The following is a 130,461-nucleotide window of genomic DNA, read 5'->3' as shown; positions in this document are numbered from 1 at the left end:
AAAAGAAAACACCAAGGTGGTATCCCATGTGGTAAGCGGGCCCTGTGCCAAGCTGAAGGCCCAGGTTCGAATCCCTCTGCCACATGGGGCCTAGGAGATATCTAGTAGGGGTCTTAAAAAAAAAGTGTAAAAATGCCGAAAAAAAAAATTGATTGAGAGATCATGATCCATCCTAATATTCCAAGCAGTCCCAAATCTTATGAAAAGATGTTTGAAGACCAATTTTTCCAATGAAACTGACAAGTAAGAAAGTTAGTCCGGGGGGGAGGGTTGTTTGGCGATCAGGTACCAAGGTGTGGAATGAGTGAGCCATGAACAACTCTACATTCGACGATAATTTAGATGTTTGGAATAGTAGCAGATGAGCTTAAGAAACTACACCCATACGATAGGAGTGACTTGTGCATGTCACCAAGTTCATGGAATGTCACAAGTTCAAAACTCATGGGGGCACACCCGTTTGTTACAAAGCCTAAGCTGGGTTTACTTCCTGGTGGGAAAGAGGCACCTGAAGTTTTATGCAAACTCATCGAGCAAAACGGATTCTCCCTGGTTATCAAAATATAAAAAATAGAAGCAGATGGTTGAGTATTTTCTGCTACAAAGTATGTAGCTCCTGTTATGTTCAGCTGGTAAAGAGCTCATTCAAATTCAGAAAATAGGATCGGCAACCTGAAAGTAGGTACTTGGCTCCGCTTGACTCATGTAAGCTTGTCAAGTAATAAAAAGTACATTCTACATCATATAAAATATTTAGAACATATGATTGAACTATTTAGTTTGCAAACAATAAGCTTAGTGTTATTAGGAAATGACCGTACTTAACGGCTAATTTAACGTGATTTCTTAAAAACCTTATAATTTTTTATATTTTCTCGATGTCTAAAATCGCAAATATTCGATATCGTTAGGATACTTTTATTTTTCGCAACTATAAATTTATGCATTTTTGTGATAAAATTGTATCACCTATCTAATATGTTCAACATCTACTTAAATCCAGAATTGCAAGGTTTTTAATACAAATTTAGACCTCACGAACTCGAATAAATTTATTTATGAAATCTTGGTGAAACTGAAACCACCAAAATCACAAATATCATACTCGTTCGCATATAATAAATATTTTTGCATAAAAATATTTGTGAAACATCTCTCACAAATAACATACTTTCGCATATATCCTGAAATCGCATAAATTTATGTGTGAAACACTTACCACTAATTTCACAAATAGCTTATGTTTTTGCATATATTGTACGCTCTCACATGAAGTTATTTGTGGATCTCCAGATATCGCAAATGTCATACTTAAATATTTGTGAAACTATGACAAATATGCAATATTTCTTATTTTTTATGAATTTCTTGAATCATATAGAAACACATTGTGATCTTCAACCTTCTTATTTTTGCATAATCTAGGGTATTTTTTTTGTCTTTTCACCTTAACCAGTGGTACACAACCTGCTTGCCTTTCACCTACTAATTTTAAAAACTATTTTCAACTCATTTGCATATCATACTTGTTCGTATATATGTTCTAAAATTTCGTGAATTATATTTATAAAATTCCTACTGATTGGCAAAAATCAGACAGTTTTGCAAAACTATTTCTCCATTAACAATTGCAAAAATTGGACAGACAATATGAATAACATAAAACTAAATACAGTTGGTTTGCACAAAAGCCTATAACTTAAAGTTTAACAATTACAAAGTTATATTTAATATATGGGTTTTATTACAAAGTTATAGTCAAAGTTTAACTTGATTCATTCAATTACAAAGTTTAACTTGATCCATCCAATTATAAATGTAAGTTTAACTTGATTTATTACAAAGGTGCATAATTGTCCACAACTCAGCTAGCTGGACAGACTCTTCTAGCACCTCTCTAACCGATGTCTTTACCTTTTTATTATCTTTTGCAATTTTGAAAACTCTTTCCTTTATGTGCTTGTAGAACTTGATTTCCTCATATCTTTGACATCTTGCTGAAAATAACTCTTTATTTGCAAACAACTAACTATAACGAACATCTCAAACTAGTGAACAACTGACATATAAATACACACTTGCGTGAAGTTTAATCTCTTATTTTTTTTCCAAGTATTGCATATATTGTATGACAAATATACCGCAGTCATACTTATAAAATGAGAAAATACCAAGTGAAAAATGTGTACATGTATGAAATGAATTAACAAACAAATACAAAGTAATTACTCGTTCTCTTATTAAAGAATACCCTTCATCTTTTGCACCGTCCAATCTTTATAACAATCAAACCCAAATTACGATAAAAAAACAACAAACATGCAATACAATGCACTAAAAGAAGATAACAAACATACACAAAAAAGAATATAACAAACATACACAAAAAAGTGAGTACAGTATTAAGTAAGTTATGTTATCATAATATTTGTTTAAGGTTTTAATTTGTTAAATATGTGTTTGGCATGGAATTGTATAGCCTAAAGTCATTTTCCTTCATATTCATTTCTCAAAGAACCTAGTGCCCGTTGCTTCAGTTGAAAGAAATTAAAAGCTACAACATAAATCTAGTGTAACATCATTGTATACATAAAAATTTATTTGTAAGTATGCAAAGTTATGTAAAAATATACCTTATTAGCATAAAAAAAATAATACAGTGAGTCGTTGCTCTCCAATCAATCAATTGCCCACCTCACTGCCCTTTAATTGTGATCATTTGCTATGAGCAGACAAATTTTACCAGTTAATTTTTATTAATCGGTAGTAAAACAATATAAACATTGTTTTTATAACTCATAGAGAAATGCAGGGTAAGATAAAGGGTCTTCAACAAGTTATTACTTTTCTTGTCATCTTTATGAGCCACTTGGATTCTTTCTATGAATCATACTAGATGCTACATAGTAAATACAGTGTGGTAACAAAAGAATAAACAAATTTACATGCAAACGTAACAAAAAAATAAACAAATTAATGTGTAAAACTAATACTTACCTCACTTACCAAGAAAGTTTATTTGCCAAATTTATACTTTTTCGGCTCTAGGATGTTCTCTTCTATAGCTTTTCCTTTCTCGTTAACATATTCTTAACAACAAAATAAATTGTATACCTCATGTACGATCGGTTGTTCTTTACTCTTCAAAACTTGGGGCTCTTTGAATCCCTTTTTTTTGTAAGAACATGTATGGCCATACATCTCAAACTACCTAGATATACACATAAAGAAGCAACTAATTAAAAAACACTGGATATTAGGGATGGCAGTGAGGTGGGGCGGGGGACAAGGTCTCCACCCCCGCCCCGCCTCAAGATTAGAACCTCCATCTCCGACGGGGATGGATTTTAACCTCCACCCCCCCCCGCCTTCATCCCCGTTTCATGTCCTCCATCCCCGGTTCAAACGGGGAAGAGGCGGGGCGGGGCTGAGATATTGCGGGGAAAAGTGATGGGGATGGGTTAGGGCGGGGACCGGGCGGGGCGGGGAAAAGTGTACTTCCATCCCTGCCTCCATCCCCGAACGAGGATGGATTTTAACCTTCATCCCGACCTCCATCCCCGTTTCATATCCTTCATCCCCGGTCCAAATAGGGTGAGGCGGGGCGGGGCCTCACTTTCCCCTGGTCTACTGCCATCCCTACTGGATATACACATAAAGAAGCAATTAATTAAAAAATATTGGATATACACATAAAGAAGCAATTAGTTAAAAAATACTGAATGTGCACACAAATAATCAATTAGTTAAAAAATATTGGATATACACACAAAGAAGCAATCAATTAAAAAACATTGGATATGCACATAAAGAAGCAATTCATTAAACAACACTGAATATATATACATATTGTTATTCGTGGTGCCGCCTGTTGTAACCAACCTCACTACATACACTCCACTTGTATGGGTCAACATCTTTGTGTTATATTCTCTGTCTATTAATCTTAGGTCACCCTGCTTTGTGAACCACTTTTAGTATATCGACATACATCATCATTCACCTCAATATCTATCCACATTTCTTGGTTGTTTGGAGAATAATTATACCGAAAGGTCAAAGCTGCATATCCGGTTTACAAGACATCAAAGCCACAAATTTCTTAAAGATAATTTTTTTGGAGACCACTATAGATTTTTAATTAGTGTAATCAAACATATAGTAGTGTACTTTAGCCCTTTCAGACACCATCATTACTGCCTACAACAACAATAGTGTACTTGAACCCTTTTAATGCTTGTGCACAATACTATTAAACCAACACAAGAACAACAAATATTAACTAAAGGATAAGTAAACAATTATAAATCATCTACAACAATATATATTTCTATAAAAAAATGTAAACATAATAAACCCTAAACGAAAGTCGATCACAAAGATAATACCGCAACCTCTTAAAAATATGCAGGTATATATTGCATCAAACTCACCTTTTGAAATTGTAAATAAGAAAGTCGATCACAAGGATGATACTGTGACCTTCTCGAAATACACAAATCACTGCAAGGGTTCTACAGAGAAGTTTTTTGCGTACACAAACGAGAAGAAAAAACCTTAAAACAAAAACGAGTATATATATGTTTCAACAAAATCGCAACTACTAAAAAAAGTTGCACACAATACAAATTTTGCAAATAAGTAGCATATTTGCAATTTTGTTGGTTCCCTTTAAGTGAAGTTTCATACATAAATTTATGTGATTTCAGGATATATGCAAAAGTAAGTTATTTGTGAGAGATGTTTCACAAATATTTTTAGGTAAAAATATTTATTATACCCGAAAGTGTATGATATTTGCAATTTTGGTGGTTTCAGTTTCATGAAGATTTCACAAATAAATTTATGCAAGTTCATGAGGTCTACATTTGCATAAAAAAAACTGTGATTCTAGATTTAAGTGAGTGTTGGACATATTCGACGGGAGATACATTTTCATCGCAAAAAATGCATAAATTCGCAATTGCAAAGGATAAAAGTGTCATAACAATATCGGATATTGATGATTTTGGACATCGAAATAATATAATTTTTTTTAGCATTTTTAGAGAATCACATCAAATTAACCGCACGGTCATTTTCCGAAATCTTATTACTTTTAGCTCAAAAACAATGTATATCTTTGTAATCTTATTTCTTTAAGCTCTAAAACAAATTTTTTTTCTTAAACAAGCCAACTTAGCACGTTATGAGTTCAAACACAGTTGGGCCGGTTCGGCTAGTTCAGCTCGTATACCAGCCCTAGGTTGCACTGCATCATAAGGATGAGAAACCTAAGTGTATTTTAATCTGATCATATCCAAAAATGTTCAAAGAAGCACAAGTGCGGATCGGGTCCAAAGAACCTTAGACGGAAAACTGTTCAAGAAACCGTGGAACGCTTTGTCCCTACATGGATATGCTGCACAAGCCTTTGCGATGCGGTTCACTATCAAGATGAAATGCACGATGACTACAAAATGAATGGCATGACTCGGAAAAGCGAATCGAATCGGGACTCGTGAAACCGATTCTACCGGGACCCGAGCTCTCGATGAGTCTAGAGCCTGCCAAAAGGGGCGAGGGGTAAAACCCTCGCCAGTTTTCTAAAGCTCTGCCCCTCCATTCCGGTGTTCCCCTTCTGTCACAGGCAAGGCGGCAACCCCATTCGTCGGCAACCCCTGTGCTCTGCAGTGCCGCCGGCCTCCCTTCGGTGAACCCGCGGTGGCGGTGCCCCCCTCCGAGCTTCTCCCTCTCTGCTGCAATCTCCGACGACGCGAGGCACCGGTGTCGCAGTCAGTCGGACCTTCGCCAATCTCCGGCGACCATCGCTAGCAGCCGGCCGTCGCACTGTATCAGACTCTCAGGTAACCTCCCTAGTCCCTACCCCCTCTCTCTTGCTTTTCTTGTCGATCGGCAAACACGATAACCCTGTTTGCTGTTTCTGAGAAACCGAAGCCTTTGGTTTCTCAGAAACCGCAAAGCATCAGCAAGAGCGTCTCTTACTGGGATGTGAGATCTCCGACGGTTCCTCGTCGAGAGAATGGGTTTCTAGTTTTTTTTTACTTCTAATCCGAACTGGGGAACATGAAAAATCTTGTTTGGTGTATTTACTTCAGAAAAAAGAAGAAAAAACTATTTCAGGTTATTATTTAGTGAGTCTTTGTGGAGCTATGTGATGGATAGGGATGCTAATGTTTTTGACAGTTTAAGTGAGCTATTCGTGAAAAGTTGGTATATTCCTTAAATTTGATTTATGTGAGATTGATATATCATGCTAAAGAGCTATTTAATTTTCATGGAAGGAACAAAATTGTCAATTTTTCTAATGCACAATGTAAAAGGTATTTTTAATTCGTCTAGTTAGATGCATGTCTTTAGTCAGGAAGGTATTTCAAATTAGACACAAGTTTTTAGTATTTAATCTTGTAGCTTGGACTTGTTTGGGGCAATATATTTTTCTAGCTTCTTTTGGTGTCCAATTCTAGTCCATCTACATGGCCTGGATTCAAACACTCAATATTTCTGCTATACTAGGCATTGTCTAGGTTTTGAGTGTGTTTCTTAACTATCTTTTGCTATTTGACTCTTCAACTAGTAATATTTCACATTTTGTGCCATGTATGATTTGATTTAACTAGTAATGTTTCACGTTCTGCTGTATGTTTCTTTGTAATGAAGATCTTTGTTTAAGTTGAGGTGGTATGAAATGCTTGGTCCATTTTCTAAATAGGATTGTGATGAATGAGCCCATTTTGCAACAATAGCACAACCCTTAAAACTCATTTATGATTAGATGAGCTTTGTCAGCCTGCTGTATCAGGTAAGTGAGCTTGAGTGACATTGACCTAGGCCAACTTGGTCGATTGATACAAAATAATGTTTTTGAAATTTTATCCATGTTTTATGTTAATTCTGTTTGTTACTACTTATGAAGCTTCTCGTGTTTCTGTCTGGTTGAGTGATTAATGAACTTTATTGTTTAAATTCTTCTTCCAGCTCTCTCTCTCTCTCTGTAATCTTGACTCTCACTTCTTTACTAAAGGCTTCCTTATACTATGACTTCACGGAGTGTGTCTCTGCAAATGGTGAAGGGGCATATAGGTGAACTGTTTTTATGAGGTATAGAGGTGGGAGCATGGTGCTTATCTGTAGGTATCTCATACTATGGAGGCTGTTTTCTGACAAGGACTTTGGTTAGTACGGAAAGTCTGATAGTATATAAATGTTTAAGTGATTTAGATTGTGTATGGTAAATTTATAGAAACTTGTAGGATGCTATCCTAAACTTTCAAGAAAAGTCATCCATATACCTTTATATACAAGTCATACTGGAAACTTCATAAAAATGGTTGTATTTCTGTATCTGCAGTCGTATCCATGTGACATAGGCTGTAGGCATTCTGACAACTTGTTATGAAAGAAGGTTAAACCTATTTATCTTGATTTCAATGGCCAATTTTATGTATTATGAGTTGGCTAAATGAATTATCATTCATCAAGAACTTGATTTTTTAGACTGACACTGGACTTTGCTTCCACTGCCTCCTCTGATTGCCGCCTTGTTCTAGTTCTTGTTCTTGTTCTTGTTCTTGTTCTTGTTCTTGTTCTTGTTCTTGTTCTTGTTCTTGTTCTTGTTCTTGTTCTTGTTCTTGTTCTTGTTCTTGTTCTTGTTCTTGTTCTTGTTCTTGTTCTTGTTCTTGTTCTTGTTCTTGTTCTTGTTCTTGTTCTTGTTCTTGTTGTCATTTCATTTTACTCGATCTTTTTTTGCAATGAGATTTGGCTTATATAACATTGTCATATTTTTTTTTCATTGCGTAGGAATGGATAAGTTTATAACAAAAAGGTCAATCTTTGATAAATCTTCTGTAACTCGAGAAGGAGAACCAAGTCAGAAAATATGCAAAACAGAAAATGATGAATCAGAGTTACCTGCAGACCCTGCACTTCGTCCTTCTATTTCTAGTTATCATCCTAATATCCAAGATAATATTCGTAGAGCATATATGATCCGAGGTCCTTGTCAACCTCGAGATTGTATGTTTCAACTAAACCATAAAAAACGAAGGTTCATTCCAGCATGGTATGATGAGTATAAGGATTGGTTGGAGTATAGTACAAGTAAGCATAAAGCATATTGTTTGCAGTGTTATCTTTTCAGGCCAAAAAGCACAAAGAAGATTAGTGTAGAGGCATTTGTATCTGAAGGATTTGATAACTGGAAAGACAAGAAGATGTTTGATAAACATGTTGGAAGCTCTGACAGTTTTCATAATTCAGCACGAATGAAGTGTCAAAATTTGATGCAACAAAAACAACATATTGATTCTATACTTTATCAACAAAGTGTTCGACAGAAAGATGAATATAGACTTCGCCTTTGGGCAACTGTTAATGCAATCAGATACTTGTTAAGTCAAGGATTGGCATTTCGAGGGCATGATGAAGCTGAAGAATTTCTTAATAGAGGAAATTTTATTGAGTTGTTAAAGATATTTGCAAAGATCAATGATGACATAAATAAAGTTGTATTGAAAAGTGCTCGAGAAAATAACAAATTCATATCTCCTGATATACAAAAGGATATTGTTAAGGCTGCTTCTATACAAACCACAAATGCTATTATCATGGAACTTGGAGATACTTTTTTTCTATTTTACTTGATGATTCTCGTGATGTATCAACTAAAGAACAAATGGCTATTGTTTTACGGTTTGTTAACGAAAAAGGTCGAGTGGTTGAGCGATTTCTTACTCTTGTGCATGTTCTTGAAACAAGTTCTCTGTCACTTAAACAAGCAGTTGAAGAAGCATTCTGTAAGAATAAATTAAGCATATCAAGTTTGCGTGGACAGGGTTATGATGGAGCAAGTAATATGAGAGGGGAGTTTAATGGATTGAAAAGTCTTATATTACATGAAAATGCATCTGCATATTATATTCATTGTTTTGCACATCAACTTCAATTGGCATTAGTTGGTGTTGCTAAAAAAAATTCATTGCTTGATGTGTTTTTCAATATATTAGGCAGGTTGTCAACTTTTTTCTCCACTTCATGCAAAAGATCTGAGCTTATTCGAGAAGCAGAATTTATGCGAATTGCTGAAGCACTTGCATTGGGTGAACTTGAAACAGGACGAGGATTAAATCAAGAAATAAGTTCTAAATGACCTGGTGATACTCGGTGGGGTTCTCATTACGATGCTTTGGTTAATTTACTCAGTATGTATTCTTCTGTTATTCAAGTGTTAGATTTCATTGCAGAAGATACATATTCAGGAAAAAGTTCAGATGCAATTATTTTATATCATCAGTTGCAAGATTTTGAATTTGTGTTTTGCTTACATTTGATGTGTAAAGTTTTGGGAATAACTGATGATCTTTCACAAGCACTTCAGCGAAAAGATCAAGACATTGTGAATGCTATGAGTTTAGTCACTATATCAAAACAGTGCCTTCAAGGTCTGAGAGACAATGGATGGGACTCTCTCATAAACAAAGTGTTCATATTTTGTAAGAGATTTGATATTCTGATTCCTGATCTAGGGGACTCATATACACCTCAAGGACGACCAAGACGTAAGGTTGAAAAGATCACCACATTGCATCATTATCGTATTGATGTGTTTTATGTTATTATTGATTTGCAACTTCAAGAGTTGAATGATCGTTTCACTGAAGCAAATACAGAGCTCCTCCTTTCAATGGCATGCTTGAGTCCAAAGAATTCTTTTTCTGCTTTTGATAAAGATAAGTTGATTCGTCTTGCTGAGCTTTACCCTAAGGACTTTTCTAAAGTAAACATAATTAGACTGAAAAATCAATTGGATATATATATTGTAGACATGCGAAACAGTGATCAGTTTTCAAATTTAAAATCTTTAACAGAGCTAGCAGAGATGATGGTAGCAACTCAAAAGAACATTGTATTTTCTCATGTGTATCTATTGATTAAGTTGGCATTAACTTTGCCAGTTGCAACAGCAAGTGTTGAAAGAGCATTTTCAGCTATGAACAATATCAAAAGTCGTCTACATAATAGAATGGGAGATGAATGGATCAATGATGCTTTGGTTACTTACATAGAGAAGGAGACATTTGATACCATCAGTGATGATGCAATTATGAATTGCTTTCAAAATATGAAAAATAGAAGATGCCAATTGTAAAATTTTCATGAATTTAGTTGTTTGTATTTCTTAAGTGAACAATTTTTATTTTAGTTTAAAAGTACAATTTAAGGTTTTATCTTATTATGTTCATAAATTTAGTTGTTTGTGTTTGTAACAATTGTTATTTTAATTCAAAGGCTTATTTAAGTTTTATCTCTCCACGAATGATTGTTCCTCCAGCGATTTTTTTTTGGCTCCACCACTGGTCCGAATAAATGGATCGTCCTTCAAGACCATAGCATTGTCTCCGAGACCCGAAGTCTGCCCACCCAAGGAAAAACTTCTGGCTCCGCCACTGCTTAAAACATGATGTTTTTGGTGTGTTTGTAGGCATCGTTCATCTTGATGATGGATCAAGGTTCCTTGAACCAGATCCACAATCGCATAATCATCCGGTTCAAATCAAAATGCACGGATCCAAAATTGGCTTGCACCAAGCCTCTGAACCAATTAACCAATTCAAGGATCCAAGTTCTCACATACCACTCAAAGAAGGCAAAGTTGGAGGCTAGGCACCTGTAGTTTTCTCTCTACGGAGGGGTCTCATTGTTGGCTACAAAACGTGCACAGTTAGCTCCTTATGAAAACCTCTAAGAAGGTTCAACTTATTAAAAGGAGGTGAAATAAATTATGTTGCACCCAGCATCCATACATTCATAGTTTGTCATCATTGGATGAATGCAATTTCACATATCATAATGCCTAGGAACAAAGTGCAGGCAACAAAAGTACAGGTGGGGCAGTACACCCAGCTTTGACCTTGCGACACAGTTCTCCAAGACTTGAAATAATAATAAAATAATAATAATATAATAATAATAACTTCATGATTGGAATATGATTAGCACAGTTACTTGGCAAATCTTGGTATGCCAAGATAAGGCAAAACCTTTCTATAGATTAGATATAGAGAAACATAGTGATACAAAAAAATTCTCTAAAATTAAACACAAAGTCCTAAACCATTAAATGTATATCCCTTAAGTACAAGAAAAAAACAAAAATTTGCCAAAATTTGAACACAATTCTAAACCATGATGAATCCTACAATCTCTTGCATGTACTATGACACAAAAGTGATCCGAAAAGTGCCTATCGAAAAACATAAGTGATCCAAAAAGATGGATCCAAACCAATGATCTAATACACTAACAGCCGAAGCTCAACACCAGGCCCAGAGTGTAGCATGATGTGTTAACATCAAGTTTAATGCAGAATATCCAAGAGTACTATTGACATCCCTAACTCAGAAATGATAATCTGATAAAAGTTAGCAAATTTTTTATTCCTGTTTGTTGTGACTAAGGCGAGCTCGGTTCCTTAGTTCAGCCTTTTTCCATCGGACAATTAAATAGCATAGTGAGAAAAGTGTATTCACCTGGAAGAAGGAAAGGGATTCAAATCGAAGAGGGTTTAGATCAACAAAGTCAAAAGTTGAAAATGGATAGGTATTGATACTTACAAGAATGATTATTGAAATGATGAGAAGAGGACCAGACCAAAGTACTGAAAGGAAAATACCATTTGGATCAAAATAGTTCTGGCCGGCAAACTTTCTCCAATTATTGCCCAGGACACGATTAATTTCTTCGGCAAGATACACACCAGCTACTGCAAGACAAAGCAATCAGCAACGGACCATTGCATGTAACAAGTTCTAAATATTGTGATAAACTGTTGTCAAATGCATTGACTGCACACTGCTCTTGAAGGGAAATAACTATATTAATACAGAGACAGGTACATGTAAGCATTATACATGCATATAAAGTTCCCAGGCACTAGAAAACCTACCTCTGATGATGTCAAGAAAAATAAGAGTGAAGGCGGAATATTCGCAAATAAGTGTAAAATGTAATGTACAGCAACGTGATGTTAGGTCAGTGGTGAATTAGTTTAGGTTGAAGAAGCAAGGTGGGAACACCCCCAACTTTTTCAGCTTTAGGAGAAAATAAGCCCCTAATTTTCCATTTACTCTGTGCCCCTGCAAAATCTTCTCCATTGGTTCTAGGCATAAATATACATCTATTACTATGTTGAGAATCCATCTCATGAAAACATGAAGCTAAAAAGCACAATAGAATTAGTTGGTTTCAGCGTAAATGGGTACCTTAAGAAGGGTGCTGTAGCCATGCCAACATGGGTACTGGTACTGGCATTTCATTGGCTACAGGTCGAATCAGTTTTGGATCTGGCCCGATCTAGACCTGATCCACTACCTGTTCATCATTTTAAGGTGCATAAAGGGTTCCTTCTATCCATTCTTTTTTGGTGTTTCACACACATACACACAGGTACATGCATATTTTTCTCTACACACACATATATAGCTACACCCCAATCCATATCTTTAAAAGTTCCCATGTCGTACCCTATATGTCATAGGTTAGATGCTTGCAAAATTTTCAAACAAGCAGTTGAAAAAGCTTGATGCAGGTTCCTACCCACTGGCAGAGCAAATAACCATGAACTAGTAGCATTTAATCACACCCATGTGAACATTTCAAGAAGTTCCCATTTTACTCTTTTAGATTCTAAATGCTAGATGAACATTTTTCTTCTCTTAGGGTCATGGTGACCCTATTTTGCTACCCAAAGGATCATGTTCACTTACGAGTACTATTTTCCAATTTTTTGGAGAAAGGGAGATTTGTGTTTCATTGTTTATCTGACGTATTAAATTATGGAGTTCTGTAAGTTGTTACTTCATCCTTCTTAGTAACCTATGATGTGAAGTCAATATTTTTTTCACTTTTCTTTAATAATTGGTTCAAAAAAGATGTTTTTCATTATTTATTTCTAAAAGTCTTATTTTTCATGTTTAACTTTTCATCTTTTACAAATTAGGAGTTTCCTTTTTAGCATGAATGATAGCATCCTTTGTTTTCACAATACTACTAACCTAATGCAATTTAGCTATTTCCAGAGCAAAACAGCTGTGAGAAAATAAATTTTTAAATGTACAAAGATATGCTTGTGTGTCTGTAGCAGTTTTAATTGATGCACATTCACTATTCATGATAGTGAAACTAAATTATGCTTTTGATGAATTAAGGGGCCACTATAATTATAGCAGCAGAGCTCAAAACTATCATCAACCAAAGAAAAATGTTAAACTGCATGTACATAGATTAAGGTCTCAAGTCAACCCAATAACAAGATGTCAAAATGGATATATATACAGGACATATTTGCTACAGTCCATTGTGTGTACAATCAAACTAGTGAACCTTTTTCCTTTTCACAAATCTAACCCTGTAGTCAATTTAATAGGGATCAGCATTTAGATCACCAGATTCCAAAGTGTGGGCAGGCATCTCTGTCTATGCAAAAATCAACAGCTGTAAATGCTCTAAAATTTGTATTTTTAAAAAAACATACTTTTTCATTGGAAAAAACACAACCAAGGGTCAAGCCCCAGCAAATCAACTATGCTGAACACATAAATGACATCTGATTGAGTCAAAACAACTTGCAACCAAAAGATCTTAGGTCATTTGTACATACGAAAATATATCCTATGTATACGTATATATACACATATAATATATAAGTTACTATTTTTGACACATAAATATGTCAAGAAACATGCTTAAAAGGAATGCACAAATACATAATATATATATATATATATATATATATATATATATATATATATATATATATATATAAAAAGTATGTATGTGTGCGTGCACGTGTATGTGTGCGTGCACGTGTATGTGTATGTGTATGTGTATGTGTATGTGTATGTGTATGTGTATGTGTATGTCTTTGTATCTGCAAATGTATATGCATAATGGATACATCTTAGAAAGTAATATTAGAACCAGTGAAAAGGCACTTCAATTACAAACAGGAAAACTGCTTCTCTCTTAATAGAAAAATCTCACTCTTGAAGAAGACCAATCCAGAATTGTATTATTCCGAGAATCATTTTGGAATGAAATTTTGAGTGCTAGCTTATGTTAAAATGTATCATTCAACCTTTGTAATATTATATATATTTTATATATATAAAGGATAATACATATTCATATATGGTATATATGCATATGTATTATCCTAATTATATATATATAAAATATATATTTCTCTATTTATAGGCATAGGGGTAGTTTAGACATTTCACAGTTTTACGCATATTCCATTTGGAATATGTTTTGTAATTTTACTTTTTATTTTTCTTTTTATTTTCCTCTTTTTTGTGGTTTGCGCCACCTAGGGAGGCTCCCCAAAGAGTCGTTGGGGGCTCCCAACGACTCCTTTGGGAGCCCCCTATGTGGCTCCTCTCTTGTGTTATAAATAGGGGTCTCTCCCTTGTAATTCCTTCACTCCTTGGAGGAGCTTATGCTCCATTGTATAGGGTTTTTACCCTCTTCTTCCTATTTCTTCAATAATATTCAACTTATGACTTTAAATCATATTTATCCCTTTTATGGGTTTATGTTTTAGCACTTGATGTGCTTGTGTTGTTCCCTTAAGTGGGTATATTCACACTTAATGTGCATGTGTATGGGTTCATTATCGAACCTAAAATATTCAAAGTCACTTTCTAACATGGTATCAGAGCCCGGTTACGATGGGGTTGTCTCTTGGCGCAACGGAAAGCGTGGTGCTCAAGAAATGGTGAAGTATTCATTGTTTACTTTTTTTGAAATTTTTTGGTATGTATCTCTTTTCTTAACATATTATGCATTATGAAACTATTTTTCTTGCACATTTAGTGTTTTTTGATAGTTGAATCATTTCCTTTCACATTTCGTGTGTTCGTATATTTTAAAATATCTATTTTTAAATTTGGTGAACTTGTTTATTGTTCAAATATATAATTCTTGGCTATCGATTCCTCATCACATATAATAGTAATTTATGTTGTTAAAATTGTCTTCAATTATGTGGGATTTATGATGTTTACATAAGTATTTCATGATTGACCTATAAATTACCTTTTAAAAATTATATATGATGTCTTGATTAATGATCGTTGTTTAAAACCCTTTTCTCTCATATAAAGTCTAATTTGTTTTGAGTTCCTCTCTTGTTTATGGATTTTAGTGCATGTTTTTTTGAAAAATCTTGATATAATTCTTATATAAGAAACTCTCACATTTTTATCTTTGTTATGAATCATAAGTAGTTCTTGTTAATGATAACTATTTATTAGAACTCCTAAAGATGTTTCAATGTTTTTGGTTTATTTAAAGGATTTTTGAAAAATTGTTTATGATAAATAGGTTGTTCGAACCATTGTAAAAGATCTTTTAAAAGAATTTCCCACACTATATAGAATGCGTAGTGTATCTATTGCATCCTTTGGTATAAAAGATTTCATTTATTTTTTGATTTTCTTCTAATGATGCAAACATATTTGTTTGTATTTTTCACATAAGGTTTCAAAAACCTCTTGATTGTATCTCTAAGGATGCCTACATTGGCCATAATACAGTCTTCTTTGTCTTAAATTGCATTAAAGCTTGAGAGTCTCAAGCACTTGCTTACTTTTTATGAAATACATGCATTATTGCATGTTTATTATTTATACGTTTTTTTGCGTATTGTGTTCAAGTGTTGTGAGAGTGCCTTCGTGCACTTCTTTTTTAAGTATTTATCTCTTTTCAATAAAGAGATGTTCTTATTAGGGCTTGTGTTTGTTTTTATCCCTTAATGGACTTGTAAGATTGTTTCTTTTAAAATGCTTCTGTAATATCTTAGTACATGTTGTCCTAAATTTGCACGTTTAAGATTATTGCTATTTTGCTTCTTGGTATACATATAATTGCAAATTATAAAGGCTTGATTTGTTTCTTGGATTATTCCAAATTCTTTCTCACACATGACATAGCTTAAATATTTCATGTTGTGTTTATTAAAGTTTTTTTGTATAATGATCATGATTGAACATAATTTCGTATATATGCATCATTATTGTTATATGGCATATTGTTGTGATTAATTATGTTGGACCTTTGAATCGGCTCTCTTTGTAAAAATCACATATTTGAAAAATGTTTTCCCTAAGAATTCATTGCCTTTTTATGGCATTTTACCTTCTATCCATCACATGTTATACGATGCATCAATTTCTTTTTTTTATGGCCTTATTGTTATATTAGAGATGGTTGTTAAGGTGAGTTATGGGCACTTTGTGTTATGACATTTTAGATTGTCCACTTGCCATATTATAGATGGTGGTTGAGGTGAGTTATGGGCACCTTGGGACTCTAGAATGATTTGGTATATGATCTCTAATTATGAGTGTGTCATTCTTTGTTATGTCATTTTAGATCATCCACTTGCCATATTATAGATGGTGGTTGAGGTGAGTTATGGGCACCTTGAGACTCTAGAATGATTTGGTATATGAGTGTGTCACTAGTTTGATGTTGACCATTGATTTTATGGATGCTCTTATTTATATATAAATGTGATGGATATATGATGTTTGAAACCTTAAAATGTCTTAAGGTATATTAAAATCAAGGTTTTGGGGATTATTGCCCAACCTTTTATTGTTTATGGATCTTATGAGTGCATTTGCACATTTGTGTTTTATGCTTTTGTGCACAAGTGTTCTTAGTGTGTGTATATTCACACATTTATTTCAAAATATTGTTGTTATGGGTATTCTTTTTGAAGGATATCATTCTTTTGATTCAAGGTTTTATTTATATGTTTGTCATTACAAGTTTTATTGCCTCAATAGTCTTCTCCTTTTATAACCCTTATCTAAGTGTCATCATATGTAGACAAGGATTTTATTACATCTTTGTGTGTTGGTAGCTCTTTGTTGGCTTTGCTTCTCTTGTTCTAGTAGCTAAACATATTTGTCTTGAGTGTTATCATATGTAGACAAGGCACATTGATTCACACCATGGTGTGTGATCTTTAGTCCATGTTGGCATTTGTGTCATTGTTCTAATCGCTGAGTTGTATGCCCATGGTTGACTTCTTTCACTCAATTCAAGTGCCATTTTATGTAGACAAGAGATTTATTGTGTTTTTAGCCCATGGTTGGCTTAATACTCTTGTTCTAGTAGCTGAACATACTTGATCTTGAGTGTATTTTTACGTAGACAAGAGATGTTTTTTGTCCATGTTGGCGTGTATTCTCTTGTTCTTGTCGTTGATGCACTCATTTCAAGTATTATTATATGTACATAAGAGGTATTTTTACACACCTTAGTGTGTGTCATTTGGCCTTTAATGGCATTTTATTTATATTCTTGATCTAGTAGCTTATACACTTGATTTATGGGTTTTGGAGGATTAATGAGGTAGTTGCTTGTAGTGGATGAACTACTATTGAAAATTGCAAAATTTCATTCATAACTTGTGTTTTTAGATACAAGTGAATCATATCCATGATATGTTTTTTTTATCAAATTGATATTTTAGCATTTAATCTATATATGAAGTGCTTACAGTTTTTCAGCATCTTTTGTATTTGATATGCAAAATGAGTCTTTTGTTTCAAATGATATTCATTTTTGAATCTTGGGTGGATGCTTTAATATATTTAGTCAAATCATGCTTCTTATATATGACATTTGTTTGACATAGATCTGTTCCCTAAAGATGTGAAAAACTCTATTGTTGATCTATGCGTGTTAAAATTATAAAGCCTCTTGAAGTTCATATTCATCATGCTTTTGAACATTTGCATCAGTGTTCATTTTGACTAAAGTATGTTTGAAGCATGTTCATTAATGAATTTATTTAAGTGTTAATTCATTTCATGATAGTATATGCATATGCTCATTATGGCCTTTTAGGCCCTCATTCAATAAAGCATATGTAGCTTATGCCTCTTCGTAGGCTTATTGTGGTGTCCCTTAGTGGACCATTTTGTTATTTCCCATTATGGGGTTGTGTTTGTCCAATATTGGACCTTATGAATGCATTATGCATTCTTGCAATTCGTTTCCGCTCACTCTTTAACATGATATTTGATTTTTGAAACTTTGGTTTTCTAAATTTTTCTTTTCATGCTAAAGTAATTATCCTATTATGCATAAATTTTTGCACCTTGTTAGGAATGTTTCATTTGAGTAAAGTGCAAAGATATTTTTTACTTGTTCTTTGTTGTTGTTCCTCAGGATCTTGAAGATAAGAGGAAAAAAAATACCTTGGATAGATCATGGAAGGTGCTCATCGTTAAAGACATTGGAGGAAGACATTTGCAATGACATTCGTACGGAAGACTCTTGATGCCTTGAGAGTCTTCCTCCTACTTTCTTCAATCTTTTCGTTCCCCCACGCAAAGTTTGAAGGGGGGTGTTAAAATGTATCATTCAACCTTTGTAATATTATATATATTTTATATATATAAAGGATAATACATATTCATATATGGTATATATGCATATGTATTATCCTAATTATATATATAAAATATATATTTCTCTATTTATAGGCATAGGGGTAGTTTAGACATTTCACAGTTTTACACATATTTCATTTGGAATATGTTTTGTAATTTTACCTTTTATTTTTATTTTTATTTTTCTCTTTTTTGTGGTTTGCGCCACCTAGGGAGGCTCCCCAAAGAGTCGTTGGGGAGCCCCCAACGACTCCTTTGGGAGCCCCCTATGTGGCTCCTCTCTTGTGTTATAAATAGGGGTCTCCCCCTTGTAATTCCTTCACTCCTTAGAGGAGCTTATGCGCCATTGTATAAGGTTTTTACCCTCTTCTTCCTATTTCTTCAATAATATTCAACTTATGACTTTAAGTCATATTTATCCCTTTTATGGGTTTATGTATTAGCACTTGATGTGCTTGTGTTGTTCCCTTAAGTGGGTATATTCGCACTTAATGTGCATGTGTATGGGTTCATTATCGAACCTAAAATATTCAAAGTCACTTTCTAACAGCTTATTCTATTTATAGAGAAGAGAAGGCATGAAATGTGTCTTTTTGCCACCTCTCAACATTTATTTTATGCCCACTTTATTCACAAGAACATTTATGACATTCTACACCAAAAAGAAACATCAATTGCAGTTTTGTAACAAATTTATTCTATTATTTAAGGAAAAAAATACCTATAATGAAAATGGATCACCAGAAAAACATGTACTTGCAACATGAGATGTTCTTCATGCATCATGGCATCTTGGCATGATAAGGGAAATGAGTCAAACTTCCAAATGGTACAATGACTAACACAATTCATACTTCATCTTATAAATGGAGAAAAGTTACACTCAAAAATTTCATTCACATAATTTCCATGACTGAAGAGTGTATTGTTCACTGTTCAAAAGTGCTCCATTTTGTTTAATGAAAACATAAAAGCATGTTTTTCTTTTACAAGTATTTAATGTTTTCTATGAGGACTTACCATGTTTCAGATAGCTTCTCACCAATTCTAATATAAATATCTTATTATGTTAATTTTATTAATTTATTGTTCTAGACAAACAAACACACATGCACACACGTTTTTTCTCTTCAAGGAATGGTGAATGACAAGATCAGTATGGTTACTCAAAGAAAATGAATTCAATGATCAAAATTTCATATAGCAAGGACTATAACGTGTTAAATAATACAGCAGAAAAATAATAAAAGCTAATATCGTGATAATAGCACTGTTGATCAACAAACAGACTGTTACAAGATATAACAGCATTGTCGCATGGCGTTCAGAAACAAGCATGAAGGTTAATTTTGGCTTTTGTGACTAACACCATGAAAAGGACAAAAAACTGTTCTGAAGACAATTCGGAAAATATTTATAAATGTTATGGTATTCAATTTTATACCAGAAATTGAACCTTTAAACTAAAGAAAGAAATCACGATTCTTGAACAACATAAAGTAGAACAAAATATAGCAACCCATCAGAATTTTATAACATACGTGACAAAAGGAATAAGGTCATTTGAAAGTTGAGATGCTTCCTGGATGCAACATCAACCACTAGAAGCATTGAATGGAAAAGAAGTAATGATATCAACCAAGGTTCGTACAGAACAAACAAGACAAGAAAAAACCAGAAGACGGAAACCAGATATGCATTAAGAATGCTATGTACAAGCAGGCTATAAGAGAGGAAATAATAATTTATCTTCTAAAACAAGTCCTATTGTTTTCTAGAAGTTCCTTATTTTGAAGGCCCTGAATGAGATATAAGAGACAGAGCCTTATAAAGGTTGTGTATGTGCATTTATAGATCCACACCACAAGCATGCGCACAAACTCCTTGGATGCATTGTTAAGAAAGGTTAACATGATTCAAAAGAAGACGTTCTAATTGGAACTCAGGCAGTAAAGGATAAAAGTAATAACATGAAACTGTTCATTTTTGTCTCTCTTAATACTCCAATTATCATTTAGTAATGTGGTGTGTCAGTTCGTGCACAATAAATGCAGTAAATTTTTGTGTAAATTCATGCACAATAAATGCAGTAATTTTTTGCCTTTCTAAATAATAATGAACTTAGGGAAAAATTTCCTTGAAACTTAAAAAATATCTGATTACTTGACATTTTAGAATGCAACAATGACTAATGACGATTGAAATTCACAATTAGATTTCACAAATACATATTTTTACAGGTCAGAGATTCATGAATATGGTCTACTTGCTGCAAGATATAATAATAGATTGTTTCACTTCAAATAAGAAAAATCTCTACTATTCCAAAACCTAGTGAGTTGAGAGTTAACCCTAAATTACTAGCTTATATAAACAGCAAACTGAATTCATAACAGCGCCCTTTTGTGAAACACAGAACATATACATGCAGTTTAAATTAACACAATACAACTTATTTGACTATCAGATATTTTGATACAACCAAATGCTGATTAGAGGGGCAGAGGCGTGCATTCAACACTTCCATATCATCACATCAATCTCTTACTGTACAGTGGTTAAGAAGGTTTGCAATGAATGTGCACGCTTTGTTGATCGACGTCCTTAAGGAGAAACAGTATTGCACTATCAAACTAGTCTTGTCTGTCAAAAAGCTACACTTTAAGAAATAATTGAGGCCTTTGGAAATCATAGATCGGGATGGCACACTTATGCACTTAGTTGTGGGAGAAAAGATTGTACACTGTTTTCATAAAATTTCTAGTGTGGGTTGCCCCTAAGAAGATACATCAAACTCCACAAATTTTATAGCTCATGAGATTGCCACATTCCATTTAAATTACAGTGAATTTAATCAGTGTATAGATTTTGTGAATCTCCTTAGTGCCTTTGCCATTAACCTTTCGACTTGGAAGTCAGTTATATAGAAGCATTGCAAGGAAATATTTTCAATCAAGTTTCCCGAGTCTTCAGTGGATCTAGCACCCGTGAAGATAAGTGGGCTTGGTGATCAAAACCTAGAGCAAGGTACTACACGACTTGTTTTGAAGTTTAAAATTCTAAATTAGTGCCAATAAATTCGACGAGAGATAGAGTCCAAATCGGCTGATCTGCATCAGATAGACAGTAAAAAACGTGTTGATTAGGAGACAGAGATGGGGTTCCACTAAAATAGAATCAATCGCAAATTACAGTTATTTCGACTCGATTTTATTTAGACCGATAAAACAGTTCACCTTGGGAACCGATTTTAACCACATCACCTCTTCAGAGTTATCAAAGGCATGAAAGTCCTCTTTCCATTGACATGGCTGGCTGGTATAACATTCAATTCTGGAAACTGAAGATTCCACCCCAAAATTCTTTGTTGGGTGGTGACCCATTTGATTCAAATCGTATTATATGGTTTTGGGTGGTGAACCATTTGATCCAAATCTTGTTATATGATCCCAAGGATTACACAGACATCAAAATAAATGAAAAAATTACACTGCCATACTTCCCATCTTCTTCACATTCCACCTATTGGAGGCATATTAACTTGTGGGCAACCATGAAAAGGAGAGAAAAAACAAAGATGGTGCACCGTATAACAGAAAAGGAAGGTGGTGGAGAGGGGGTGATACCTTCCAATCGATGGCGTGGAAGAAGCTGATGAGGTGATCGATGGCGGGCGTGAAAGTGTTTAGGATTGAGGCAACGAGCACTAGAGTGGAGGTGAATAGTGCTTTTAAATAACGTCTTTTATATTTTGAAGGATTTTGAAATTCACACGACAATCACACAAAGAACACAAGATTTTATCATGGTTCGGTTTTCCTAACCTACACCCAGTCTCCAAACAAAACCCACTTGAGATTTTCACTATCAACCTTGTGTCACTACAAGAACATACATACCAAATCCGGTCCCACTTTCAGTAACAACTCTACTGAAAGCAAACAACTTCTTTAAACCAATGAGTTCTTTCCTTTTACAGAAAAATATAAGTAAGCAAACTTACAATCAACCTACGAGCCTTTCTTATAAATACAAATGAAATACAATTGGCTTCTAAGGTTGTTGAAATATTAAACTCACGAATTCACTATTTCTCAAAAGAATTTGAGTGAAAAACTGGAATGAAAATATCAAGTGAGTGAGAAAATGAATATGAGTGAAAAACAAAGAATTCGATCTTTGTAATTCAATGTAATTCGATGTTTTTGAGTGTAGAATTCAGTCTTATTTATAGTTGAAAGATTTCATACGTTGAGGGTATGAAAGGGTATCAAAATAGTCACTTTTGAACTGTCAATTCGTTTGAAAAATGAAAAGACACACCTCTTAAAAGTTACAGAAAAATAGTTATATTAGTCGACTAGAATAATAGTTAGTCAACTAAAATCAAGTATTAGCAGACTGACAGTTATCGTCAATCGACTACTGTGTTTAACAAAATCGTTTTAAAATCTGCAGTTTGAAAATTAGTCGACTAAAAAAAAGTTAGTTGACTGATCAAATTATCAGTAGACTGAAAAACCTTTCAGTCGACTCCTGCTAAATTTTACTGAAAAACAACATTATGTTCGGTCGACTAAGAAAACCTTCAGTCGACTCCTGCTAAATTTTCTAGAAATCAAACATTTTGTCCGGTCGATTAGTCGACTAATTAGAAAGTTGACATTTTTGTTTTGAAAAATTGGTGTGAAAAAGTTGATCGACTGGTGAGTCTGTTGGTTGACTAATAAACATGAACAATTAAGTAAAGAGTTTTCTAAAAAAAATTTCATGAAGGGTTCTTTTAGAAAAGTTTTTTTAAAAACTTTTTAGATAAAATGCAATTGAAATATGCACTCTAAGTAAGGCTCTTACAAGAATCTAAGACATTTAATGAAATTTATATTTGCACATTTGTCTTCAAAGATTCTTCATTGAATTCTCTGATTCTTGTCATCTTTCTTCATTGCCTTAGCTGAAATGCAATTGATTCACTTGTTCATCATCAAAATCTAGTTCTGAAAATGTCATATACGACTTCGTTGTCGTAACAATCTCTTCCTTTTTTATGATGACAAACTAGTCAAAGATGGAGCATTTAGATGCATAAATGGAGATTTTACTCCCCCTATCAATATGCTGCAAAACATAAGAAGTTAGTACAATCAAAACATATATATATCACATATTGATTGTTTTGTATTTTCATCATTACTTCATGCATTTTTTTTTTCATGAAATTGGTATCAAGTTCTTATGAAATTTTCAATGCTTGTCTTTTCTCCCCCTTTGTCATAATCAAAAGGAGTAAGTGCAGTCATAGTATAAGCAAAATGCAAATTCAAGTTCAAAATATTACAACCCAAAAACATTATCATAGCAATCAAAGTTCAAGAAAAAATGTTAGTCTTAAAAATTTTCAAGTAACACAAAAATTTCAAAAAAAAAATTATAAGTCCAATAATGAGCAAATACCAAGTTCTAGAAAATTTCAGTCTTTTATACCACGCTCTTTGTACTTGTTTGAGTCTGTACAAGGCACTTTTTAATTTGTAGACTTTTTTTGGATATTTCTCATTTTCAAAGCCTGGAGCTTCCTCTACATAAATTTTTCAATGATGTATCTATTTAAGAATGCACTCTTAACATCAATTTGATATAACTTAAAATTCATGTAGCTAGCAAAATCAAGCATAATTCAAATTGACTGTAATTGAGTCACTGGTGCATAGGTTTCATCAACATCTATGCCTTCTTCTTGATTATAGCCTTGTGCTACTAGCCTTGCTTTGTTTCGAATGACTTCGTCATTTTCGTCCAGCTTATTTCAGAAGATCCATCTTGTTTCAATTATTGGATGATCATTTGGTTTATCAACTAGATTTCATATATCATTCATAGCAAATTGGTTAAGTTCTTCAGACATGGTCAAAAGCCAAAATTTATCATCACAAGCCTCATTGATATTCTTTGGTTCTATTTTTTATATGAAAGCAATATTTGCAATATATTTTTCCAATTGCCTTCTAGTTTGGACACCACTTTTTATTTCTCCAATAATTTGCTCATGTGGATGATTGAGAACTTCTTTCCAAACTGGTGGAAGAAGAATATTTTCTTGAGAAATGCTCTCTATCAAAGGTTCTCCTTAAAGCATGACTTCTTCTCCTTCGCTTAGAGGTATAATCTGCTCACTATTCTCATCAAATGCAACATGTAAAGATTCTTTAATGCAAGATGTTCTTTTATTAAAAACACGATAAGCTTTACTTTTAGAAGAATATCTAAGAAATATTGTTTCATCTGATTTTGAATCAAACTTATCAAGATTATCTTTGGTATCTAACAAGAAGCATTTACTACCAAAAATTTTGAAATATGAGATCTTTGGTATACGATCATAATACAATTCAAAACATGTTTTATGTAAGAATGGTCAAATAAGAACATGGTTTAAAACATAACATGTTGTATTTATTGCTTCAACCCAAAAGTATTTTGGTAAATTTTTATCTTGAAGCATGGTTCTAGCATATTCTTGCAAAGTTCTATTCTTTCTTTCAATAACTCCATTTTGTGGAGCTGCTCTAGGAAAAACAAAGTTGTGAGATATACTATGTAAATCACAAAACTTTAGAAAAAATTCATTTTCAAATTCACCACCATGATCACTACGAATGGTAATAATAGATGTAAATTTTTCATTTGCAATTCTTCTACAAAGTTTAGAAAAAGCATCATTTTTGCTTTTTAAAAAAATTACCTAAGTAAATCATGAATAATCATCTACTATAACCAAAACATATTTGCTATAATTCAAACTTTGAATTCTAGATGGTCCAAATAGATCTAAATGTAAAAGTTCAATCTTTTGCTTTGAAAGAACTCTTGATTTGTTTACCCATTTGGCAAGCATCACATAAGTGATCATTATTATATGGTATTCTAGGTAGGCCTCTAACAAGATCATTCTTTGATAACTTAAAAATTAATTTAAAGTTAACATGTCCAAGTCTCTTGTGCCATAACCATTGAATTTTATTTGAAGCGATAAGACATTTTTCATTAAAAGTGGGTAACTCATCTAGATAAAGTTCATATACATCATTTCTTCTTTTACCTTTAAAAATGATCTTTTTAGAACGAAAATCAGAAATTAAGCATAAATCATGTTCAAAAGAAACGAGAAAATATTTATCACATAATTAACTAATGGATAATAAATTATGTATTAAATCATCTACTAAAAGAGCATTTTTTATCAAGGAAAATTTTGGATTAACAATATTACCAATACTGATTACTTTTCTCTTGTTATTGTCACCAAAGGTGACGGTTCCTTCATCCTTACTTTGGAGGGTGAAAAATAACTCTGGCCTTTCAATCATATGTTTAAAACAACCGTTGTCCAAGATCTATTTGCTCCTTATTTTGTGTACCTACAACAAAATTGGAAGACAAAGCATTTGCCCCCTTTTTATTTTTGGGTCTATGAACATATGTCTTAAGAACTCATATCCATTTGGATTTTGGTTTTCTTTGAGAATAAATATCCTTTCTATAAAAAGATTTAACATTTCTAGAATAATCATGTCTAGACTTATAAGCTTTATAAGTAACATGATTAGATGCATTTTTATTATGACTAGAAAATTGAGTTTTTTGAACCAATGATTGAGAATTTTGACTTTGATTCTTTACCACATAATTTGGTTTATTTTGAGTATCAAAGAAACTATATTCCAATCCGGTTTTATTAACCGAGCATTTTTGAGAACCAATAAGTCTTTCTAGATTTTCTTGGCCATTAGTGAACTTAGTCACTATAGAAAAAAGATTATTTGATTTTTCTTTCAGATTTGATATTTCTTCTTGTAAGATATTGGTTCTAATTCCAAATTCTTTTATTTCAAATGCTTGACAAGAGTTTTCTTTCTTGAGATTTTTTATCTCTTGAAGTAACACTTTGTTTTAAGAGTCAAGAGTTGAATTTTTAGTTTTTAACTCTTTGTTTTTAGAACTTAGACTCTTAAATTTAACATATAAATCATTAAATGCTTCTAATAAATCATCGTACTCAAATTGACTTATTGAGTCTTTTTGTGCTACAAAGCACATGTTAGTGACTTTTTCATTTGATTCTTCATCAGAGGAGAAATCACTTTCATCCCAACTTGCTTGAAACACCTTTTTCTTTTTGAATAGGTCTTTAGTCTTGATTTTGAGAAGAGGACAATCTTTCTTGATGTGTCCTACCTTTTTGCAGTTAAAGCACTTGACTTCATTAGGATTGGAAGAATCAGGTTTCTTTACCTTCCTTTGAAATATATCCTTTTTGATGAATCTTTTGAATTGCCTAGTGATGAGGGCAATATCTTTATCTTCTTCTAAATCTTTAGAGTCAGAAGTGGCCTTGAAAGCAAGAGATTTCTTCTTGAGTTCTTCTTCTTGTCTATCATGAAGTTGAACTTCATATGTCATTAAGTTGCCAACCAAATCTTCAAGAGAGAGGGTGTTTAAATCATTTGCTTTCTCTATTGCTGTGGTTTTTCTTTCCCATCCAGGAGTTAAACACCTTAGAATTTTTTTAACTAAATCTACTTGCGAATATTCTTTTTCAAGGGATTTTAGAGTGTTAGTAATATCAGTCATTCTTGTAACCATGTCCGATATAAACTCATTTTGCTTCATTTTAAACAATTCAAATTTATGAACTAAAGAAGTAATCTTAGATTCTTTTACCTTTGATGTACCTTCATGAGTAACGAGAAGAGTATGTCAAATTTCATTTGCTGTATAACATTGAGATATGCAATTGAACTCTACCTTGCCAACGACATAATATAGCACATTCATAGCTTTAGTGTTGAGTGAAGCAGTGTTCTTTGCTTCATCGATCCATAGGCTGAAATCAGTTGATGATGCTTGGTACTTTTCTGAAACAACTCTCCAAATTTCGAGATCTATAGATTATAAGAATATTATCATTCTTATTTTCCAATAACCATAATTCGTTCCGTCAAAGAAAGAAGGACTAACTGAGGAGCATCCTTCTTTGTGCTGAGAAGACGATGGTGTTGTCATGCTAGATGATGATAAAATCACAATATAACAAACCTTGCTCTGATACCAAATGAAAATGTTATAGGATCGAGACAATGAGCATTAGAGGGGGGTGAATAGTGCTTTTAAATAACGTCTTTGGAATTTTGAAGGATTTTGAAGTTCACACAACAATCACACAAAGAACACATGATTTTATCATGGTTCGGTCTTCCTGACCTATATCCAGTCCCCAAGCAAAACCCGCTTGAGATTTTTGCTATCAACCTTGTGTCACCACAAGAACATACATACCAAATCTGATCCCACTTTCAATAACAACCCTACTAAAACCAAACAACTCCTTTAAACCAATGAGTTCTTTCCTTTTACAGAAAAATATAAGTAAGCAAACTTACAATCAACCTACGAGTCTTTCTTATAAATACAGATGAAATGCAATTGGCTTCTAAGGTTGTTGAAATACTCAACTCACGAATTCACTATTTCTCAAAAGAATTTGAATGAAAAACTGGAGTGAAAATATCAAGTGAGTGAGAAAATGAATACTTGAATGAATAGGAGTGAAAAGCAAAGAATTTGATCTTTGTAATTCAATGTAATTCGATATTTTTGAGTGTAGAATTCAGTCTTTATTTATAGTTGAAAGATTTCATACGTTGAGGGTATGAAAGGGTGTCAAAACAGTCACTTTTGAACGGTCAATTCGTTTGAAAAATGAAAAGACACATCTCTTAAAAGTTACAGAAAAATGGTTATATTAGTCGACTAGAACAATAGTTAGTCGACTGAAATCAAGTATTAGCAGACTCACAGTTATCGTCAGTCGACTACTGTGTTTAACATAACCGTTTTAAAATTTGGAGTTTGAAACTTAGTCGACTAAAGAAAAGTTAGTCAACTGATGAAATCATCAATAGACTGAAAAACCTTTCAGTCGACTCCTGCTAAATTTTTCTGAAAACAAACATTATGTTCGGTCGACTAAGAAAACCTTTAGTCGACTCCTGCTAAATTTTCCAAAAATCAAACATTCTGTCCGGTCGATTAGTCAACTAATCAGAAAGTTGAAATTTTTGCTTTGAAAAATTTGCGCAAAAAAGTTGATCGACCAATAAACATGAACAATTAAGTAAAGAGCTTTCTAAAACGATTTTCATGAAGGGTTCTTTTAGAAAAGTTTTTTTAAAAACTTTTTAGATAAAATGCAATTGAAATATGCACTCTAAGTAAGGCTCTTACAAGAATCTAAGACATTTAATGAAATTTATATTTGCACATTTGTCTTCAAAGATTCTTCATTGAATTCTCTAATTCTTGTCATCTTTCTTCATTGCCTTAGCTGAAATGCAATTGATTCACTTGTTCATAATCAAAATCTAGTTCTGAAAATGTCATATACGACTTCGTTGTCGTAACAGGGTTGGCTTCTGCTGCGGATCTCCACCCATAATTTGTCCAGCAGATCGGAGAGAAGGTCCAGCTGGCCGTTGATTGCAGACATCTGCTTCCTATAAACTCTCCTCTCTCTCTCTCTCTCTCTCTCTCTCTCTCTCTCTCTCTCTCTCTCTCTCTCTCTCTCTCTCTCTCTCTCTCCATGTGTTAGAGTGGAGTGGAACTCTTTGGTGGACACATAAGACTTCAATGAGAAAATGGCGGTCGAGATTGTTGGTGTTTGTCTCTCGATCAACACTAGTTGTCCCCAAGGCTATACCAAACGCTTGCCCCCACGAGCGTTTGTTTCATGCTCTTTCCTGTGAAACATAACCTTTTTCGCAAGAAAGAGGACCTCTTTCCTAAGAGGAGTGAAACAAACATCTGCATGAGAAATATGTGGTGGGAGCCACATAATAAATACAAGAAAGCATTTTTCCTGTCAAAATAAGTTCACATCCCCCCCCCCCCCCCATGGGGAAGCACTTTGCCTTCTAAGTGTCCCTTTCAAGGGAAAATAGCTTCCTTTGGGTGGGAGTGTAACAAACACATCCCCAAGGGTCAACTAAGCTCAGCCCAGGAAAACCACAAGGGCTCGGCATGACTAGCTAGGTGTGTCGACTTAAGGCTTTTCAAGTTGAAGGAAGTTGAGAGTTTGATACCCAGGGTGCACACCCTTTTCCATGAGTAAGGATGTCAATGAGTGGGATGTAACCCGACATCCGACCCAAGTCTGAATTCGATTTGCCAGATTCAGTAGCTAAATTCGAATATGATTAAGAATCTGATTCGCGTTCGGTACTGAACCCAACATGAGTCTGAATCCGACTAAAACCCAAATCCAATTAAGTGTAAATATGAGGTTTTAAGCTAGTCGGATTCATATTCAGTTTTATCTGATTCCATCTATCTCCAAACCTTATTAGGTCAAGAAAACAAATCTCAAACACAACACATAATTTAAATCGTGTTTAAAATGTATATTTATATTATAAAATATATTAAAATATTCAGGTCACCGAGGTTGGGTCGGATAAAATTATATCCCAAGCCTGACCTGTGTGTTCCTTGGGTCAGGTTCAGGTTGACCCAAATAATATTCGGGTCAGAAGTTTTCATGCCCTAACCTGATTATACTACTTCGGGTTACGTTGAGTGTCTAACACAAACCCAACCCATTGGCAGCCTTAGTTCCAACTCAGATCAGGTTAGAGTGCCCCTGAGCGTGCAAAAGAATCCTATACAGGTAGGATCATGTCAAATCCAACTAAGAATTCGAAATAGAAACAATAGATCCAAATCTGAAACATATCCGACGAGGTAAAGTTGATTCCGTATCTGAAGTACAGGTAATAAAACTGGATCCGGTAAAAGAAAAGATTAAAAATAAGCTTTTACATATAAAAAGTGCAACCTGATCAGTTCTCGATCTGAATCAGAATTAGATCTGGCCTAAAAAGACTTATACAATGTGAACAGTTCTAGTTTTAATTTTTTCCATTTTTTATTGTTTTCCTTAAATCTGATTATACATTAAGAAGGCTTTTTAAGGGCTTTAAAAATCCATCGTCTACAACTTCTTATATTTTCAAATTCAAAAAAATCGCATTTTCTTTTTATAAAAAAAAACAAATAAACAGCCAGCTTCTACCAATGGACCATGCTGAACACATACATATGGAGAAGGGAGGGGGGGAAGGAATGGGATGACATGAATCGGGGATGGAGGTTAAAATCAAAACCCGTGCGGGGATGGACTTATGCTTTCTCTCTCCCCGCCCCCTCCCTGTCCTCAATCCCCGCCTTGACCTGCCCCGTCCCCAATCCTTCTTTAGAGATGGCAGCGGACCGAAGAGAAACGGGACTCCGCCGCGCCGCATTTGGACCGGGGATGGAGGACCTGAAACGAGGATGGAGGCGGGGATGGAGGGTAGGATTTTGAGACGGGACGGGGTGGAGAACTTATCCCCTGCCCCTGTTCGCTGCCATCCCTAACATCGAGAACTAGAAGTGTCCACACTATATGGGTGGTCAGAGGAACCAATTCTTTTACAAGAAAATATATAAAATATAAAAACTTAAATATAATATTACATCAGTGGCACGATAATATCACAACAAAAGCACAATATTTTTCCAAACAGTTGATATTTGTATCACATAATATTCTATCAGTTTTTAAAATCACAAGATTTTCAAAAAAAAAAAAAAACGGTATTTGTGAGTATGGATTATATCTCAAATGGGCCTCACATTTTTTTCCTTGCCCTTTTTTTTCCTTTTTGAACGGTTCATTTGTCCTAGATGGCTGGCATCTGCTGCATAACAATGAAAGGATAGCTGAGAACGAAAAGGCAAAACCATGGTGATTGGATGATGTTCATCGCTTGGATGAACGACATCAAAAGATTTGTCAATGTCCAGTGAATCCTGACCATGATACCATCGACAGTACCACATCCACAATCATGTGGATGAGGCGGACAGACATATTTGGGATTATAGATCAATACAACTAAGTCACGGGATTATAGATCAGTGCATCTAAGTCAACTTGGTTTTCACTTCCACATTCAACCAGATCATACCATGTATGCCTTACCTATTTTACACTAATTTTATTTTAACTGTGTATAAAAATTGCCTGGCACACACTTGAATTTGGAAATGAAAAGATCTGACAAGTAGATCTTATATCCAGGGAAAATATTAATTATACTGTATAATACCATACTCTAGCTAAAACTCATGTGCAGGTTTTATTTCATTAATTAGGCCCCACAGATGCGTTTAGCATAGTTCTTTTACTAGGGAATTGATCACGTAATTTCGATGTAAAGATTTTTCCAATCATGAAACTTCTGCGCCTTGTGGACTGTTGAATTGTGAAGCCTTTAAAAATTTTGCTTATAAAATGTGATTGGATGATCTAAAACATGTTTTTGACTAAACAAACCATATAGATCATATTTATAGAGCTTAACCATAATGATTTATCTACGAAAAAACAAAAAAATGTGATGGAATGTCCTGTTTCTACTAGAGGGTATGGTACAGTGGAGGGTAGCAAATATTTTCCTTTATATGGATATTCAGTTGGCTATTACATGGTACACTCCATGTCTAACACATTTGTGATACAGGTGATAGACAAAGATCCATGCCCTCAAATACAGATATGGTTTGCCAAGTGATTCTCGAAAAACAAAAAGCAGACATGGTCTATCAAGTACCTGAGTTGTATGTTGCATGTTTTCTAGTTCAGATCCAATTCCTCTATGCAAAACAGAGAAGCACAGTTATCCTGTAATTCTTGCAACCACAGTTTTATGCAGAGAACCAAAAGCCTTTGGGGGAAAAAACACAAGAATACGAGAACTTGGCTCCGCAAATGGAACATCACTCGCAAGTATATGCCACATGAACAGCTCATACAAATCTAGACTTGAAACCAACATATTTAGAATGCATGCCTTGCGATCATAAATCCTCCCCAACTCAGATGGGCATCTCGTTGTTTAACAGGAAACTGCATGTACATTTTCAATGCAAATATGAGGAAATTGGAAGAAACATTTGCGTTTTGCACAGCCCAATTGCATTGTAATAAGGGTTAACTACAACCACATGGAAATAAGACTATGATGATGCCAGGAGAACTCGAGATACGTCCTCAAGTCCAAGCTGATATTCATTAGGGATTTTACCCATCCCAGTCTTGTAAACATGAAAGACAATAAATGTGGCAACGAAAATCATTCATGGTTCAAACAGCAGAAACTGACTCACTAGATCCCGTGTAAAACACAGAAGAACAAACATAACTAACAGAGTTCAGATAATGGATTCTCTGTTTCCTGATAAGAGTGAAGCAACACCAAAGTTCCATCTAGGCAATCTTATTTTCTTAGTAATGCATTTATACAGTTTCTTTATGCCTCTTCCATATTTCAATTCTCCTTTATGCTGGTGCAAAAGGTGATAAAGAGCGCATTTGCAGAAGATGCGTAGAAAACCTCTTTAAGGTAATAAAGAGAAAAGGCCTGAACAAAATTCAAATATTCATTGATGCCAAAAACTGTGATTTTCCACGAAGGAATCATCAAAATTCCAGTCCCGGAAAAGGTCCCTTCTAACTGCATGACTCCGAAGCAGCCGTGGAGTACTTGGAAGGTCTTGATCATTTCTCATGAGTGGTTGTGGGGCTACCTTTGATGTCGTCGTAGCATTTGGTCCGGCTGATAGAATAAATTTCTTGTTCCAACAGTTGACAATGGTGGTGCATCGACCCTCACTATCAGAGCTAGAGACAGAGTAACTTCTAAATGATTCCGAAGGACTCTCTACATGACAAATCAGGCAGGCGAGGCTCATGATTTGTGGATATGAAGAGGCTAAGGCTGTCCTGTATCCAAATTACAGCAAAAAAGAGAGAAATTTAAAAAACTGCACATGAAGTTAAAAAGAAACCTATTTTTAGACCTAAGATATCAAACATAATTTTAGATGCCATATGCTGTAGAATTCCAATAAAACACCCAAGCCAGTTGAAATAAGAAGTAAATAAACTTTCAATAAAATGCTATATAAGGCAATCAATATGCAACAGCAGTAGCAATTGCCATCAATGCAACCAATCTGTCCATAGATTATTCTACCCTCTGATTCAATGTCATTTAAATCACTTGGTTTCCTCATAAAATAATCAAAAGGCTTTGCATCTACAATTTTAAGTTTTATTTGGTTATTCAATCAATACTTAATACTTATTATACTTTGACAACTAATTTAAATTACCCAGCGTACTATATTATGGTTCCATGTATTGTCCAAAGTTCCAAACTCCTTTCATACGGAATGAAAAAGTGTATTTCAGCTGCTTGGTTAAATATTCTCCAAGAAATCAAAAATAATTCAGTGATCATAAACAACTAAAAATATTTGCATTCCACAAATAACTTTTAGCAGTTTGAAATAAAACTTTAATTCCAAAGAAAAGAAGAAGAAGAAAAAGACCTCATAGTAACATTATAAAGGTCCTTGACCTATATTTTGTCCACCATCCACCATTACACACAATCATATCCTCTTTGAAATTACTAAAAAACTTCATGTTCACATCATGAACCAGCTACTGATATTACTATACAATAGTGTGGTTCTGAACACAGACTTTATGTTAGATATGGAAACTGGCAAACACTGAAATTTTAATAAGTTTGCACGTTAGATGGAACACATGCACAATAAAGAAATCAACCACTTTGCTCACTAAAATCAACTAGATCCATAATGGATATGGACCTGAGTGTTTATTGGATTCAATAACTTCGGAGAGCAAGAATGCATGAGGGTCTAGCAACTCCACAATCCATCATTGTGGCTACTTGTTAGAGTTCATACTCCAACATGAAACAAGTATGGAATGAAGGGATGAAGCACTGGGAAAGCAGAATGGTCAGCAGCAAAATGAAGATTAGATAAAGATAACAACCCCCCCCCCCCCCAACAACAACAACAACTACGCCTTCATCCCAAAACAATTGGGGTCGGCGATATGAACCAACAAAGAAAATCATTCTGGGTCTTCCACATGAATCCTTCTCCTCCATTCATTTCTATCCAATGCCATGTCCTCGGTGAGGTTCAAAGCATTCATATCCTTTCCTATCACCTCCATCCATGTCTTCCTAGGCCTACCCCGACCTCTTTTAACTAATATATTTTCCCATTTCTCCATCCTTCTAACTGGAGCATCATTAGGCCTTCGTCGAATATGTCCAAACCACCGTAAACGATTCTCTCTCATCTTATTTTCAATGGGTGCAACGCCTACCTTCTTACGTATCTCCTCGTTCCAAATCTTATCTTTTATTGTATTTCCACACATCCATCTCAGCATACGCATCTCAGCTACACTCATTTTTTGAATATGATGTCTCTTGGCAGCCCAACATTCCGTACCATATAGTAAAGCGGGCCTAATAGTCGTCCTATAAAACTTTCCCTTCAACCGCAATGGCATTCTACGATCGCACAACAGTCCAGTTGCACTCTTCCATTTCATCCACCCAACCTTTATCCTATGATGGACTGGAAACAACCCCCTCCCCCCCCCCCCAAAAAAAAAAAGATGGACTGGAAACTGAAATGAAATGGGGATCTTCGAAACACGAGCTTTGATTAACAAGAGCAAGTGTCAAGAATGACACTAAAGCATAACCCTTAAAAAGGGTATAACTGGAAACAAAATAAAAATAAAAATGTATTCTTTATTGATATGAAAAACCAATTGCTTAAGAAGCATTGAAGTGAAATACAAGAGGGGCTGCACCCCTTTATATACACAGTTGAAAGAGGACTCAATAGAGCTGTTGGGCACAGTCCAACAGCTCTATTTAGAGCTGTTGGAATGTGTCAGTCCAACAGCTCTATTAAGAGCTGTTGGACTGTGTCAGTCCAACAGCTCTATTGCTAGTCAAGTCTGGACAGGACTTGACTAGCAACAGTCATTCTAGTTCAAACTGAACTAGATGACATAAAGACAAAAAATAAAAATAAAGGAAAAAAAATACAGAAAAGAAAGAAATTAAAAATGTATTTATATATATATATAATAATATAATATTATTATATATACATATATGTACAGTTTTACATTTTAACACTCCCCCTCAAACTTACAGTACAATGAGCGAAAGTTTGTCTAAGAGAAAGTGAAATCGGGGAGCAGCGAGAGGCTTTGTAAAGAGGTCTGCTAACTGATATTCTGAAGTGACATATGGCAGATCAATTATCCCGTGTAGATATTCCTCTCTGACGTAGTGACAATCCATTTCGATGTGTTTGGTGCGTTCGTGGAATGTTCTGTTACTGGCAATGTAGATCGCACTTTTGTTGTCACAACACATTTGTGAAGCCTTTGTTGCTTCAACTCCCATGTCAGCAAGCAGTCGTCGGAGCCAAACTACTTCCATGGTCGTGGTTGCCATGGCTCTGTATTCAGCTTCGGTGGATGAGAGAGATACCTTCTGCTGCTTTTTACACCTCCACGAGATTAATGATTCCCCTAAAAAGACACAAAAGCCAGTGGTTGAGTGTCTGTTATTGGGATCACCTCCCCAATCAGCATCAGTATATGCAATTAAATCAAGAGAAGAGGAGGAAGATAAGAAAAGTCCTCGTGAAAGAGAGGACTTGATGTATCTGATAATACGCATGACTGCTTTTTACACCTCCACGAGATTAATGATTCCCCTAAAAAGACACAAAAGCCAGTGGTTGAGTGTCTGTTATTGGGATCACCTCCCCAATCAGCATCAGTATATGCAATTAAATCAAGAGAAGAGGAGGAAGATAAGAAAAGTCCTCTTGAAAGAGAGGACTTGATGTATCTGATAATACGCATGACTGCTCCCATATGAACAGAAGTAGGAGCATGTTGAAATTGACTTGCTGTATGAACAGCATGTGCTATATCTGGTCTGGTAATGGATAGATAGGAAAGTGCCCCGACAAGCTGTCTGTAAGGAGTAGGGTCTGCAAGAAGTTCTCCATCATCAATCTTCATTTTAACATTAACAACTTCTGGAGTGTCAACTTTCTTATCATCAGTAATACCAGACCTGAAAACAATATCAAAAGCAAATTTTGTCTGAGATAATAAATATCCTCTAGGAGAATAAGCAACTTCAATGCCTAAAAAATATCTCAACAAGCCCAAATCAGTCATTTCAAAATGAGATTTAAGAAGTGTTTTGATTGTTTCAACTCCCTGTTTATCGCTTCCGGTGATGATCATATCATCCACATAGAGAAGAAGCACAATGATCCCTGCATCAGAATTCTTAATAAACAAAGCAGTGTCAGTTAAACAGAATTGAAAACCAATATCAATCATAACACGACTAAACCTATCATACCAAGCTTTTGGTGCTTGTTTAAGTCCATAAAGAGCTTTTTCTAAGCGAAGGACTTTACCCTTAGGAATACTTAGACCAGGAGGGGGTTCCATATATACTTCTTCAACTAGCTTTCCATTTAAAAAAGCATTTTTGACATCCATTTGAAAAATAGACCATTTTTTGATAGAAGCTAAGGCAATTAAGGTTCGGACAGTAGTCATACGAGCCACCGGAGCAAAGGTTTCTTCATAATCAATCCCATATTCTTGGGCATAACCTTTGGCTACTAAACGGGCTTTATATCTTTCAAGAGTACCATCACTCTTGGTTTTAATTTTATAAACCCATCGACATCCTATAGTTTTCTTCCCTGGAGGAAGATCTTGAATATTCCATGTAGAAGCCTTTTCAAGTGCATCTAATTCAACTTTCATGGCTTCTATCCATTTGATATCATTTTTTGCTTGAAAATATGTGGATGGTTCTTCATATGAGTGAATTAATGCAATAACTGCCCTATATGTGGGTGATAAAGACTCGTATGATACAAACTTTTCTGGAGGCCTCGAGATCCGGGATGATTGTCTAGTTGGAATGTTAGAATATTTCTCAAGTGCACATGGAGTATTAGACTCTTGTCGCCTGGAATATTGAATACTAATATCTCTATGAACTTCTTCATTTTCAACATTAAGATCAATAATTCTTGGATCATCATCAAAGTTACAATCAAGGTCATATTCATCAGATGTTGATGTTAGATCTAGCAAAAAGGAGAAATCAGTGACGTCTTTTAATTTTCTAAAATCAAAGAAGCTCTCCTTTTCAAGAAAGGAAACATTTCTAGACACATATAGTTTATTATTTTTGAAGTCAAAACATCTATAACCTTTCTGGTTTTCAGCATATCCTAAAAAGGCACAGGGAATCGCACGAGGGGAAAGTTTATCATTTTTGTCAGTAAATATGAAACATTTGCACCCAAATATTCTTAATCTAGAGTAGTCTGGAGAAATGTTCATAAGTTTTTCAATGGGAGTGATATTTTGTAACGAAGAAGATGGCATCCTATTAATGAGATAGGTGGCAGTTAAGGCAGCTTCTGCCCAAAAGTCTTTAGGGACTTGATTTGCTATTAATAAAGTTCTAGTGGTTTCTATAATATGCGATGTTTTCGTTCTGCCAGTCCATTTTGTTGAGGTGTATAAGGACAAGATCTTTGATGTGTGATGCCATGCAATTTAAGATAATTTTGAAAATCTGTGGATAAAAACTCTCCCCCTGAATCTGTGCGAAAAATAGTAATATCATTTTGAAATTTGTTTTTAACCATATTATGAAAAGTTTGAAAGTATGAAAATACTTCAGACTTATGTTTGAGAAAGTACATCCACGTATGTCGGGAGAAATCATCGACAAAAATAACATAGTAAACAAATCCTCCTTTAGAAATTACTGGTGCAGGACCCCAAACATCCGAGTGTATTAATTCAAGTGGTCTTGAAGAGAAAAAGGTTCTGTTCTGAAATGGTAATCTTTTCATTTTGCCGAGAATACAATCTTTACAATCAAATGATTCAGAGTTACAAAATTTTCCTAGATTTGGAAAATGTTGGATTTTGGCTATATGTGGGTGACCAAGTCTCTTATGCCACAGTTCCAACTCTATTTTTTGAATATTATAACAAAAAGCTTTCTTCGGCATTTCCAAAAAATCCATGTAATAGAGTCCTCCTTCTCTATTGCCTTCCCCAATCAGCTTGCCTGACTGGCGATCCTGTACCCAACAACCATGAGAAGAAAAAGAAATATTACACCCATAATCAGAAATTTGAGATACAGATAAAAGATTTAAATTTAATTTGGGAACATGTCTAATTTCTGGAATAAAAAAATTTTTTGTTTTATAAATTTTTTCAAAATCTCCTATTCCTTCTATTTCAAGAGAAGTCCCATCAGCAGTAAAGACCTTTGACACACTTGTTTTATTTTTAACACATTTGGATAGACTTTGATTATTTGGGGTCATATGAAAAGATGCACCAGAGTCAAGAAGCCAAGAAATTTTACCTAAATCAGAAAAAGATGAGGCTGCTGCGCCGGTTGAAGCTTCAGATGAGGAAGAGGCACCTTTGATGAGAGGCTGAAGGATCTCCATTAGTTGGGCCAGGGAAACTGGTGCATCCTGATCTTTAGGCTCCGATCCAGCAATTGCAGCTCTTTTTTCTCTCAGCTCCTTAAGTTTGAGACATTGTGGCCTGTAGTGTCCCGGTTCATGACAGTGATGACAAATAACTTTCTTCTTATCATAGTCACCATTTTGTCGGTTAAAGTGAGGAGCATGATTCCCTGGTCTAGACACGGCTAAAACGGAATCATCTTCAATTTTTAAAGAACCTTTCCGGAGACGATTTTCTTCCATTGTTAACTCTTCAATAGTTTCAACAATAGAAGGAATTTTTCCCCGGTGAAGTAGGGCCGATTTAGTGGTTTCAAATTCCGGCCTTAATCCAGTGATAAACTGGTAAAAATGTTCAACATCGAGTTGTTTCTGACGAAGCTCGATGTCTTCGGCACAATGCCACTTTGGTTCTAAAAGGGAAAGTTCTTCCCAAAGTTCGGACAACCCATTGTAATATTCACGAATAGTTTTGTCTCCTTGTGTCATCATTCGAACTTTTTCTTGGAGGTTGCACACGTGTGCAATATCTTTAAGGGAATACATATTCTTAAGGTATTCCCATGCCTTATCGGCATGATCAAATTTGGCAAGACTTGAGCATTTTTTAATGTCAACGCTATTGATAAGCCATGACATTATCTTCGCATGAGATATTCTCCATTCTTTCCATTTCTTCTCATATGAGGCAATAACCTTGATTTTCTCTTCTTCCGATAGAGGGACGTCTTTATCTCCCTCCTTTTTAGTAAGAGATAGCTTAGGTTCCGAATCGGAACCATCCACAATCCCCCATAAGCCTTTTCCCCATATATGGTGCTTCATGATTGAAGCCCATGTTACATAGTTCGTATCGCTTAGTTTCATAGGCATGATGGTGACTTTATCATTGTCATCCATCGATTACAAGGAGAGAAAGAATAGGGATAGAAGAGAAACAAGAAGGAAAATGAGAAAGAAAGAAAAAACAAACAATACAACAAGATGTGAAATCTTCTCCAATGAAGTGATAAAACACTTCTCTTCAAGTGGCGAACACTTTTGCAAACGGGCACGGAAACCGAGGCAGCTTTTCCTCAAGATTTAGTACTTCCGCGGCTCTGATACCATGAAATGAAATGGGGATCTTCGAAACACGAGCTTTGATTAACAAGAGCAAGTGTCAAGAATGACACTAAAGCATAACCCTTAAAAAGGGTATAACTGGAAACAAAATAAAAATAAAAATGTATTCTTTATTGATATGAAAAACCAATTGCTTAAGAAGCATTGAAGTGAAATACAAGAGGGGCTGCACCCCTTTATATACACAGCTGAAAGAGGACTCAATAGAGCTGTTGGGCACAGTCCAACAGCTCTATTTAGAGCTGTTGGACTGTGTCAGTCCAACAGCTCTATTGCTAGTCAAGTCTGGACAGGACTTGACTAGCAACAGTCATTCTAGTTCAAACTGAACTAGATGACATAAAGACAAAAAATAAAAATAAAGGAAAAAAAATACAGAAAAGAAAGAAATTAAAAATGTATTTATATATATATATATAATAATATAATATTATTATATATACATATATGTACAGTTTTACATTTTAACATAAACAACCCAAGTGTTTACCGTGAGTTACAAGCCATCACATGCGCTCAAAGCTTAAGTCTGTGGTGACACCACATCTGAGGGTCCGTTTGAGAAACATAAAGGTGGTTTAGGATTCACGCTAGAGACCCATGAACTGCTGTTTCACACAAATTCTCTGGAGTTGTGGAACGGAAATTCTATTATGAATATTTTGTTAGACAATTGAAAATCCATATGTATAACAGCAAAAAACTTGAACTTCTAGGCATGGCAACAATGCCCACACCATTGGCTGCAAAATCTCTACAAGTTTTTCCATGGAGATTCTTAGTGGGATTTTTTTTCTTAAAGAGAAGCAATAAAATTTTAAAGTACATCTATATTTTTCCTGACATGAAAAGAAAACCCTTATAAAGAAGACAATAACATCAAAGTTTTATTTGGCCAAAATGGCCAGAAAGGCCAATATTCTTTTTGTTCTTTTTTTCCTTTTGCAAAGTTTGTTTACCTGTTACTATAGAAAGATGAAATCATGTTTTCAGCATGGTCTTCCTTACTATGTCCATGCCTTGTAACAAGAAATTTTGGTCAAAAGGTCTGGATAACCAAAATAGATGGACTTGTCATCGCTTTATGTTAAAATATGATGTATATTTATATATATATATATATATATATATAGATTACGACACATATACATATATATGATATATATGTCTACGTGTCTATCTATATATATAAATATATATATTTATTTTGTAAAACCCGACAGGGGTATTTCTGTCATTTCACCTGTACACGCATATCATTGATATGCTTTTTCTTTTCTTTCTTTTTCCTTTATTCTTTTTCCTTTTTTATTTTTTAGTTTTCCTTTTAATCATTTGAGAGCCCTTGCTGTGTATAAATAAGGGGCACAGCCCCATGTATTTTCTAAGCTTCTTGTGAAGCATTCTATGAAGTGAAGAATATTTTTTTACCTCTTTTTGTGCTTGACCACTTTTGTGGTTTATTTTGCCCCTTTGTGGCCTCTTGTGTATGTGCGTGCTTCCGTGCTTTCGCTTGAAGACTTTGCCCTTTTCATTAGGCACTTTATTACATGGTATCAGAGCTTGGTTAAGAAGGCTTCATCGGATTCTACCTTGACAAGTAATACCTCTCCTCTCTCGTCTTATTAATTTGTTTTTCTAAATGGCCAACAAAGATGCAAAAATCGATCTCTCATTCAAATTGGATGGGACCAATTACCGCATGTGGGCCGCCGCTATGGAGAATAATCTCAAAGGTAAAAAGCTTTGGGGTTACGTATGTGGAACCATTTCGGAACCACAATTGAAGTTAACTAAATTTGAAGGAAATGAGGAAAAAGCTTTGAATGAAGAAAAAAAGGAAAAGGCTATTCTTGATTATTCTTCTAAAATGGAAGATTGGGAAAGTGAACATGCTAAAATCTTAGCATGGTTCATGAATAATGTCGAGTTGAAGATTTGTGCAAACCTTGCAAAATTCAAAAAGGCTAATGAAACATGGTTTTTTATGAAAGGCATGTACACCCAAAGAGACCTTGCTAGGCATTTTTTTCTACAAGAAAATGTAAGAGCTACCAAGCAAGGTGATATGAGCATTAGGGACTACTATAGTGCCCTATCCTCTTTATGGGATGAACTTGTCCTTCTCGAACCACAATGGGAAGGAAGTGCTATTGCTATGAGACAAGAGCAAATGGAAAAAGAGAGGTTCTTTCAATTTATTCATGGGCTTCGTCCCGAATTTGAACAACTTAGAGGATCTCTACTTCATAGGGCCTCTACCCCTCTAAGTGATATTTTGGCCGATTTATGTCAAGAAGAAACCCGTTTGGCCTTGAAAAGAGATGTTGATGAAGTGCATGCCGTGTCTAGACCCGGCAACAATGTAAGAACATATAAAACACCACATTTTTTGAAGAATAATGGTGGTAGAGGAAGAAAAATTATTTGTCATAATTGTAATGAACCGGGCCATATTCGTCCCGATTGCCCTAGATTTAAGAAGAAGGTGGCTTCCGTGGGGGAAACTCCACCAATCATCAATGAAGATTCAAAGAAGGATGGTGACATAAAGGAGTCCATCACTCATCTAACCGAAACTCTTCAACAATTTATAAAGATGAACGCCTCTACATCATCCTCCTCACCTTCCACTTCCGGTGCCGCCATCTCCTCTTTTCCAGGTATGACCTCTTGGATTCTTGACTCGGGTGCCTCTTTCCATATGACTCCAAATGCATCACTTTTATCAAAACCAAGTCTCAATAAATTTAAATCATATGTATCCACCGCCGATGGAACATCTTTAAATGTTGAAGGTATTGGAAACCTTGAGAAAACTTATGACCAAAACAAAGAATTTTTTGTTCCCAAAATCCGAATTATTCCAAAACTTAATCTAAATCTTTTTTCCGTCTCTCAAATTACCGATTTTGAATGTAATGTCTTGTTTTCACCAACCCATTGCTATGTGCAGGATCTCCGGTCCGGGAAGCGGATTGGGCAAGGCCATAGAAGAGGGGACCTTTACTATATGGATTTTTTGTCTTTGCCATCCAAATCATTTTGTAATCACGTTCAATCCAAAGATATTGAGACTTGGCATAAGAGACTTGGACACCCTAGTATTTCCAAGTTGTACCTTTTTCCGTTTTTGGAAAAATTTTGTAATACAAATACATTTACATGCAATGATTGTATTCTTGGGAAAATTCACTCTCTTCCATATTCTCATAGCAATTTTGTGTCAAAAAGGCCTTTTGAACTTGTGCATTCCGATATATGGGGACCGACATCCGTTATGTCCAAAGGGGGCTTCTCTTACTATGTTTCTTTTATTGATGATTTTGCTAGATATGCATGGGCTTACATTATCAAGAATAAATCCGATGTCTTCATTAATTTTAAAGAGTTTCACGCTCTTGTTCAAAATCAATTCCAACACAATATAGCCACTTTTAGGTCCGACTCAGGAGGAGAGTACATGTCTAAAGATTTTCAAAATTATTTTAAAACAAATGAAATTTTGCACCAACGATCTTGTCCTAAAACTCCGCAACAAAATGGTCTTACGGAAAGGAAATATAGACATTTAATCGAAACCACAAGAACTCTTCTTGTGTCTAAAAATGTTCCTAAAAACTTTTGGGCCGAAGTTCTTCTTACCGCAACATATCTTGTGAATCGTATGCCCTCTTCTTCTTTAAAAAATGTTTCACCATTTGAAAAACTTTTTAAAATTACTCCTGATTTTAATAGACTAAGAATCTTTGGATGCAAATGTTTTGTACTTAATCTAGGACAAGATAAGTTGTCACCTAAAGCTATTGAATGTGTGTTCATTGGCTATGGTGAGAATAAAAAAGGTTATAGATGCTATGATATTCGAAACAATAAATTATATGTGTCGAGAAATGTAAACTTTATTGAAGATCAAAATGGTTTCGATATCCACACATCTGAGGAAGACATCGATTATTCTTTTCTATTCGACTTATCTCCTAGGATTGAGTCTCCTGAGGCAATTACTTGTGATACTAGTTGTGATGGAATTTTACATTATAATGATATACCACAACATGAAAATACTTCCCAAAATGATATAAATGTATATACCCGGCGGATCGGAAATGAACATCAACCTGCTATTGACAGATACTCTCAAGACTTCTCTTTAGAAGAATCTATTGATAACAATCCACCTAGGAGATCTTCTCGTACTAGTAGGCCACCACAAAAATTTGTGTCTTATGAATCTTTTTCGCCGAATTATAGGGCATGTCTCATGTTAATATATTCGTATTATGAACCTACCTCATTCAAGGAAGCTAAAGATCACCCACATTGGATTGAAGCTATGAAAATCGAATTAGAGGCTCTTAACAAGGCCCAAACCTGGAGCATTATTCCTCAACCTTTAGGAAAAAAAGCAATTGGGTGTAGATGGGTATATAAGGTCAAAACCAAATGTGATGGGTCTCTTGAAAGATACAAAGCTCGTTTGGTTGCAAAAGGCTACGCCCAAGAATATGGGATTGATTATGAAGAAACCTTTGCTCCTGTAGCCAGAATGACTAGTGTATGAACCCTAATTGCTTTAGCATCCATCAAACAATGGCCGATATATCAACTTGATGTTAAAAATGCGTTTTTAAATGGAACTCTGTGTGAAGAAGTTCTTATGGACCCTCCGCCGGGTCTTGAAATTGGGAAAGGTAATATTCTAAAATTAAACAAAGCTCTCTATGGTTTAAAACAAGTACCAAAAGCTTGATATGATCTTTTTAGCAAAGTAGTTCTTGATAATGGTTTCTCCTCATGTTACACAGATACTGCTTTGTTTGTTAAATCTTCTAATGAATACATAACAATTTTGTTATTATATGTTGATGACATGATTATCACAGGTAATGATAAGAAAGGTATTGATCTTATTAAAAACATTCTTAAGAAAAATTTTGATATGTCTGATCTGGGTTTTCTAAGGTATTTCTTAGGAATTGAAGTTGCATACTCCCCCAAGGGGTATGTCCTATCTCAAATGAAGCTTGCCTCTGACATTATTGCTAAGTCTGGGTTGACAGATGACAAAAGGGTGGAGACTCCAGAAGTGATCAATGCCAAGATGAAAGCCAATGATGGCACTCCTTTAGCAGATCACATGCCTTATCGTCAATTAATTGGATCCTTAACATATTTATCTATCACCAGGCCTGACATTTCACATGCAGTTCATAGTGCAAGCCAATTTCAGACTGCTCCTACTACTACTCACATGGCAGCAGTAATGAGGATTTCAGATACTTAAAAAATTCCATAACTAAGGGAGTATTCTTCTCCTCTTCTTCACCTCTCACTTTACTTGCGTATACTGACTCTGATTGGGGGGGTAACCCCGATGATCGTATTTCTACCACAGATTATTGTGTGTTTCTTGGGGAGTCACTTATCTCCTGGAGGTGTAAGAAGCAGCGTAAAGTTTCTCTCTCGTCTATCGAAGCAGAATATCGTGCGATGGCCACTACCACAACTGAGATTATATGGTTAAGAAGCTTACTTAAAGATATGGGTGTCTCATTCTCAACTCCTTCAAAGCTGTGTTGTGACAACAAGAGCTCCATCTATATTGCTAGCAATCACACTTTTCATGAACGAACGAAGCATATTGAGATGGACTGTCATTATGTTCGAGATGAGTTCCTACGCGGCACCATTCAACTCCCATATGTTCCTACCGAATATCAGTTGGCGGACTTCTTCACCAAAGCCATGCCTTCGCCTCGCTTCTACTTCCTCCTTAGCAAACTCTCGGTGATTTCACCATGTGTTTGAGGGGGGGTGTTAAAATATGATGTATATATATATATATATATATATATATATATATATATATATATATATATATATATATATATATATAGATTACGACACATATACATATATATGATATATATGTCTACGTGTCTATCTATATATATAAATATATATATATTTATTTTGTAAAACCCGACAGGGGTATTTCTGTCATTTCACCTATACACACATATCATTGATATGCTTTTTCTTTTCTTTCTTTTTCCTTTATTCTTTTTCCTTTTTTATTTTTTAGTTTTTCTTTTAATCATTTGAGAGGGGTCCACATAGAGTCGTTGGATCCCTCCAACGGTCATAAATATGACCGTTGGAGGGGCTCCAACGACTCTATGGGAGCCCCTCCTTGGGTCCCTTGCTGTGTATAAATAAGGGGCACAGCCCCATGTATTTTCTAAGCTTCTTGTGAAGCATTCTATGAAGTGAAGAATATTTTTTTACCTCTTTTTGTGCTTGACCACTTTTGTGGTTTATTTTGCCCCTTTGTGGCCTCTTGTGTATGTGCGTGCTTCCGTGCTTTCGCTTGAAGACTTTGCCCTTTTCATTAGGCACTTTATTACACTTTAGTCAAAAGCTTGAGAACCAAAAGCATGCACAAAACTGCCCCTAGCTAACTTGCCCAAAGCCTAATGCAGAAAAAAGTTCACTATTTATTTAGTTTACGTTGGAAAGTAATTAAACTAAGATCATGGCCCAAGCCGGTGACAACTTCTAAATGGCATAAATCTGGGGATCCTTGACTTGAATTTCGGGTTAAATGTGAAAGTTCTTCAAAAAACACTCCCACAACTCATTGTCAGAGGCTGTTGCCAGGGATGAATTTATGGCTTCTAGGTACATTTTGATATGCTTAGCACATACAGGTCAGGTTCATATGTAATGTAGTTATATGCATGACAAATACATAATATACAATAATGCACATCTTATACAGGCTAAAGATTATCATGCACTATACACAAAAAATGCTTGCATCACTGAATGGATCGTATAATGCCTTAGGGGGGTGTCTGTTACACTGTCACTCCTCCCACTTAAGGGAAGCTTATTTCCTTTGAAAGAGCGACTTTGAAGGGAAAGTACTTCCCCAGGGACGGAGGTATATGAACCCATTTTGACAGAAAAACTGCATTTATTATGTGGGTACCACCACATATTTCTCATAGGCATGTTTGTTCCACCTTTTGTAGAAAAGAGATCTTATTTTCTATTAAAGAAAGCCTCTTTCATGGGGAAGGGCATGAAGCAAATGCCGCTTAAGGTCTGGTTTTTTATGCAGTCATTGAGTAGATTAATGAAGGTTTGGCTTCACATGTATCTTTAAATAAGTCAGAAGTTATCCCAAAGAAAAAGGTGTCACAGATGGAGAAATGAACATAGAGTGTGATAAACCAATAAATAAATATACATGGAATCACTATGCACACATAGTATTATTATACGTTGATACTGATTGTATGAGATTGATAAAACTTATGCTGAAAACCTAAAGTTTAAATCAAGAGAGAAAGAAAGAATTGTACATTAACAAGTACAACTATGTAACTAAAGTTGGAAGAGCAAGTTTAAGTTTAGCCAGACAAGACAATTTTAGACTAATGAGAGCTCTTGACAAAAAGGGAACTGAATGAACAGAAAATTATTGCCCTCCAAGATTTGTAAATTGATTCCAGTGTCCACCCTGAAAACAATGGAAAGTGGTATAAATGTGCTTAAACATATGAAACGTGAAAAAAAATTCAAGTACCGAAGTGGATGTGCTCGACGGGTACTCCAATGTGGATGTGCAAGAGTAACTATCAATATTAGCAAGTTGCATGCTCCTTTTAGAGGAGCTGTTTGATTGTTAAGAAGCAAGGATTTATCTATGAACATGAAGGAGAAATTCATCAATGAGAGAATGGATCAGATTCTATAGGATCAAACCCCACTTAAGGAATGGATAAAGGGAATAAAAGTAGAAGTGAAGGAAAGCAAAGAACCAGATTCCAAATGGACAAATTCAAGCTCAAAAAATTCCTTTCTGATTCTCAAAGATTTGGACAACAAAATTTTGTGATAGAACTGCAGAGGAGGTCATGACACAAAAAGTTGTAGGCTATGCCTCATGGTTTTGGTAACCAAAGCCCATTAAAAGGATTAGAAGAGATAAATGCAACACCCAAGCAGGAGATGATGGAAACGTAAATGTGTTCTCGCAACTTCCTAATCTCTTTATGCACATATTGGGACATGTATGAATGAAGACTCTTACTGGAGGCAGGTCTCTTTTAGGCTCGGTTTGAGAGCCTTGAACTGCGGCCTGTTGCAGTTTACCCCAGAGCGTTATTGCTTTCTGCTGTTCGGGATCAGTGGTGTTGCCAAAACACTGCATTCGGAAATGGAGTTACCATCCCCAACACCACATTTCAACACCATTCACAAGAGAATGCTTTTTGGCAACTTCATGCTCAACACCACATTTTGGCAAAACCATATTTTGGCAACATGGGAAATGGTGTTTCCATCTCAATGCAAGGCTCCCAAACAGCCTTAAAGATTTCTGCAAAAGAGATTCGGAGAAAAGATGTGTATCGCTGTTGGATGCGTGAAGCCATACAAAATTACAAATACAAGAAAGAACTTTTTCAATTTATAAACATTTGAATGGGAATACAATCCGTTCCATTTCCCTCTTGGAGATACCGAAAATCAATAGTAATTCCACCCATAGAGAATGAATTCATGCACTTCCTCCCCAAAAGAAAGCACACATCAAGCGATCGAGAGACTCCCCTTCAACCAAATTAACGAAAACCCAAATGGGTAGCAATGAAGATGCAGAGGATAATCAAGAATGGCAGAAACGACTAACCAATCGCGTTTTATTTTTTATTACCCACCTCCAAAGTGAAGCCAGATCGATTGAATTGAATGTATACCAATTACAAACAAATGATTGAGATGTGCAACAGAAACCGATCTGCCGCTCGTTTACTAATTTCCATTTGCAGACATATCATCCCCGTAGCATAGGCCCCGGGGACAGGGGTCCTAGCCTCGGAGTTCTACGCTGCCGGCACGATGACCGTAGGTATGGCAGGCTGCCAGCGATACAAGATCTTCGTGCCGGGTGCGGTTATAAATTTAAAAAAAAAAAAGACATGATCCATAGAACAGAATATAATAAGCTGGCGCCCGAAAAAAGGGGGAAACGAACGCGATTAATGAATTGATATTACAGAAAGGGAACAAGACGGCTCAGGAGATTCAACAAACAGTTGGTGCACGCTCAAAATTGAAAGATGGAAGAGAGGAAGAAAGGAAGAAGAACTCACCTTCGTGTATGCGCCACAGTCGGTGCGCTACCGCATGAGTGGTCGGCCCTCACCTTCACAGAGACGGCACGCATACACATACATAGATTCGACACAAACATGCGTGCGGACCGAGATTCCGAGTCCAGATCAGATCGGATGGAGTGATATGCCAAAACACAAATTTTGGGTGTTTTGAAATCACCACCTTCCATGGCCCACAAGGGTTCTGCTCATACGGTAAAGGCCGAGAAAGCCACCAAGTTGACCAGACGTCACAAGTTCGAAACCTATAGAAGATCAGATGCTGAAATGTCGAAGCTGGGTGTACTCTTTGATCGGTAGGGGAAACTTCAAGGGTTTGACTAACCAGATGTCTGTCCATAGTTACCAGGTGAAAAAGAATGCACGAAGCGGAAGCGGAGAAACGAGTGTCAAAAAAAAAATGGTGTGAAACAGGAAGAGAGAGTTATGAAGCAAATATGCAAAATTAACACTGGGCATTCTTATTTTCCATTCTCGGTTGGCATTTAAGAGAGAAAAGGGGTAAGGTTCGTATGCAATATCTAAAAACAAGAGATGGTTCGCCGTCAGTGTAGTCTACTAAAAGAGACTCCAGGTTAATGTAAGGTTTTTAAGAGGCCATTGCGACCCCTTCGTTATTCATATCGCGGAACTGTTCTCATTTGATTGAAAATCCGCTATGGATACATTTTCAGCAAGCTTGATAGAGATTTTTTTTTTCGGTTCTTAATTTTAATCAGCGTGGATAAATTACTTGATGAGATTTGTTCCAAATTCCTTAGATGGGTCCCCCCGAGATCCTCTTGTATTGGTCCCTCGGTTAAAAAAAAATAGAGGCGACGGGGTTTGTCTGAAGATGTGGGTTAATCCTGATAGAGTACAAAAATGCTAGGATGTAAAAACCAACGTGCAAACTTGTTATATAAATTTATAATTTTTTAATATAAAAACATAAAAAGTAAAGGAAAACCAAATATAAAGTGACAAAAAGCAAGAGGATAACGTTAAAGAAGTGAATGGAACCAATCCGAGAAACAAAGAGGAAACAAACTTACCATTAAAATGAATGGAGTTTTTCATATTTTGAAAAGGGATTTTCCAAAGCTTTCAGTCTTTTCTTTTCCAAAGAGCGAAGAGTATTCAGCTACTAAAGTGAGTTTCCTCATGTAACAAGAAGCTTACCATGGGGGTGTCAATGTGCTGTCGGTAATAAGGAGTTTTCTCTTGACTTGGCTAAAAAAAAGAAACCATGATATTCATCTATAAGTGATGATGACATAAGCTTTTTGGGTGGACCCTATTCTTTGTGCAAAGAATAGTGGTGATGAAGGCCACAGATGGTAGTGATTTTAAAAGACAAAAAAAAAAATGTGTTTTGATATATCACCTTATCTGACCTTGATCAGATTCCTTCATATACAAGAGTCAGATGCAATGTGATTATATGAGCATATACTCAAAATAGTGACAAAAGTTGAAAACTGCAAAATAATAATGGCAATCAAATTCTCGTGAGAAATTGGAATTTTGTGCTTTTATCGTGACTTTATCAGCACATATTGTCACGAACAAATAAATTTAGAAGTTTAAGAAATAAAATTGTAAAAAGAGTACAAAAAATACAAAAAAAATATAATGAAATAACCCATTTTCTCAACATAATAGTAGTTAAACATAGAAATAAAAATAAAATCATGATATTTTCATTAAACCAATAATATTGCAATATTTTATAAATATCTTTGGCTTTTTATCATGTTTTTCATGATATTTCATAATGTTATTAATATCTGTTGCTATGCATGCAATGGACCTATCATCACGATATTTTCAAAATTCAATGTGACGCCAAAATATGTGCCTTTTTAAAAATATTACCTATTTTGTAAATATTATGTTTTTTGGGTCATAGTAATCTGATAATGTTTTTTTAATTTCCACATTTTTTCAAGATTATATCAAGTAAAACCAAACTTTTAAAATTAATTGCAAGATTTTCCTTCACAGATTATTGCAAGAGACCCTGTTATTTAAGTTATGAATAAAAAAAGTGGGTAGATTTTCACTCTTAAAACAAACCAAGCTGCTAGTAACTTGAGATCAGTTCACTTGTTTCCTTTACCACAAGGTCAAAGTTGGGTGTACTCTGCAGTGAGCACTGAGCAGGGGGAACTCAAGGGTTTCATCAACCATAAGTCAAGCTTGAACCCGAATTGCTGTGCTAGTTCAAGTAGGCTTACATAATAATGAAATATTACATTTTTCTTTATAAAAAATTGAATAATGTGTGGACCAATTGAGTGGTATGCATAATTAAATTTAAGTTTAGGATTTCAAATCTTCCTTTATCATTGATTTTTCTTTTTAGGAAAATTTTCAAATATCCCCAAAACGTTTGGGTCTAATTCATACTCACACCAAATGCCCACCAAAGTTTTCTTATTGTTTAATCAAATTACCACAATCATAAACTAGCATTGGATTAACACTAAAGTTTTCTTATTGTAAAAGGTTTATTAACTATAATGATACTTGAACTCTTGACCTCCCTAACAAGAAACAAAACACTAAGCACTACACCTCACAACATGTTGCACTATTATGATATTTGACAGATCAGGTTGACACCTCAAAAAGTTTGTTAAACTAGGCCTCTTGGTATGAGAGATAGAGAGAGGGTTAGGAAGATGAGAAGTCACGATGGAAAAAAATGTTTTATAAAAACTGAGCCTCCTCGCATGGGAAAGGCATGTAGGAGCTTGGTCATTTGAATAGATTTAAAAGAGTTTATTAGAGGCAATTAAAATGAGGTGATTTCATTAACCCAGGTAAACATTTTGGTGGGCATTTGTAAACTCTCAAACGTTTGGTGTGCACATGAATTAGACCCAAACGTTTAGAGGGTATTTGAAAATTTTCCTTTTTGTATTATTTGGAGGAGACTGAGTTTAGTTAAATGTTTGTTTTTCATCTTTGAATTGCAGATGTGTATCCATATAACGTGGGTTCAATTATTTTCTGTTATTTATTTTTTATTAGCATTCCTTTTTAAATAAGCAAGCTTGGAGATAACCGCTCTAGATTTTGAAAAAAAGGACCTCTGAGTTTTGCAACCTAATCATCCAGCTATCTCATTCGATCCTTATCTTTTATCCCTTAATAACAATTTTTTTTAATCAAATGAGCTATAGTCATCTTCAAGCTATAACATAGGGTCAGTTTGGACTTTAGAAAGTGATAATCAGAGAGAAATGGTTGACAAGGATTACTATCTAACCTGTTTGAGGAGGAATTGACAGATTCATAAAAGGAGGCATTCCATATACCTGCCCCGCTAACCCTAGTGGCAGCAGGCCTCCGGAGAACGTTCTGACCCCTTCAACCCAGTTTTGACTCTCACTGTGTGCAGGTACTTTTAACTGTGGTCACCGTAAGGGCTTGGGTGTCGCTGACCCCACCCGGGGTTTATCTCGCGAGGCAAGCCCATTAAGTGACCCGGTTCTCTGCGAGGGTTCATTGTCATCAAAAAGAGTAAAAGGAGGCATTACATGTGTCCTTAGATTCTCTAACATTTTATTGATGTGTGTGTGTGTGAGAGAGAGAGAGAGAGAGATTTCTTCTTTTGTTTGATATTAGTCTTCTATTTGGTCTTCATATGTAATTAAGGATCAGCAGAAGCACATGATATCAATAAAATGGAACACATACTAGAAAAGCAGTATAATTGGCGGCTTTCGTTCTTCACATCTTGAGACATGTTTCAACCATCAGTAGTTTGCTTACTCAGTTTTCCCCTGATTTCTGTGGAAGATATATCCAAACGAAAACTCTCTTCTGGGATTGAGACAAATAAATCCTTCAACTCATCTGGAATTTCAAAATCTTCAAGAACCTGGAGGCAAGATTTTAGCAGGAAACAGAGCACATGCTTAACAATTGAAGCATGAAGAGGGACCTGGTAAATGAATACCAAAATCAACACAGGAAATATATGCACCTTGAAGACACCATCAACATTTCGACCACCAACAAGGAACGTGCACCCATTCCTCTTGCAGCCAACCAGCATCTCCACCATTTTTTCATAAACCCCACCATAATATTTTGGCTGCAGCACAAGATAATTGTAGTGAGAAAGAGTTATATCATTCACTTTTATATCATCTCCCTAATTAAGTTCTGAGTGCTTGCAGAAATGCAATGATCAACATTGCAAAAGAAAGATTATCTCCTAAAAAAAAGACATTACCAAAGAAAGAAGCCCAGAAAGAACAAAATGGATGAAAGCGAGAATGGAGACAGATGAATAGCATGATGAGAAAAATAAGGGAAAACCATGTGTTCCACTACTTCGAATCTCAAACATACAAGGCTACTCCCTTTGTATGACAAGACAAGGTTACTCTCTTCATTCGATAACGAGGAGTAACCACCGTTATGCTTTGAACGTCCTGTTACAGTTGAGAGGTGTCACATTGACTGTCCCTGTTCTGGTGTCCATGGGCTAAAACTCCATGAGTACTCCCCTTGTGCCCACCAAGGATAGTTTCCTGTTGACTTCAACCCAGGGTTACTGGAAGCACCATAGGACCCGGGGAAGCACGAAACGTGCTGCTTTCGAAACGCGCTCAGAAGCGCCATAATTAAATGGGAAGCTTGCTTCCCCTTCTTTTTTTCATTTTCTGTTTTTTTCTACTTATTTTTTCTCTTTTTTTGCTTCCCCCTCGCTTCCGGTTTGCTTCTTAGGTCGCTTCAGGTTTGCTTCTCTTCTTTCTTTCGAGAAGATTCTTGGTTCACTTTTAAGTCGTTCCGCGTTTCCCGCTTCTTAAAATTTTGGAAGTGCCTCGCTTCCCGCTCCCGCTTCTCTACTTTAACCTTGCAGCAAGGGACACACACCCTGTGTATCGAACTATCCTTCAGCTTGAATGCCTTAAACTGACCCACCTCTTGTGGGCACAAGCCTACTCTCTTAGGGTAGAAAACAACAAAGATTTCCCATGGGACACGAGTTAAAGTATTCATTGTATATGTTTATAAACAAAGATGCTCATGTATACTATCAACAGATTCCTTAAACAAGGTGGAAATATTATGAAAAAGTAGTTATATATCTCACACATGCATGCACACAGGCAGAGAGAGAGAGAGAGAGAGATTGTCCTTCAAATTGGTATTGTATCTGAAAAGAGTCATTGCACCCGGATAACTTAGTCATTCATTCAAATTGAGCAGCAAGCATGTCAAACTGCAGGCAAAGGCAACAAAGAAGCTCTTATATATAAAGTCATAGCTTCGTAGATGCATCTAGGGGTGGACATTGGGTTGGGCTGACCCAATTCGGAACCCATTAGGGCCCAACGGGAATCACGAGCTGCCGAAAGCCCGACCCAATAACTATCAGGTCAGGCTAGGCCCAACATTTTTCGGGCTCAGGTCAGGGCAAGCTGACCCAAAAGCCTGAAAGCAAAATTGTAATTTTAATGCTTAAATAGGGAGAAGTGTCCCTTATTTATATGCTTTGAATGAGGGCACACCTCTCTTCATAGATCGATATGGGACTAAAGGTTTATATGAAAACCTTCTCTTTTTTTATATAAGACAGGAAGAATATAAATAGTAAGACATTTATGAAAGAGAGAGCATTAAATGTGTACACACAAAAGAACCTATTCACATATCATCCATATCTGCATTAGTCCCACATCACAGAAGCAAAGAAAGTGAAAGACCCTCCATGAGGAGGAGCCGCCCCCTCCCCCCCCCCCCCCCCTTCATTTTTCAGTGCAACGAGATGGGGTTGGACATTTTTATGTCCGATCCAAGACCCAAAACAGAAATATAATATATATAGTATATAGAACCTAATTTATTTGTTTGTTTTTTATTTTTAAAAAGTTGGATACAAGGGCCCAACTTAGGCCCGGCACCTATGCCCGCGCCCAACCCAATATCATATCGGGTCGGAGCAGGCCCAACATTTGTCAGGCTAGGTCCTCAAAATGAGGCCCGAGCCCGACCCAATTCGGGCCGAATACCAAAGAGCCCATCGAGTACCGAGCCCGTTGGCCACCCCTAGATGCATCTATGAAGAGTAGGCTTAAAAGAGAGAGGAAACTAGAAACTTCATTAACTCTACACAAGAGAGAGTTACATCAGTCCCTAATAGACTATACAAAATATATTTTATAAAATGACCAAAATACCCTTGATATACGTATATTGTATAAATATACATAGATCAGTCAGGTATATATATACATTATTTTAACACTCCCCCTCAAACTTACGGTGAAATCACCGAAAGTTTGCTAAGAAGATACAAGAATATGAGCAGAGGGTAGAAGAAGAGATTTGGTAAAGAAGATCGCAATCTGAAACTTAGACTGAACATATGGCAAAATAATTGTTCCCTTCAAATATTCTTCACGAATATAGTGGCAATTCATCTCAATATGTTTCGTTCGCTCATGAAATGTATGATTACTGGTTATATATATGACGCTTTTGTTACATACGGTGATAAGCAGGTAGTTAGTCATATCAAAGATGTGCCAACCTTGGTTTTTTGCAGTACTTTCTTAGAATAGAAGTGGCTTACTCACCTCATAGTTACTTGTTATCGCAAATTAAGTATGCAGCAGAGATCATCGAACGGTCAAAACTCTCAGATGAAAAACAAGTCAATACTCTAGAGGTCATCAATGCAAAGCTATGTCACACGGACTCGGCTCCAAGGTCGTTGCACCCGTGTCGACACGCACCGACACGGGTGCGACTCGGACTCGGTCAACCCGACCTCAGGTGCGGTCAACGTACCCAAGGTCATTTTGGTCCATTTTTTGATTTTTTTTTTTAAATTCTGGGCTACAGAATTTAAGGAAAAAACCCTGAATCAGGCTTCACAACTCATCACCTGTCCCCTAATGGGCACAACTTTGATCGAGTCTTATATATATATATATATATATATATATATATAGCCGAGTCCCCATATCCAAAATTTTTGAAATTGTGTTGCACCCATGTCGCACCCGCACCCATGTGACATAGATGCAAAGATAAAAAAAGATGATGGAGAACCTCTGAAAGATCCAACTCCATATAAAAAAATGATTAGAGTTTTATCTTATCTCTCTATTACTCGTCCTGATATTTCTCATGCTATTCATTTTGTTAGTCAATTTCAGCATGCTCTCACTACAGTACATATGAGTGCTATAATGATAATTATTAGATATATTAGAAATTCTATTAATTACAGGTATTCTCTTTCCCATTAGAAGTTATTGCATATTTTGATTCTGATTGGGGAGGGGATGTGAATGATAGACGTTCAACCACTGGTTCTTGTATTTTTGTAGGTGATTCTCTAATTTCATGAAAATACAAGCAGCAGAAGGTATCCCTCTCTTTCACTGAAGCAGAGTACCATGTCATCGCGACAACTACTTCTAAATTAGTATGGTTGAGACAATTATTAGAAGATTTGGGAATTCACATTGTAGAACTTTCAACATTATATTGTGACAACAAGAGCACAATATATATTGCAAGCAATCATACATTACATGAAATGACCAAACACATTAAAATGGACTGTCACTACGTACGTAAGAAATTTCTAAAGAAGACCATCACATTGTCATATGTTTTATCTGTGTATCAATTGGCGGACTTCTTCACTAAAGCACTCTCATCACCTAGATTTCACTTCTTAATTGACAAACTCTTGGTTGTTACATCGTGAGTTTGAGGGGGGGTGTTAAGATTGTGTACTGAATATATATATATATATATATATATATATATATATATATATATATATATATATATATATATATAATGTGTGTATTTAAATGTATGTAAACCGAAATACCCATTAGGGGTATTTTGGTCATTTCACATTGTAATAGTGGTCAGCCCATTAGGGCTGACTTTGTCCTTTTTATTTTTTGCTTTTTTGTACTTTATTTTGAGTCTTGGAATTAGAAGATGATGAGACATCTCCAACTAGCTGTTGGAGCTGCCCCCAACGGTCACAAATGTGACCATTGGGAGGCTAGCCCAGCAGCTAGTTGGGCTGCCCCACTCCCCCTCTCTTATTATAAATAGGGGTTCTCCTCTTGTATCTTCTCATGCTTTCTCAAGCATTTTGTAATACAAAACCATTTATTTTTTACTCTCTTAGCCCTTGTGTGGGTGATGTGCATTGATCCATAAGTGGGTCTTTGTGGGTTGGTTATATTCTTGTAAGCCCATAAAAGGCTCTCATTTGCTTTTGTTCTTATTTGATTACACTTAACCACATCAGTTTTGCAGTAACTTGGGCCATAGCTTTGTACTCGGCGTCAGCAGTAGAGAGAGAAACCCTTTGTTGCTTTTTGTTTTTCCATGATATCAAGGAGTTTCAAAGAAAAATACAATCATGTAGTGGAGTGATGGTCTTGAGAGGCTCCTCTAAAGTCTACATCACAATAGGCTCTCACTCAAGCTCTGCTGATGAAGAGAAAAATAATGCAAGGCTCATGGTACATCTAATATATTTGATGATTAGTAATACTGCTGCAAGATGAGTGGACCGAGGATCACTCATAAATTGAATCACCACATGAACTACAAAGGTGATATCAGGTGTGGATATGGTCAAGTATATCAAACTCCCAACCAACTACCAATATATACTAGATCTTCTAGAATCTCACCATCTGAATGCTTCAATTTAAATTAGCTTTCATGGGAGTATCAGTTAAAATGTATGCATATACATATATATATATATATATTGTATTAGCCCACCTGGGGCATTTTGGTAATTTTATCCTTTGTAATAGGGACTGTCCACTAGGGGCAGTTTTAATCTTTTTTATGTATTTATTTTTAGTTTTTGTGTCTTTTTCACATTATGTAAGGGCACAATGGTTGGGATGCTCCCAACATCTCCTGGGAGCTCCCCAAGGCCTCTCTCTTGTGTATAAATAGGGGCTTCTCCCTTCTCTTGTATTGAGTACTTTTCCTAAGCATTCTATTCGATAAAGATGATATTTTTCATATTTGTGTGTTATTGTTTTGACTCTTTGAAGTATTGTATTGTTATGTTCTTTATTGGACTTGTAATAGTACTTGTGCACTTTGTATTTGTTTTTATGCATATTTCATTACATGGTATCAGAGCCAAGACATTTTTCTTGGTATTTTTTACCTTTTTGGGTCTTGAGATTCTTTGGATCGAGTTTGTATCTTAAATCTTTAATTTTACTTGAGTTGTATATCTCATGCACTATTCATGAGAAAGCACTCATTTTTTTATCGTTGAAAAATTATGTTATTTTTGTTAAAACAAAATCTTTAAATGCTTTTCAAATTTATTTTTGGATTTATTTTTTAAATGTTTTATCAGGTTTATAATATTCATTTGGTCTTGTAAAATGATATTTATATATGTGTATGTTTTTATGAGATCTAGTTTGAATCTTAGGTTTTTAAACTCTCTTTATTTAATATGTATGTATATGATCTAGTATTCTTGAGCATGTGTTTTTGGCACTTAGATGCTTTATTTGAACACTTCATGGTTATAAATGTCAAAACATGTTCTCATGTATGATTTTAAATTTACTGTGTTTTTTTTGTTATATTGGAGTTTACTTTGTTTTTTTAATATTGTAAATATTTTAAAATGATTTGAAATCTTTATCTTAAAATGGTTGTGTCATTCAAAAGTATGATTTTATGAGTTTTTGCTTAACTTGTGTTTGAATCTCTTTGATGCATTCTTATGTGAAATATAGAATATTTTATGTAGTATTAAAGATTTTATGTGGTAAAGGTCATAGTGATCATGGATATCTTATTATTTTGAAATTTGAATAAATGATTTTTCATACTGATATATGATCCTTGTGCACTTGTGATTGTCTAAAATACACATTGATGAATGAGTTTGTCTATTTGTACATAAGGAATTGAGCATGATTTCTTCATACAAAACTTGTTCCTTTATGGGAATTATGCAGTTATCCTTGTGGAATTTATGTTGAACTCATATAAGGTTTATGAATGCTTTTTAAGTGTGTTTTTTAAAATTATTAAAAATATTCATGTTATTGTGTGTTCTCTTGTTGGCCTTTTCAATGTTCCTTGTGATTGTGCTTATTTGAAAGGTTGTTTTATTGCACTTGAATGGTTTGTGCCTTGTGATTGTGATATTTCTTAGACTCGTGGCTCCTTAGTAAACGTTATCTTATATGTTTTTACATCGTGTTACCTCGCATGAGATTAGAAATGATGTGATTAGTGAAGAGCAATCCCATTGTGACAAAAATTACTTACAATATTCTAGGTGTAGTGTTCCTAAATCTCCATGTGCACTTGAAAAATATTTTGATCAACATGAAGGGAAATCAAGAAGATCATCTAGAACTCCCAAGCAGCCAAAAAAGATTGTCTTATGAATCCTTTTCATCTAAGTATAAGTGTTGTATTGCATTAATTCATTCCTATGTAGAACTTTCAACCTATGTTCAAGCCAAGGGACATTCCGAGTGGGTAGAAGTCATGAGAGTACAGTTAAAAGCTTTAGAGAAAGCAAACACTTAGACACTTCAAGACATTCCACGGGGCAAGAAACCTATAGGTTGTAGGTAAGTAATACAAGGTGAAAACTAAGAGTGATGGGACCCTAGAGAGGTATAAATTCAAATTAGTTGGCAAGGGATATTTTCAATAATATGATAAAGATTATGAAGAAACCTTTGCTCCGGTCGCTAGGATGACCATTGTTAGAACCTTAGTAGGCGTAGCCTTTGTTAGAAAATGACCTATATACCAAATGGATGTAAAAAATGTCTTCCTTAATGGAAATTGAGTTAAAGAAGTGTACATGGACGCGCCTCCTGGTGTGAACACACAACTTTGTTTGTTAAGAAAATTGATGCGAGTATTGTCATTCTACTTCTGTATGTGGCCGATATGATCAGTCATTTCAAAATGGATTATTACTATGTTCGAGAAGAGTATATTCAAGGCAACATTGATCTACCCTACATTACATCGAAATATCAATTGTCAAATTTCTTCACCAAACCTCTCTCGGTTCCTAGGTTTCACTTCCTTCCTGACAAACTTTTAGTCATTATACCGTAAGTTTGAGGGGGAGTGTTAAAATGTGTATATATATAATATCCTTTTTGTATTTTATTTTTCCTTTTCCTTCTTTTTTTGTATTTTCTATAGTCAACAGGCTGTTGACTAGCTGTTAGATAACAGCTAGAAAACTAACCTTTAGTCTAACAGCTAGATCTAGCTGTTAGACTGACACAATTTAGCATCTAGAAATCTAGCTGTTAGAACCAGTCTAGCAGCTAGCTTTTGCTCCCTCTTGTATGTATAAATAAGGGGTGTTTACCCCATTGTAGGTATTCTTCATGCATACAATGATCAATCCATAAAATGATATTTTTTATATTGTGAGCCTTCTTTGTGTGTGCCCTTTGTGGGTTTTGTGAGTATGCCCTTAGTGGCCACTTTTTGTCGTTGTCCATTTTGATTTTTGGTGGACACTTTGTCCGTGATTGAAGGTTCTTGGTTCTTTACACAAAATACCACTGCTATTCAACTGTTATCAAGATATTTCAAAATCTTGATGCAAATTAGTCAAGCAATCACCAATCTTAGTCAAGATCAGTCTATCCTACCCCAAACAATCAAGAATGATTGTTGTAATCACCACATGACGATCAGATTACCGCCTGCTATAAGGCCATTGAAACTTTGATAGAACTCAACCCAATCACCATAAACTTCACCCAAATCAATTCCAATAAGGTTCTTGCACAAAAACAACCCAAAATACTGCCAATTTCAGTGACTAAACCCCCAAAACTACACAAAAAAAAGCACAAACACACTACCAAATCCCCAATTTCCAAGGTAATGGCTGCATAAAAACAACACCAATCAAGAGCCACGATATACAGTTTATAGCACGACTACTGCAAGAAAATCAACAAGAAAGCTGATATAACCCAACACCAATCATATTCCTTATCGGTGAGTGAACTGATACCAAAATTTAGTAAAAACACTCTCAAAATTCTTTGCAGAAAGGCAATGTCAGTCACAACAGTCAAACTAACCATCAATAGTCTGAACTAACAAAATACTACACTTTTATGACCATTATGACAGTTCGATATAGTCAATACCCATGAGATGATAGTCACCCCAAAACTTCATTACCGCTTGACCAAATCACCATAGATGACACCCAAACTGGTTTCAATCAATTGCCAACTCAAAAACGACCCAAACATAGCCAATGTCAACTAACTAAAACCACTGATTGGCTAAGAATGCACAGATTTTTCAAATCTCAATCCTTAATCAAGAAAATAATAAAAAAATCATAGAAAATACAATACTACCCCAATTCAATGGAATTCTAAAATCAAGATCTACCAAAGCCCTATATTACCCAAAGAATCTCCAACATTTATACAGATGTCATCTTCTTGGCATGCAAAACAAGGCAGGATCAGATTGACTGAAAATGGAGTTTCACTCCTTTCCCCTCCAAATGACCAAATCAAAGCTCCCTTTTAGTTATGATATGACTTTGGTACCATATACATGTTAAAATGTATGCATATATAGTTAACTTATATATATATATATATATATATATATATATATATATTATTTCTTTATTTATGTTCTCTGGTGGACAACGATGAAGAAAGGTGTTTCTCTCAAGTACATTAGTATAATTAAAGATATGTATGAAGGAGTAGTAACCAATGTCCGCACTGTGGAGGGGTGACAACTAATTTTCCTATAACGGTTGGGTTACATCAAGGATCTGCTTTAAGCCCGTTTCTATTTGCTATAGTGATGAATGAGCTTACGAGATCAATTCAAGAAAATGTGTTGTGGTGTATGTTGTTTGCTGATGATATTGTTTTGATCGATGAGTCTAGAGCTAGGGTTAATGCAAAGTTAGAATTATGGAGACATACATTGGAAGCAAGAGGTTTTAAGTTGAGTAAGAGTAAGACAGAATATATGGAATGTCGGTTTAGTAAGCAACGAAGTAGTGATGGGAGTGTAGTGAAGCTTGGTGAGCAAGAAGTACCGGTGGATGATTGTTTCAAATATTTGGGATCTATCATTCAAAAGCACGGAGAAATTGATGGAGATGTAAATCATAGGATAAAGGTTGGATGGATGAAATGGAAAAGTGCAACTGGAGTGTTGTGCGATCGTAGAATGCCATTGCGGTTGAAGGGAAAGTTTTATAGGACGACTATTAGGCCCGCTTTACTATATAGTACAGAATGTTGGTCTGCCAAAAAACATCATATTCAAAAAATGAGTGTAGCTGAGATGCATATGCTTAGATGGATGTGTGAAAATACAATAAAAGATAAGATTCAGAACGAGGAGATACGTTTCAGAACGAGGAGATACGTAAGAAGGTAGGCGTTGCACCCATTGAAAATAAGATGAGAGAGAATCGTTTACGGTGGTTTGGACATATTCGGCGAAGGCCTATTGATGCTCCAGTTAGAAGGATGGAGAAATGAGAAAATATATTAGTTAAAAGAGGTCGGGGTAGGCCTAGGAAGACTTGGATGGAGATGATAGGAAAGGATATGAATGCTTTGAACCTCACCGAGGACATGACATTGGATAGAAATGATTGGAGAAGGATTCATGTGGAAGACCCAGAATGATTTTTTTTTTGGTTCATATCGCCGACCCCAATTGTTTTGGGATGAAGGCGTAGTTGTTGTATTTATTTATGTTTCTTGTATTGGTGCACCAGTGGCATTTGGTAATTTTACCTTTTGTAATGGGGACTGTCCACTAGGGACAGTTCAGTCTTTTCTATATTTATTTTTTATTTTTCCTTTTTTTCCTTTTTACATTGTGTAAGGGCTTATTGGTCAAATGACCATAGAGCTGTTGGGAGCTCTCAACGATTCTTGGGAGCTCCCCAAGGCCTCTCTTTGTGTATAAATATGGGCTTCTCCCCTCTCTTGTATTCAATGCTTCTCTTAAGCATTTGTGCTCAATAAAGCCTATATTTTTTATATTCTTGTGGTCTTCTTTTGACCCTTTGGAGTTGTGTATATGTACATTGAGATTGTGTAGTGCCTTAGTGGTTGTGTATTGTCCTTTATTGGATTTGTAATAGTGCTTGTGCACCTTGTATTTATTTTTCTGCATAGTTCATTACAATACAAAGTTACAAACTCAGCTTTATGGATAAATCCATGGAGAGCACGTACAAAAGAGAAAGGAAACTAGAAATCTCATTAATTCTAAACAAGAGAGAGTTACAATAGGAGCTAACTTCCCTACTCCTCAACTAACAGACAAAAACTGTCGATTTTACAATAAATAATAAAAAAGTACAAGAATACCCCTATAAATAATAAAATGTACAAGAAAAAAGGGTAGTGCGCACAATAATGATACATCCATTATATTTCTCAACATCTTACATACTCATGAATCCCAGTTTATGTCTTTACTTTGGCTGGTGGCAGCCATTGGTTTCATGGTTCACAATTGTAAGATTGCACATGCCCCTTTTTTCAGTTTCTTAAATAGGTGGCCCCCCATTTGTGCCTTCGAAGAGAGAATTTTTACCAAAGTTGAAGAATGTTGGATCAATGCATAAAGCTATCCACAGAAGATGAGAAAAATTACTCAAGTTCCATAAAAAAATTGGAAACAAATTCACCACCTCATTATAAAGAGACTGTAAAATTGGGGATATAGGTAGATTATTGCTACCATGTGCATATTAAGCTAAAAATCCCTCGTGTCTAAGGAAATTTTTGGCAAGAACCAGGCAAATGCGAACCCAACACTCTATTCGGCTCCACTCCTGAGCAGAACTATTTTCAAGAGGATAAAGAAACAACTTACATTAATGAGCCTTGCTGCAGTGTCTGCACCAATTACAAAGACACCCCCAGGAAAAAGCTCAGCCTTCTTGTAAAAGTATGGTTGGTTAGATATAATCACTGTTTTTCCTGCCACAACAGAAACATGATTGGAAAATTTATAACATAACAATCAAAAACTTAATAAAGTATGGGTACTTCAAGGCAATATTGCTTAATTTATTAAGAATTTTTAGGAATGCAAATTAGTCTTGCATTTGGCACGCACACCACAAGTCAACAACCAAAGATCCAAAAAAAAAAGACCTTGAAGAAGCTTATTGGAGATGGAACTTTTGGAGAGCTTAATCCTGAACGGTTGTTTCACAAAAAAATAGCATCAGATATCTCATTGAAGTAATTCAGCAAATACTGGCATGCATATGCCAAGATATGGCATCAAGACAAGCAAGCATTATAATACTTCAGGAACAACCAAGAGATAAGGACTGATCTACGGTTTGTCCTATACACAAAAGATATATCAGAAATCAGATATGGGTTGAGCCTCAAACACATTAACCAAGAAAAGAGGAGAGAAGAAGAATTAGGGCTGCAGCCTTCCCACATTGAGTCTCTTTTCTTAATGTGGGTTCCATTGGTTACAAATACTTATAGTACAGCCAATTTTACATTAGGACAATAATACCCTTAAACAAATAAAACATACAAGAGAGTGGAAAAGGGTAATACGGTCCAGCACACATAGAAAGGAAAATACAAATATCGGACCAGATCTGGTCCAGAATCATCACGTTCCAACAACTTCCCTCAAGTTGTACGTGTCTATCACCATAGAACTTGAATTTGAGTAACCAAAACCTGCACTTTGACAGCCCTTTTTTAAATAGATCTGCAATCAGAAACTCAATGTTAACGAACCTTGCTTGTAGTTCTTCATCCTCAATTTTGATTCTGATGAAATGTTGATCAACCTCAATATGTTTTGTGTGACCATGATAGACAAGATTTAAAGATATCTTTATTGCACTCTGATTGTCGCAAAATATAGTGAACTTGGGAATCCTTTCTCCCACATCATTCAGCAAATATCTGATCCAAGCCAATTCTGACGCAACTGTTGCCATGGATCTATATTCTGCCTTTGTGCTTGATCTAGCCACAGCCTTTTGTTTCTTACTGAACCAAGAAACAAGATATCCATTAATGTATATACAATAACCAGAAACTGACCTGCGCTCATTTGGATCTCCTGCCCAATCAACATCAGAAAAGGCCTTAACAACTAATATACCTTTATTCTCACGTTTTCGGTATTTTAAACCATCACCCAGGGTTCCTTTAAGATATCTCAGAATTCGCTTTACAACTTGCATATGGACATTTTTAGGCTGATGCATGAATTGTGATACTTGATTCACAGCATAAACAACATCTGGTCTAGTGAAAGTCAAATATTGTAAACTACAAAAAAATGCTTCTAAATTCAGCAAGATTCTAGTATGGCTCGCCATCAAACATGCTAAGTTTCTGATGAATTAGACAAGGAGTTAGCAATGGTTTACACTCAGCCATACATGTTTTCTTCAACAGATCAATAGTGTACTTATGTTGAGTCATAATTAATTTATTCTCCTTTCTGTCAACTTCAACACCAAGAAAATATTTCAGCACCCCTAAATCTTTCATTTTGAACATTTTGTTTAGGAGGTCTTTCACCGATTGGATATGTGAATCTGAATTACCTGTGACAATTATGTCATCCAAGTATATGAGAAGAATAGTAACGAAGTCCTTACCTTTGTAAATGAACAGAACATGATCCAAACGTAACCGACAAAAACCATGTTTTTGAATCTCAGAAGAAAAACTTTCAAACCAAGAACGAGATGCTTGTTTGAGCCTATAAATTGCTCTCTTCAATTTGCATACATATTTCTTAGCATCATTTTCAGCATACATTGACGGTTGCTCCATATATACTTCTTCCTTGAGCTCTTCATGTAGAAAGGCATTCTTGATATCGAGTTGACTTAGGGACCATCCATTATTTACAGCTAGGGATAAAAGTATCTGAATTGTCCCCATTTTAACAACCGGGCTGAATGTTCCTTCATAATCAAGACCACATTCCTGTGTAAAACCTTTTGCCACTAAGCGAGCCTTGTATCTGTCAATGTGTAATACATTTATTTCTTCATTCATTGCCTCTATCCAACGCTTATTTTGATAAGCTTCAATGAATGATCTAGGTTCAACTTGCTTTTGAATTTCTGTCAAGAAAATCTGGTGATCTATACTGAAGTTTTCATAACTTACCCACCTTTGAATTGGATTTCGAACCCTGGCCGACTTTCTAATATCGGCCCATGGAGAGATGTGACAATTTGATTTTCATAAGGTTGTTGATCCTGTTGTTCAGTTTCCATTTGATTTAATCTTGACCTTCTTTGGTATACCATACCATCTTTATATCAAACAGGACGTGCCTCCACATTTGATCATGCATAATTTTATGCATATTCTTTACACGTTTATGTGCATGATTAAGTTCGAAAAGTGACTAATAATGCTTGTTTGTTAGGAGATTTACTAATTTTAATTAAAAAGAAAAATGAGCAAATCTGTGCCCATTTGAGTTTTTCTTTAGTAAAGTGCAACAAGTTTTTAGAAAATAGTTTTTGAAAATGAAGGTATTTTGAATTTCTTAAAAATTTGTGGGGTTGTTAGAAAATATATATTTTTAGACTCTAACCCTAGTTTTCTCTTTAAATAGAATTAAGAGAGAAGAGGGGGTGTCTTTCTCTTCTTGAGATTCATGCCCCCTCCTCCCTCTCTCTCTCTTCTCTCTCTCCTCCAGCCGGCTTCCTGCCCCTTTCTTCTTCTTCTTCTTCTTCTTCTTCTTTTCTGCTTGCGCTTGTCGTCGTTGGTTTCTTCTTGTCCCCATTATCGGAGGCACATGCAAGATCGGAGAAAGGCCACTTCTTCTCAACCCGTCCGTCGGAGACAAACCGCAAGGTAAGTCTCTTCTCCCTCAGTTCTTTAGTTTAAATCTATATTATGGGAGCGAATATATAAAATCGCGTATTAGCATTGCATATAATATAGGGTATTTTCTGCAGTTTTATTGCATGTAGAATAGCGTAATTTTTATTTCAAGAATCATATATTTAGTTTTTCTTTCATAGTGTAAGACGTTTTAATTTTTCTTTGAATACACGTTGCTGGGGGTTTGACTTGCGTGAGAGCAGGATCAGAACTGTCAGTGTTGACAGATCTGGTCGCTCAATTGAGTGATGCTATACTGATCCGATCGGATCCTGATCACATCCGAATAGGTGCAGCAGCCTTCTTTTATCTAGCATTGAGCGAGTTTGGTGGATCTGTGCATACAAGACACTGCATATCAATTTTTTTTATCAGATCCATTGCCACAGTAGATTTGATCAAGCATATAAAAAACGCAGATTGGCTAGGCTGAAACGCGTGATTTTTAAAGCACGCACATCAGCGTGATTTCAGATCACACGTCCAGTCTGTTTACGCAGTTTTCATGAGCCAGACATGCAGTCGTTGATCAAGATTCAGATCAGACCCGAAAATCTGATTTGTTGAAATCAGTGCATGCATGCTATATCGATTTTTATATGCTGTTTTTTTAGCAGATCAAAAGCAAACTCCACCTCTGTTGTATCACGTCTAGCGTGAGCTGCAGATCACGATCTTCATTTGACCAGATCAGCCGGCACTCTTAGCAGATTGTTAGTTCAGCAGAGCATGCACACGCGTGTGAGCACACTCCATGTTATCAGAGTCATTCACGCTGATCACGACTTTTTTTAGAACCCACAGAATGTGAGTTTTGTTCATTTAGGCTGTCTTGAAATTTGTTAGTTCTATTAGTTGAATCTTTCATTGCAGTATAGATTAGGTTTTCGGCTTCCTTTGTGTAGTTAGATTGTCTTACGTTCTTTACTCGGTGTTAGTTAGTGAGATTGTTCCAATAAATTGTCTTGTAGTTAGTTAGTAGTTTAATACCTCTTAGTTTAGGAGATAGATTCTTTTGTTTTGCTACATAGTTAGTAGTTAATTTATTTTTATACTTGTTATAGTTAGAATTGATTTAGTTTATTCTTTGCAACTAACTTTCATTGTGCTAGAAATTGCATCCATTTTGTTTTCCTTGTTTTGGGTTTTTCTTTTTTTTTTATGTTTTGCAGACGGTTTCTTTTGAAAGATAAGAGCGTGTTAGCGAAAGGCCGTACACGCTTTACGAAAAGAATGCTAGATCGTGAGGAAAAGAATCCATGCAGATTTTTTCCTTTATTTTTATTTTTTTTAGGCTAGAGTGCCATTTATTTTAAGTTAAATTGTAATAAGGCCTTTTATTTTTTAGCCCTCTCCAGAGGGTAACTCTTTTAATTAGTTAATTATTCTTTTTATTTTATTGAAAGGCAATAAAGATTGTAATTGTTTGGGGTACAAAAGTTGTTAAACCCGTTCCCTGAGTTCGACCCGGACTTCACCATTTGTGTGAGCCGATTTTTATAATTTGATGCATGGTTTACACGAATGATTTTATTGAAAAACATCTTTTAAAAATGCTTTATTAAAAAAGTTGCATCAGTATTCTCTGTACTTGAGGTGACACCATCAATATTAACTGGATTATCACTAATATCTCCTGTATTTTGCTAAGTTGAATCAGGTGATATAAAGTCTTAAAGTATTCGATCACCATTGGCAAAAAGATCATTGCTCAACCAGGGCTTTAGTATTCTTTCTCTTGAATATCACTTTCAAGATTTCTAGCAATGGGCTGAAATGATAATTCATCAAAAACAACATTTCTGGAAACACGAATGCACTTTTTGTTGATATCAAAACACCTATAACCTTTGTGATAATCAGAATATCCAATAAATTTACAAATGTTAGCCTTTGGGTCAAATTTGCTTCTAAGACTATCATTAATATTAACACAACAAGTGCAGCCATAAGCTCGAAAACAGTTATAATCAGGATACTTTCTATATAAGACATATAATGGAGAATTGAAGTCAAGTAGTTTCATTGGAAGACAATTTATAACATATATTGTTGAATGAAAGGCCTTTGTCCATAACCAAAGGGGAACTTTTCCTTCGTGCATCATTGTCAAAGCACTCTCAAGTATATGGCGTTGCTTTCTCTTAGCAATCCCATTTTGTTGAGGGGTATAAGGGCATGAAACCCTTCGTGTAATTCCGTTATGCTAGAAATAGTCTACAAATTCCTTCGATGAATACTAGCCGCCTCCATTACTTTGGAAGTTAATAATAGAAGCAGCAAAATGATTTTTGACGATGATATGGAACTTACGAAATATTTGGAATACTTCAAGTTTATGTTTCATGAAATAGATCCACGTAAACCTAGAGTAATCATCAATGAAGGTAACATAATATCGAGAGCCAAAAGAAGAACTAACAAGAGCAGGCCCCCAAACATCAGAATAAACAATCTCAAACAATTTAGAGGCTCTTTTATTAAGAATATTAAAAGGTAAAACATGACTTTTTTACAGTTGGCAACTAGGACAAAGAGAATCAATAATTTCAAAACTAAGACTTTGTTTAGGAATTAAATTGTCTAAAACTAACTTTTCAATAAAAGGACGACTACAATGAGCTAACCGATTATGCCAAACATTTAGCTTTTTTTTTGGATAAGAAACAAGATTCAGAAACAATCTTCATTGCAAGGGCGGTCAATACTTGAGAAGGTCGTTCTCTAAAGATGTACATGTTACCAACACGTTCTCCCTCAGCGAACGTCTTCTTCATGTAAAGATCCTTGACATATATAGAAAGAGTAAAAATAACACAAAGATTAGAATGATCGACAAGTTTGGAAACAAAAACAAGGTTCTTTGTAATATTGGGAACTAATAAAACATTAGATAGATTAAGAGTATTAAAATGGGAAAGAGGTATGGAAGAATTTCCAATATGTGATATTAGATGGCGAGTATCATCTCCTATAATTATACTACACTTTCCAAAATAAGGAACCAACATAGAAAGCTTACCCTCATCTCCTGTGATATGGCTAGCAACTCCAGAATCAATATACCAAACTCTTTGATCATTCTGCTTCAAATTCAACCCAGAAATTGCTGCTAGAAGTAAAAATTTAGATCAGGTTTTGATTGTGACGGTCAGTCACTCACTTGTTGTCCTTTATTGTTTTGAATTCTGTTTTGAGTCTTTTGACCAAAAAACTGATTATTTTGTTTGTTGTACCAGCAGTGAACTTTAATATGTTCAGGCCTTTTACAGAGGAAACAAGTGGGTGGACCACGTCCCTGGGGTAACGAGCTGCGACTACCCTGGGGTCCTGCAAAAGATGGTACATCAAGAAGAGGTAACAAACGGCGATCTTCATTGCCTCCCTGGTTCCCTGCACGACCACGACCTCTATTTCATATCCATCCTCCCCATAATCTTCCACGGTTGACATTAGTACAGAGGACTTCATAAGATTTTGTATTAACATTCTCATCCATCATCATCTTCAGGATATTCTCATATCCAAGAAGCTTGGCTTTCGTAACATCCAACTTGGGTAACTCATCATGCCCTTGTAGAGTAGTGGAGATGATATGATATTCTGGACCAAGGCCAATAATAAATTGTTCCACAATCTCTTTTTCAGGTATGTCTGCACCCACTAACGCAAGCTGGTCTGTAATATGTTTCATCTTGTTGAAGTATTCTATAATGCTCATTGTTCCTTTCTTCAGGCCATGAAACTGTCTTCAGAGATTCATGATGTGTGCCTCAGAAATTTGAGAATATGTATGGGCAAGGTGCGCCCATAACTGTCCAGCAGTGCAGTTATCAGGAATTCCAAAAAGTACCCCCCTGCGACAATGTTGATGTAATGTATGCAACAAGGGCTTGATCCCTTTTCATCCACAGAATATATTATGTATTCCGAATTGTAGTGGTAGACACCACAACCCCTTTCTCATATTGTTGTTCCTGGATCACATTTTGAGGTGGGATCGAAATTGATCCATCAAGGTGACCTAAAAGATCATGACTCCGAATGAAAGGAATTATTTGGCGTTTCCAGGTGAGAAAATTAGAATTTGTTAACTTTTCATACACAAGTTGGCCAAGGAAATTGGCAGATAAAAGATTAGAAGTGGAATCCATGAGTGAAGAATGCAGGGAAATAAAACAAGATCAAAGAATACAACAGGAATTTCAATATGTTGACGTCAGATCAAACAGTTTTTTTTACGTCGGATCTGATCGAAAATAAGGAACGATTCCTGAATCTAATTCAAATCTGATTGTCGACAGTTCTGAATCAGTTTTCTTCAACAAATATTGTAAATTTTAATTCAGATCTGATTGACATCAGATATGATCAACAACGAATACCGATCTTGAATCTTGATTCAGATCTGATCAACCACAAATGTCGATCTTTGAAGAAAGAGGAGGAAGAAGAAACCAAGAACAAAAGGAAGAAATAAGATCTGAGAAGAAATAAGAAGGAAGAGGAACCGACAGGAAGAAATAAAAGAAGAAGAGGGAGAGACAAAGATCAAATGATCAATTTAGTCACCTTTGACGAAGCAATAGCGATCCCGATCAAGTATGCTCTGATACCATATTAGAAATCAGATTTGGGTTGAGCCTCAAACACGTTAACCAAGAAAAGAAGAGGAGAGAAGAAGAATTAAGGCTGCAGCTTTCCCAAGTTGAGTCTCTTTTCTTAACGTGGGTTCTATTGGTTACAAAGACTTATAGTACAACCAATTTTACATTAGGACAATAATACCCTTAAACAAATAAAACATACAAGAGAGTGGAAAAGGGTAATACGGTCCAGCACACATAGAAAGGAAAATACAAATATCGGACCAGATCTGGTCCAGAATCATCACACTCTGACAGGATATATATAAGGTCGACTTAAACATGAAGAAAAAGAGGAAAATTATCTAACCTCTGGCCTTTGACTACATAAAAGACACAAAGGAGGCTAAACCTAAACCTAAAAAATCATAAAAATGCTCTCTTAAGACATTATACATGCATGATATATACATGCATGATACATATTCAAGTATAATCTTCACAGTGCAAAAGTTCAACTGACATCTGCCTCCATGATGAAAGTCAAAAACACAAGAAAACTGAAAGACGGCAACATTTAAATAAATATTTCACCAACAGTAATCAATCTAAATAGACATAGCTGAAATATTAAACTTACTAGGCATCTCAGGGATGAAGAAATACAATAAATCTAGCAACTTTTTTATGAGGTTCAAAGTTGGTCCTTTCATGCATAAAGAAGTGCAATGATAAATATTATCTTCCAATAGGGAACAAAAACATAATCATACTCACCAACTTTTTCAAATTGCTTAACTCGCTCTTTTATTTGAGATACTGTGAGTGGAGGTTTATCTGCATTGATGGCAGAGATCTCAAAGCATGGATAGCAATCAATAAACATGCTGCAAAATAAATAATATCAAGTGACAAAGAAGCAAAGCAAAGATTCCAGTAACATTTGCCCTCATAGGCAAACTGGTCACTAATCATTCCTCTAGCTTAATAGCAATTATGTGATTAGACAATCAAAATTAGCTCAAGAAAATCAAACTGAAGTAGTCATAATGATAAAGTTCGGTAGAAAAGGTGCATTAAAGGAGTGACATAAATGTCAGAGAGTCAACAACAACAAGAAAACTAAAGACCGAGAATAATCCAAAAGTTCATCAATTAATAACTATCGATGAATTTCCCATAAAAATACCGAGAATAATCCTTTATTTTGTTCTGAAAAATCCAGAAAATCTGCGGACTTTACACAAATAGATCTCAATCTAACAAATACAAATTGGTCTCTAAAGAACTTACAAAGAATATAAAAAGTAAAAATTTTATTAATCACAAATGCATACAAGATGCATGCTGAAAACGAGGCATTGCCCTTATATTATACAAGCCAAGAGAGCTAACCACTTAGGGTGCTCTAACGGCTAAACTCACCATTAGGACACCCTAACAGTTAGTCTAACCCAATGGCTAGCCTAGCTAGCCTGAATCAGAAGAATATCCTTGCAGGCAAAAGATACAGCAAACCAAATAAAAATTCAAAAGAAATAAGAAATACAAAAATAAAAGGAATCTTAATAAGAAAAACAAAAGAAACAAAAAACACCTAAACTAACCTAATGTATGCACACCTAAACTAGTCTAATGTGTTGTACATTCTAACACTGACCACTGACAATCACAAATCAGTAGTTGGATGCAAGGGATTGCGTTTCACACGCCAGATTTTTTTATATATGATATGTGTGTGTTTCGGGTATTAAGGGCCCTACATAGCCCAAACAGACAAATATCAGGGTCGGGTTTGACCGGAAACTAACTGGGCTTGGGAGAAAAGATGCTACCCAAGCCCAACCAATAGCAGGTTGAGGGCCCAAAAGCCCATTAGCTGCCCAACCCAATGTCCACCCTTACATTGAAAGGAAACCTTTTAGACATATATGGTCAGGAAAAAATAAAGATGCCAAGGATTCATTGCCTTGAAGCTACTTCCAAAAGATTGATATGTCCTTCATGCAAGGGATTGAATGAGCCTGATAATATAATCTTTCTCTCTGAGTTTGAATCATTTTTCTCTGCAAGATCAAATTTCTTAGTTTTAATACAAAATAAATGGTGATAATGAAATGCTTAATATAATTCACCATACTGCTCATAAATGGGTAGACTTTCATGCATATCTGTCCTTCTAAAAGTTGTTGTAATTCTTCATCCTCGTTGAAAACTTTTTCACATTCATAAGGCACTTCAGATTCTGTTAACATTGAGATAGGTGGAGTTGTTGCCATGCAAGCATCTGCCATTGCCTAAATAAAGAACATAAGATAAATGAATTAATCTATGGCAATCAGTAGAAATAAACCTCTAAATACAACACCAGCTAAGTAACATGAAATACCATTGGAAAACACAGAAAAGAATAGTAGACAAAGACATCATGCCTGAGAAGACCAGAAAATATATTAAACAATAGCACATGAAGAGAAAAGGTGAAAATGATGATGATATTTCAATATTTGTCATTGGTTGAGTATTCATATTATAGTTCATAATTGTACAGAGGATTCAGAAAAGACTATCAAAGAAGACATGATATCTGTAGGTTTATATAAATTATCTCATAAATGTGGGACAAAATATACTCTACATGATCAATCACTAGTCAAAGTTAGCATATCATACGTTTATTCCCGTATGTGACAGTTTACTGATGATATCAACATTTTGCATGCATACCGTACACAATATAAACCATGTAAATAATTGCACATTATATATATGTGTGTGTGTGTGTGTGTGTCTGTATAGGGAAGAGTGACCGTCCAACCAAATGAAGGTACAAACATATGTCACATAGGTGCGGGTGCGGGTGCGGGTGCAGCCCTTTAAAAAAACTTGGGTGCAGGGAGAGTGTGTGTGTGTGTGTGTGTGTATATATATAGAGAGAGAGAGAGAGAGACTTGATTGGGGTTAACTGAATCGACTTTTGGATAGAAATGGACCTCAGTGTGGTGGACTTCACCTAACACAAAGGAAGTTGTGTCCAAGTGTCGCACCCGCCTGGCTGAGGGTGCGGTGCCCTATTAGAAGAGTCTGCGTGACACAGGTACAAACCATCCAAATCACTTTGAAAAAACGATTTTAAAAGTGCTTTTTTGGCAAAGATGACCATACAGATGCAATCTCCATGGTCAAAAACCTAAGAACCAGCTCTTATAGAAAAAAAAAAGTTTGATGTGCATGTAGGATTTTATAAGGTGTTAAAAATTAACGGATTGAAATTTTTGAAGTATTTTGATCATAAAAATTCAATCTATGCATAAAAAAAAGTTTGCAATAAGAGTCAGTTCTTATGTTTTTTTATCATGAAAATCACATCCGTGGTTGGATTTGCCAATAAAATGCTTTTGAATATGATTTTTTAAAGTGGCTTGAACGGTTTGTACCTTCCTTTGGTTGGACGGTCCCCCTTCCCTAAATATATAGATATATATATAGGAAAACTGGAATATGTTTGTTGGTATGAATCGAGATTTTCATAGATTTTTTGCAAATTTAACCTTGCAGATGCATTCAACGTCATCCATTTGCTAGGAATAGACTCTTGGATCATCGTAGTCGGATCAAGAAATGTGATTTTTTATGCATGAATATTTATGAAATTTCTAAGCCGTTGTAAAAGATCCTTCTTATACATTGTAATTGGATGATCCAAGAGTCTATTTCTATAAAACCAAGTGTATAACATCCGTATGGTAAAAATTTTGAAAAAAAGTAAAAAAAAAACTATGAAAATCTTGGTTCATACCAGTAAACATATTTGTTTGGTAAACATATTTTAGTTACCCTATATATATAATATCAGTGATATTTTGAAAATATCACAAAAAATACCAATATTTTAAGGTAGCCAATATTAAAGGGAATATCTCGCGATATTTTCAAAATATCGTGATAATATCACAATATTTTTGGGGAAAAACTCTTTATTTATATTTTAAGTTTGCATTTCCTATTTTTTTTGTTTCTTTTATATTTTTAGAACCTTTAAAACTTGTTTCTTTATATTTTTGGAAGAAAATAATGTAAAACTTATGATTTTCTTATCTTTTTGGTTAATATTTATACTTTTCAATTTTTTAAACTCCCAAGATTTTTAAACTTTTGAAAATCTCTCTGAGAAATGCCCTCGCTGAGATAATACCTTGAATGATATAGGTGACTATGACATATATATAGGGTAATACATTCGTGCTAAATGGGCACAGTGCTAAATGAAACATGCTATTGGATTTTCAGGGTTTTTTTGAAATTTTGACCATACAAATGTGACATATATGCTTGTTTTTATAGGAATCAGTTCTTGGAGCATTTGATTAGGATGCATGGATAGGTTTTTATAAGGTCTAAAAAATCAACGGCATACAATTTTCATAAATTTTCGAGGCTCCAAATACCATTTTTTCCATCTAAAATGCATGATCCAAGTGCCGATTTCTAGAAAATCAATCGCGATGAACACATCTGTATGGTCAGAATTTCAAAAAACACCGAAAATCCAATAAAATGATTCACTTAGCACCGTTCCATATTTAGCATGGATGTATTACCCTATATATATATATATATATATATAGATTTCCTAAAAGTATGGAGTACAGCATGATAATTTATTCATCAAAACACAAACTAATAACAAATGGCCTCAAGTTCCACTAGTTTTGAAAAATCATTAAATCATGTCTCTTGAAGATTTTTTGAAAGTGTCAAGCCCAGCTCTTGAAGCTACTTGCAGCCTTCACATGGTTATTTTTAGCCTACATAATACAAGTCTTCCAATATATCCAGTTGGATGCATGTAAAACCCTATGCATGATATGTATGAAACTGATTTAACATTTCCAACCTGTGAACTTAAGAGGTAGATCAACCTTATCTTGTTCTCATCTTCACAACTGAACTGAATGCTAGTCAGAATTTAGGCTAGGCTATTGAGTCCACTCTTTTCAGTAAAGCATGCTATTTTACTTTATCATTTGAATCTAACTTATAGGCCCTATCATTTGAATCTAACTTACAGGCTCCTACATGATATAATGATTGCATCATTTGATATTTCCCATCCATGAACTTAAGCAAGAGGTACAACACTAGATACGGTTCTCATCTTCTCAATTGAATTGAACAGCCTAATGGCAATGTAGTCCAGTTGTTTACTCTTTCCTAGAAGATGTGCTGTTTTATGTTACTATTAAATACATTTTGTAGACACTTTTAGAACAAAGAAATTATCCCCTCTGGTTTTTATAATCACAAAGTCCAACATATATGCTATGCTTGACTCCTTTGTGTTCATCATCAATGTTACATAGTCACATGTGTCAATATCAACTATATCTCAGCAAGGCAAAATCTCTGAATACTACAGGTTTTATGTCTCAGGTAATTCTTAGCATTCAAATCTCCTTGAGCTACCATATATAGTACAAAACACTCAATTGCAATAAAAAGCAGTGGGTTCCCAAGAAAAATAATAGCCGATAATTTGTAGATTTGAATATCATAAGGAAAACAGCACAACAGCTTTGACAATTTACAACCCTCTCTGCAAACACTAGTATGCCAGAAAGTAGATTCGTGTTTGTAAATTGAAGAAAAGTTATATGGCTATGATGCAACATAATTTATACACCGTTTATTTAGAGTTGGATGATATAAAGTACTTCATGTGCAAAGAGATGAAACCAAACATAAAAGATTAAAAAAAAAGAAACATACCGACAGTACAAAACAACTTGAAACCTTATCCTCTTGTTCTCGATCTCTTAAGCCCTAAATAAACAACAAAAAAGTTACCCACCAGAAAAAATATCAAAAAACATGGAAATCTAGTGCAATTTCCATCTCCAAAAAATAGTACACACAGCAGAGCACATGTTGTAAACCTTTGATAAGGTGACCTCAGATAACCAAAGTCGGCTAGAAGTTCTAGTTGACAAGTAAAACCTGTATACCAAAATCACATAAACAACACTTCCAACAAAGCATTTAATTCTTTATTTACAACAAAGCATGCCCAAGAATATATATGACAATGTGAAAAAGTAAAAATCTAACTTGAAATTTTGAACTAAAAAGTATATGACAAATAACACAAATTGACCATCATAGTCATTGAAGATATATCACCATCAACAGGCATTGTTAGCCGAGGCTTTATTCTTTTAAGCTATATAGTAGTTTTTTCTTCACAAGGGTCTTCTCTATGGGGTAAAGCTATTCATAAACAAACTGCACTTTTGTTTGAACTCCATGAATGAACAATAATGCCAATATGAAAATTGATGATAAAAGGGCTAGCGTCTCAAAACAGATCACAGCATCACAAGCATGAATGAATATATATATAAACCAACATTAGCTTATGTATTCTCTCTTTTCACTATGGGTACAAAAAAAGAAATTTTGGAATATATATGAACATCATGTAAACCAACATTAGCTTATGTATTCTCTCTTTTCACTATGGGTACAAAAAAAGAAATTTTGGAAAACAATCACGTCTTTCTTAGGAAACAAACTGTAAAAGTTACCTATGATCTCCACGCTTCAGATGGACACCAACCAAAGAACCTGTAAAACCCAAACCTATAACTGGGGCACCTGTTCAACAATGACTAGAAAATTTTGCATCAGACCAAACAAGCTATAAAAGCAAGAAACCAATTACAGAGAATTAAAGAGTTCAACTGCACAAAAGACTGAAATAGTGACGAGCTCATTGTTCACAAAACCTTTTAAGGAATATGTGTGCATGCATGGAAAATGAAGGTATGAACAATGGTAAAGCAGATTCTAGGTTTTTTTTCTAAAAGAAATTTTCAACCACATTTTAGTTCAATGATGGCCAAATTAACAAGATTTTAACACAATCTATTCCTTCTAGATTTGACAATTTTGTTCAACTACGTGAATGTTATCTCGTCACATGACTTTCCACGCATGGAAATATCTATTAGAGACTCTATAGTAGTCACCTGCCACCTGTTGGCTCTGATGAAATCCTGTTCATTTTCCATTATCAATTATCTCATGGCATTATCCACGTTGTTTTTCAACCTTCTTGAACTTTCTCTGGGACCTTTAAATCATCAAAGAAAATATTGTTTGATGTTTCATTAGATAATTAGTTCAGCCAAGAAAACATACTTCAGATCATATGCATGGAAAGATGCAGTAATTTTTAAATCATATCACATCCTATTATGTAGTCGTGCCTAGCTATTAAAAATAGAAAATCATGAGTGCATTCATGTGTCTTTAACTAAGCCGGTCATTAGAAATAACAACTGCATGAATGTTTTTCCCTTTGTTTAGAAATAGAAACTATAAGTCAAAATGAAAATGGTTTCAAGAGCATAAACAAATCATCAAGGAGATCAATTAAGTTTTGGATGATAGAAGTTACATCAGAAGATCATCTGTGTGAAGAGTAACAACCATGAGTTAACCATAGTGTATCAAAAACATGTATATGATCTTTAAGCCTTTCATGTCCACATCATTCTATATGCATAACCTGTCTTTGAAAGTCGCATTCCACGATTATATGCCAATAACGCCAATTCTTCTGCAGTCTGTCTACTAGCAAAATGTGTAGGAACCTACAACAGAGATTGAAAATGCCAATGCATGTCGTGAAAGCAGAAGAGTTAAATAAGAATGAGATTACTTCATTAGTTTTCCTAAGAATTATCCAGAAGAAGGATTAAGAAATGCATATAAGCTGATAACACAACCATAATAGTAGATATATCCAATATATATACATCAACTAGGGAAATTTATAGCCTAAAACTTCACATTTTTTCTCCTATGAACTGCAACACAATAGCGATAAGAAATGGATAAGGAAACTAAAGACAACAACAAAAAATCATTTCAAAAGAGCTTAAAGAGTGACAAAACTTGATTTTCAGCATGTTATGAGTTGAAAAAAAAGTAAACATATCAGTTACGACAATTAAGCATTTGTTACTATTAATATTGCATTTAAAGTAACAGATGACAACTGTGTTAAATATGCAATATTCTCCAGTCAGCAGCAGCTTTTGTCAGCATGATGTTGACACAGATACAAGTCACATCTTAGCAAGATGTTATGGATTGTCAGAAACCAACACATAACTTCAGCATATCAATATCAAGAGCAACTTTGTGCCTTCACATTCATCATTAGAGGCATAGCCAGCAGTTTACAATCAGAATGGTAACCAATGGTTCACCAATATTTGACAGAAATTAAACAACTTGGTCTGCAATGGGGAAATTGATTTTGCATCAATCTAGCCAACATTAAGGTTGAGTTATTGGGACTTACCAAAGGAAAATTGGTTGAGAGCAGTCATATATTGCAACATAATTAAGTTGATCAACAAGTTTGATAGACTTATCCGAACTCGAAAGGACCAATCCGTCTCTTTTATTAAGATAAGTAGGAGGCTAATGAGTAATCACCCATATAAATTATAATCACATTACACAAGTGAAGTAGAATTTCTTTAACCTATACAAGTTCAGGAACACGGTTTAGGTCTCAAATGGTACTAAGTCTCAGAAAAGTTGTTTAACCATAGGACAACTCATCCATACAAAAGTTTATTTAGGTTAAAGATTTGAAAGGTTTGGCACCTCGATGTTGGTTCTCCACCACCTACAACAGTAGTATGTCCAAAGGGTTTGGTTGTTCACCCATTAAACCAGTAAGTGAGCTGGTTCAGAATGTCATGAGATAATTCAGTCCATATTTGATGTGGGCATTAGATCACTGAGCTTCTTCAACTATGAGCGAGCTTTCATGATATAGTTTAAATTATTTCACATGTGATCTACTTGTGAATATGGTTCTTATCTATGCCTGATTAGAAACATACCTCAACCTAACCTGGCCATATCCATCTTGCTCAACTTAGACTAACTTGAAATTTTAGTCAAAAAACTTGATTGTAGTTCAAATGTTGTACAGTATGGATAAAGTCCTATTACCAATGGCTAATCTTTGGGTCTCACTCAATGTTGTAAGTATTGTAATGTATCATACGAAACGTATCATTACTATGGGAAATAACGATACAATACACACTCGTATCGCAATATGAGTGTGTATCGTATTCGTATTGGATGCATTGTACGATACACCCCTTGCATCATACTGTATCGAATGATACATAGTGTATTGTTTGTAACTTCCTCATTTGTGTAGAGGCCATTAGAGGGGTATCCACGCATCCTAGCGTTGGGGAACGACTCAACACACTATTGATAGATCGAAGAAACAAAAATGGGAAGAAGAGAAAGAAATCAACCACACAAAGAACAAGGATTTTACATGGTTCGACAAGAGTTGCCTACGTCCACGGCCGCACTGAGATCCACTATTAAGATTGAGATACGCACGCACCTTACAAAAGACGGGTTGCCCTCTTTAAATACAAGGAGTCTAGGGCAACCTATTTTGGGTAAATTTACAAAACTATCTTCCAAAAATTCTTGTTGAGCCCCCGAACCCCCACCTTACGGGCGGGGAGCATTGCCCCCGTGCAACCCCTTACCAACTTACTGCAAAGTTGGATCCGCGAAAATTAGGAATTTATATCAAGGTAGAAATCAAGCTTGAAACTCTTTCAATACCTAGGAGTTGTGAGAGCGATTTGGGGGCCGATCTGTGTATGAGGAAGAGGGTTTTTGCGGTTTCTCAAGTAAGAGTGCAATTTCACCATGTTTTAACTCAAGAAAGTGGGTTAAGGTAAAAAATCTTGATTTTTTGCTTTTTATTGATTTTTTTTTGGGGGAAGATGGAATGAGATGATTCGGCATGGCAATGAAGCACTCAAGTAATGAGTGAAAACCAATTGAAAATCGAGTGCAACTATTACCATAATATTTTTTCAGGTGGTATCTCTCAGTTGAAGCATCATTTATCTGGAACACATCACAATGTTGACCCCTACATGTCAAAGAATTTTCTGGATGTCGTGAAATGGCAATGTCAGCAATTACTCACTGGTATGAGAGAAAAAAGACAAGAAAAAGTGATGAGTAAGGCAGAAATGGAGTAGGCGTAGTCCTAGGAGGACGTGTATGACGAAGATGAGACATAAAAGTTTCATATATGATTTTATAGTTGTATTTTGTGCAATTCATCATTGTTTCATGTGTTGTGATTTTTTTAGAATTTTTGCTGAGTTTTTATGATTTTTTTTTACAAATTTAAAAAAAAATATTAAAAATTTATGATTTTTTATGATACGATACAATACAATATGTATCTTATTTTGGGCTCGACCGATACAGGTAACGATACGATACTTACAACCTTGGTCTCCTTGTCCTAACAATAGGCCACTAAAGTTGGATCATGATAATAGCTGATTGTTAATGACACTTAGGGCACCAGTGATCAAATAAGTGTTACGAACTTAGGAGACATGAATGCATGCTGATGGTTATACGTTGCATAATAAGTTGCCATATATTATGAGAAAACCTATGTCACAGGGACTCAGCTAGCAGGGTGTCGCACCCGCGTCGACGCGACTCGACGCGGGTACGGGTGCGGCATCGGGTGCGGTCAACCCGACCCTGGGTGTGTTGACCGCACCCAGGGTCATTTTGGTCCATTTTTTTGTTTTTTGTTTTTTTTTTTTAAATTGCCCTATGAAATGGGCTGCGGATGTTCCATTTTTTTTTTGTTTTTTTTTTTAAAAATTGCCCTATGAAATGGGCTGCGGAATTTAAAAAAAAAATCTGGGGGGGGGGGGCGCGGCCCCCCCTGGACCCCGCCCGCTGACCGCGCAGCGGGACCCGCGCCGGGGGGAACCCCCGGACCCCCTATATATATATATATATATATATATATATATATATATATATATATTTACATTTTTTCCCCTGCCGCACCCCCGCACCCGGGTTTTTTGGAAGTGCCGAATCCCCGCACCCGCACCCATGTGACATAGGAGAAAACCCTATCGTGTACACCAGGCAGTAGCTAGTGAACTTTAATATGTACAGCAGATGGTCACATTCAATCAAACTTTTAGGTGTTGAAAGTACAGCTTGCAACTTAACCATTGGATCTCAATGTCATTTCATGTCATAGACTTGAGTAGATCATGCTTGGAAAGATCAAAAATTAGGTTGATGTTTCCATTATGATAGACATCTCTTGTAATTGTATCCTTCTATATATCACGCAAGCTTCAATGAAAAATGTGAATTCACTAGATACCCTAACTAGCTTGGCCTAGATGATGCAATTGATGTAAAATTCCAGTCTGCTTCTATTTTAGGGGACTAGCCCATCTAAAACAAGACTATTTCCCCTGGGTTGTTCTTTATTTCATTAGTGGAACTTACCAACACCTAACTAGAGACATCCCCAACACTCGAATACCATCATAAGAAATAAAAACAACCATCATAAACAATAACTATAGCAGGCAACTACATACTAAATTTTGAAGAGAGAAAAAAATGAATTATACCCTGCCCTTTATGAGCAACACGACTTTGTAACATCTAAAAATAACAAAATAACAGTGACAATGATGATGCAGAACTAACCATTATTTATTCTATCACCAAATAAAGAACAGCTACTCTTGAAATTAATAACCACAACAACATTACCAGCACATGAAGAATGCCTACTCCTGAAACAACCAGCATCAGCAAAGGATGTCAAACCATGAAGCATAAAAAATAAAAACTACCACTACCAAAAAATGCCATGTTCCGCAACCAAATGAATATTTCCAGGAGAAAACCAACCAAATATGAACATTGGACAGGTGGTTCATCAATAGGCATGCAAAACCACGAAGCATGAAATTCAATAAGACCAACATAGAAACTCAAACTACCAACATTGTAAAATCGCATATTATGCAATCAAATGTGATATTTCCAGTAGAAACTATCCAATATGAACATTTGGCAAGCGGGTCATCAAAAGATGAACAACTACACACCTTCCCCAACAATTGAGCCATCGAAACACGAGAGTAGGGAACAAGAATCTCAAGGACGGTGTTTGATGCCCCTGGCACAGTCATGAGCCACCCAAGCACCTATATTCAACAAAACCAACAAAAAATGATGGATACACCAAAAAAAAAGAAAGAAATGGGTGACAGATTAAAAGAAGAGATGGGGATGGTGGTGTCACCTGAGAGGCACCGCCCGCTATGTAGAGGACAGCTTGTGCAGGGCTTGCATGGATTGCCTCTACGATGGTGCGCAGTGCCCCATCCATGCATACGACGGTTAGCTTGGTTCCGCAATTTTGCTACACAAATGGAAATCATCAGGTTCAGTACAAAGCACAGGTGTAAACGGATCGGATACAAGTAGAATCATGTTAAATTTCAAACCAAAATGCATAGAATAAAGAATCAGAGTTCATATCCAAATAAGATGGACCCGAAACATGTGGTAATATTGGTTCATCGATGAAGAAACTCATTGTTTAAAAGTTGAAAGTATATTTAAGTCAGGCTCAAGCTGACACTTTTAGAAAAGCCATTGTTTCAAAGCTGAAAGCAATAAGTTTTGATCTATAAATTTATAGATTGCAAATCAAATATTTTTAGTACTCATTTGTTATTGCATTATTTGATAGAAATTATGTATATAATATATTTTATTATTTAACAAGACTGTACGAGTTGTACAGAGCAAGCTCTTTGCAAACCCAACCCGAGCCAAATGGCAAGCATCTTGGTGCATTTCTTCGAACGCACGCATAAATGGTCAGCCGGCTAACGCACGCATAAATGGTCAGCCGATGCTGCAACACGCATATGCTGCTTGATCCAGTACACCAAAATCTGTGCTACCTTGACCACCGGAGACCCTTCCACACCCTTCTTCTCTGCCACAACGGCGATGCTTTCTCTCTCTCCCCCTACCGCTCTGATGAAGAACCTCGTCTGATTCAACGTGTCATCTCAATCACTTGGTTTCCTTGTAAAATAATATGAAATCTTTACATCTACAATTTTAAATTTTATTGGGTTATTCAGTCCATGGTTACCAGAAGTGCCTCCCTAGGAGAGGAATCGCCACGCTTCCGCCAAAAAGGGGGAAGAATGGGGGAACTCGCTTCCCATTTGTGGGAAGCGCGCTTCCCACTCGCATCCCTTTCATTTCCCAGACTTCCCACTAGTTTCCCCCTCTCTTCCCACACGTTTCCCCCTGTTTTTTGTGTTTTTCATGTTAATATTTTTTTTTTCCGCTGCCCACTCGTTTCTCCCTCATCTCCTTCACGTTTCCTTTTTCGCATTTCACACTCTTCCACAAATGCTTCCTAAATGAAACCCACTTCCGGCTTCATACTAGTTTTTAATACTCGTTTCCCGCTTTTGCTTCACGCATCGCTTCCAGTATCCATTCCCCTCCCTGGTAACTATGATTCAGTCAATACTTATTATACTTCCAAGCAGGAGATGATGGAAATGCGAAGGTTTTCTCCTGCAACTTTCCTAATTTCTCTGTGCCTACATTGGGACATGTATGAATGAAGCTCTCTTACTAGAAGGACTCTTGTGAAGATTTCTCCAAAAGAGATTCGAATAAAAAGATGAATGTCGCAACTATCGATGCATGAAGCCATACAGATATAAGAAAGAACCTTTTCAATTTACAAATATTTGAATGGGAATACAATCACTGAACCTATTTCATTCCCTCTCGAAGAGACCCAAAATCAGTATCAATTCCACCCACAGAGAACGAGTTGACGCACTTCCTCCCCAAAAGAAGGCAAGCATCAAAAGATCGAGAAATCCCCTTTTCAACCAAATCAACGAAAACCCAGATGGGCGGCAATGAAGATGCAGAAGATAATCAAGAACGGAAGAAACGACTACGGCAAAGGAAAACCAACAGAGTTCCGTTTTTCAATTACCTACCTCCAAATTGAAACCAGATTGACTGAACTAAATGCTTATCAATTGCAAACGAACAACGGAGATGTGCAATAGAACAGAACACAATCATCAGGCGCCTGAGAGAAGTGAAAAACGAACTCGAATTAATTAGTTAAATATATTTGCAAAAGGGAAGCAAGATTTAACAAAGGAGGGGAAGAAGGAAGACGAACTTGCCTTTGTGTCCACGACTGCCCACACACTAACGCATGTACCAACACACACAGCTTCAACGGGTCGGGTTTGTATCGGGCAGCCGGACCGACCCAAACCCAATTTCTTAGGTAGGAGTAGGGTGTCAACGGGTCGGGTTTGGTTCACACCCAGGTGAAACCAGACCTGGTCTCAATTTTCGGGTATGTATTGGGTCCGGACCCGGGTCTAATGGGATCCACATAAGACAAACCATACTTAAACCCGATAAGAACTATATTAACCAGACCTGGACCTTAATCGATACTCTGGTCCAAATAATATTTTTTATCATTTTTACATTGAAAATTTGGGTGCCTTTCGGGTCTGGGTCTGTTAGAAAATTTCATAAACTATACTCAGATTTATGTATTAATGGGACTTTCGAGTCCGGATCATAGTCTTAAACGGGTCTTCTTATTTATCACCATACCCGAACCCGATAGGGTTTGGTACGGGTTGGGTCCGGATAAACCCAACCCATTGACACCCCTAGGTATGGGCATGAAAACCACCGAGACCCAAATAATATTCGGGTCGAACAGAGTAATATGTGGGTCAGGTTTGGGTCATGATTTTTACTGGGTACCCGACCAAACCCGGGTTTTTTTGCGGGGTACACCACTATTTTGTACGTATTTTTAATAAAAACACATTTAAGAAATCATGTGGGTTAAGGTTTGAGATTTTATTTTTGTGACCTCGCAAAACCCGAACCCTCCAGTTGTTATTTGGGCAGATTTGGGTATATACTCTGATGGGTCGGGTATGCGACCTGTTGACAGCCCTACCAACACTAATTTATATTTTTATATGCACAAATGTATTTATAGAATATAATATAACAATATTATTCATGATATTTCCAAAATATTACCAATATTTGTTACTAAGCATGCTAAAGGCCTGTGTCATCATGATATTGTTACTGTCAATAAAATGCCCCAAAATGCACTATTTTCAAAATATCAACTACTTCAAAAAAGATCACATATTATTGCAATATTAACTCAAAAAATATTTTTATTTAGATTTTTATGCATTCTAATATTTATTTAAGATTTTTTTGAGAAAAACAAATTCTTAAAGCTACCACAAAGTTTTCCCAAGAACAAGACCTATAACATTGCAACAGACCATATTATTTAGGCAATATTGAAAAAATGTGGTTGAGATCTTTTCCACTGCAAATGCTAGTGCTGATAAGCCAAGGGATTTGCCTTCTTCGCTAGGGTTGACCATAGTTTTTGGCTTGACATGGAAGGACCACGGTTTTTTTTTTTATAACCCTAAACTGCACTATGTATAAAGACCTGGTCTCACTGGCTCAGCCTGCCATACTTGTCATGTCAAAGAAATAGATTTTACGAAAAATGATTGTACTGCAAGGGTAATTTGATGTGATTTCCTAAAAACTCTATAATTTTTTATATTCTCTTGATGTCCAAAATCTCAAATATCTCACATCTTTAAGACCTTTTTATCCTTTGCAACTGCGAATTTATGCAATTTCACAAGAAATTTGTATTGCCCATCGAATATGTCCAACACCCACTTAAATTCAGAAGCGCAGGTTTTTTTACGTGAATTTAGACCTCACGAACTTGCATAAATTTATTTACGAAATCTCGGTGAAACTGAAACCACCAAAATCGCAAATATCATACTCTTTCGCATATAATAAAAATATTTGTGAAACATCTTTTACAAATAACATACTTTTTCGCATATATCCTGAAATCACATAAATTTACATGTGAAACTTCACTTAAAGGGAACCAGCAAAATCACAAATATGCTACTTACATATTTGAAAATTTTTTATTATATATGATTTTTCTTAATAATTATGATTTTGTTAAATCATATATATATATATATATAAATTTTTGTTCTAGGGTTTCTTCTTCTCATTTGTGTCTATAAAGAACTTATTTGTAGAACCCTTATTGCGATTTCTGCATTTCGAGGATATCGCAGTATCATCCTTGTGATCAACTTCTCCATCTATAAGTTCGAAAGATGAGTTACATACAATATATATATGCATATCCCCATGTATATTTTATAGGAGGTTGTGGTATCATCCTTGTTGTCGACTTTCGTTTAGGGTTTACTATGTTTACGGTTTTTTTATAGAAATATATATTGATGTAGATTATTTATTATTGTTTACTTGTCCTTTATTTAATATTTAGTGTTCTTGTGTTGGTGTGATGGAGCTAGGGTTCATTGTACACAAGCATTAAAAGGACTAAAGTACACTATCATAATTGTTGTATACAGTTGATAATGGCATCTAAAATAGCTAAATTACACTACCGTAAGTCTGATTATACTAATTAAAAATCTATAGTGGTCTCCAAAAACATTATCTTTAAGGAATTTGCAGCTTTGATGTTTCATAAAATCGAATATACGACTTTGACCCTCCAGTATAGTTATTCTTCAAACAACCAAGAAATGTGGATAGATGTTGAAGAGGATGATGATGTAGAATCAATATTATTTAGTAGTGATGTTTACTTGAAAGTATGCAAAGTTAATGAAGGAGTAGTTAAATAAGTAGTTGATCCAATGTGAATCTCGTAGATAATGTGCATCTATCTCATGCACCATCTATCGATTTGCGTCCTTTGTCGATTATTCAACTGCCTCAAACAGTGGATGATATTAACGTTATGCTTGATCAATGGATCACTGTAAAGGATATGAAACCACGTGAGCAAAGAGGTGACATTAATCTTCATTGCAATAATTGGAATGACATGCAGCCTTTCCGAGCATACAACAATGCTAGGTACAAGTTGTAATTTCAATGTAATTTATGGTTGAAATGTAGGCGTGATAATGAATGTGATATTTTAATGGTTAATCTTGATTATTGAAAATATAGAAATGATGCATGCATGGAAGCAAATGAAGAGATAGATAAAAAAAATTTGAAGTAGTTGGTGTAATCGAACAGTCAATTAGTGATAGTAGTGATCATGTTGACATTGTAGAAGCGGATGATATCAATGATTGATGAGTATACCATGTCGATAGGAGAGGGTGAAAGCGATGCACCAATGACATTGGAGAATGTGAACCCTTGGTTCTCGTTCAATAGATTCTCATATAATAAAGAGCAATTGAAAAGCATTGGAGCAAAGAGATCTAATTTGCATGAACAATTGTGTAATGAAAGGATTAATAATTTTGAACAATTTCAATGGCTATCAACACACTCAAACGATCGAGAATTTGCTTTTGGCAAAAGGTTGAATGGTCTTTAGCACTGCCACGAGTTTTAAAAGATCATATGATAGGAATAACTATAAAGCAAAAATCTTAAAGCGCTGCAATAACAGAGTCATTGTCATATGCACGAGGAAAAACTCGCATGTGATGATTGATTTTCCTTAGAAGATTCATTGCACAAATGTACGCAAAGCTAATTTCTTTCAAGTGAAGAGGTATGATAGCGGGCATACAAGTGATGGATTACTAGGCAACCTAGTAGTGGAGAAAGTGTCTTCAAAATGAATTTTCAGTGTTATTTACAAACACATGCATGATAACCCGAAGATTACTCCAAGAAAAATCATGAATGACATTAGTCGTGAGAAAAGTGTAGAGGTTACTTATAAACAAGCATGGCGTGGACGAAAACATACTAAGATTGCATTATATATTTCATTTGAATAGTCCTTCAAAATGCTTTCTGCCTTTTTGGATCATCTGATGAATGCTAATCGAGGATCACTAGGGTATATTAAGATCGATAAAAAAGATTGATTTAAGTATATGTTCTTATCCTTTCAACCAAGCATCGATGAAATTTTTAAAGGATGCCCTCCAATTCTTATGATAGATCACACATTCCTAAAATGAAGATATGTGGTTATATTGTTGTTGACTCATAATATTGATCCTTGTGGTGAGATGTTTCCAGTAGCATTGCGGTTGTTGATAACGAGTCAAAAAATTTATGAACATAGTTTTTAGAGGTATTAAAGTACAAATTTATACACTTTGATGAATTTAAAGAGAAAGAAATATTGATAATTATCTTATACAAGGATCTAGGTTTAAAGTATATTGTCCCACATGCATGGCGTACATGTCATATTGGATTTTGCATAATGCATTTGATGAAGAACTTTTAGAAGAAATTTGGTTCATCACTCAATGTATTTTAGTGGAGTACAACTCGAGCAGCCATGAAACAACAATACAATTATTTTCTTGACAAGGTTAAAAAATAAAGCACAATCACATACAATTATATTGCCACCGACGTGGATCCGAAACATTAGGCTAACTGCCAGTTTCAAGCGAAAAGATATGGTTGATTAACATCTAATATAGATAAGAACTTCAATTCATGGATTCTCACCATATTGGCAAGCCCCTAATTCTACTTATTGAAAAACTTCATCTTATGCTGATGAATTTTTTTTAGAAAAGAAAGATTGTGGAGCATCATATGACATATGTTATGGTGTTGAAGGTCAAAGAAAAGCTAGAAGAATTGAAGAAAAAAGGTATAACAAATACATGTGCAAGTAGTGTGTTCCTCTAACAACGGTACGAAGCCTACAATCAATTGCATGGTTACTGTATCGATGTTTAGAGGTGTTTGTGCTCTTGTGAAGAGTGACAGGTTAGCGAGATTCCTTGCGAATATGCGTTCACATGTATTTTGTATGAGGACAACCTACCAAAGGATTACTGTAACAAGTGGTTCAAAGTTGAATCATATCACACTGTATATAATCAATATTCTCTTCCTGATGGCGGATATTATCCCACATCACTCTATCTACTCTTATAGTTGTTTATCCACCAAAAGTGGTTCACAAAGCAAGAGGACCTAAGGTTAATAGATGGAAAACATAACACAAAGATATTGTATCATACAAGTGCAGTATATGTGGCGAGGTTGGCCACAACAGGTGGCACCACAAATAACAATATGCATATATATCCATTGTTGTTTAATGATTTTGCTTCTTTGTGTACATATTTCATGTTTTTTAATTAATTGCTTCTTTATATATATATTCATTATTTTTTTAATTAATTACTTCTTTATGTGTATATCTAGGTAGTTTGAGATGTATGGTCGTACACATTCTTGCAAAAGAAAGGATTCAAAGAGCCTTGAGTTTCAAAGAGCAAGAAACAACCGATTGTTAAACTTCACGTTATCTTATTTCGTGCAAAGTGACTGTATATAGTTTTATCTTAATTATACTGAGTTGTCTATACATGGAGAAAGAATTATACAAAAATGTCTGAGTTTTGTTTATCAGTAGAATTTTTGCAAATATACTTCATGAGATTTTGGAACATATATGCGAACAAATATGATATACCCAAGTGAGTTGGAAATAGTTACCAAAATTAGTAACCGAAAGGGAGGCAGGTTGTGGACCACTAGTTGGAGAAAAAAGATAAAAAAAAAAGATAAAAAAAGACCTAGATTATGCGAAAATAAACAGGTTGGAGACACAACGAGTTTATATATGATTCGAGAAATTCAAAAAAAATAAGAAATATCACATATTTGTCATAGTTTCACAAATATTTAAGTATGATATTTGTGATATTTAAAGATTCACAAATAACTTCATGTGAGAGCGTGCAATATATACAAAACATAAGATATTTGGGAAATTAGTGGTAAGTGTTTCACACATAAATTTATGTGATTTCATAATATATGAGAAAAAAGTATGTTATTTGAGAGAGATGTTTCACAAATATTTTTATGCAAAAATTTTTATTATATGCAAAAAAATATGATATTTGTGATTTTGGTGGTTTCAGTTTCACTAAAATTTTGCAAATAAATTTATGCGAGTTCGTAAGGTCTAAATTCACATAAAAAAACCTGTGATTCTGGATTTAAATGGGCGTTGGACATATTCGATGGGTGGTACAATTTTATCTTAAAAATGCTTAAATTCACAGTTGTGAAGGGTAAAAGTGTCGTAACGATGTCGAATATTTATGATTTTGGACATCGAGAGAATATAAAAATTGTAGGGTTTTTAGAGAATCACATCAAATTACTCGTACTGTATAATAATTTTTCATAGATTTTATCTGATATTATGTTTAATTGCATTTGGTAAGCCAAAACCATATCCGATTATAATATCATGCAAATATGGTTTTGATTTTTTGCTACTGAATCTGACAAATATCTGAATTGGATGGATATCCAAACCCGTTTACATGCAAAAAGGCATATCTGGTATGATAGTTTCACTGTTAAAATCCATTAACCAACATCCGATTAGTCGGACATGGTATTGGGTTCAACCGATCCAAATCTGAACTATTTACATTCGGGTTTCCTCTCTCTTGTATTGTGTTGTGCCTTATTGTGGATGCCACAGGATTCACAATAGCTTGAAAGTAAAGCAAAGGATGTTGGAGATTAAAAAGTGGTAGAGGAAAATGCAGATAGAGTATCTTTCTTGTCTAAGGTAACTACCATACTCTTATAGCGAAAGATGCCCATGGAGTATCGAACAATTTAAGTTGATTCGCGTTGATATTGACAACATTGGTTCTTATTGCATTCCATGTGACATAGGTTCAGATCTTCACTCAGTCATGAACAATTTTTTTATTGAAATGAACTGTTGGGACTCAACTTGAGCTTATGATGTCATTGCTTATATGCAATAAAACAAGGCAAGCTAAGATTGTCCAATTCATTTTTCAGTCTATGGTTTGCCTAACAATTCATTATTTGATAGAGATGTAAATGGTTAGGATTCAAATCCGATTTGACCAATATCATATTCAACTAATTGGATGTTGGCTAAACAGATTCAAATTTGGATGGTGAAAAGCTCATACCAGATCTGCTTGTTTACATGTGGATGGATTCATATATCTGTCAAATTAGGATAATTCTCAGGTTCAATAGTGAGAAATCAAAATTATATCGGCATCCGATTATAATTGGATATGGTGGTGCAGATATGGTTTTGGCTTAATTACCAAATACAACTAAATAGAATAGAATTTGGTCGGATATCAGCTAAAATACAATTCATTGACATTCCTATTCTTTGATTTGTTTTTGGCTGGAGATGGATTGTGTCTAATTAGGATCAATGGCTCCTATAAACAGGACATTGCAATAGAGAGATGGGTCACGTTTGTCAAGGGTACCCAACCCGACTCGAATCCGAACACTAGGGTATAAAAATAAAAGGCAACCCGAATATAAATCGAAAAACGATCGTACTGTATGGCTAATTTGAGGTGTTTTCTTAAAAACCCTATAATTTTCATTATTCTTTCTTTGTTTGAAATTGCAAATATCTAAATTTAAAAAGACATTTTTACCCTTTGCACATCTTAACTTCCTCCTATATATGTGAACCTCCTCTCAAATATGCGATTGTTTTTTTACAGAATATTTTATGTTCTTAGATTTCTATATCTTCAATTCGATATCGAAAACTTGTGTTTTTATAGTCGTTGGAAAGTTGAGACACAACCATATAACTTTCATGTTTTGAGTAAGAATCGAAAACCTTTTTAGGGTTCCCATTTTTGAGTTTTAAAACCAAAATAGAAACATACTCCACATATTAGAACAACCAAACAATGAGTAGTTTCAGTTGACATTTCGACCTAGAAAATAAAAGATTCTAAAAAATACAAAAAAAAAACTAGACAAAAATATCTTTTCAATGATACTCGATTTGTTGAAAACAACGAAGGAGCATTGAGATACAACCCCGACAACATTCCTAAACTTGACGAAGTCCGCATAAAATATATGTGAACTTGAGAAAGTTTGCATAAAATATGTGCAAACTTCCTCAAGTCTAAATAAAAATATGTGCAGACTTGAGAATAAAATATGTGCAAACTTCCTCAAGTTTGCATAAAATATATACAGACTTTAGGAAGCCTGCATAAAAATATATGTAGATTTGAAAAAGTTTGCATAAAATATGTGTGAACTTTCTCAGGTCAGAATAAAATATATGCAAACTTAAGGAAGTCCGCATAAAAATATATGCAAACTTGAGGAAGTTCGCATAAAATATGTGTGGACTTCCTTAAGTCTGCATAAAATATATGCAGATTTGAGCAAGTCCGCATAAAAATATATGTGGACTTGAGGAAGTTCGCATAAAATATGTGTGAACTTCTTCTACATAAAATATATGCAGACCTGAGGAAGTCTGCACGTATTTTATTCTAACTTCTTTAAGTCCGCATATATTTTTATGTGGACTTCTTCCTCTACATAAAACATATGCAGACTTGAGGAAGTCCACACATATTTTATGCGGACTACCTCAAGTTTGCATATATTTTATATGGACTTCCTCAAGTCTGCATATATTTTATGCGGACTTAAGGAAGTTTGTACATATTTTATGCGGGCTTTCTTAAGTCTGCATATATTTTATGCGGACTTTTTAAGTTTTAGAAATGTTGTCAGGGTTGTATTTCAGCGTTTCTTCATCGTTTTCTAACAAATCATGTGTCATTGGAAAGATATTTTTGTTTAGTTTTTACTCTTTTTTGTATTTTTTTTTCAGAATTCTTTATGTTCTAGGTCAAAACATCCTCTGAAACTACCCATTATTCGGTTGTTCCGGTCTGAGAGCATATTTCTATTATGGTTTTAGAACTCAGAAACGAAAACCCTTGAAGGGTTTTCGGTTCTGACTCAAAACATAAAAGTTATAGGGTTGTGTCTCAGCTTTGCAACGACTATAAAAACATAAGTTTTTGAGATATACATATCTAAAAATAGAGACTGTTCTGCAAAAAATAGTCATATATTTGTGCGAAAGTTTGCATATATACGAGAAAGTTTGCATCTGCAAAGGATAAAAAGGTCTTTTTAAATCTAGATATTTGTGATTTTGGACATGAAAAGAATATAAAAAATTATGAAGATTTTAAGAAAATGCATCAAATCAGCCGTAAAGTACGATCATTTTTTGAATATAAATTGGGTCAAACAACAACGGACGACAGTAACATATGGGATATGGGTCAAATTTGAGCTGTAATTTTTGTAGGATATGCAACCTCACCTGGCCTGATCCAATAATTTTTTCATGCATTTATAATTTAAAATGTACATTTTAGATACACTTTAAATTATGTGTCAGATTTGCGGTTTTATTTTCTTGACCCGATGTAACACAAATCCGATTACTTATGGTTTAAGCGGATTCAGGTGCACCGGGTCAATACCCTTGACAGCTCTAGAGCTGGGGATGCTGGGAGTAAGACACCTTGGCAAATTCAGATACTAGAATGCTTAACTTATAAGCAGAAGAAGCGTCGTTTATGTTACTACAAGCAGGGTAAATTTCTGGTACTAACAATAGTACTGTACTATTTAGTTGGAAGACATAGTAGTGGGTTTCACCTACTCAATGCGTCAATAATTACTTAAGTTGTTTTGATATAAAAATCAAAGTATCTACTTCATGAAATTTCCCTGCATTGTCAAGCCCTCATTCTTCAATTGTTTTTTTTTTTATGATGAGGAACCCTCGCCGAAGCAAGAAAAACCCCGGGTGAGGCCCCACGGCCACTTATTGAAACCGGGACAATATTGGCTAAACCCTAGAGTATAGTACTTTAGCTGAATCTCATAGGTGTGAGCTTTACTTAGCCAATTTGACCCCACAAATGTGTTTCGGCATGGTCTGTTACTACGAAATGCACATGTTTCGAAATAAAAATATTATCTTAATATTAAAATTTTGACGAATTGTAGAGAGTTTAAATTTGTAGGATTGTCTAAAACATGTTTTTGACTAGGCAAACCATGTAGATCATATTTGTAAGGCTTAGTTCACAAAAAAAAAAATGTGAACAGGTGGTTTCTACCATAGTTGTCAGAGACAGGTACGGGTATCGGTATAGGTATGGGTACTCAAGGCCCACAAAAGTTTCATGAACATTTTCATTAAAATGCTTACCTAAAAATTTTGGTATGAGTTTTTAATAGACATTGATACGAGGTCTTGATCTGCAGATTCCTTAATAATGTAAACGAGTTTCTAAGGAAATTGATACAGGTTTCGGGAAACTAAATCTCATCATTCATGTTATAAGAATAATGACATCATATATGTTGTGATAAAAAAATTTGTTAAGTAAAGCAAAAGCACTAAAGATCAACATATCACACAATTTCATCATGAATAGTTATATATAAGCAAAATGTTTTAAGACTAAACAAATAAAGAAAAAACATAAAATAATCTGAAGCTAATATGATGAATGATGGAAAGGCAGTCGCTTGAAAGAATTTGTGAAAAGTATGCAACTATGAGCATGATATATTATCTCTTCTCAAATCTCAACCATGAAATTCATATATAAAGTACAAAAATCAGGTTTAAATTGAAGAAAAAGAAATAACCTCACATGACAGCCTCACGAATGTGAGAAGCATGTTGATGGTTTCTGGAAGACGGATAAGAATACTGTAAGAGGGGATGTGAATTGTTGAGGTCCTTTTATCCCATATTTTGCCTTATTTGAGAGGGGTACGATGATTGTCACCACTACAAATAAAACTAGGTTTGGTATTGGTTTCACTTGTACAAGAGATTGGTTTTCTATATTTTATGAACGAATTTTATATGCATTTAAAAATGAGTTTCTCGGTGTTTCTGAAACTAATTTCAGTATCACGAAACCAGTTTCATACCAGAAGTAACAGATAGCAACTGGTATGCCTGAAACGGGGATACATATGGCAAAATGGATTTTATATCCAACTATTGTTTCTACTAGAGGGTACAATGGGGTAACCAACAATTTTCCATTAAAACTTGCTTAAATATCAAATTATCATTTTCACTATAAAGACTATGTAATTAAATATCAAATTATCATTTTCACTATAAAGACTGTAAATAGTCTGGTTTATGGGTTAATAATTGGTGCTATTGAAAGCATAGAATTATGACTATATATCACCTTTTATACTTTTAGTTTTTTTAGATCGGACCTTATGGATGTGATCTATAAGGGTCACTTCGTAGAAAATAAATTTTAGATTACGGAATTCTATGTAAACAGTTTTTTTAAGAACTAAATCGTGGAAGGACCACCCCCAGACTGGAGTTTTGATTCTTTTTGTATTCAGTTTCTGTCAAACCCCAGCTAGCTAATGAAAAAAAAAAGACTCAATCTTATTTTTAGACCGAAGAAACACAATCCAAGGTTTGATTCTTAGCAAACAACCCATGTTGAACACATCTATCTAGACAGACTGAGTCAATAAAGCTTGAACTTATGATTTTCAGTCAATAGTTTTGTAGCTTCAATAGCACCAAATATTAACTCCTGATTTATGCACTCATTATATGGTTAGAAAACTAATGAGCTTTACTATCATTAGTACCAGACATAAACCCTAACAATTATCTCATTCAGGTCTATGCATATGACATCATGTAGGTGAAAAACAAAACACCAAGTTACTCTTTCAGGATATAAGGCAATGCTTATATGATGCCCCACATTTACATCCCTTCAAAGGACCATTGCCGTTTCTCCACTGAATTGCAAAAACAGAAGCACAACAAGAAGCTGGGATATGTTGAACTTTAACATTCCAATGCACAACAATTCTGAAACATCTACCACAAAATCAACCAAAAGCCATGTTCACAGTGTTCTTGCACTCCTCCCACCTTTTCGACTCACAGCTTCGCATAACCGACATGGCAACGTGTCAAGGCTGATCGCCCGTGCCTTGTGATAATTACCTATTACACCGCACCTTCTCCATGCATGGTATTCAGCATATGCGACTGGATCGTTCGCAAGGGCCTTCACATAAGAAGCCAATTCCTCTAGAGATGCAAACTTTGAACCATCTATTATTGAGTTTGGAGGAACAAAGTCCCCCACATTTGGTGCTCCAAAATAAATAGGAACAGATCCTGAATCCAATGCATAGAAGAGCTTCTCAGTAACATAGCTCTCTGTCATGGTGTTCTCAATGGCAAGGACAAACTTATAGTGTGACATGGCACAGTGAAGATGGTCCCACCACCTCGGGACCGTAATATCATTGTTAGCACACTCTGGATAATAGGTTAATGCCATGTTTGTTCCTCCAACGTTGTTCAAACATTTGCCAAATGAATGATGAGGCAGCATGGAGAGGAGTTTCTTCGCCAGATGATTTCTCTGCTGAAGGCATCTCGAAGATGACCAGTAAACAAGTGTATCCTACACATAGCAGGAAAAAAACATGAAAGCCTGACAAGTTCATATAATGGGATGACATACACTTGTTTGTTCCTCTCTTCTTTTGGTTAGCCAATATAAGGGATACATTTTAACCTATATCCAATTACTATTTCAGAACATTATTGAAATCCTCTCTGAAACTGTTCATGGAAAGCAATCTAAAGAGAAGTTTCCTGATCGGAAACTAAAACACTGCATTATACTACCATATATGAGAAAAGACGTCCGGGTATCTGTGTGTACAAAACAACTGTTAATGCAACACCTTGTGTGGATGTTAACTCACCACATTGTGCTGCCCCTATGAGATTTCAAAATTACCATAGTGTCACTTTTAGATAAACAACACTATAAAAGGCATTTAATAGATCTTGAAAACATAAATATAAAAAATTATTCCCAAAATACAACTATAAACAGGCCTTATACTTTTTCACAGAATTACTTTACTATTAATGGTTACCGTTCAGGTAAGAAACCACCATTGGTATTTCAAAATTTTTTAGGGGCAAAAGAATATGGTGAACTGGTTAGCATCATGCCCACACATACACACACAAGTAGGACTAGTATTCATGTTTTTGTGCACAGAAAATAGAGGCAGCTGTGTTTTGAATTTTCAAGATTTTACTCCGGTTGATCTGATCTAGCCTTCTATCTTTCAGTGTGGTTTTCTAATGACAATTTCAGCTTTGGTGAAGGTTCTAAGAAGCTTATGCAGACTTACATTTTGCTTCTGAGATGTTATGTGATAACTCCGACCATTATGAAACAATGCCCCTGCATAAGTTGACTGAACATCGTCTTTAGCATGGTAAGTAATAAAAATATCCTCGTATCCCGAAGATTTCCGACCAGGCTCAAGATCCATGTATACGCGAAGTGGATCTCCCTCGGTTCTCTGGCAGATAAAAGATAATCCAATAAGCATTATGAACAAACCACATAAATCTAAATACGTAAAACATCAAGTAGCCCAGTAAACTAATTTTTTTTATAAAGATTGTGCAAACTATAAAAGATAAGTTTCTTAAAACGCTTATAAAGATCATGCAAACCACTGCAATCTATACAAGACAATCATCTCGATATTTCAGAAAACAAAGAACAGGAAACAAAAATAGAAATTAAATACCACCATTCAAAATCAGCTTGATTAAACCAACAGGAAGAGATCAGCCTGATTTTTATATTTTGTGAGGTGAAAGTGTTGATGATGGATTCCTACCTTTTTCTTTGTTGATAAACATGGAGTCCTGGCATTAACATCAGTTTACTGCATCGAGCATGCACGGAACACCTAAACAGATGATATTACATGGCATATAAAATTCATTTACAGGTTAAAATCAAGGAATATTGATTAAATCCATTCATGTAAGGATGAATCTCTCTTACATAGGGGTCATGGGCCTGACCTTGGGCTGTCTCAACCATGAGATGTGTTCAAAACGAAATTACTCATTTAGGAGTCACTGACATGACATCAGGACATCTCAACCATAAATCTACAGTTCAAGACAGATGAATCATCTTTTCCCAGCTTGGCAGATCATAAATAGTTTTCTCGGTGGTGATGGCCATAATCATTGTCATGGTTATGACGGTGAAAGTAATAGATGCAAAGAAGATTGACCAAGCACCAACTAACACGAAAGACAAACTGCATTAGGGTCTTGCGATATGCGACAAAGTCTAAGGCATTGATTTTGTTTAAACAACTTTTAGAAACACCATTAGCAACACAAATACGTCCATTAATGTGTAATGAAGCAAAAGAAATGCAAGAGAATGACACTAAGGGCTACAAGAGAGCACAAATACAAAGAGGTCACTTATGAACCAAACACAATCTCACAAAGGAGATACACAATAACGCATAAGAGAGAACATAAAAAATATAGTCATGTATTAATCACCAATATGCTTAGAGAAGCATTACTTACAAAAAGGAAGAGAGCTCTATTTATAGAGCCAAATATGAGAGATGGGAGGAGCAGTATAACAACTAGTTGGACTATCCCAACAGTCATTTTGACTAAAACAGAAAATCTGCAAAATAAGTCTGCCCTTATTATATGAGTAAAATGACTGAAATACCCCTGATGGGTATTTCAATTTATATACACAGAATATATATATATATATATATATATATATATATATATATATATATATATATATATATATATATATATAGCTTAACACCCCCCTCAAACTCATGGTGCAACAACCGAGAGTTTGCTAAGAAAAAAGTGAAATATGGACAACTACAACGCTTTGGTGAAGAAGTCTGCTAGTTGATATTCAGATGGTACATATGACAACGTGATGGTCTTCATTAAAAATTCTTCACGAAAGTAGTGGCAATCCATTTCAATGTGTTGGCGCTTTCATGAAATGTATGATTGCTCGCTATATATACTGTGCTTTTGTTGTTGCAATATAGTCTGGAGGGTGTTGCTAAAGTCTTCTAACAATTGTCTCAACCATATTAATTCGAAGGTAGTTATCGCCATGACATGATACTTTCCTTTTGTGGAAGAAAGAGACACCTGCTGTTGCATTTCCACAAAATCAGCAAAAGTTACCTACACATATACAAAAACCGGTGGTTGAGTGCTTATCATTCTCATCTCCACCCCAATCAGAGTCAGAATATGCAATAACTTCTACCGAGAAAGAAGATAAAAGAAATAAATCATAATTTATAGTATTTTTAATATATCTAATAATTCTCATTACAACACTCATGTATATTGTAGTAAGGGCATGATGAAATTGACTAACATAATGTATAGCATGAGCAATATCATGACGAGTAATAGAGAGATAAAGATAAGGTTCCAATCATTGGGTCCTTCAGAGGTTCTCTATCATCTTTTTTCATCTTAGCGTTGATGACCTCTAGAGTATCAACTATTTTTCATCGAAAAGCCCAGATCATTTTATTATCTCAGCAGCATACTTAGTCTGAGACAAAAAATAACCATGAGGTGAAAATGCAACTTCAATACCAAGAAAGTAATGGAAAAAATCAGGATTTGTCATATCAAAGTTGTACTTGAGAACATCCATGAAATTGACTAACATAATGTATAGCATGAGCAATATCATGATGAGTAATAGAGAGATAAAGATAAGGTTCCAATCATTGGGTCCTTCAGAGGTTCTCTATCATCTTTTTTCATCTTAGCGTTGATGACCTCTAGAGTATCAACTATTTTTCATCGAAAAGCCCAGATCATTTTATTATCTCAGCAGCATACTTAGTCTAAGACAAAAAATAACCACGAGGTGAAAATACAACTTCAATACCAAGAAAATAACGGAAAAAATCAGGATTTGTCATATCAAAGTTGTACTTGAGAACATCCATGATATGACTAACTTGTTTATCACCTCATGTGATAATCATGGCATCCACATAGAGCAATAAGATAATTATTCATTTATTAGAAGACTTAATAAATAATGCAGTTGAAAAAGTAGTATTTTGTATATTACACTTGCCAGCATGTACATTGTATTTTGGGTCTGGATACTATACCAGACTCGGATCCATATTGTATATCAATACATTATAAATGCATGTTTTAGGGCCGCAGCTTCTCTTCTCCTCTTCTCTTCTCTTTCTCACAAAATAAGTAAAAAAGAAAAACTCACATGGTATCAAAGCCAGGTTCACCTAGGGTTTGAAGTGGCTTCCAAAAGGTGCGACCTGACTATTTCAATCAAGAAAGGTTCTTATTCCTTCCACCTCTTCTCTTCATTTTTTTTGGAGGATTCACGTTTCACGTGAATCCCTAAAATCAACCCATCTGCTTTTTTGTCTGGAACATTCAGATCTGGTTGTGCTTTTGAACCAGATCTGAAACTTTTCACCTTTGTGCATTCACGTGAATCCCCAAAACTGACACATCGGCTTCTTCGTCTGGAACATTCAAATCTGGTTGTGCTTTTGCACCAGATCTGAAACACTTCACCTTTCTGCATTCACGTGAATCCCCAAAACCGACCCATCTTCTTCTTCGTCTGAAATACTCCACCTCTGCATATTCTTTTTTTTTCTCACTTGAACCGAAATATTCAGATATGTGCGTGAAATTGCATCAAATCTGAAATATTAAGTCTTTGATTGATTTTCCTTTTATATACTGCCCATTTTTTTTATATCAGATTTCTAATCTAAATCTAATCCATCTAGTGGCTACAGGCCATTCCTCGTTATCAATCTGATATTCGTATATCCCACCCTCTGCTCATATCATACTCATCTGTGTTCTGTCTGAAAACACAGTCAAGTTTAAATTCAGTTCAATGTGAGTTCTTCAGAACTTCTTATCGTGTTAATCATAAACCCCATAAATATAACAAAAAATTTTGGATCTGGTTCTCCTTTTGAATCCAAAATTTTTTTATCACTAGTTTCTCGAAAGTTGCACAGCCGCAAAAACAAAAACAAAAACAAAAACAAAAACCAATCAGCTTGTTTTTCAGTTATGGATTCCCATCCTTCTCAATCGAGTTTCCTCAATCAGCTTGTTTACAAAAAGTTAACCACCTCAAACTTCTTGATTTGGAAGAGACAAATCATTCCTTTTATAAGGAGCCAAGGCCTCTTAGGTCATCTGTATGAAACCACTCCAGACCCCTTAGAATTTGTTACGCAAGAAGAGAAAGATGATAAATGGGCAACTTCAATTGTGTATGTCAAAAATGCAGAATATCTCAACTGGGAAAAGAAAAACTAATCAGTAGTTGCATACATTACCTGTACGTTGTCTCAAAAAGTTCTTGTTGCAATCCCTGACAACTGTACAACCATGCACCTTTGGGAGAAATCGGTTCAGACGTATTCACAAGTTTCACAGGCGAGGATGGTTTTTCACAAGAGAAAATTCCAGATGTTAAGAAAAGATTCCATGACCATCATGAAATATCTAAATAACATGAAGTCTATCACAGACCAACTTGCAGTTATAGGGTGTGATGTGAGTGACAGTGATATGGTACAACAAACCCTGAGTGGACCGGAATCCGATTATAATATGATCGTCACTTCTCTATTGTGCTTGCCTGCTCTTCCTACCTTTGATGAGTTGCGGGCTAAATTAATTCAGTATGAAATGACTCTGAAAGGTTTTTCTGAAGAAAATCGAGCTCATACAAATTCTCAGGAAGTTTTTGCCATAAGGGTGACTTATGGTTGAGGACGAGCGGGACAAGGGCGAAATGGACACGAAGGACGTGAATTGCTTCTCACTCCAAATATGTTGACTCATGCTCAGGGACAAAGATTTATCCCCACTTGCTTCTTTTGTAACAAAAGGGGGCATATCAAGGCGAACTTTTGGCACAATCCTAAAAATAAAGGAAAGTCTTCACAGATAGAAACAAAACGAAAGTCCAACAATATCAGAGACAATGGAGAGATTAGAGATCTGTTGATATCCGCCTTGTCAGAATTGAATTTAAAGCAGAATGACTAAGGAACTTGGTTTGTTGGTGATGCAGGTAAACTTTTTAAATCTATTCCTTATTTTGGCAAAAGTAAGATTGTCACTGGTGATGACTCTTATCATCCCGTCTCTCACGTTGGAAAATTTGTCATTCCCATGTCACATTGTACCCTTGAACTTTTTGATGTCCTTCATGCTCCCAATATCAAGAAAAATATTGTCTCTGTTTCTAAACTTGTTGATGATAATCATGCTTCAGTCGAATTTACTCCCTTCTCTGTGCAGGTCAAGGACCTTTACACAAGGGAAACGTTTGCTGAAGGAAAGAGACAAGGCAATATGTATGTCTTTCAAGAAGCTCCATGTCATTCTGTTCGCTCTCCTCATCTGGATTTGAAGTCTTCATTAGAGTCGTGTTCTTTCCCTTCAACAAATGTTTTTAGTATTTCTGAATGTAATAAGCCTTTCCTATGGCACAGTCGGTTAGGACATTGTGGGAGTCATTTTATTGAGAAACTTGTTTCTAATAATCTCATTCCAAAAGAAAGTCTTAATGTCGATGAGAGAAGTCAAAAGTGTTTCAGTTGTCTTTTGTACAAAAGTCATGTATTGCCTTTTCGCTCCGTTAATAAGAGAGCTTCAAAGCCTTTTGAAATAATATGTTCTGATGTATGAGGGCCTGTCCCAGTTGCCTCTGGATCTGGAAGTAGATACTACTTAATTTTTGTTGACAGTTACTCTCGATACACCTGGATAAATTTTATAAAAAATAAGTCGAAAGTTTTTCTTTTGTTTCAAAACTTTCTTTCCTTAATAAAAAATCAATTCTCTGAGTCCATCCAATTCTTCCAATGTGATGGAGGAGGGGAGTTCTCATCCAGTGACTTTATTTCTTTTCTTTAAAATAATGGGATAGGAAGAAGGGTGTCCTGTCCCCACACACCTCAACAAAATGAGATTGCTGAGCGAAAACACAGGCATATCGTCGAAAGTGTTATGAGTATGCTCTATGACAGTAATCTTCCCATTAATATGTGGACAAAAGCTTTTCATTCTGCCGTACATGTGATAAATAGATTGCCTATGGTTGTTTTGGAGAATAAATCTCCTTATTACTGTCTTTTTGGGGTTCATCCTAGTTATCACGATTTACGTACCTTCGGATGTGTTTGTTATGTGCACGTTGATCGATCCCTGAGAAAGAAGTTTCAGGACAAGGCTCGGAAGTGTAGATTTGTGGGATATGCAGACGACTACAAAGGATATAGGTGTTATGATCTTGCCAACAGACGTATCAGAATCTCAAGAAATGTTGTCTTTGATGAACAAAACTTTGATCACAAAGCCGGCACAACGGATATGTCCTCTACCACAATTGAAGTTTATTCTCCTTGGCTGAACTCAGAACTTTTTGCTAGTCCCAATGAAGTTTGTTCTCCAGATTGTGTACAACAAGAAGAAGAAATGTTTGAGACTATTGGAGCATCGGGATCACAGAATGGGGAAGAAGTACCATCATCGGTATCAGGCAAATACAAGGGCATTTCCTATACTAGATAGAGAATGACAACGTCAGGTTCTTTTAATCATGCCCCAACAGCTACACCTACTTCTCATATTATTGAGGTCAGAAGATCCAATCGCATGCGACATCCTATTGATAGGTGGGTCAGCTATAACAACTTCTCTTTGGATTTTTGGCTCTTTTTAACTGCCCTCAATAAGGAAGATGAACCTATTATGTACTATCAGTCAGCCACTTCTACCAAATGGGTAGAAGCTATGAATGATGAAATGCAAGCCTTGCATGAATGTGGAACCTGAGAAATTGTTCCCAGACCACCTGACAAAAATGTTGTCGGATGCAAATGGGTCTACAAAATAAAGTATAAACCAGATGAAACCATTGAACGATACAAGGCCAGACTGGTGGCAAAAAGATTCACTCAAGAAGCAGAGCAAGACCATGATGAGAACTTTAACCCAGTGGTGAAAATGGGAACGATTCGAAGTATTCTTTCCTTGGTTGTTGAACATGGATGGAAGTTGAGTCAGCTTCATATAAAAAATGCATTCTTGCATGGAGATTTGAAAGAAGAAGTTTACATGGAACAACCACCTAGATTATTAAGACTGATTGGATTGGACCGCTGTGCCCATTACGGAATTGGGTCTGAACCTGAAATTCATTGTATAGTTACGGGTTTGGGTTTGGGTTTGGGTCTGGATCTGATGTAACATAATGTAATATCCAGACCCAACCTAATTTTAATATAAATCTAATGAGGATTGTACCATTTGTTGTTGCCGCCTCTCTCCTTCTCACAGGTATTGTTTCTCTCCTTGGCATCAACCGAACTTCGGTAAACAAAAACTTACATGGTATCAGAGCGGGATCGCACCTGACTTCAAGGGCGTGAAACAGATTCCAAAAAGTGTCTCGAGAGATCTGTCTTCTGTTCCAGGTTAGTAAAACAATTTTTTTTGTCTCTTCCCATATCTCCACATCTTTCCTCTCTGTTTTCTTTTCCAGATCTGATTTCGTTCCTATCGATTCTTCTTAAATCTGCCTTCTTCTTCTCCCTCTATCGATTCCTATTTCAGATCTGATTTCGTTCCAGATCTGTCTCTTCTGACGTCAAAACCCATTTTTCGCAAAAAAATTTATTCACGTTCCTGTCATCAGATCTGATTATTCACGTCAGATTTCTCAACCTACAGACCTTATTGGGTTTCAAACCTGTATAACGAGGCCTGCCAATCTTGACTGATTTTCGAAGGGCGACTTTGCGTCGGTTGGGGTGTGGCTGTGCAGGACCATTAGTCTCTTCCCTCTGCCAATTTCTAATAGCCAATTTTTTTATTAGGCCTAACTTTACATTCTTGGAGTCTGCAAAAAACTGATGAGATTCTGACCAATATAAATCATGCAGTCCACTAAAGGTATAAGAGAAACAGTGACTCGGTAAAAAAAGAAAAAGAAAAAAAGAGTCGTGAATTCTGATTGTTTCTCTAACTTGTTGGATTGTCTTGTTGATATATTCCTCGTTCTTCTCTTCAACCTTATTTCATGGATTCTCCCTCTCTTCCATCGAGCTTCCTTGGCAAACTTATTTCCGAAAAACTCACCAACTCGAATTACTTAACTTGGAAAAGGCAAATATTGCCCTTTATTAGGAGTTTGGATCTCTCTGGATACCTTGATGTATCTATCCCTGCACCACCAGAGTTTGTTTTGCAAGAGGAGAGAGATGATAAAGGGGAGGTCTCCAACAAATTGGTTCGTAATCCAGAATTCACAGCATGGAGGAGAAAGGATCAGGCGGTTGTGGCATATATCACCTCTACTCTTTCCCAAGAGGTATTAGTGGGCATCCCCGACGAATGCTCCGTTATGGAGCTATGGCAGAGGTTGGCGCAAACCTATTCTCAGATTTCAGAGGTCAGAATCTTACATTTAAAGAAAGAATTTCAGCTCTTAAAGAAGGAAAACTTGTCAGTCACATAGTACATGAACAAAGTCAAGACCATCACTGATCAACTAGCCATGGTGGGTTGTGAAATTCCTGATAAAGAAAAAGTTCAATAGGCACTAAATGGTCTTGGATCTGATTATCATATGTTGGTCACATCCCTCCTATGTCTTCCTTCGTTACCAAGTTTTGAAGATCTTCGCGCAAAACTATTGCAATATGAAGTTACCATTCGAGGAGAAGAGATGAACTCCAACCACCATGATGTACTGGTTACAAGGATGATGTCAGGACGAGGACGTGGAGGCTTTTGAGGTGGATGTGGACAGAGAAGGAATAGTCAAGGAGGACGCGGATTGTTGCCCACGCCCAACATGTCACCTAACTCTTTCCCAGGGAATCAGAGCTCCAAAAACATACCGACATGTTTTCAATGCAACAAAAGGGGGCACATCAAAGCTAATTGTTGGTATAACCCACAGAACAAGGGAAAATTTAATGTTACGGGGCCCTCCCACAGAGGAAGAATAGGAGAAGACTCGAAGGATGATGAAAAGGATAATGTGAAGAATCTTCTGATATCCGCTCTTTCCAGTCTAAGCTTCAAGCAGAATGAGCAAGGAACCTGGTACATATTGATTCTGGGGCTGCAGCACACGTGACAGGTGATGTCGGTAAGATTCTAAAACCTATTCCTTATCGTGGAAAATTTCATATTAAAACTGAAGATGGTACTCTTCACTCCATATCCATACTGCAAAATGTTAATCTTTCACTCCCTAATTCTTCTCTTAATTTATCTAATGTCTATCATTCTCCAAGTATTGTGAAGAATATCGTTTCTGTCTCCAAACTTGTTGATATACTAATTCTTTCATTGAATTCACTCCTTCTGTATGTGTCAAGGATCTTCTCACGAAGAAGACGCTCTTTGAAGGAGAACGACAAGGAAACATGTATGTCCTCAAGGAATTTTCTTCTTCTTCTGTTCGTGGTGCTTCATCAAATTCATCGGTCATTCAGCCAGTACAGCCAGTGTCGTCCAAAGATTGTTTTAGTTTATCTCAGTGTAATAAGCCAGAGATTTGGCATCGTCGTTTCGGTCATTGTAATGGTTCCTTCATTAAGAAACTTGTGTCGAGTGGACTTGTTCCAGAGTCTAGTCTGAATATTGAGTCTGATACTTCACTTTGTTCTAGTTGTCAACTATGCAAGAGTCATGTTTTTTCCTTTAATTCAATAAATCAAAGAGCTTCAGTGTCTTTTGAAATTGTCTATTCTGATGTTTGGGGATCTGCCCCACAATCTTCTTTATCTGGTAGTCGCTATTACGTAACCTTTATTGATAGTTATTCCAGATACACTTGGATTTATTTAATAAAACATAAATCTGAAGTGTTCAAACTCTTTCGTTCATTTTTCGCTTCAGTCTGTAATCAATTCTCATCTAAAATTCAGCATTTCCAATGTGATGGAGGAGGTGAGTATTTATCAAAAGAATTTACTGAATTTCTTCAAGATAATGAAATAAGTCATCTTATATCTTGCCCACATACACCACAACAAAATGGTGTGGCAGAAAGAAAACATCGGCACATTATGGAAAGTGCCTTGAGCATGTTGCATGACACTCATGTTCCCGTGAGTTTGTGGACAGAAGCCTTCCACTCAGCTGTGTATATCATAAATCGTCTACCCATGACATTGCTGGAGAACCAATCTCCTTATTTTGCTCTTTTCAGGATTCAACCTGATTATAATGAGTTGCGAGTGTTTGGTTGTATATGTTATGTCCATATTGATAGCTCTCAACGTAATAAGTTTCAGGACAAAGCATGTATGTGCAAGTTTGTGGGATGTACCGACCAATACAAAGGGTATCGATGCTATGACCCCACCACTCATCGCATTAGAGTCTCACAAAATGTTATGTTTGATGAAACCATTCTTGAGGACTCAAGAAGTGTAGATGGACACAACAGGGCCATTGAATAGTATCAACCATGGCTTGCCAAGTTGCTTAACCAGATAGAGACACATGATGTCCCCTCGTGTCACACGTCACCTGTTGAACCGAGTGAGACTGACGTTGAACGTCTGATGGAGGAATTGAGAAATGTGCAGGTTCCTAGCATGCTCACTTCAGATGCCGCTAAATTTCAGGGAATCGTCTATGAACGACGAAACAAGAATAATGATCATCAAATTGATGTGAGGCTAGACGAACCAGGAGAATTCGTTATCCTATCGAGAGATGGGTCAGTTACAACAACTTCTCTACAGATCTGCAATTATTTGTGTCTCAGATCGAAAAACAAGATGAACCCGTCAGTTTCTCGGATGCATACATGTCAATCAAGTGGATTGAGGCCATGAATGAGGAGATGGAAGCCTTGCATGAATGTAGAACTTGGGAGATTGTCCCTAGACCCTCAGACAAAAATGTTGTAGGTTCTAAATGGGTCTACAAGATTAAGTATAAACTTGATGGATCCATTGAACACTACAAGGCGAGACTTGTAGCCAAAGGCTTTACTCAAGAATACAAGCAAGACTATGAAGAGACCTTTAGCCCTGTAGTCAAGATGGGAACAATTCGTTTAATTTTATCTTTGTCGGTTTGGTATGGTTGGACTCTTGGTCAGCTTGATGTCAAAAATGCATTTTTGCATGACAATCTGAAAGAAGAAGTGTATATGGAGCAGCCCCCTGGTTATGCAGAACACAATCCCAACACTCATGTTTGTAGATTACGAAGAGCCATCTATGGACTAAAGCAGGTCTCTCGTTCTTGGTTTGATAGCTTCTCTATCGAAGTTCAACGACATGGATTTGTTCGATCTCACCTCAATCATTCCTTATTCATCTTTCGAGATCGTCAGGTCAGTATTTTACTTCTCATATATATGGATGATATTATTATCACTAGGAATTCTGATGAATATATAGAAGCTACAAAAGCTCTCCTGAGTCGAAAGTTTAAGATGAAAGATTTGGGGGTTCTACGTTATTTCTTGGGGGTTGAAGTAGACCGGCGGAATAAATATCTTTCATTAACTCAACACAAATATACCTTGGATTTATTGGAAAAGGCAGGTACGAAGGATTGTAAACCTTTGTCCACTCCTAGTGTATTGAATCATAAGCTCAGTGCTCTAGATGGGGAGGCATATGGAGATCCCAGACAATATCGCAGTCTTGTGGGTATGCTTCAATATCTCACTTTCACCGGACCAGATATTGTGTATGCAGTGAATCAAGTCTCGCAATTCATGCATGATCCACGCACAGAACATATGAATGTTGTCAAGAGAATTCTTCGATACTTAAAGAGAACACTTGGGGATGGCTTAGTTTATCATCAATCTAAGACTAAAGGAGAGCAACATAGACTAATTGTATATGCAGATGTTGATTGGGCTGGAGATCCAGATGACAGAAGGTCAGTGTCTGGCTATTGTGTCTTTATTGATGGAAACTTAATAGCATAGAGTAGCAAGAAACAACGTGCAGTTGCACGATCCAGTACTGAGGCCGAGTATCAGTCTATGGTAGCAGTTACAGCAGAGGTTACATGGCTGAGACATCTTTTAGTAGAATTAGGAGAAACCATTCTACCCACTACTCTTTTATGTGATAATCAGAGTGCCATCCAGATTTCCTTCAACCCCATTCATCACAGTCGTACAAAACATATAGAGATTGATCAACATTTCATTCGGCAAAAGGTAGAAGACAGGGAAATTGAACCTACTTACATTCGAACGGCTGATCAGGTGGCAGATTTGTTCACTAAAGGTCTCACCAGTATACAATTTTGGTTCTTGAAGAGCAAGTTATCCATGGTACATGACCATGCACAACTTGAGGGAGGATATTAAGACTGATTGGATTGGACCGTTGTGCCCATTATGGCTTTGGGTTTGGCCCTGAAAGTCATTGTATAGTTACGGGTTTGGGTCTGGATCTTATGTAACATAATGTAATATCCAGACCCAACCTAATTTTAATATAAATCTAACATATAGGGCACGATCCCAGCATTGAGGATCGTACCATTTGTTGTTGCCGCCTCTCTCCTTCTCACAGGTATCGTTTCTCTCCTTGGCATCAACCGAACTCCGGTAAGCAAAAACTTACATGGATATCACGAGCAAAATTGTAAAACCCATGTATGCAGGTTAAAAAGAGCTATCTATGGTCTAAAACAAGCATCTCGCTCTTGGTTTGACAACTTCTCACTTGAGATTCAAAAGCATGAATTTTTACGCTCTCTACTGAATCACTCATTATTCATTTTTAGAAGTCAGAATGTGATCACCCTATTACTAATTTATGTGGATGATATTGTCATCACAAGAAACTCCGAAGATCACATCAAAGAAGTGAAAAACCTATTAGGTCAGAGGTTCAAAATGAAAGATCTTGGCGCCTTGCGTTATTTTCTTGGGGTAGAAGTCGATAGCCGGGCTCATGGCTTAACTCTCACTCAGCACAAGTATATGATAGATGTTCTAAGCAAGGCAGGTATGAAAGACTGCAAACCTCTCCAAGTGTGCTCCACCAAAAACTAAGTACTCATGATGGAGACCTGTGTGAGGATCCCACCAGGTATCGTAGTCTAATAGGGATGTTACAGTATCTCACATTCACTCGACCTGATATTGTTTATTCAGTCAATCAAGTGTCTCAGTTTATGCATGAACCACGTACTGGACATATGAAGGCTGTTAAGAAGATACTCAGATATCTAAAAGGGACAATTGGAGATGGGTTGATATATTCTCCACAGTCGTCTAATAAGGATGTGTGTGAACTTACTGTATATTGTGATGCATACTTGGCAAGGGATCCTGATGAACGAAGTGATAGAAAGGAGCCTTCGATCTCCACGCTTGCCTGTCACAAAGAAAGAGAGAGAGAGAGAGAGAAGAGAGAGAGATTTCAGAGAAAAGGGGTTCAGTCAATGATCGGCTGACCCTATCATTCTATTTAATGTATTAAGTAAAATAAAACTAGGGTATAAAAATACCCCTTTGAATATGTTAATTTACATATACACCAATTGGGTATGGACCCGATCCAATATATAAATGGATCGGGTCAGACATATACACGGTGATGACTTCTTTTCAGCCTCCCTCAAGTTGTGCATGTTGCTGAACCATGTACAACTTGCTTTTCAGAAACCAAAATCTGTCCTTCGTCAACCCTTTAGTGAGAATGTCAGCAACTTGTTTTTCAGTTGGCACATACATAGGCTCAATCTCTTTATCTTCAACCTTTTTTCTAATAAAATGTTGATCTATTTCAATGTGCTTTGCTCGACTATGGTGGATGGGATTGAAGGACATGTTGATGGCACTTTGATTGTCACACAACAACAGTGACCGAGCAATCGGTTCTCCCATTTCTGTCAGGAGATGTATTATTCATGTAGCCTCGGCCGTGGTAGTGGCCATGGATCTGTATTCAGCCTCAGTGCTCGATCTAACAACCACCTTTTGTTTTCTACTGCTCCAGGATATCAAGTTTGGCCCAATGAAGCTGCAATAACCGGATACTGATCGTCGTTCGTCTGGATCACCCGCCCAATCAGCATCAGCATAAGTGACGATCTTATGGCCCCCGCCTGGATCTAATTCCCTTTTTTTGTATATCAATCCATCACCAATTGTACCCTTCAGGTAACGAAGTATACGTTTAACTGCCTCCATATGTGACATATGAGGTTCATGCATAAACTGGGATACCTGATTAACCAAATATACTATATCAGGTCTAGTAAAAGTCAGATATTGCAACATGCCAACTAAGCTGCGATACTTAGTGGGATCTTCATATATGTCCCCTTCTTCTGAACTCAGTTTCTGATGAATGACACTTGGAGTTGTCAACGGCTTACAATCTGTCATGCCTGCTCTGCTGAGAATGTCCAACGTGTATTTGTGCTGAGTAAGGGTGAGTGTATCATTTCTTTTATCAACTTCTACCCCAAGAAAATATCGCAGCTCTCCCAAATCTTTCATCTTAAATCTCTGATTTAATAACTTCTTCACCTGCTCAATGTGACTTTTACAGTTCCCTGTGATGATGATGTCATCTACATATATTAATAGGAAAGTAGTGACTCCTTGTTCATTGTGAATAAATAATGAGTGATCCAGAAGGGACCGAGAGAAGCCATGTCGTTGTATCTCTAGAGAAAAATTGTCGAACCAGGAACGAGAGGCTTGTTTCAAACCATAGAGTGCTCTCTTTAACTTGCATACATATTCTTCGGCTTCTCGTTCTGCATATCCAGTGGGTTGTTCCATGTAAACTTCTTCTTTTAAATCCCCGTGCAGAAAAGCATTTTTTACATCCAGTTGGCTCAATGTCCATCCATATTTAATGGCTAGACACAACACAATGCGGATGGTCCCCATTTTAACTACAGGACTGAAAGTTTCATCAAAGTCTTGGCCTTCCTCTTGTGTAAATCCCTTGGCTACAAGTCTAGCCTTGTACCGTTCAATGCTCCCGTCTGGTTTATACTTTATCTTGTACACCCATTTTGACCCAACAACATTTCTGTTTTGTGGCCTGGGTACAATCTCCCATGTTCCACATTCATGTAGAGCTTTCATTTCTTCATTCATGGCTTCTACCCATCTTCTAGAACTCGCAGCTTGATAGAACATGAGGGGCTCTTCCTCTTTACTTATAGATGTCAAGAACAACTGAAAATCCAATGAAAATTTTTTATAACTTATCCACCTGTCAAGTGGATGTCAAATCCGTGAGGATCTTCTGATATCCATTGTCTGTGAAGATGGATCTGTACTCGTACAAGAGACGAATGAGGGCTCTTTCTCTCGCTGGGTGTACATAATACCTTTATACCTTGCTGGTTCCAAGACATGTGGAACAGTTTCTTCCGTTTGAGTTTCATTTGCTGATTCCTCATGTATCTCCTTCTGACTGCAATTTTTTTGACAGTCTACTTTACCATTTGAAAAAAGTTCTGAATTTAACCATGGGTAGTATACCTCAATGTTGGGGCTTGAGTTATCAGCATGAAGGGTTGAATTAGCATCCTGAGCATCAAAGTTCATCTCATCGAAAATTACATTCCTTGATATCTTGACACGCCTACTCAGAGGATCATAGCACTTGTACCCTTTGTAGTCTTCTGCATATCCTATAAACCTGCATTTTAAGGCTTTATCTTGGAACTTGTGTCTGAGTGAGCTGTCAATGTGAACATAGCAAACATATCCAAAAACATGTAATGCATGGTAATCAGGTTGTATGCCAAAAAGAGAGAAATATGGTGACTTATTTTCTAAGATACTCATGGGCAATCGATTTATCACATGGACTGTGGAGTGAAAGGCCTCAGTCCATAATGATACAGGAAGATTGCTCCCGTGCATCATGCTCATTGCAGTCTCTATAATATGTCGATGCTTCCTCTCAACAATCCCATTTTGTTGAGGTGTATGCGGGCAAGACACTCTTCTCTTTATCCCATTATGTTGAAGGAAACCAATAAAGTCATTCGAGGAGAATTCACCTCCTCCATCACACTGGAAGAATAGAATGTTGGTAGAGAAATGATTTTGAACAAAAGAATGAAATCTTTAGAACAATCCAAAAACTTCTGATTTGTGCTTCACAAAAAATATCCAAGTATAACGTGAGTAACTATCAATGAAAATAAGATAGTATTTACTGCCAGAAAGAGAGGTAATCGGGGCAGGCCCCCAGACATCTGAACAAATGACCTCAAATGGCCTTGAAGCTCTTTTATTGATGAAAGCAAATGGTAAGACATGACTCTTACATAAAAGACAACTAGAACACTTTGCATCAACGACCTCTGAACTCAGACTGGACTTAGGAATAAAATTATTCAAGACAAGTTTTTCAATAAAATGACGACCATAATGGCCAAGACGACTATGCCAAAGTCTTGGCTTATTACATTCAGAAATATTAAATATAAAATCAGAATAAAAAAATTGACGTTGGTGAGGCTTCAAGGATGAATAGTCGGAATGAATGGAGGAAGGATCTTCTTGAAAGATATACATGTTGCCCCATCGTTTTCCTTCAGCGAATGTCTTCCTCGTGCGAAGATCCTTGACATAAACAGAAGAGGGAGTAAATTCAACTGAAGCATTGACATCATCAACAAGTTTTGAGACAGAAACAATGTTCTTTTGAATATTAGGTGCATGGATGACACTTGGAAGTTTAAGAGAGGACTTTGACATTGGTATAATGGCATTTCCAGTATGTGAGATTGAGTGATGAGATCCATCCCCTGTGACTATGTTATTCTTACCAACATAAGGAGTAAGAGTCAAGAGTTTACCTGCATCACTTGTGACATGAGTAGCTGCTCTAGAGTTGACATACCAAATTCCTTTATCATTTTGCTTCATATTCAATCCTGCCAAGGCTGCCAACAGCAACTCTTTTACTTCTCCATCCTTCCTAGACTCTGCTTGTGGAGCTTTTCCTTTGTTTTGAGGATTAAACCAACAATTTGCTTTAATGTGTCCTTTCTTGTTGCATAGAAAACAAGTGGGAATGGGTCTTTGTCCTTGTATATTAGGTGTCGGAAGTATGCCACGACCTCCATAGGTGTTTCTCCCTTGGCCTCCTTTCCTTCGAAACGAACTTCCTCGTCCTCGGCCATAATTCATTCCCATAGCCAGCACATCTTGTGTTCCTGAATTCCCATGAGAATCTTCAGAAGATCCTTTCAGAGTCATCTCATATTGCAATAATTTCGCACGAAGATCTTCAAACTTTGGAAGTTTTGGTAAACATAATAAGGTAGTCGTCATAACATGATAGTCTGACCCCAATCCACTCAAGGTTTGTTGTACTTTATCCTTTTCACTGACAAGACACCCAACAACAGTCAGTTGGTCCGTGATGCCTTTCATTTTGTTCAATTATTCCATAACAGACATGGAATCTTTCTTCAGCATTTGAAACTCTCGCTTAAGATACATAATTCTTGCCTCAGAAATTTGTGAATACGTCTGAACTAACTCATCCCACAGTTCCTTGGCCGAACAATCATCAGGAAGAGCAATAAGGACTTCCTGTGAGAGAGTTGAAGTGATGTAGGCCACTAACGACTGATCCCTCTTCATCCAAGTAACATATTCTGGGTTCTTAAGAAGAATAACAGATTGTTCTCCTTTATCGTCCGCCTTTTCCTGTGAGAGGAATTCTGGAGGCGGTGGAACAGATCCATCCAGATGACCAGAGAGGTCCTGACTCTTTATAAATGGAATGATCTGTCTTTTCCAGGTTAAGAAATTGGAGTTATTCAATTTTTCAGAGACTAGTTGACCGAGAAAGCTTAAGGACAGACATGACTGTCCATAAGAGGAATCCATGAAAACCTGGACTGACACTTAGGTATATCACAGCAGAGGACTCGGCTAACAGAGTTTTAGGTATATCACACCCGAGGTCTCGGCTGATAGGGCACTCGACTGACACTTAGGTATAGATCAGCAGAGATGGGAGATACAGCAGTTCCAGAACCCACAAAAACTCCAGTTTTAGAATCACGAACAGAGTTTTAGGTATATCACAGTCGAGGTCTCGGCTGACAGGGCACTCGGCTGACACTTAGGTATAGATCAGCAGAGATGGGAGATACAGCAGTTCCAGAACCCACTAAAACAACAGTTTTAGAATCACGCACAACAGTTCCAACATGAGAGATACATCAGTTTCAGAACCCACGAAAACTGCAGTTTTAGAATCACGCACAACAGTTCCAGAACCCACAAAACAGCAGTTTCAGAATCACTAACTCAGAAATATTTTTCACACAGCAAAAATACTTCCAGAACCCACGAAACAACAGTTTCAGAATCACGAACTCAGAGATATATTTTTCAGAATCACGAACTCACCGTGAATACTTCCAGAAAGGGTCGATTTCCAGAACCCACGAAACAGCAGTTTCAGAATCACGAACTCAGAAATATATATTTCAGAATCACGAACTCACCGTGAATACTTCCAAAAAGGGGATCGACTGTCACGGTGTCACGAACTCACCGTGAAAAACTTTCAGAAAGGGGATCGACTGTCACGGTGAAACAGTCACCGTGAAAAGGATCTGTCTTCTACCATGAAATCGAGCCACCGTGAAACGAAAGCAGTTCTTCACGCACAGTCGTCATGTTGCTCTGATACCATGATAGAAAGGAGCCTTCGATCTCCACGCTTGCCTGTCACAGAGAAAGAGAGAGAGGGGAGAGAGAGAGAGAGATTTCAGAGAAAAGGGGTTCAGTCAATGATCGGCTGACCCTATCATTCTATTTAATGTATTAAGTAAAATAAAACTAGGGTACAAAAATACCCCTTTGAATATGTTAATTTACATATACACCAATTGGGTCTGGACCCGATCCAATATATAAATGGATCGGGTCAGACATATACACAGTGATGACTTCTTTTCACGAAGGTCTACGTCAGGATATTGTGTCTTCATTGGAAGAAACTTAGTCTCTTGGAGTAGTAGAAAACAAAAGGTTGTCGCTAGATCGAGCACTGAGGCCGAGTATAGATCCATGGTTGTCGCTACTGCCGAAGCCACATGGGTCAGGCATTTACTAACTGAAGTGGGAGAAACAATCTCTCGGCCTACCTTGTTGTGTGACAATCAAAGCACTCTCAACATGTCATTCAATCCAGTACATCACAGTTTCGCTAATTGAGATCGACCAACATTTTGCAAGACAAAAAGTTGAAGAAAAAGAGATCGAGCCTGAATTTGTTAATACTGAAAGACAAGTTGCAGACATATTTACAAAGGGCTTGACAAAATATCGTTTTTAGATGCTCAAAAGCAAGTTGTTCATGGTTCAAGATCATGATCAACTTGAGGGGAGGTGAAAAAGTAGTATTTTGTACAGTGTTTTATATATTACACTTGCCAGCATGTACATTGTATTTTGGGTCTAGATACTATACCAGACCCGGATTCATATTGTATATCAATACATTATAAATGCATGTTTTAGGTCATGATTTCATTATTGAAATCGTGACAGTCGCAGCCTCTCTTCTCCTCTTCTCTTCTCTTTCTCACAAAACAGGTACAAAAAAAAACTCACAGCAATGTCAGTATAACATGGTTTAAAACCTAGTTGAACCATCGTAGTACTGAATCAATCATACCAGGACTTAGGAGCTTGTTTTAACTTTTAAGCCATAGACGGCTTTTCGCAAAAAAAGAACTCTTCCATGTGCCAAATCTAAACCTGGAAGTGGTCCAACATAAACTTCTTCATTAAGGTTGCCATTTAAAAAAGCAATTTTAACATTCATATGAAAAACAAGTCATTTTTTAATTGAAGCTAAAGAGATGAGAGTTCTAACAATGGTCATACAAGCAACAATAATAAATGTATCTTCATAGTCGATATCACACTCTTGGCTATATCCTTTAGCTACAAGTCTAGTTTTATATCTCTCTAATGTTTCATTACTTTTGGTTTTAAGTTTGAAGACCCACCTACATCGTAAAGTTTTTCTTTCTTTGAGTAAAATTTGAATTTCTTAAGTTTTTGCCTTTTCTAGAGCTTCTAATTCATTATTCATGATACGAATCCATTCTTGATTATTTTTAGCCTCATTACATGAAGAGTGTTTTACATAGGAGTGAACGACCATTAGACACACACTATACTTGGGTTCAAATTATTCATAGGATACAAATTTACTAAGTGCCTTAGACATTCTCATAGATCTTCTAACACTAGGTTGATCTATCTTTTGACATTGAGAATACCTCTCTAATGCATGGAGGATGCTCTTGAGTTTGACGAAAATAGACATGTATTTAATTGTGAGGTTCAACTATATCAATAGAAGTATCATTTTCATGTGCATCATGAGTGTCACCATTGTCACTCTTATGCACATCTTAAATAAAATTACTATCATTCACATCCACAATATCATTATCATGCTCAATAATATTATCATCATGCATTTTAATTAAATCAAACATGAGTAACAATTTCTTAGACTCAAATTTTCCAAAACCATTTTTCTTTTCAAGAAAAGTTATATTTCTTGAAACATAAAGTTTGTCCTTTTCAATATCGTAACACCTATATCCTTTTTGGTTTTCAGCATAGCCCAAGAAAACACAATGAATGACATTTGCGGAAAGCTTATCATCTTTGTTAGAAATGACAAAACATTTACAATCGAAGATTTTTAATCGTTTATCATCGGGAGGAATTTTCAACAATTTTTCAATAGGAAAAATATTTTCAAGAATAGTTGAAGGCATTCTATTAATTAGACCACCATAAGGGTGATTTCAGCCCAAAATATTTTTGAAACATTTTTAGATATGAAAAGAGTCCTAGTGGTTTCAATAATGTGCCGATGTTTTCTTTAGGCCAACCCATTTTGTTGTGGTGTATATGGACAAGATCATTAATGAACAATTCCTTATTGATCAATATATATTTTTAAATCATTTGATAAAGATTTTTCTCCGAAATCGGATCTAAAGATTTTAACAAAGACATTAAATTGATTTTTGATAACTATGAAATTTTTTAAAACAATCAAATACTCTGGATTTGAGTCTAAGAAAGTAAATTCATGTGTGCCTACTATAGTTATTCACAAATATAACATAATAAGATACTCCTCCTTTAGACATAATCGGTGTCGGTCCCCATACATCCTAATGTATTAACTCAAATGGTTCTTTAGAAACAAAATGCCTAGGTCCAAAAAGTAAAGATTTTATTTTTTTGAGAATACAATCTTCACAAAGTAATTCTTTTTCATTACAATTTTCAAGAAAATGAAACAAATACAATTTTGACATGCTTGGATGTCCTAAATCCTAATCTCCTATGTCAATTTTCGATGTATTTTTCAACAAAATTATAAAAACCTTGACTGAAAAGTTGTCCATGAAGTAGAGGTCCCCTCTTCTATGGCCTCGCCCAATCGTCTTCTCAAACCAAAGATCTCGTACCAAGAAAGCACTAGATAAGAAAGTGACCTTACATCCATGGTCTGTAATTTGAGAAACGAATAAGAGATTTAGGTTTAGTTTAGATACTACTCTAATATTTGGGATATAAAAACTTTGGCTATTTTTAGAAGAATTTTTCAAAGTACCAAATCTTAAAATTTTAAAGATGTTCCATCGGCGGTTGAAACATAAGACTCATTGGGGTTAATGTGACATTTGGATAGTACGGACTCATAGGAGTCATATGGAAGGAGGCACCAGAATCAAGAATCCAAAAGGTCTTAACGGGGTCCACACATATAGATACAACCACACCGAAAAAGAAAGAAGTTTGACCTTTGAATAGTGGTTATAGGACTTCCATAAGTTGATCAAGCGACATGTTTCCAACATTTTTAGAGCCTTCATTTACACCACCTTTCTCAAATGATGACCCTATAGAGGCTATTTTCTTTTTTTCTCTTTTCCTTCTTGGGCAAAAACACTTGATGTGGCCCGATTCATAACAAAAATGATATGATTTTCTTTTGGAATAATAGTCATTTGAATTTCTTCCGAAATGTGGAGGCTTGTAGACTCGTGTGATTTTCAAGCCATGACATAGCAAACACTGATTCTTCATCTTTTGTAGATAAGGGTTTTTTCAATTTATTCTCTTCTCCAGTTAGTTCTTCTAGAGTTTCAACTATGGAAGAAACACTTCCTTTATGAAGGAGAGCCGATTTGGTTTCCTCAAACTCGGGTCTAAGCCCATTTGCAAAATGATAATAGTGCTTTGTTTTGATTTGTTTTTCATGGAGTTCTATGTAGGGTTACCGAAAGCGGCATAAGACTTGGGGAAGCACGCTTCCCTGAAGCGCATTTCGAAGGCGCAAAACGTGGAGCTTCCAAAACGTGTTGGGAAGCGTCCAAAAAATTTGAGAAGTGTGCTTTCCATTTAGGAAAAGCGCGCTTCCCCATTAATGGGAAGCTCACTTTTCCTTTTTTTTGTTTTTCCTTGTCTTTCTTTCTTTTTTTCCTTTTCACTTCCACCTCGCTTCTGGTTCGCTTCTCTTCTCACTTTCGAGGCGATTCCTGGTTCGGTTCTAAGTCGTCCTGCTTCCGCTTCCCGCTTTCGCTTCCCACTCCCGCTTCCCCGACTGGCAACTCTGGTTCTATGTCTATGGGACAATGCCACTTAGTCCCTAGAAGAGCTAACCCATCCCAAAGAAGACAGAGCATTGTAATATTCTCTTATGTGCATATCTCCTTGGGTCATGGTCGTCACTTTTTTTTTAAGGTTACATACATGAGATATATCTCAGAGGGAATACATATCTTGGAGATACCTCCACGCATCACTAGCAAACTTAAATTTTGCCAAATTAGAGCACTTTTTTATGTCAACACTACTAATGAGTCATCCCATGATTTTGGAATGACCCACATTTCATTCTTTCCATCTATTTTCCTAGTCGACAACAACTTTATTCATATCATCTCCATGAAGTACCACTTTTTTGCCAATTTCATTCTTGGAAAGTATGAGCTTTGGTTCTTTCTTGGATCTATCCACCAAACCCTATAAACCCTTTTCTCAAATTTTATGCTTCACTATAGATGCCCATGTCACATAGTTAGTGTCATTAAGTCTCAGGGGAATGGAAACAACAACTTCTCATTCATACTCCATGAATACAAAAGATTAAATGAGATAGAGAAAGAAAACAAGAGAGAATGAAAGCAAGGTTCTTTTGGATACCACGAGCCCATGATCACACAATCCATGACCTCGCATCCACACGAACAAGCTTCACACAGATCTTAATACCGATGGCTCTGATACCATATAGCAAAAGAAATACAAGAGAATGCCACTAAGTGCTACAAGAGAGCACAAATACAAAAAGGTCACTTATGGACCAAACACAATCTCACAAAGGAGATACACAATAACTCATAAGAGAGAAGAACATAAAAATTATAGTTGTATTAATCACCAATATGCTTAGGAAAGCATTACTTAAAAGGAGGAGGCTTATTTATAGAGCCAAATACGAGAGATGGAGGCAGTCCAGCCAGCTAGTCGTTGGACTGCCTCTAATGGTCATATTTATAACCGTTGGGAGCAGTCCAACGACTAGTTGGACTGTCCCAACAGTCATTTTGACTAAAACATAAAAGTAAAAAAACAGAAAATCTGCAGGATAACAAAGTAAAAGTACTGTGCAACCCCTACTAGGCTGCCCCTATTACAAGAATGAAATGACTGAAAAATCCCTGATGGGTATTTCAGTTTACATGCACCGAAAATATATAAATATTATATATAATATATACACAATAATGTATATATAAATATACATATTAGATAGATACAATAGCTTAACACAATGAAATGGTGCACTTCATTGAGAACTAAGAGAATTTGCAGTCCTACATATGGGAAGCTTTCTAGCAACATGTATGAGGCGGAAGTGTGACAATTTTCTAGATTTTATCTTCAAATGGCTATACAAGTATAAAAGCAGAGTTTGTCCCTAATGAGATGTCGTGTGGCATGACTGGTTCTAGCAGGAATCATAGGACAATAGAAGTTGTATAATCAGCAAAACTTATATCATCAAAAGGATTGGTTTCAGGACAGTCAAAATCTGAGGGAGGGATTTCATTCTCACCCCGTACTGTCAAGGAAATATCCCACACATCACTGGGCTTGATATGAATTGTGTAGACAATTTTGATGCAGGCTTCAGATTTGGGTCATGATCTCTCACAAAAAATAAAGCAGCCCCAGAGAACTGTTAAGGGAAACAAAAAATGGGATAGTCCTTGGGGTTGAGGTTGGTTTTCCATCCTCACTCTCCAAAAACTAGTCCCATATCACCCCTCTTTCCTTTCTTCAACCCCACACTACTTTCAACATCTAGAATCCTCTAGAAATGAACACTCTCCAACTACAAGAGATTACCAACTAAGGAAACTATCCTAATGGATCTCTAAGCCAGACTTAATGGAACCCTTGTCTAGTAAAATATATTACATTGTAGTCAGCTTGGTTGGCCCTAATGTCAATTACCCTTGAAGGAACTTACTAAAAAGGTAATGCCATGTGAATGGCCAACTTGGGTCTTAAACCATTAATGAACCCTTAAATTCTCATACCAAATTAGTCAAAGCTTGCTACACCATTAAAACAACCCATACTTATGCTGAAAATTACAATAAAAACATCAAAAAGAGAATGCACAACCTTGCTATAACCATATATGTTCCTAATTCAGTATTAAATCCCAAAAAATAGTATGTCATCAAAATTTTGATCACAGCAATATCAATAAAGCAAATTAGACTAAAAGCAATGTTGGATGAGAAAGCTAGAGAGAAATTATGTTCAGATGTCATTAGGTTTTTTCTGTTTTTTATCATTCAGCAATTCCATTTAATGCAGTCAAATCTCATTATTTTGTGAAGATTATCTTGAAGTTTATTCATAAATAGAGACAAGCTTAAAGCCACCTTCATCGTTTGAGACTACTGATTAGAAGAAGAAATAAAGAAGATTGGTGAATACTTTAAAGAATACAAGGCCATGAATTGTTACTAGTTATATTATGATGGCAGATGGCTGGAAAGGCTTAACAAAAGAACACTAATAAATTTATTAGTTCAATGTCCTACGGAAAGTTATTTCATAAAATCCGTAAACACAACAAACATTGTTGAGAACCAGGAATTTTTTGAATTGTTTGATGAGGTGATAAAAACTGCGGGCACAAAAAATATTGTTCAGGTACTTCACTGATATATAGCAATTTTTTTAGTGATTATTATCTAATAATTTATTGATTATTTATTGGTTTATTTGTATATGCTTTCATATTTTTAATATTTATTATATTTATGGTCTTTGGTAACAAGGTATTTACCATGGTTGCCAGTTGAGGAAGCGGGAGCGGGAAGCGAGGCACTTTCAAAATTTTAGGAAGGACCACTTAGGAGCGATTCGGGAAGTGTTTCGGAAGCGACCTAGGAAGCGTCTCGGAAGCGACCTAGGAAGGGTCTCGGAAGCGAGGGGGAAGCGAAAAAAATAAAAATAAAAAATAATAAGTACAAAAAAATTGAAAAAAACAGGGGAAGCGAGGGGGAAGCGTGATGGGAAGCGCGCTTCCCATTAAAGGGAAACGCGTCCCCCATTAAAGGGAAACGCGCTTCCCAAAAAAGGGGGACGCTTCCCCCATGCTTCGGAAGCGCGACGTTCCGCGCTTCCGAAGCGCGCTTCCCCTTTTAGCTAGGCGCTTCCGGTAACCCTGGTATTTACTAATAATGCTGCTAATCATTAAGAAGCCAGAAAGATGCCAAATAATGAGAAAAACCTTGTTTAGGACTCCACATACAGCATATTGCATACACTTAATACTTGAAGACATTGGTAGAGATCATATTAAAATAAGATTTTTTTGAGAGTAGAGGAATCAACAACTAATAAGATAATGGAGCTGCTAAGAAATGTGAAGTATTTAGACCTTCTCATAAGGACACGTACTAAAATTACTCCAAGAACATCACACTCATAAACATTAAGCTTCACATGCTAATAAATATCTATTGATGCTAGTCTCCCACAACCCAATCCTTTTTGGTGACTCAACCGAGACCAAGAAGGCAATAACATCATGTTCTTGGTCATCCAGTCATAGACTTCTCACAATACCACACCCTATGATTACTCCAAGAACATCATTTTCATACACACTATCTCCGCCAGCAATCCTTTCTAACAGCTCAACTTAGGGAGTTGTGATTGTTTCAAGTATTGATCAGGACCTTCCCTTCAAAATTATGATGACAAAAGGCCAAGCTGTTTAAAAAGCCCCAAGGCCTGAGTCATCTCATAGGCTTGCTACTCTAAGCCAGCATAACTACATTCAAGTTCAAACCATGCAAGAACTCAAGCCAACTGGGATCCGATAATAGCAGGCATTCCCTACATCCGAGCAAAACATTCCACTTTTCTTCATCCACTCCAAGAGACCTGATCTTATCAATTACACTGATTAGCTTACATGCCCTCCATCTCTAAGAGACTGAGATGGATGATTCATAACTCCTGTTGCATAAGTTAATTCAAAAGATAAAACTAGCAAATAGCAATTCATGTCTCCAAGTCAGAGGAAAATTTTCCACCTGAAAAATACCTATACCTAAAATGCCTACAGGCTACAGGTGTTTCTCACAAAAACCCACTAAATTTTTTCTCCAGAAACACATCTATCCTCCATGATTAACTTTTCAAATAGCCCTTCCTTTGCAGAAGTGATGGTCCTGATGGACTTCAATCTCCATTCATACCCTTTGTAGTCAAATCCACTAGGTGGCACCCAGATGTTGGCCCCCTCTAGGCACCACATGTCTCTTCGGCCTAGGCATCACCTAGAGACCCAAAAAATTAATTATTTTAAATAAAATATAAAAATCATAAGATAAGAAAAGACTAAAAATTATTAAATATTTCAAAATACAATAGTAAAATGGTATTAATGTTTCAAAAACTATAAAAAATATAAATAAAAATTACCACTATCTGTTTCCTCAACCTAGGGGTTACTATGTGTTAGGCTTGCACCAAGATCGCCTAGGTGGCTAAGCCAGTGTCCACACACAATTTTTCACTACTAAGTACACATAGGATCCGATTTACACCAAAGCTTACCATCTTAAGTTGATAATATCCCTAATCACTATGAGTACCGTTTGCAAGTTTGCAAAATAACATGGGACCTTAAGACCGTTGAGTTAACTATTTGTCTTCAATCCATTATTACCATCACCAGCTAGGGTTGGCAGTGTCAAAAATGCTACTATCCTAGTCATTTTATAAGAGGTGCAACTATGTTGGTTTCAATTGCTGCATAGCCACAAAGGACCCCTATTTCTGTGAAGATCTTTATGGGATATTTGACCAATAGACAGAGTGCAAAGTGACTAACACTCAAGCTTTTACTCCATTTTCACCTCCACTAAACTCTATATCTTTGGAGCTCTTCTGCTTGTAGACTGATTGTGCCCATCAAACATCAAAGAATGTACTACAGACTAATAGCCCGAACTCAAGAGTGGCAGCCACAATGTTAAAAACTGTGTGAAGAGTTAGCAACAAACTGCATCAACCAACTGATCTAGGGTTTCACTTAAGAACCTTTGTCCCATCAAACATACAACTCTGAAAATCCCCTTATAAATCTTGCATGGGCTACTGGTTGATATTAAAGCTTTCTCTGGTCCTGCAAGAGTTGTTAATACCATCATGGAACCTACTGTGTGTGTTCTGTACTGCATGAGCAGCAGCCCTGATAGTGTGCAACGGTGGCAATATATTCCAAACAAAACTACAAACAAACATTGGGCATTATCCTCCCATCTCCACTTATTCAATTTTTGTTGCTGGACACCTGGAGGCATGCAAGTATAAACCAAAATTCTAGCGAAAGATTGGCTTCTCTCAAATCATTTTGCCTTTAATATAGGGAGAAGAATAAAAAAGGGTTCTTATAAAGCTGCTCAAACAGATGCCAAATGTGGCCTTGGTGACAGTCACTACAAGTAAGATGCTCAAAGGTGCAGATGGGGACATCTGAAGAAAATAGGCAGTCACACTTACAAGGTAGAAAAATAGCTATAATTAATGATTGATGGAACTTCCATGGTAAGATTGAATTATTTACAAGGGTATGCAGCTGAATGCTAACTTTTGCTCCATCCAGCTGCATTAATTGCATTAGTAGTCTAAAAGTTCTTGCAGTAATCCTTCAGATTAACCATGTCAGAATCCACCTCCTCAGTTGGTAGCTGAGCGAAGAGCATCACTCAGTTTTCACTTCCTCTAGCAATACATTCCTGTATAAATATTCCCAGCTCTTATATAAACTATAGACAGTTGCACAAACTTGTCACCATACACATGTCTTTTCATTATAATATACAAGACCAGAAAATAAAAGCTCAACCACCCAAGAGATTGTACTTGTTAGACCAAAATCATAAGTCTCAAGCGCATGTATCAGCAGAAAATGGAGGTGTAACTGAATTCTCCCCACCTCCTCCCCCAAGAGATTTTACTTGTTGGTCCCAACTCCCAAGTCACTCACTGTTATGAACACAAAAACTTTTATGGTACCATTTGACCTCTATTGCCCGGATAAGAGAACATTGGGCTTCGATTTAGAAGTGTGTGAACGAGGGAATCACTTGGTCTTATTAGCTGGGCAGGTTGAGACACTGTTTATGATAGTTGTCATCATGCATCTACCATGTTGATTGGGTCATCTCTGAGTTGGAAGATGCATGCCCTCGGCAAGAGATCAGTTCAGAAGAGGCACTTAAATGCTGACAATGGAGGGAACATGCGGATAAACATCCTCAAAATTTCAGAACAAGTCAAGCAACCATTCAACAGGCTCTGTACCATCCCAGAACAGAACGTAGCCACAGGAAGGAAGAAAAAAATAGTTGGTAGAGGCCGTTGCTAGATCTCTCTCTCATATTTATGAAACTACCTAAAAATCACTCTGATCTGCTACTACTACAAATTGCAAGCTATTTGATTCAATCAAGCACCCTACAAAAACATTAAATACAAACATCTCTTAGAGCTCATATAAAGGAACTCTATTCTACCCATTATGTACGCAATTAAGAGGCAACCCTCACAATCATTTGGTCCATGCACCAAGTTCACGAAGGAGACAAACGTGACCAAAAATTCTACTTGGGCGCATTCTACTACCCTTGTACCCCAGATCATCACTACCAAAATTAGGTCCCATGAATCTTATCATGTTCGGGAGTCGAAGAACGTTGACTAATCCCATTTTACCGAAATCACCCCTCGAAACTTCAAGCTTTCAAGATGGCAAATCCTAAATCCCAAAACAACCTACTAAAAATTTGTCCAATGCTGCATATCGGGACATACAACAACAACAGACACCACTTGCAAAGTCCTTCAACTACAAGTTCATGCACAACAAAAACCAAAGGAAAGAAGAAAGAAGACGCATATACCGTATTCGGCGGGGTCGAAGTCTCGAAGAGCAAGGCGTCGGGTTTATCGGCGAGGACGGGGGATTTCGTCCAGAGGCAGCTCAATCCACACCGGCACGAGTACAGATTATCAAGGTTATCTGGAATCCAAGTCCACCCCTTCACCAACACGCTCACGTGGTTCATCTTCAACTCCCCACACTCCCCACCACCATCCGGATCCTGAAGCGAAGAAGAGGAAGAGCTCCTACCACCAAGCACCAACATCGATTCCTTGTGCTTCTCCCTGAATCTCTCGCACCCCACCACCGCATCCCACTTCCTGAACGCCATCACCGTTTCGACGAACGGCTTCTGCCCGTAGAGGCGATTCGAGGACGACCCTATTGCCTCCGAGTAGCGAACGGCCGAGGAGACCGACGGGGCCTCCTCGGCCGGGGAGGGGAGGACCAGAGAGAGGGAAATGATCACCAGGGCAAAAGCCAACATCACTACAGCGTAGTTGAGGAATCTCAGTGGGTTTTGAGAGGAATGGCATCATTAATCTTGGCCGCCTTAAATCCTTGAAAGTAAAACAGAAACCAACGTTGACTAGTTAAAAATGATCCCACAGATGCATACCGGGGCGGGGACGGGGACAAGTTCTCCACCCCCGCCCCGTTTCAAAATCTAAACCTTCATACCGGCCTCCATCCCGGCACGGGGATGGATTTTAACCTCCACCCCTGCCTCCATTCCCGTTTCATGTCCTCCATCCCCGGTCCAAACGGAAGTAAGGTGGGGCGGGGGCCCATTTCCCCTTGGTCTATAGTCATTCCTTAAAGGATTGAGGACGAGACGAGGCGGGGCGGGAAAAAGCGTAAGTCCATCCCCGCACAGGGATAGATTTTAACCTTCATTCCCGTTTCATGCCCTTCATCCCCGGTCCAAACGGGGCGAGGCCCCATTGTCCCCTGGTCCACTGCCATCCCTACACTTGTACCACATTTTTCTCTTTAAAGAAGACAAGAAATTGAGATGGATCCAACTATCTTATTGACATCAAGAGATACCCAACCATCTCAAAGAGTCTGATTTTACCAATGCCGTATAAGGACTCATGGTCTCAAGATTATCTTTTATTTAAGTCATAAGTCATATTTTTAATGTTATTTTCTCATATGATAACCCTCTCATGCCCTTAAATATGATTTATTGATAGTTGCTTTCATGCACGATTCATTCACATGCATGATTCATTTATAACATATTTTTATGCATGATTCATGTCACATTTATATTCATGCTCTCACGTATGGTATATGACACATTTTATTTATGCTTTAATTCATGATATATGTCACATTCATATTCATGCTCTCATGTATGGTATATAACACAATTTATTTATGCTTTGTTTCATGATATATGTCATATTTTATTCATGCTCACATGCATGATTCATTCATTTCATATTTTTATACTACAAACATGTACCTGCAAAATCAGTCCATATTTTGCTATTTTAAAATCATATTAAGTATGATCTCAATACCACAATAAGAAAAATACTTATATTCGCGTACATTCAAATTATGCTTCACATGATCTCCAAACTTCATTTAATATTTGTGCGTAATGCAATGTATCATGCATATTTATCACGGGCAGTTACCCAATTTGCATTTTTTGCATAAGCATTGGCTTTTAGCCTCTTTGTGATACTTAACATTAAGTATCATATTTTTGCAATATTTGCATGATAATTCATATATATACATGGTACACACATCTAATCATTTAATACATGTCCAAAATTTGAATTGATGTGTGCACATATACACATTAAAATACGAACATCAACAATGCATGATCACTTGCACAAAACTAAAAATATGATATGCATGTTAACCTAGTTAACTATGCACATTCAAACTTGCCTGTATGCATTTATGATGCACATAAAGCATAATCCAAAACTATGACGTAAATGTGTATAAAAAACACTTCAAAGCTAAGTTTTAAATCCATATAATCAATATTTAAAAATTAGTTTTGAAACATGTTTAAAACTACATCTAAATCTAAAAAAAATCTCTCTTAGGCATTTTACCAAACACTTAGCGTGCAACATAATTCTCAAAGCAAAAACTGAAATTCAAGAATTTATAGCATTTA

At 36.0% G+C, this 130,461-nt stretch overlaps 4 protein-coding genes across 4 annotated transcripts; all 4 read right to left on the bottom strand.

Moving 5' to 3' along the window:
* Nucleotides 1-11,432: 11,432 nt before the first annotated feature.
* On the bottom strand, nt 11,433-29,016 carry LOC149847308 (uncharacterized). Its single transcript, XM_089993914.1, has 5 exons — nt 28,914-29,016; nt 22,097-22,122; nt 20,012-20,117; nt 11,613-11,761; nt 11,433-11,528 (listed from the first exon to the last, which is right to left on the bottom strand). The coding sequence occupies exons 1-5, from the start codon at nt 29,014-29,016 to the stop codon at nt 11,433-11,435; spliced, it is 480 nt and encodes a 159-aa protein (XP_089850040.1).
* Nucleotides 29,017-32,510: 3,494 nt separating this feature from the next.
* LOC149847307 (PyrD) lies at nt 32,511-49,709 on the bottom strand. Its single transcript, XM_089998373.1, has 2 exons — nt 49,322-49,709; nt 32,511-33,351 (listed from the first exon to the last, which is right to left on the bottom strand). The coding sequence occupies exons 1-2, from the start codon at nt 49,513-49,515 to the stop codon at nt 33,009-33,011; spliced, it is 537 nt and encodes a 178-aa protein (XP_089854499.1). The 5' UTR covers nt 49,516-49,709; the 3' UTR covers nt 32,511-33,008.
* Nucleotides 49,710-52,937: 3,228 nt separating this feature from the next.
* Nucleotides 52,938-85,955, bottom strand: LOC149847306 (Nucleotidylyl transferase superfamily protein). The gene is made up of 13 exons (XM_089996926.1): nt 85,835-85,955; nt 84,091-84,210; nt 83,894-83,992; nt 79,441-79,525; nt 78,455-78,524; nt 77,807-77,867; nt 77,640-77,693; nt 74,011-74,167; nt 73,840-73,936; nt 72,648-72,757; nt 64,259-64,365; nt 53,322-53,432; nt 52,938-53,216 (listed from the first exon to the last, which is right to left on the bottom strand). Exons 2-13 carry the CDS (start codon nt 84,175-84,177, stop codon nt 53,085-53,087), a joined length of 1,170 nt encoding a protein of 389 aa, XP_089853052.1. The 5' UTR covers nt 84,178-84,210; nt 85,835-85,955; the 3' UTR covers nt 52,938-53,084.
* Nucleotides 85,956-97,501: 11,546 nt separating this feature from the next.
* FUT13 (fucosyltransferase 13) lies at nt 97,502-129,005 on the bottom strand. The gene is made up of 3 exons (XM_089996924.1): nt 128,326-129,005; nt 99,039-99,212; nt 97,502-98,290 (listed from the first exon to the last, which is right to left on the bottom strand). The coding sequence occupies exons 1-3, from the start codon at nt 128,791-128,793 to the stop codon at nt 97,721-97,723; spliced, it is 1,212 nt and encodes a 403-aa protein (XP_089853050.1). The 5' UTR covers nt 128,794-129,005; the 3' UTR covers nt 97,502-97,720.
* Between the last annotated feature and the right edge of the window lie 1,456 nt (nt 129,006-130,461).

This window comes from Nuphar pumila, chromosome 2 (genome assembly GCF_984573655.1).
Source record: "Nuphar pumila chromosome 2, dmNupPumi1.hap1.1, whole genome shotgun sequence".
In the NCBI taxonomy this organism is placed as follows: Eukaryota; Viridiplantae; Streptophyta; class Magnoliopsida; order Nymphaeales; family Nymphaeaceae; genus Nuphar; species Nuphar pumila.
The sequence above is the reverse complement of the archived record's forward strand: the minus strand, read 5'-3'. Positions and strand labels throughout refer to the sequence as shown.

Excerpts from the sequence above, each read along its gene's own strand:
- LOC149847306 (XM_089996926.1), bottom strand. The coding sequence starts at position 84,177 with ATGGATGGGGCACTGCGCACCATCGTAGAGGCAATCCATGCAAGCCCT. Across the intron at positions 83,993-84,090 it reads TAGCGGGCGGTGCCTCTCAG|GTGCTTGGGTGGCTCATGAC; the intron begins GTGACACCACCA and ends TGTTGAATATAG. Across the intron at positions 73,937-74,010 it reads AGTCTACCCATTTATGAGCA|AGAAAAATGATTCAAACTCA; the intron begins GTATGGTGAATT and ends TTGATCTTGCAG.
- FUT13 (XM_089996924.1), bottom strand. The coding sequence starts at position 128,793 with ATGTTGGCTTTTGCCCTGGTGATCATTTCCCTCTCTCTGGTCCTCCCC. Across the intron at positions 99,213-128,325 it reads CTTCGACCCCGCCGAATACG|AGAACCGAGGGAGATCCACT; the intron begins GTATATGCGTCT and ends TTTATCTGCCAG. Across the intron at positions 98,291-99,038 it reads TAACATCTCAGAAGCAAAAT|GATACACTTGTTTACTGGTC; the intron begins GTAAGTCTGCAT and ends TGCTATGTGTAG.
- LOC149847307 (XM_089998373.1), bottom strand. The coding sequence starts at position 49,515 with ATGGAAGGTGGTGATTTCAAAACACCCAAAATTTGTGTTTTGGCATAT. Across the intron at positions 33,352-49,321 it reads ACTGTGGCGCATACACGAAG|GACAGCCTTAGCCTCTTCAT; the intron begins GTGAGTTCTTCT and ends ATTTGGATACAG.
- LOC149847308 (XM_089993914.1), bottom strand. The coding sequence starts at position 29,016 with ATGTCTGCAATCAACGGCCAGCTGGACCTTCTCTCCGATCTGCTGGAC. Across the intron at positions 22,123-28,913 it reads CTGTTACGACAACGAAGTCG|GCTTCTTCCACGCCATCGAT; the intron begins TATATGACATTT and ends ATCACCTCATCA. Across the intron at positions 11,762-20,011 it reads GACCTTATTCCTTTTGTCAC|TAGCTGGTGTGTATCTTGCC; the intron begins GTATGTTATAAA and ends TTTGTCTTGCAG.